The sequence below is a fragment of the Rhopalosiphum maidis genome, chromosome 3 (assembly GCF_003676215.2).
Source record: "Rhopalosiphum maidis isolate BTI-1 chromosome 3, ASM367621v3, whole genome shotgun sequence".
NCBI classification, from domain to species: Eukaryota; Metazoa; Arthropoda; class Insecta; order Hemiptera; family Aphididae; genus Rhopalosiphum; species Rhopalosiphum maidis.
This window is the reverse complement of record NC_040879.1, coordinates 54,254,035-54,398,213: the sequence shown is the minus strand read 5'-3', so window position 1 is coordinate 54,398,213 and position 144,179 is coordinate 54,254,035. Positions and strand designations below refer to the sequence as shown.

The window sequence follows — 144,179 nt, the reverse complement described above, 5'->3', positions numbered from 1 at the left end:
TTTTTATTACATTTCTAAACTTTTTATCAAAAAAATGTTTATTAACATTCATAAAAATTAAATTAAAAAATTCAAATCTCAAATGTCTACAAATACTTCTAAAAGATTCAAAATATTCTGAAAATCTTACCATGTAATAAAAAATTATTATTTAAATATTTCGTAAAAATAATTTCAAGTATCTATCGTTATTTTTTTTTTAAAAATAGTTATTTTAGGAATGAATTTGAACTTTGAAGTTCATAAAAAGTAAATTTATGTTATAGATTTAGATAAAAAAAAAACTTGTATACAATTTTGAAATCTTAGATAATATAAGAAAGAAGACTTTTTATATGAATTACTAACTACAAAATAATTTGCTTATTTTCAAGATTTTTACGAATTTCCTCGAGATTATATATTTAAACGTTAAAAAAAAAATATTGTAAACATAGATTTTCAATATTTTTTAATTGAGAAATTAAGAACTTATACCAAATGATTTGTATTATATTTTAAAGCACTTCTATCCTGTGAATAATTTTTAATCGATGTTTTTGAAATAAAAATCGAATATTTCTCAAGCCTTTGATAGCTCCAAAAGAGTCAAGATATTTTTAAAACTTTACAATATATTTAGTTTAATAATAATATAAACATTTGATGAAAATGTAATGTATTCATGAATATTTTTTTTTATAAATTAAAACAAAAAAAGCATAATCGAATTTGTTGAAAACTGGTTTTGCGTAAAAATTCCAGTTTTTCCTTAGTTTTGTTTGTTTTTCTAAATTAGTTTCAAAATTATTAGGAATTTTGAATTTTGACTTGTTCAAAGTACAAACTAGAATCAATTTTCTATTCAAAACGTTATCAACGTTTATCGTATACACTAACAACATTTAAATAAAATAACAATTTTTTGACCTCTGATCTCTTTGATTATTTAATAAACATTAATGATATATATATTAATTCATTGGAATTATAATTGAGTTATTATGTCTGCACTTCTGCAATATAATAAATGAATAATGGAAAATTAACTCATTAGAGTCACACAGGTTATACACAAAGTATAGATAGTAGAGTCACAGTACTATACATAAACACACAGAAACACAAAAATCACGACATTGTAAGATAAATTAATTCATCGCTTAGAATCTAAATTCTATAACATAGACACAATTTATTTTTATACGTATTTAAGGTTGAAACTTTGATAACAATTAAAAACCTATTTTCTATAGTTTTAGGGTTAAATATTTAATAAATGATCGCTCATAAGTACGAGTTATTCATATTATAACCGAAAAAAATTGAAATTGTATTCGCTAAATTTTTATAAAGATATTTTAATTTCATATTTGAAAGGAAATACGAAATCGCATATTTAAATAATGGATAACAATGTAAATAATTTTTTTAATTCAAAAATGTAATTCGTCAGAAAACTTAAAACTTTTACGTACTCCTACTCGTATATTATGATTGTGAATTTTACTATACGCAACGAAATATTCAAAACACGTAGATTAATTATTTATAGATAATAATTATATATGCCTAAATATACGATAAATCTATTCAATCTGTTTTACGGTAAATTGATATTGACCCAAAAATAATCAATAACAATAATAATATAATACAGTATAAAGATATATTGTTGTAATAATTAAATAATCGTAATATTTATAAATACAATATTTGAGTTTTATTTAAGAAATATATTTTGGTCTGGAATATATACAATTATAAACGTATATACTGCAGTCATTGAAAAAACAATTTTCAAACATTATGTTCTTAATAATTATTGAGTATAATATAATTGTTGGTACTTAAAATCAAATTGAAAGTTTAACTTTATTATAGTATTTATATATTTCATAGGTATCACCGTGTTTATTATTAAGGAATAGCTTGCTTATACCAGTTGCTAATTTACTATATCTACATACAAGCTTATAGGCCTCAGGCTGGGTTGAGCGGCAATGAATGACATGCTTCAAAGTTTAGTAACTTAGTACCATTTATTTTGTAAATTGTAATCAGTTAAAATATTTCTTGTGAGATTAAAAAAAAAAAAAAATCGTTACTATATTATCTAGGTAGGTAGGTAACTTTCAATAAAATACACGTGTATCAAGGTTAAATTACTAAAATAGGTAATAGGTTATTGCTAGATATAATATCAACACTGTTCATAATGTGATTTTTAATAAACACATTTTTATTTTTTTATTGTATCGATTAAAATCGAAATTACATTTGTTTTGTTCAATACCTAACCGTCCTAACCTATAGTATCTGAATCGTTAATTCATGAAATATCTGATGTTATTACATACACTGAATCGGTCAAGTACCTAGTTGTTTTATTTTTTTGTACTTATCTCCAGTGTTCATGTCTTTTTTATTGGGAAATGAGATTGAGAATATATAAAATGTATAAAAGTTAAGTAATGAAATAAAAATTATTAGTACTATATTATATAAGCGATAAACTAATTATTTATTTCACATTCACCTACAGCACCATTATACCACACGAGAATCATTTCGATATTTTATGACTGCCGCTTGCTCAGCAGTACAATTCTTGATTATTAATTACAAAATAACAACAATAAGACGAAATTATTATTAGACGTCTGAATAATTTATTCATTTTTTACGTAGGTTATTACGTAGTGTTTTATCGCATTGCGCTTATTGTTTATCAAGAAATATGCTAATAATTGTGTTTTCGCAAATTATCGATGGTAATGTAAATATAGTTAATTAGCTTAGTTAACTTAATGTCAGTATTGACGGGATTTCTTTTTCCAAATTCGGCTGTACATATTACATCAAGAGATTAGAGATTAAATACATATTAAATTAACTCGTTCTTGTACAATAGTCATGTTTAAAGTTAAATCTTTGTATATCTGAGAAAAAAAACATATTATATTACACAATAGATGTATGTTGCGCATATAATTGTTTTAAATTTAATAAATTGCACTCTCTGTAGATATTATAACAATAATGCAGTTCTCATGGTATAGAGTTTTTAAAGGATAATTTAGTTTAGAAATTTATGGTGATTTCAAGTGAAGATAGTTATATTATACCGTAAGCATTGCCCAAGTCCTAATACCGTATGAGTATTAGATAGCTCGAGTTATGAAAAGTATTATCAGCGTTGTGGGTTGAAAGTATGTTTCTAAGGGGTTTTAAATTATATTTAATGATAATCTGATCTGATCAGTAGTATAATTATTAATATGATGTTGCCATTTAAAATTAGCATCAATAGAAATATTTAGATATTTTACTTTTTAAACTGAAAAATAGTTAATTACACTTAAGGCAATTTCTTGTAGCGGTCATTGTATTTATATTATTCATTACAATTTTTTTTGGTAAGCCTTAATAAGGTGGTTATTTTAAAGAACGAAAATCTATTTATACTTATAAGTTCACAAAGCGAGTTTTGGTTAACTTTAACTCAAAAGGTTTATTATCGAACCATGTTTCCATGTTTTAATGACACTTAATATACATTATACATGACTACATGAGTAGATTTATTATGTACATGGTTTTTATTTAAATCATTAACAATAATTAATATATTATTATCATAAAAACAGAAAATTAAAAACTATTACACAACAAAAGAAGAGACCCAATACAATACCTTGTGGTATCTCGTGACTTGAAATCAGATAATCACTTAACCTACCATTAACCTACTCTTACTTGTTGATTACCATTTTCTAAAAAAATAGCATAATAGATTATTTGCATTTCCCTCAATATCTACCTTTTTTTTCAAGTTTGAAAAGCAATATTGAATGGTCAATGGAATCAAAAGATTTTTTTAACATATCTAAAGCAAAATTCCTATAACAGCTTTTTTCCACTGTCGTATACTGTAGACAGTTACTGTAAATATAATATTATTATTCGATGTAGATGCAAAATAGGTGGGAATATATTAATTTTTAGATAGGTCGGGCCGGTGAAGCAAAATGTGCCGAGGCAACAACAAGTTTTGCTTTATATAAGACCGCCGTCGCACGCGCAGGCATGAGCTCCGGTTGTCGCCGAGTAATTCGGCGAGGACGTAGGCACGACGATCGTGCATTTTAAGTGTTTTTGAATTATTGTACATTTTACGTCTGCTTCACGCCGGAATAAAAGTGTTTCCGACTAATAAACCCAAGTCTGAGTTTTTATTTCAGTCGTTTTTACGTTCTTATTTTTGATAGGAACAGATATACGTACTATGTGTCAATGAAGTTTTAATAACACTAAATAGTGCCAAGGTATATGACATATATCTATAGAATTCTGATTATACGTATTGTAATCTTCGGGCCATTCCAGCCGATTAGGAACGAACGTAAAAATTGACGAGCGCATACCGTTGTACAACAGTTAACAAGTTAACAGTGCCATTCTAAATTATTTTAGAGAGTGTCATTAGCTAGAGGGTGCGAAGGTAACGCGCGTAGTAGATTTAATTGTGTGTCCGCCTATAGGGTGATATCACACTAACTAATTTATCATAAATATAACTAATTGCTGTTATTAGAGGCTTTATTTTTCCTGTTTAAATGTATATAATTATATCTCCACAGATGTATGTGATTAAAGTTTGCAGTAATTATTTAAAAATATAATAATCTTTATTATTAATTTAATTAATATATTTATTATTAATTTAATTAATATATTTATTATCATAAGAATTCTAGAAATCTAATGAACAATAAAGTGATTTATATTTCCACATAATTTAGTGTAGACAATAATTAATTTTTTGATATAAACATTAATTCCATCAAATAAATTTAATGGACGATAGTAATTGTTACAATTATTATAACCTTGTACTTTTATCAAAGTTCCCTCTATAATTAACTAGTATCTAGCCATGTTACAGATAACATAAAAACATAAAATTCAATTTTCTGAACTTTAAACCACTAATTATTCATTAAAATATTTTTTGATACTTCTAATGTTCGTTGAAAAGAAAGTAATGCCATTTACTTTTTGTGTTTAAGATGTTGCATTCATATACTATAATCGTTTTTTGTGGTTTGAATTTTCATAATAATTACGTACAACATTTAAATTTTAATTGTTTAAGTGAATCCTTTTAAACTATCCTTAACTATACATATCCTATTTAAACATTAGTTCAGTATTAACAATAATAAAAAAAAAAAAAATGAATAAACAAATACTATAGTATTACTAATCTAAAGTGCGTTAATTTTTTTCGTCTGTATTAAGTTTTTTGAAGAATTTACATGGTTTGCTATAATAATAATAATTTTTATTATATTGACCATCTGAAGGTATATTTACATACAAAAAATTATAAATAAAATGACCCAACGCGACCTTGTAATTCGAAAACTTTTCCTCCGTCCACCAGCTTGTTATCTTAAGCAAACACCAACAGAATAAAATCAGATAAATTTGTAACCATTTGCTTTAAATATTTATTTTGCAACTAGAAAAACTTTTTTTTCTATAGTTAATGGCGGATAAATATTTTATCATTAGCAGATAATGAATTATTATTTTTATACCGTTATATTTTATTGAATTGTTTTTAAATCATAAAGTTATTACATATTACCTATTATTTTACAATCGTTATTCCTATATAATCTATAAAAACCGGCAATTTCTTCATTTTTGTCACCCATGTATAATGTATTACCAACGGATGTAGGTAATTCAATTATTTTAATTTATTATTAAAATATAACCATAGTCGTGTGTAAGTGTATGAACTCACTCATCTTGGCACGTACCTACTGGCTACTGGAGTAACTGCTGCTGTTGTATGTAATTATTTTAGACGACGTTATAATATACACATCAGAAAGTCCAACGGCTAGTGGTTAAAACAGCCAAATAAGTTATCGGAGTATTCCCAGCTACATAATAAGCCGTTCGTATATATTAAATATAATCTTATTAAGGTTATCATCACAAAAAAAGTTTTCTTAATTATGTCAATATTTTGTTTTTATTGTTTATTATATTAATTTAATCTTTTCATTATGTATAAAAAATACAAATTCACATTATGTTATATTATAATTATATTACGGATTGTTCATGTTTATAAGTACTATTTCAAACGCTTTAAAAATAATAACTATAATATCCGCACGGTTAGCGGGTGGCCAACTAATTTCACCATAACTGACACTTTTTGACTGGATTCATGTAGGAGCCTGGCTTACACTGGAAGTCGTTGCTGAATTCTTCCAAGTTGGAAAGTGGGCCGATGATCCGAAAACGGTTGGGTGAGTGGTTTTCGTTGATGACTCTATCTTTTAGTGTTTTCAGTGAGTACTTGATGCACCGGATATTAGCAGTACTCAACCAGAACATCTGCTCCGGCGTGTACTTTTGCAGACCAGGTAGCCGCGGTTCAACGCCGTGTTGTTTGGTCCACGAGTTGTACGCGTTGTACGCTTCTTTGATGCCACCGTTGTCCGCGATATTCTCGTCCTGCGTATTGCTGCCATTCAACTGCGGAAAATAGTCGTCGAGTTTGATTTTTTTGTAAATTATAAGTATATATAAATAACGGTTGAGGGGACAATGGTTGAGATCCATGAAGGATCCACGAAATTGTACGCAGTTAAATGATGATGAAATTCGCAGAAATCGTCAGGCACCACTTCATAAACGTGTATTGTATATTATATTATTAAATATTTGATGTGTAAAAGTATACAGTAATTTGCATATATTTTATAAAGTTCTTTGGATCATTTAAATAATAAAGTCTCAGGTCATTTAAAAAAATAACAATGATAATTTATATTTAAAGGGGTTTCAAGATACCAAAATATAAAGTCTATACGATAAAATATATTGAAATGTTATGCTCGACGCAAAACCGTTATCTTTCATTATTCAAGAAACTTGTTTTAATAGAAGTACCTTGAGACCGACTTCTTGAGCCGTATAATTTCCATATTGATTTTGGATGCACATCGCTTTCTCCAAGTAGCGATTCTCCGCCTCCTTCGCCCACCAATCGACCAAGTTACCCTGCTTATCGTACTTTCTGCCCTTGGTATCAAAAACATGGTTGATCTCGTGCCCAATTATCGTTCCAATTGCACCGTAATTCATGTACTGAGGACGATCGCTAGAGTAGAATACGTCTTGCAAGATACCAACGGGGATCTCTACAAATTTAAAATCGTTTGTATTACAGTATTTGCGGTTGTAATAATTTCTATATTTATGTACTTATTGTACTTATATAATATAAGTATAATTACAATTTATAAATTATAACTATTGGTTTTCCAAAAAAATCTCTTTAAAATACACACATAGTTAATTATATAATTTAATGTGATAAAATTGTATTTAATATCAGGTATAAACAATTTATTTATTTTTAAATCCGTTACATATTAAGTTAAGTAAACTCCATAACGTTCTTTTTTATATTTTAAATAAACCGTTTTGTTAACTTTGTTCCTGATAAGCCAGAAAGCCTATCAAAAACTGCGGATGGACTTAGAAAATAACTGTTTAATTGCAACTAAACTTTGTTGTTGTTATATTTTTTTAAATATTTGAATAACTTATTGGTATACATGATTTTTATTTAAAATTTATATTTGAATTTTCAATAATTAGATATTACTGATTTACACTGAATAATTAAGAAGGTATACGCGTAATACTATACTGTAAATTAAAATTGTATTCACCGATACTGTTTTCTTCATCATATTGAAACGCATTTACATATGCCAAATCACTATGGAATATCCATTCTGATTTGTTAACAGGTTGCCTTAATCGATTCATTATTAAATCGGTTTCAAATTTACAAACTTTTAATATTGATGTTAAAAAGTCTTTGTTGTCAAATTCAAGCTAAGAAAAAAATAACCACACATAATTATTAACTAAATGCTCATAAAATAATTTTTAAAAGGTTTAATCATGATATTATAACATATAATAATCTCCTATGCGTTCTAGTTCTAGTTAGATTTTATATAATAAATTACATTTTCATAATATGCATTTAACTTGTTATCGTCCAATAATTCATCAGGATATGCAATGTGATGGGTTATCGATTTTGCTTTATTTATCGCATTTTTTCTTTAGGTAATGAAAACAAAAATAAGAATTATTAAGTTTTCATAATCATTTGTATTATCGAAAATGATGCAAATATTATGATTTTAAAATCAAAATTTACCTCGTTTCATCGTCCAACCAATCAATTGACGATAATATTTTGTACTTTTCCTCCCTGATACCCTTCACCATTTCTAAAATATTGTTTTTACAATGTTTATCGTAAAACTGTCTTACATACATCGACATAACAGGCAATTGAAAAAATTCATAACTTATATCCAAACATTCCCTCCATCTGGATCGTGTGTTACTGTTGCCATCAGTTCTATCGTATATTGTACTCTCGTAGTCCAGCTGTCTTTTTCTCAATTTTTCAGTCAGATGTGTGACAGAATCCATGATAGCTCTCCAAAACACGTAATTTGCTTGGATCCTAACGGTAAAATAAAATTTAAGTCCGTACGGTTAAGGGGTATTTCCTGCATTTTTAAATGGGTGTATATTGAACATTTTTATAAAATGTTAGAGGACGATTTAATATTTATTCAAATTATTATTCACTATTTTTTAGTTATTACAATAATTATGGGGCATAATCAGACAAATAAATGGCGGAAATTACACAACAACGAACTGTGATTAATTTTTTAGCAACCAAATATACTGAAAACGATTTTAAAAAGAAGATTGGTTTGGGCAGTATATGCCTGGAGAAAGCATGGTTTGGTAATAAGAAAATTACTGAAGAAAATCCAGTTGGAAAAACGCCGCGATTAAGAGGGGAAGACTGTGTCAAAAATATGCTGAGACAGTGAAACCAAATAGTCATTGGCAAAAAATAGCAAAAGATAGATGTTGGCAGTGCCTATGTTTATTTAGCAATATGATTTGATATGAAACCAAAGAAGAAGAAATTACGACGCGTAGATAATTGATTATTAGTGCTTTCATAATGCAATTGAATGAGAATACTACTTAGGAGAAAATAACATATATTTGTTTTTGAATATAATAATATTTAATATAAATTATACAAACAAATAACAAAAATGAAATGTTTACTTTTTCTAAACCACTTTATCGTTTTTATTATTTTATATACAAATAATATCGTATTCGAAAAACTGATTAACCACTTTAAATTGTGTCTTTTCTCTTAAGTCATTGTAATAGATTAAGTTATTACATTTCTTCTAAAGTTCTTACAGTAAATACTTGGAAATATTACTTCCTTAATTCCTTTTAATGATCCAATAATACTGAATTATCATTACAATAATATGTCAATATATGCATAACACGAATACGAAGAAAAAAGAAATAAAGCATATTTTTACTCTTTATCAAATCAACTTAAAACCTAACTTATTGCTTGCTATTGCTTATTTACCTTTTGGGTGTTTTACTTAGTAGAATTTCGAGGTCCGACAAATATTTCGGCGAGGTTACAACTATAATATCGTCCTGTTGTATAGTCAACGGGTTCAAAATCTTGTTCAGGTACTCTTGCCATGGTATGCTTGGGAAACTTTGTTGTAAATCGGAGATATTCATCGGGTGATAAAGCTCAGTGGCGTTCTTGCGCTTTTCCGATGGCAGCGATATCTTGGCCAATTCTATCTCGAAATCCAACGACTCTCTCAGCTCTGCGGTTGCCTGTGGCCTGTAAGCGTCAAACAGCTCCGCAATGTCAACCATGTATTCATAGTATGCATTCACGATTTCGTCCGAGATGCCCTTCGCCAGGTATTTTTGTTGGAGACCCAGACTCGCTTGGTCCAGCTGAAATATCGTTAAGATGCAAAAGATACCCGTCAAACCAATTATTATTGTTTTAGGTCACTTTGTATGTTACATTAAAAATATTGAAAAATCAGGTTAGGTTACGTATTGTACATTTTTTACGGTAAGATAAAAATTTAGATTGCAGAACGCGGACCACTTTGTTTTATTGCATACATATGGATTAGCAGTTTGGTATCGTTATTTTGTTTTTGTATACTATCCGTGATAACCGTGATATCGATCACGTTCAATATTATTGTTTCTTGCCAAATTGTCAATTATTATAATATCTTACTGTTTCTTTTATTTGGGCGCCCGTATTTTATTGTTATTATTATTAGTCATATTGTGTATGTATTTGATACGAGTATTATAATATATATACTCGTAGCATGACGGTGCATATAAATTAATTGGTTTGTTCGTTATAATATTGGTCACCCGCTCCTTGTACGATTGTTTATTATATACTCTGGGTTTTATTAACTCGCCATCCTGGGCCAACCGCCTTACGTAGGAGTCTGGTGGTACAATTTGAATATTTATATTAACGGGCGAAGCCCTATACAACAATTTAAAACAAAGAACAATTTAAAATTTAAACAACATATTATACAATTTTAAACATAATATAATTCAAATATTGCACCTATATTGCCATTAATTATTAATATACATTTTCTCTACATATTATCTTAATCTTTGGTAAACCCAATATACCCACAGTTAATACATTTTTAAAATATATATTTTTAACATAATATTATGGTGTATGTGTTGAAATCAGTACTCTGTGGTGGAAATTATATCAGTCAATGGAAACTCGATTGTGAAATAACTTAATTTTAGAAATTTAGAATAATATGCCAGTAGAAAATATTTAAATATTGAATTAAATAAACAACACGTTTCCATACGTTATTTCTAGTAGTATTTTTTGATAAAATTTGTCATGAATTCAGACTTATTTTTATGAATATATACTTTATAGTAATGTAATGATGAGCAACATAATATATATTATATTTTATATGGTAAAAAGCTTACACATTCTAAAATGCACATTTTTACCTGGCTGTACAACGTTTCCTATTTTTTCACCCATTTTTGCAATGTAAATAATGGAACACACAAATTATCCGTTTAATCGTTATTACACATAACGTAAATGATTGTTTTTGTTTAATGTCAAATAATGATATTGTATTTTTATTTTATTTTATTATATCGTATTATTAAGTAAACCAGCTTACTTCAATAATTCTCATCGTATTGTTTTTTAAATCTTCTTTGATGTTGAAGCTTATAAAATAGTCAACGCTATAGCCCACCATTCTGAACTTGTACACGCTTTCCATCCACGTGAACTTAGTATCGTCCCATTTTGAGCTTTCTAACACCGGCCATCCGCCGAGGTTTTTTATTATTTTTTTGATCGATTCCAAATCATCACTTTCGATGGTTTCTTTTAACATACATTTTATAGCGATTAGAATAAAATTATCTCAAAAATTCGTTTAGCGTAAATACGTATTTGTTATTTATTTTTTCATTTTCCTGATTATTAAGAAATGTTCTGGACAATTGTTTTATTCGACTCACTAAAGTACCAATTACCTATGTTCAATTTGCTACCATAAATCACACCTCAACGAGTCAAGGGTCACAAACGAGGTATATTTTTACTTTCCTAATTAGGGGACAGAAAAAAAAATAGAATCGTGTAATTGTTTCCATATGTTATTATTTCGATACAAAAAAAATTTATCTATGTGACGATATAATAAATTTAAAAATTACAAAAAGTGTATAACACAATATATGTCCATTTCATGAACTTAAGTTTGACTTACACATATATGATACACATAGTAGGTATATGAAATGAATATCTATTTCATGAAAAATACGATTACATTTAGTCACCATAAGTGAATCCAACAACTGTATAATATTAACTTTATTAATTTTTACGTCATTTTACCTGTGTCCATGCAATACTTATACAGTAATTTTGCCATTTTAAACGGTTTCTGTTCATTCCAATGAATGGGTTCAGTGATGACCATTAGCAGCTTGTCCCACAGATTGACGTCATTTCTTGTGTAGTGTGACTTTACTCCAGAATCGATAGCAATATGTTTTTTAAAATTACCACAGGCGAACTGATAGAAATCATCACAAGGATCTACTGATAGATCCATATTTTTGATTACAGAAGCCGCTATAAAGTTATACATTTAAAGCATATCATAGAAATAATTTTACCAATTTAAATAATAAAAACATTGCATATGTTCAATTTATTATAAGTTCGTAACAAATCGAATTTTATAGCAAATAAATTATGTTTACCAGCCTTTACACAGCCGGCGGTGAGACAAATGGTGTTATTTATTTCGTATTCTTTATTCTCGTATAGACTTCTTGTTTTGCGATTGATACCGTTATTTTCAACTGATATTGACGGAAGACTCTCTGCGGACGTATACGAGTAGAGTCAGTAAAAAATATTATAGTTGTATAATATACTTTTTTTTTTTTTTTTGTAAAAAAATATAATGAAAAACAAATACTCAAATATTTAAACAATATCTTATAAAAATTAATAATTAAAAAAATATATACAATGTTCTATAAAATAATAAAACATGCACACCAACACACCTTAGAACGGTTCTATTGAAGGTACCATTTACCTACAGGCTTCAATGTTTCTCACAACTTAAACTCAAATTTTCAAAATATACAGTTTATTTATATTTTTACATTTTTATTTGTTTTTAATTCCTTTTTTCTGTTCGTCATATACTCATGTCATGTTCTTTTATTGAAAAACGGAAAACTGTTGAATCACGGTATTATACTCTTCTTCTCTCTAACCTTATTAACTCTATTATTTTTTTAAATAGCCATTTGTATTTGTACGTATAAATAAATATAAACATATAAAAAAAATTATTTATATTTAGTATAATTTATTATGTCTCAACTGTAGATAATAAATAATAAGAATAAACAAATTAAGAACTTTATTTGTATAATATATGTATGGTGTATGATATTTTTGTGAGCGCAAAACCAATAAGTTAATTAAAAAATTAAAATAAATATTACCTATGTTATATCACTTTATAGTGAAATACATAGATGCACAAAGTATAGGAATTATTTTGCTTTTTGCATTTCACCATAAAATATTATTATTTTAATAAGTAGTTATTACAGTAACATCTAAAACCAAGTGTATCAAAGCTTATTAAACAATAATTGAGATTCTATATTTTATGTTTTCTTTATGAAATCTCTATTAGAAAACTGGAAAAATACTTCACTCAAGTAAATTCTTAGCTCAATTTTTAAAGTAAGTACTGTTTGAATAGGTATCTTAAGATTTTTAAAAATTCGAAATATGATAACCTAAAAAAATCATAAAATTATATTTTTTAAAACTACATAATCTAGTTCCGTAATACAATCTAAAAACCTAAAATTCTGTATTTACTAATAGTGTTACACGGATAGAAATTATAGAATATTATTATGTAATTGTAAAAAGCTTAATGATTAAAATATAACAATTTTATAGTATCTATGTAGTATGTATATTTAAACATTATTTTTAGTAATTCAAATATAAAAACACCTATATAGAATATTCTACAAACTTTACTTGTCTCATAATTTAAACGTCCAAGTTAAATCAAGTTTTACATTATAACCTACAAAAGTTTATACAGATTACAATTCAAACAATTAATAAGTACAAAATAAATTTCGACGGTCAGTTTTCAAGATTTAAAGTTTGAACCATTACGGATTAAAAGTTAATTAGAAGTTAGAAATTAATTAATAAAACAGAAAGATAATATTTACATTTAGATTTTAACCCCTCTAAATTATATTTTTTATAGAATTGTATAAATAAAATAAAATAATTCTTCATGTAATTACATATAGTTTTGGTATTATTATAAATTATTGTTTAATAAAAAAATAAACATGATATGCTTCATTGAGAAATGCATATGTATTATAAAGACTATAGAGGTTTAACCGGTTTTTGTGTATTTTGTACAACAAAAAAAAAGCGTTTAAAATATTTGTATAGGTATACTATTATCTATAAGATTCAAATATATCATTAAATGACGAATTATGTTTACGATTATAAATGTATTATTTTTTAGTATATTAAATGATTCACAAGATTATTGTTTTATTGTAAATCAAACCCGAAAATATAAAGCACTTCCAAAATCATAAACAGGTTCAACAGAAATAATACCAAATATTATACGACTTAAACGAGAGTGAAGATAAATTATACGAGTCCCTTGGTTAGGCACGATATAGGGAAATATAATATACGTACACGAAGAGTTTATATTTATTTGTGAACTTTCGTTCATATATTCGTTTATTAATTTCGACCCTACTTGTACAACTAACACAAACATCAGCAATATACCATGTTATGGTAACATACTATGTTACGTTATTAATATATTATGTTCTTTGCTATGTATTATTAAAAATGTCGAGAAGAAGTCTTCCGTTCGTTATATATATTTAATACCAAATATGTATAATTATATTTAAATAATGTTAATTGTTAATCACAAAAATTCAAAAATATTTAATTTTTTTTTGAATTTAATATAATAAAAATATATTACAATAATTATTAATGTAATATTAATATCCAAATGAAATAATAAAGTATAAACGACATGCAAATAAATATTACTCAACAAAATTAGCGAGTTATATGACTGTAAGTATCGTGGCCGATAAAATCGATAACTTGTCAACGGTACTTAAAGTTTATAACGATTTTTGGGAAATAATGATTAATGGTTTCAAAAGGAGTTTTCACTTTACGCGTTCGTGTACGTACATAAAAATTTTTTGCCGTGATCGTTTGGTATCCACGGATAACTCTAATCCAACAAAGTGATTATACAATTTAACCACACACGATTAACCAGTAACCACGCTACTGTGTTATTGAACTTGGCTACTTTTATGTACACGTCATAAATAAATAATAATATAACACTATATAGTTATCTAATTTAACCATTGTGAAATGTTTGGGGGGGGGGGTTGTTCACGCAAACGCTATTGTGTATGATGGAAACTCACCTTTTAACCACAGCCCACGGGTAAACCTTATTTTATCGCCATTACTGTTTGCGCTTGTTATGTTATTGCAGGGTTTTATTAATTAAGCATTAAATTGTTTTCATCTTACTCGTGTTATTGCAGCCGTGGTTCAAGTACAGCGTGGTCAAAGCTAGAAAAGCGGACGCCAATAGCATTCCAGCGATGGTGACGGTCAGATATCGTTCCTTGTTCGTCCTTCTCTTCCACCATGTCGGTTTTCTGAAACATAACAAAAACCCATTAGTCCAAGAAAACAAATGTTATATTTGGTGTAAGTAGGTTTCTACATACTGATGAATAATTTATTAATAACAGATATTCGAATTTTGTAAAAATTGCAAGTATCTACAGATTCTACATTTAATCATAACAAAATATCAACAATTTAAAAAAAAAAATATATTTATTTTACAAGTAGATAATAGACATCCGTGTAAAAATTTGAACTTCAAACGCTTATTAAAATCAATGTGACTTTCCTTTAAATAGCTAAATTATACTATAGGTAGAAAAAATAGAAAATATATGTAGCGATTAAAGTATTGATTTTATAATAATATTATGTTTTAATTAACGTATGAATACACGATAAGTAGTAGACAAAATTCTTTGATTTTTAACTTTGAGAGTGGTTTTGTATAGTAAGTCAGATATATATTCTAGTTTGTTCTTTAAAGAAATCAAAATTAAAAAATGTCAGTAATTTTTAATAAGACTTAAAAAAGACAAAAAAAAGAATAAAGGAAAAACTGGATTTTTCGCGCAAATCCAGTTTTTGACAAAATCGGTTCTTTTTGTGCAAAACGAATAATCAATGGATACTTTAAGTTTTCTCCAGATATTTATATGATTATATTTTATACATCATGCTTCATGCTGTGTAATTTAAAAATATTTCGACTCAATAGAACTTAATAGCAAAAAAAAAAAATATATATATATATTACCATACGATTTTGTACTATTATACATTAATAAATCGATGACATGAATTTGTATTATATTACTATAATAACATATTATAATCATCATGATTGACTAACTAGGTATGTCGGCAATCAAATGATACACGTCATCCGCCAAGGATTTGTTATCAGTATTCAGTACATTCCAGACTCCCGCAAACCCGCTAAAAATAAAATACTTGGCGGCTGACGTCACATTCTGTTAGAATAATCCGGGTGCCCGTATTAATACTGGAATCAGTAAAGTTGCTGACATACCTAGTTAGTTAATCGTTGTACGCTGTTATGGTAATATTATATTATAATGTTTGAGATGTGTAATGTGAGATGTAATGATGATGTATATTACTCACTTGTACAACAACTATTAATTATTAATTAACATTTTATACTTACTCAATCACTAAGATCGGTTGATCGGTCATTTTAAGTGCTGACGATGACGTATAATATATTGTCATTTCCTATAGATTAATTTGCAGTACGCGTGGTTGATGGATCTCCGCTATCTATCAGTAATAATAATAATATATGTTTAAAAATATAATGTTTGATTCAGCAGATTCCGAGTCGTATACTCGTATTTTGTTCAATAATACTAAGTCTTATATTATATTTTGGTGTAGGTGGGGTATTGAATGTTGGGCGACCAACAATAATTATTTATTGTACCCAATAACCCTTACATGAAAAATGATTATATAAGCTGAGACGGTCTATCGACTTATACATATATCACTCAGTAAAATTCATGATACGTTTTAGATTCTAAATAGAGCGATAAAAACATTTATTTTGCAATGATATTTTAAATTATTGCAAAGTTTTCTATTTAAACTTATCTGTCATCACATTTTGGGATAATAAAAATGCTTTGATTTTAAAAAGTAGGGGTTGATTCTGCTAGAAAATTGGAACTAGCTGTCAATTTTGGTGGGACAATGTAATTCTCAGTAATTTTTCTAACTTTCAACAAAATGTTGTTTGATCTAACCTTAAGCGTAACTCAAAAACAAAAAAACCGTATATACTTGAAATTTCATCAAATGTTTATATTAGAATTTTCTTTTTACGATAACATTTTTAAAATATTTTAAATATTTTTGAGTTATGTAAAGACATAGGCCATTGAAAGCTTAAAACGGCATGAGAAATTTTTAATTTTTTTTTTCCATAAATATTGACAAAATCATTAAAAATACACACAATTTTTTTATACGTATTTGAAGTTAGAATTTGAACGAAATTACTTATTTAAAGATAAATAGAGATATTAATTAACCTAACCATAATTGTGAGAATCAATTTTTTTTTGTGTATTATATTATTATATATTTTATTACACGCAATGACATTTTTAATTTATTTAAGATATTATCTATTTATAGTATAAACTTATTTTTACTGATTTATGGTATTTACAGAAAGATTTTATTACATTTTTTATTTTATGAGTTTATATAATATGGTAAAAATAATGTATAATAATATTAGGTTATAAAATAATGAATACATTATTTTTGGATAAATTTATATCAAGTCGTACCGTATAGTGTTAAAAGTAAAATAAATTATTTTAATAGTTACGTAGGTACATCAAGAAACCATATGAAACATAGTTTGTGATATTGTCGATAGTCCGACTCCGCTCATAATCGTTTTTCGTATACAATGATATATCATTGAATTCAAATTTAACTCATCCATAATGGCCATAATAATGTCCTAATCAACACTTAATGAACAGCAAATCTATGGTACCCACTTGTCTACCGTTTTTATAATGTTAAGTAAAATTTTTAAATTAAAATCGATTCACGACCATTGGACGTGACAATACTATAAATTTTAAATTTTAGCATACAGTTGGTGATACTCACGCAATAGATTTTTTAATTTATAAATCATTGAATATATATACGTATAATATAACCTATAGGGTTATATACTTTTTTGGAGTATTAACAAGGAATGCTCAGATTTTTATAGTTCTTTTAACTTAATTTAGTTTAGACGATTTTTTGTTTCATTCTTTCTTCTACTGGCAAAATATATCCATTGCGATTAGGTACTTTGTTTATGTCACGATAGAGATTAGTTGTAAAAGCATTAAGGAGTATAAGATAGGCGAGTTTGACAGTGTTATCCGCTCGTTCGTTTTACATTATATTACAGTGACCAGAAATCCATATATATTTAATTTATTTTACTAGTATTAGTAGTATTCCGGTAGGTTGATTTAATCTTTGCCATGTAAATTGGCAACCTAACCTAAATTATATTGTTAATATTTAAGTGTTATTGTGAGTTGTAATAATTATTCATAACATTGTTGTTAACATTCAAGTCAATACCTTATCTTATTATAAAAAGATATTTAAACTTAATATAAAAAATAATGTATTTTTTTGTTTTATTATGAACCACTGTAGGAGTAGAGATATGATTTTAATTAACTTTCTGTTGTTTTCCGAAGCTACACAATGTTCTTTATATTATAATGATTGAAAACCGCAGAATATAACAGTCCAATCAGCTCATAACAGTTTATCAAAACCATTACGATACATATTTATTATAAGTATATATAATATATTACGGCCAATGTGGACCTGCCCGGGCAATGTTCACCGCGAATACAAACAGAGTAATAAACTATGATATTAATTATTTGTTTTATTAAACTTTAACATATTACGCATATTTTGAAACAATTATACTATTCAAGGTTTTTCCATATGGCTATATCGGAATGATAAAAGTACAGTATAACCTCATTATTCCTGACTCCGTTTGTCTAGACTAGTCTAGCTAGAATTTGCTTAATAAGTATTTCAATTTATACTAGCTGTATCTTAATAAATAATTATATTTTACTTTTTATATCAATATAAATAATAACAAAAAAAAAAAAAAATATGTAAGTAATAATTATTTGTATGTACTTTATAATTCATTTGTTAGGTCTTATATACTGCATTGGACTATATCTTGTACAATATAATATTATTTTAATACAATTTTCTTAAATTTATAATTTACGATTCTTCGTTATTTTGTTTAATTCGGACTTTCATTAATCAGACCGGATTATTGAGGTTCTATACTGTAATGGATATCTTGATATAATTACTCAACAATATATTTATATTTATTTCTACGCCTGACAGCAGTTCAACAGCAGAAAATACACAAGTGTTAGTAAATATTAAAGTAAAAATTATTAAGCATAAATAATTATAGCATACAATTAAAGTGACGAACGGAAAGGCATGCAATGAACAGTCGAAATAAAAATATACATATTTTAAAATTAAAAACGAAACATTGTGTGGTCTGAGTCAAATATTTAACTTACACTTCACTTGGACTAAAAATATAGGAGACTAGTGTCCGAGTTAATTTTACGCGCGATTACAGGTTATATATAAACGATAATTATTGATATTTTCAACTAACCAATCGAGTTTTTGTACTTTACAAGACTCTAGTTCGTACGTGTGTAGGTAGTATTAATTGAGTGCGGCTTGCTTTAATCGCCACTTATTAAAATCCTTTTTACGTAACCTTTCTAATTTAGGAGGACAAGGATATAATCGGTGTACTTGTACAGTTGTACGCAGCTTTGAAAAACAAATAAATGCAAGTGTAGGAAAGCAAACACATTATGCAATTCCGAGTGCCATTCTACTAAATCTGGTACAAATAAATAGGTAATAACTAATAATAAAATGATCAATATTATTATGTTTGTATTTGCAGTTATTCCACATTTACCATAACACATATATATAATATATAATATTTCATGTATTTTTGATTGAAAATTAGAAGTTTTTAAAAACTAAACATTTTTATTTTAAGTTTTTTAAAAAAATACTTGTAGGTACACGATTTTTATATAGCTATTCCCGTAAAAAATACATCCACGTTAAATTTTGTTACCTAATGCCAACATATTTAGCGTGACGCGTGTATGTAAAAAATGTTTTTGGTTTTCTAATTTGGCGTATACTCGATATTTCCGGGTTTCCGGCGTATCAATTTTGCAAAGCTGTTTTTTCGCTCGGCGTTGCCCGTGCAAATATTCTTGACTATTTAAAAGCAGCATTTAAAAAAAAATATTTTTTCGCACGAATGACCGGTGTCAGACGACTAAATATTTGTTTAAAAGTATTTTTCAAAAATTCAAAGTTGTTATCGATTTTCTAATATTTCTTTGTAAGCTATATTATTCGTATTTATGATCAGGTGTATAAAATAAATAGTTTTCTAAGCTTATACGGGGGAAAACAACATAGCAGTTATCCCCGTGCACTTCGTTGCCCATTAAAATTAAGCTTCTTATGTACGTTCAATTTTGTTCAATTCGTTATTTATACTGGTCGTTCACAGACCAATTGACGTTTCTTTTATACATTTATGTACGCATTCGTAGATTATTTAAAAAATTAATAACTATTCACTGTTAATTAACTCATATAGAATCGGAAATGGGCTTAAAACCTATTCCGCTAGACCGAAATCGTGGTGCTACACTGCTACATTGTTGTACTTCCATTTTAGTGTACCTATATAGTATTAGTTCACTGATAAATCGCTGATTTTTTTAATAGATTTCTATAATCATTATTTTAAAATCAACTAAAAAAAAAAAAATCAAGTTAATACAATATTAACAATTCGTCTAGTTGTATTAACTTCGACTTTGCTAGGAAAAAAAAAACAGATAAAGAGTGGTTTTCTAGAACATTAGCACGTGTTTCTGTTATCGTTCAGTAAGAGTTTTAATGTCATAACATGTGCGAATTTATATTATATTATTATATCATTTTATATTCTTAGTTAATTATACCTTATTTTATAATTTAATATAAATAATATAATTATAAATGCCAAAATTAAAATTGTCGACGGCGAGTCGATTGCGCGGACAATTTGGTCATAATGTTTTTTCTACCGTCAGATTTAGTGTGTTATTCTGTAAGATATGCAACGTACAAGTCGCAGCGAAAAACAATTATGTAATCGACAATCGTAACATAATATTGTTTATGAAGAGAGTAACATAAAAATGGATCAAATCTAACGGGGCGGGGCACATTGGTGGCGTCCCGTAAAAAAGCTATAAACGAATTGCGTCCCACCGTATTCGTAAGGTAGTGGAATTATTGCTTTCACGGGCTCTGATATTATTTTTCTATGTAACGATATATTACGTAATATTAAAAATACGATAATATTTCTTCGATTCTTGGCTGACAAGCAACAATAATCGAGTTGTTGTTTATCATAATCATCACGGTTATTAGAAACCCGCTTCTATACTACAAAGTCTATGTTATTATACCTACCGTATCGATTAAGTTTTATGTTCTACCAAACTGATATAAAATACTTGATAAGGTGCGGTGTTATAAGTACTATGTATGTATATATTATAATTTATTATTTATTTAATAATTTGTTGGAACCCGCGATTAAAATACACGAATTTCATCGCTGACGTGTTGAGAGGCAATTTGTTTATACTTTTTTTACTCATAAATGATGTTCTCCCCAAAACGAAATATATATTACAAACGCTGTACAATACAAATTAATACAGTTTTATTACTGCAGGCACAACCAATACACAGGTCGGAATAATTATTAGATTTAACTCGCACATTTTTGACATATAATATTCCGTTAAATATCCCCGAAAATTTTAGTTTTATAATTTTTTGGGAAAAATATATACTAATAAGCTAACGCTCGACAACGCTCTATAAAACTAACACCAGTAATATTTGTTAAGATGATAAGACGAATGTCAGTCGTTTGTCATGTTTTCAATGTTATAATACTATAATAGGTATACATTACGATTTTACGAATAGGTAACATGTTTTTATTAAACTCTGATGTATTAGAAAAAACAAACCGTAGCAAAATTGACTGCAAAATTGTTGATAAGAATTTATCGATGTTATATAGCCTCGTGGAATAATAACGATAATATTGTAACGTTCAGTGTAAGTTAATTTCATTAATTTAACCATTCATCAGTATTCATACATTATTTACTTTTTCGGACGTGCTACGCGTAGCTGCGTAAGTGTGTGAAAGTATCACGGCACCACCATAGGTTATATCTTAAATTATAATTATTATTTAGTAATACATATTAGTAAATATTTTAATTAAATTATCAATTAGGTATATTGCCTTTATGGAAATTCGACAAATAAAACAATAATTATAGACGTTCATTAAATGAATACCATATAAAATTAACAAGATTTTCAAAAATGTATAAATATGTGATTATATGCATTATGTTCAGAATATGCAAAAAAAAAAATTTACTATTTAATCAAAAATAAGTCAAATCGTGAACATATCTAACAACCGATCAATTTGGAGTTAAGGAAAAAAACATGTAAATGCATAGAAATCCTGTCCCTAGTAATAACTATAAATAATAAGGTATGTTAAATTAATTTTTTGTCAATCAAAATATAGCATTCATATTCATTTTATTATTAATATTTAATTACCATAGTATTATATATGATATATTTACGAATATATCATTGTATATCATAATATAATTGTTATTAACTTTTAAGTTTTAAGTCAAAACCGACTTACCGTCGAACAATGTGAATAAGTTCATAGGCTATGGTATAAACAGACAATTGTTTAAAATTAATATAAATACTTTAAGAATGTCATTGTGTAGTACCTATATTAAATATAATAATAAATGTAAAACCTTACAAGGTTCCAAGAATAGTATTTTCGAATCACAACAAAATAAACATAACGCAGTTATTACTCGACTAAACTTTAACTTTTAACATTTATAAAAGAAAAGTTGCTTAAAATTTAAATTAAATACTTTTATATTTCATAAAATATTTAGGTATCAGTATAAACAACTTATGAAGAGTCTTAAACTTAGAGAGAGTGGTTTATGGTGGCAATAAGTATCACATGGTTGACCTCAAAAATAAAAACTATTAATTGTGAATAATGAATATAGAATGACGCTACTGAAAATCATTCAAATAAAATATAAACGAAATATGGATTTTAAAAAATTCACTATTTTGTATAACCTAACCTAGTTTATTTTAGCTCCATGACAAAGATATAAGCTATGCTTACAGAGAGTATTGCATATTATTTATTTGTCTCATTTTTAATATATTTTGTTCCTTATTTGTAAAATAAATATATATTATACAAGATTCGCATAAAAATACGTTTCACCGTCAATAAATATTTTTTAAATGCATAATAAAAACTAATATACTGTTTACATACCTATATTATAGTTGTAGATTTAAGTTAACTTAATCCGCCGAAGCACACAAGACGATCGCGAAATGCAATAAATTTCGAGATACATCCACGTGCTTATATATAACTATAAAAACGCACATGAACCATTTTGATTAGACAAAAACTCGCGATTATTTAGCATACATATTTCACAGACACGATGATGAGATAATATTAATATAAAATCCCCACCCCCCAATGAGTACTCCCATGTGGTCATCTTATCTGTTTGAATATTTTTCAAACAATATGTGTCGTGTACTTGTGTGAATGAGGTTATGATATTATAAACCGTATTATACCTATATGTATATTTATATATTATAAACTCAATATTGTTATAAGTGTGACATACATAATTTAATTACCATGTATTATGTTACGGTTGTACTAACGGAGGAAGTGGGGTTTAGGGATCAACACCCCCCGAAATTTTTAGAATTTATGAATTTATTTATTATGAGAAAACTAGAATGTATGGTCGTATTTGTAATTGATTGTATTGTACTTAGGTATAACAAATTGTCTATCATAATAAAATAAACAGCGTACATTTTAAAATATATTTTTTTAACTCTCCCTCCTCCCAAATTCAAGTCTAAGTATGCCACTGCTTCTACGTAAGCCATGAGCATACACACAAATTCATGATTATTATAAGCATACACGACTCCAACAACTCGATGGACCATACACTGATTTAAAAATAAATATTATGATGCATTGGCATTTATGGTTAATTAAAGTTGTTGATAAGTTTAAGGTTTATAATAATTATTATAATATATTATTATATCGCATTGCACTCATTGCAGTTATTATAATAATATCATCAGAAAATATACGTTTGTACCTGTAGCACTTTCAACGCCGATGACGCGTATACAGTTTATTCCATTGGGCCAGTGAGTAGTGACGCGTTTACGCGTCAGTAACATGTACGTTTGTATCCGTCATAATTTTATCGATTTTATTTCAATAAACTCTGAAATGTACACACCGACTGTAAACAATAAACTCTAGATTTAAATCTATAATTAGTTAGAGTTTTCGTTAATTATAGATTCGCGTTCTCTAATCATCGCGTCACAACAAAATGTAACCTACTAAATCATGGGCGGCGTTGAACGTCAATTTAATCACCTTTTTGTAAATCGTCGATAATAACGTAATAAGAAAATTAAAATTTTTATGTTGATAATAGTATTTTGTTCTTTTCCTCTCTGATACCGTTCATCATTTTTTAAACTATCTATTTTTGTTGTCGAGAAACAGTCAAACACTCGAACGTATAACGAAATAATAGCTAAATTAAAATATGAATAACTTATAGACAAGCCCTCTACTCCATCCATCTATCTGATAAAGTATTACTGTGTATCTCGGCATTATACTCCATCTGTATTCTCAATTTTTTAGTAGGAAGTTCGACAAAATCCACGAAAGTTCTCCAAAACACGTAATTCGCGTAGACTCTGATGACAAAGTCAAATTAATAATCGTATCATCGAGGGAGTTTTTAAGTGGATTTATGTAGAGAATTTAATGACGCTTTGAGTAAAATGTTAACACATAATTCGATACATATTTATGACAATTTATTAATACCTATTGTAATATTGGTCGGAAATTTGAAATTAATGTGTTTTGTGAGACTGCAACTTTCCGTTGAAATTTGTATAATGTTGTATTTATTTACCTACAGTATTTTAATCCTCAATAGAGTGTTTAACATTTTAAATGTCTTCAATTAAGTATTTATAATCGAAAAATGTTAAAATGTTTGAATGATAGAAGATACAACTATGTTATTTCTTATTATAATTAATTTAAGCTTAACACAAGTTATTTTGTTAACATTTGAGAATTTACAAATTATAAGTTTTATAAACTATGTATGCTTTTTTTGTTTATTTTTTCTGCAACAATTTAAATATTTTTATATGCAATATGCAAATTAACATATAAGTTGAGTGCAGTCTATTATTCACGAATATTAGACACTATAGTATATTACATGCTGCAAAACCACATCCCTTAGCTTGGCTTGTCCACATGACATTAATTACATAAATAACAATAATAAATTAATGATAAACAAATGCATATTATAGTCTATAGATAATGTATTATTACAAGTATTTGCTTTAACATAATACGACTTTATCTCTAAATGGTAAAAACATAGCTTAATTAATTATTATTTATTATTAATAAATTATCTTACATTTATCTTTATCTATCTTAAATGTATGTTATGTTTTAGATACATATTTTAAATTATTTATAAATAGTAATACAATTTTTAACTCCTTTATATTAAAATCTTAAATCCAATAACTTAATTGTTAAATGGCGAAGTTTTTATATTGGTAAACTATTGTAGAAACTTAATATATTAATCACTGCCAAAGTTGCCCTAAAATATAAACGTATTCACTGAAAATCGTAAAATTGAGTAATTTGCCCTTATAATAATATAAGATATGTAAAAAAGGTTAGGTTTATGTATTAATATTTTAGTAACTTTATAGCTTGCCTAGCTTATTAATTAAGAGCAAAAAAAATAATAAGAAAAAACAGTTAGGTACTACCAATTTATACAATAATTATTGATTATATAAATTATATATTTACTTGAAAATTTATATAATCGGTTGATCAATCATTTTGAATTCTGAAAGTGTTTCCCGGTCTTCGAGGTACTACTTGCTATGCTATCGGTCTTGATATGTACCCAAATTAGTTGCTCCAGATATAATTTTTCAATTAGGTGAGTAGATGTTTAAATTTTTCTTATGAACAATTTTTGCAAAAATATCTCAAATGTCAAATTTCTATAAATAGCTCTTAAAGATTAAAATTATTTTGAAAATAAACCATTTATAGAAATGCAAATTTAAAAGAAAATATGAATATTGGTTTTGCGTAAATGCTTCCGAATTTTTCTAATTTTTTTTCCACTACCAATAAAAGTTCTGTGATTTTTTTTAAATTTTGACCTCACCAAGTGCCAACTTGATTTATTTGATTCTCCGAAAACAATATTAAAGGTGAAAATCTAAAATTGTTTACTACTCATAAGGTGATAACAGAAATAAAAATGTAAAATCAATATGTTCATTGCTCATTCTATATCTCCAAAATAATAACTATTATGAATAAATGTATACATCAGTTTAAAAAGCCAATAACACAGAAAACGATTGCGTACGTTTGTCGTTTTTATCAACACGGTTGTGTAAAGAATAGTGTTTAAGAAAAAATATCAACATGATTGCGTTTGAAATTATATACGACGTTATCAAATTTATTAATTGCACCATAATATACCTATTGAATATCAAGTACAATAATTTTGTCTAAAATACAAAATATAAAATATTATTGTTATTAATATGAAAATAAATCTAATGAGAATAACTAAATAATAATAAAATAACCTGTATTTAATTTGGTAAAATAATCGTTAAAAATAAATTATTTTAAAGTATAAATATATTATTTATTTGAAAATAATTAATTAAAAAAAAAACTGGTGTCTACCTTGGATGACTTGAGTCCAATTATTTTAATTACATACCTACCAATATTAAAAGAAATTCAGTTGGTACATTTACATTTATTGTTTAATTTTCGATTCTTTAAAGTGATTAAATATTTTTATTTAAAAAAAGCAAAATTTATTTAGTATATAGCCATATAGGTAAGGCTATGTTTATACTCATAAATATTTGTAGGTTCAACTATATTGTAAATTATAGGAATTATTAATTTTTCTAGCACTTAAAATTATATTAAAGCATTGGTTATAACCTAATATAACTTATAGTCATGTAATGACAAGTACAACTATAAATAAAATTGATATTACCGAAAGATCATTTGGTGTATTAAAATATTAGTGGTTTTCAATATTTTTAGGACCACGACCCAAATTTTTCCCTGAAAATCTATCGCAACCCACATAATTTCACTTTTACAGGAACAATAAATAGTTCTAAAAAATCAAAATCTGTTTGTTACTTATTTACTACTTATTGCTTTATACTCTATACAATCTACGGATTTATAATTAATATAATTGTACAAATATATTTTTAATAATGAGACGAATGAGAAGTGTGTGCTGGTTTTTCTTGCTGTGGCTGATAACTGTACTTTAAAATTTATAGTTTATAAACTGTATGTTTAAACAGTATAGAATAACATAAATACTCGTATCTCAGAATCTATATATTAAAAAAAAAATTTTCACGACCCACCATGACCCATGACTTGCTTCCCACAGTTTGAGAACCGCTGGTAGTATACATGTTGTTTTATCAAATTATTAAACAATTTAATTTACGTTTTAAAATTATTATAAATCAAATCACATCAAAAGTACCTACCTGATTTATAAATGTTTTGTATTGTAACTTGATGGTAAGTATATAATGGCATTATATGTTGACAAGACACATGAAATGCGTCATACGCATAAACGACAAACAGCGATTAAGATTGGACTGGATTTACATATTATATTAAATATATTGTTGAATTATAATACGTGTACTATGCAGTGTTGACGGCCCCTGCTGTTAATCGAATTTACTGAGGCCCGAGACGAACGTTGAATTCTTATTCGCCGTGTTAAATTGTTCTGAAAATGTGGCTTTATCCGTATATAATAACAGTGGGTATTTCAATAATTGTACAGCTCTTCCTGTTCACCTGGGCACTCGGCGAAATTTGAGATTTAAAAAAAATATAGCGGTATTGAAAAATGTATAGCTTTAGGAACCATAACAATAAAATCAGGCGATACTCAAAGCATAATATGAGAAAATACATAAGGGTACTTGTGCGTTATGGCGCCTACCGCCGACTCATCGCGACTACTTTGATTTCGAACGCATTTTATTTTACGCAACATATTTTTAATACGTTTATAATAATACAAAACTACCCAAAGCTAAAAGTCAATGTATTTATTGATAATATAACGTTTGGTGAACAAACTTTCGTCAATTTCCACTATTTTTTCCTTTTCCTCCAATTTTTTTATATTCTTTTTCTCTCAAACTTATAACACATACTTCCCATAAATAATTATTCCAATCATTTATCGTATAATTACTAAGTTTTAAGTATTTTTCACAAAATTTCACTGAAGTCATTTCCTCTATTCAACAAAACATAAAACGTAAAGCTTGCAAAAATGATATGCGACTATTTACAAACCAATTGGCAACACGCATGTTAACTTTTTGTTGACAACTTTTCACATTGCTCTTCCAAAATACTTGTTTTCTAAAATAGAGTTTCGCTTTGTGACCGTTCGAACAGATTCATTTATGTGGTAAAATGCCTTCTTCTTGAAAAAAAGTTACAGCATTTTTTTCCGTAGTTGGTAAGTTCCACAGATCTATTGCCAAATAATTGTAACTGTACAACAAGTTATTACTACTACCAGCGTGACAGCGTGGTTGTGACTAAATGTCTAAGTGTCCTAAAAGCTACCCAGCCAGCCTATAAAAATTACGATAAGTGCGAATGTAACGACATAAGAAAAAATAGAATTAGAAATAGAATTGCGTATAAAACGGCGTCGCTATAACCCATAATATGAGGTAGTCGTGATGACGCATATGTGGCGCGCGGTAGGCGCGATAACGCACAAGTACCTACATAAGTTCTCATAATATAGAATGTCTACAAGTTCGATGTATACTTAAGCTTATTTAAGTCATACTCGTACTAAATATTTGAATATGTTTCTAAATGTTTATATGAATGAGAAAAATACTTCGTCGCCCGTACAAAATGCACCCGTGTTGAGTTTGGTTGCCCATGACGCTAACAATGCTAACATTTAGCGTAAGGATAAAAACAATTTTTGATTTTCTGATTCGGTGTATAGATGATATCTCTGACTTATTAATTTTACATAACTGTCCTGCCTAGAGTTGCATTTTTTCAATCGATTAACCGATTATGTATCATTCGTAAAGAATAATCTATTATTCGAATAACCGATTCAATAATCGCCCAGCCCTAAGCATAATAAAGAGGTAATATATTGAGGTCATTAACCTCGACAGAGATAAAATTACACACATTGATCATAATTTCATCAAAATCGGTTGAGTGGTTTCGAAATGCATCGAAAGAACATCATACTCGTTGTATACACCAAATGTTTATTTATAAGGTAATATGTTAGTTAGGTATTTTCGTATTAGTAGGTATCTATTTTTATTGAATGTTAATTAGACTTAATGTGACAAACGATGCAGCAATTGTGGCTCTATAATAAAAAAAAAAATGATATAAATATATCACTTTGCGACTGTGTGAGTATATAGTAGTCACCGACACCGAATCGCCGCCTATACATAGGTATACAGTTATTTACACGTTAAATATTAAAAAAAAAACATTTGTGGAGAGCCACCCTTTACACCTAGGGGTATGGAAAATACATCACTCTCTCAGACCTACTGAATACACCCACAAAATTTCGTGAAAATCGGTCAAGCCGTTTCGGAGGAGTTTGGCGACACGCAGTTTCCATATTGTGACACGAGATTTTTAAATATTAGATAAAACGTAATCTATAACGAACAACGGTGGTGATAGTATTATAATATTATGTTTAGAAATATTAGGATGTTTAATTTAAGCGTTATAGAGCTGGTTTTTGAAGTAGTTTTTATTCGTGCACACTCGAATACATAGATAATATAATAATTAATAGTACTCAATTTATTTTATCCATTAAAATAAGACTTAATGGTGTTACTTTTTTGGAATTTACTCATTAATTGTTGGATTCCATCACGTTTAAATTTTGAACATTTTAATAGCATGTTCTTCAAATATAAGTAAATTTAATTATTTTTTATTTTTTGGCACATGTTTCAAAATAGTGTTGAAAAAGTTACTAACAAAACTAAAGGACTTACCGCTTTTATTGATGTATTTATTTTTATATCCAATCACTGCGTTTTAAAACGAATTGACGATAAATCTTATTTTTTACTATAATCATATTTATAAGATTAATTTGGCTATCCTATACATGTATAATAATATGCTTTTATTAAAACAATTGGAGCTATTAATTTTTATTTTAAAATATAAAATTTAATATTACTGCTTTATGATCAATAAAAAATCGATACGGTACCGACGTTCCGTTGTATGAATGTTAAAGTGAGTAAAAATATTTGGAATCATGTTATTTAAGAAAGTGCTGCAGATAGTGCCGTTTGCGATTGTGTTCTATCCCGCTAAGATAATTTTAAAAAGGCGATGGCGTATCTTCAACTATACTTTAAAATTTTAAGCACCTTGACATAATATGTATGCTATGTTTGATTATATGTAATATATTTATAGGTATGTATATTATCGTAAAAATAGCGAACACGTATATATTTTTTTTTTTTTATTAACAAGTATAATATGTATTTGACATTTGTAGTTTCGTTACAACCATATTGCCATATTGGCATAATAAACATCATATTATTATATTTTATAGTACCTTATTCTGTAATACATAATACATGAATAGTTTAAAACTAAAATGGACGTCGGCCGAATGTTACACATTATTAATTATTATAGGTAACTGACAAAATTAACATAAAAACAGGGATTCCAGTCTGTGCTAGAAAATTGATTTCTATGCACTATATTATTATATAATAATGAGTTTTAGCTTTAAAAGATGTCGTTCGAACTATATAGTATGTATAATACTGTTAATTAACACTCTTAAGGCACTCTGAAACATTAAAAAAAAATTTTTATCTCAAATTCGGTCGTATGGACTTGGCTTGCTAAAAAACTTGTTATATTCATGTTGGCATAAGCGTTCAACAAAATTTGAAAATATCATTGTCGTTAATATACATTTTTTTTTTTTTTTTTGTAAACAAACATACAAAATATTTTGATGGAAAATCACATAGTGAAAAAAAAATAGTGTAATTTTATACATTTTCGAAATGCATATTTTATGGTACATAATCGTTAACTATAATATAACACCTAATTGTCTTGTGTACTTCGCTAAAGAGAACAAAAAAAAAAAAAAAAAAATGATTAATACAAGTGACGAAGAGATAATTATAATAAGATTATAAACATAAATAAATACATTTCAGAAATCGATGAGAAATTTTTAAAAGTCGTTACAAAGCGTTCGTAATGTATGCATTCTGCGTATATATAATCATATCTCAATGTACCTACCTATATTATATTAAATTGTATTTATGTTCAAAATATATGATGTATAAACAGTACATTGATATTACACATGTTGACAATTTGCATGTAAGCAGTCCACAGGCCACAGCTAAAGCTAAAATGTTAATAATAATAATGACGATGAAGATGATGATAAAATAGGTACACTATAACGAAGAATTCAGAAAGCGGATACAATTTAATATTATGAAGGAGGTTATGCCTTTATATGTAATATATATTTTATTGTTAAATATTGTAAATATATATTTATATAAATATTAATAGACGATATTATATACGATAATATTATACTATATTCTAGCGAATATTTCAAATAGGTACGTAAATTTATTTTACACAGACCGTTTTACAATACTTTTTCTAAAAACGAATACGAGTATATGCTATGATTGCGGTAAGTACTGCAATAAAACAACAAATAATTTTTAGTTTCCGTTCATATTATAAAATATATATTTTTATATTTTTATCGACTAGAACTTTACGCGCTTTCACCGAATTTAACTTTTTGAACATTACTTCTGTACTTCTGTGTATTTTTTATACACATTTTGGAACATTGATTGACATCGCGAGAAAGTAAATAGCGCATATCCTCCTCATTCAAAGCAAGCATAGTTTTGGGTGTGCTATCAAGATAAGTGGACTATTAAATTTAATAATTTATTAAACAAAATATCATTATCGAATTCAAAAAAAAATAAATAAATAAATAAGTAAAACGATACTGAGCGGAGTTGGTGGGTGTTTTTTTTTTTTTTTTTTTTTTTTTTGATTTATGTTCGAAAAAATAAATAGCAAAATCTTGTTTGACATTATTATAATGTACATAATATTTATGTTACATACTATATAATATAAGTATAGCTGAAAAACTCAAATTTTCATACACATGAAGTATGATCTGTACAAGGACAGACACGTGGCGCGCACGTAGTTAACATGAAGTATTTTCCAAAACGCTCGTAATACAACTCGCTAGTATATATGTCACGCCCCCGCTCCCACAAAAATAGTTAAGCGCATATTACCCAACCAAATACAAAAATAAAAACACAACATTTATCACAATAATAAATCATTGCCGTAATAAATACAATAACCATACAAAGTAATAATAATAATAATAAGATACAGCAATAATAAGCATTATCCCGCTCAGAGTCTAAAACAACTATCTACGAAAACAATATAATATCATATAATAATAATAATGATAATAATTATGCGTTGCTGTTGCTCGTGCACGAAGCGTAAATAATAAACGATCAATTCAAAAACATAATGTTAATAATATTATAACTAACACGTCCTAATATAAATACATAATAATATTGAATTAAAGTCAAATGGCATTTGGATTTATACACACATTTATGCAATAATAATAATAATAATATTATGATATCATTATCACATCAACATATCGACTATACAATAATAATAATATTTTACAGTAACTCGGTAAAATTTTGCTCAATATAGGTTATAATCAAAGGTTTAGATTAGGGTAATAAATAATAAATTTAACTCGTCAAGTTTAAAATTAATATCGCAACACACACCCGACAGACTTAGTTCAGTTTAAAAAAAAGTTAAGAGAAATTTTGCCTTTCTATGTACAAAATTATATTATCAAGAAACGATAGAAATTTGAATATTATTATTATTATAGTTTTAATTTACTCTTTTTAAAATCTTGTATTTATATATATAGTAATTAATGTATGGAACCATTTAAAACAAAAAAAAAAAATCTCAAAAATATTTTCAATTTTAACTTAACGGATTATTTTAAATCAAACGAACCAATCTAAGTCATTTCAACAGTCAATCGAACTAGTTATAAAGTCAAAAGTTTTGAAAAATGTTACATTTATTTATCTCAACTTAAACTTTTTAACTAGTTAACGCGCCACCTTTGATCATAATAATATACGACACGGACATCCACCCCCCCCCCCCAAAAAAAAACCCACAGGAATACTTTCATATAATATTATTTCATGTTCGTCGGCAATCAAGACATCGATCCGGATACCGATATGTAAGCGCCGTCGGCCGGTTTCGTTTCGCTGTTGGATCTCGTCGGCGGCGGCGCTTCGTTGCGGCCGTTGGCCCCCGCCGCACCGGCGTTCGCCACGGAATTGTTGTTGCTGCCGTTGAAGTTGTTGTTGTTGGCCAGACTCGAACTCCGTCTCCTCTGCCGGCTGTTTGGGATACAGTAACCGCCTTTGCCGTCCTGATGGCTAATCAGTCTCTTATTCTTGTCGTCTCTGTCCGATTCGACCTGAAACATCGTTACGTATACCGAACACAATCGATCTATGGCCGCGACCGATATCCACGGCTTTTCGTTTCATTTTATTTTTTGTGCAGAAACATCCCCAGGACCCCGCCACTCTTGGGATTTCCGCAGTAAGTGTTTTATGTAATAGTTGATTCCCTATTGTTGTATATCAATAGATTAAGCTGTTACAAGTGCAGTCGAAAACATATTATTTTAAATGCAGGAGCAATGGCACTGAAAAATCCACAAAAAACTGAGAAAAACAAAGTTTTTTGAGAGAAGTGATGTCACGATATACTGGTTATCTCATTACCATATACCAGTTATTAAAAACGATGTGTTTTACATTTTTGCCTATAACTATTAATTTTTTTTTACTAATAATTTTTTTTATTAAATAATAAATTATAATATAACACAATAAATAATTGATAAATAAAAATTGAACGATTTTCAAAATATGAAAAAACTAAAAAGAACAACATTTTTGAGAAACTCGTCAGCCAACCTCCTCGCGGTGTCTCTTGGATTACGTTAATAGGCTGAATATTTGACTAAATATTTAAAAAAATATATGTACCTCTCGACATGAATTATATGGAATATTGCGCCCCAATAAGCATGCTCGTCACCTTTTTTTTTTCCAATGCAGTAATCAAAAATTTGATTTTGGGAATTTTTAAATATTTGTTCCGATACTTTATGAATTTTAACTGAAATAATTGTATTAAAGCCAAAATTATCTAAGATACACCTAACTATGTCGGAGTCTAGTACTATATGCGCAATCTCTTTAAACTCCACGGCGTTCAAGAAAATGTATTATAATAATGACTTTCAGCCTGTACGATACAGACAACGCAGTTGTGCTAGAAATAAAAAAGTGATTTGACTGAGGAAAAATGTTCACTGGTAAAGAACGTCAAGTACGCGCACTACTATTACAGCAGTAATAGTGTCACAATATATTTTATATTCCTACAAGGAAGATAATAACGAGAAGATATTTGTAAAAGAATGTATAGTGATGTGGAAGTCGAGTATGAGACATTTATTCGAGGGCGGGTCGCTTGTGTATTCAGCAACACACTAAAGGGTGATACGCGTTCAAATATGGTACGTTGGTCCAAATTTTAATGACACGCAAAAATATTTTTATTTTATTGTTAAACCTAGAATTTAATATAAAAAATAAACAATCCACTATTATTCGAATCACTAATTGCAGAAAGGGTACATATGTCCAATTTTTGACGAAATCAAGTTATCACTGAATTTATATTTCTCTGCGTTATACATACACATATTTTGTGTAAAAACGGGACTTAAGTCAATAAAACCGTAACGGAAATATCCGCCTTTGATGTTTATTTTTAGTGCAAAAAGGGGACTTCTAGTCTTGTATGTACAGTTTTTTGTGTCCCTTATACAATGTAGTTACATTTTTCCTTTCTGCGGCAATTTTAGGGATCCATTTATAATAATAAAGTTACGAACATTTTGAAATTTTGGAACTTATTTCCCGAAATATTTTATTAATTCTTCGAAAAAGTTGTTTACTCATTCTATATACACTCAATATTCAAGCAAACATACAGTCGTGAAGAACGAACATTTTCTACTTCACCACAATGAATGCATCAAATCAAAACAAAGGAATAATACATTGGTGGATGAAGCTATTGTTGCTATTTGCGTTTCATTAAAAATAATAAAATACACCCCAATATTATAAAAAAAAAAAAAAAAAACTAGTGTATTTTTTTAAAAACCCTATCAATCCGAGAAAAACCATTTGTATAGCATATAGATACTTTATACAACGGTAATATTTATGACACGTGTATTTCGTTTGTTAAATTGTGACGCAAAACTATAAAAATAATCGAGATTTCCGTGCCATTAGTGGTATCGCCACTATCAACGTACGTACAATATTTAAGTCGATTTCGTGCAATTAAATCATCAACTTGAGATTTTTGACCTATGCTGTTTACTTTTTACGTATAATAGGTATTCTGTTTTATAACTGATTTTTATCGTTAAGTTTTTGAATATTATAAAGCAAAGTAATTGATAAGTAACAGCCTATTATTATGTTTATTATTTTTCGTATTATATTTTAATTGATATAAATAAAATAATAAAATAATGAATATACTATCACTTTTAATTTGAAAAGATGAACGTCAAGTAAAGGGAGATAGAAATTAAACATTCTGCTGTATAGTAGGTGTCGGGTATACTACTTCAATTAAAAAGTCACAGTAATGTGTGTTAAATTTGAATTCGATAGTAAATTACTGCAAATAAAAAAAAATTCTGAGTAAGACTATCTGTTAGCGTACATTACTATAAGTTAATATTATGATGTATTTTTTGATATTATTGCTATATTAAGGTAATTTATTTTACTGTTAGTGTTACAGTAAGTTTATTAATTTTTTTTCGGAAGTAATGAATTTATATTATTATTTTAATTAATATAACAGGATATATTTTTAAAAATTTCTCGTTGTTATTAACTTTTGAGTCAATACATAGAACGGTAGTTTATGAATATTTTCGTATAAATAGGTAATAGTTTAAAATTAATCTAAATATTTTAAAAATGCCATTACGTATAGTATAGTAGTATATAGTATAAGTAAATATTATTAACCTATAAGTATATGTTTTTAAATTTTAAAAAATCCAACCTATAACATCGTTTAAATAAAATTTAATTTCGTTAAATTTTTTTTTAATAAATAAATTATGTTTGTGTATTTTTTTGGATTATTTGGTTTAAAAATCTACTAATGAGAAATCTTGTAGGTATTAAATTTTTAAGCTATGAAAGTTAAAAACAGTTTACCATTTTAACTATATATTTTAACATTTTAACTAATTTGTAAAGTTTCGTGAACTGTGCCTATATGTATTTGTATCTGTAATACTTATAAATACATAGTAACTCAACGTAAGTAATAACAAAATATAATAAAATTATCTAGTAACAATTTATGAGAAACCTTTTAAAAAATATTTAAAGTTTTTATTCAAACAAACAATTTGTTATCAATATTTATGAAAAAACAAATAAAATCAAAATTTAAATTTCTATTAATAATTTAAAAAATTATAATATTTTGAAAATTATTTCACGTATTTATAGAAAATGTTAAAATAATTTTTTTGTGAAAATTAATGTTAGTTAATGTAGGTTATTCGTTTTTAAATTATAATAAAATAAAAAATGTATTTTATCGAAACCGACTTTGCGTAAAATTTCCGGTTATTAGCTATTTTTTTAACGATTTTCTAAGCACTTTTTTCTTGGTAAAAGTATTTTTTACTTATTACTAATTTGATTAACTATCCGTCAGCAAAAATATATAAGTTGGAAATTGAAGCATTCAGTTTTTTTAGTTTTATTTCAATAAACATTGATAAAAAATTTTCATTGAGACAATAAACTTGAAAACTTATTACAAAGTTCTTCATAAGTTTTTATTACAATAGTTTTTAAAAATATATAAGCCCGATTTTTTTACATACATTTGGAGTTTAAATTTGAACAAAATTAGATATTTAAACGAAGAATAATACTTTTAGTTATTTTGTTGCGTGTGAATACTTGAAACTTTTGACGTATATTATTATATTATTGCATACTCACAATTATATTTTTAAATATAATATTTTCACCAAAAATGTATTTCACCTATGCCCTATCGCATAACTAACAGTAAAATTAATTAATTTAATAGAAATATAATTATATTATAATACACACTTAGTAAAATGAAGTGACAGCAGACAGATCGTATAACGCTCGTTTTTCGTATATGCGATTTTTTATCATTGAATTTAAATTTAACACATACATTATTGTAATGTAATGACATACTTAATGACGAGGTACACTCGACAACCATATTCAAGGGAATGCTTACATGCTTTTTTTTCTTTTTTTTTGTTATGCATTTTTATGAAGATATTTTCAATTTTCATTAATCCGTCGAAAATAATAATAATAATAATACAATAATAAAACATATAATGTAACTTCCTCGAAGTTGGGAGTTTTATAATGTTACAGAATAATTATAAACGTTTTGCGAACAATAATAGGTAGGTATTAACATCCATGATATTATTGAACTTGTCGGCATGACATGTTATCAGTAGAACGATATCAAATTAATAATTTTGAATTTATTGTTTAATAGTTAAAACTAAAAACAGAAAAATTGCTAAATCGTTTACTTTCTGACGTCACGCCGTATCTCATGTCTCGTGATTTTAATTATAGAAGGATATAAAACCTCCCGAAAACAAAACACCGCCGATAAATCTAATAACATATTGAAATCAGTGTTCGGAACGTTCACTTTAAAAATGAATTCGTTCACGTTCACGTTTAGTCCTTAAAAAAGGAACTCGTTCAAGTTCACGTCCTTTCAAAAAGTGAACGCGTTAATTGGGTCGTTCATTTAATTTTTAAAATTTTTTTTTATGAATCGTTCCTGCAGTGAATATAAAAACCCATAAACATATACGACTCAACCCAAAAAAAAAAAAATAAAAATAAAATGTAGACTTTAGAGCATATACAATTTATAAAGTATCTGAATTATATTTATTATATCTGACATGTTTTTGAGTTGCAATCAAATAAATATCATAGAAATTATAATGGGAGAACATTATTGTTGTAATAAATTTTATACATATGTTTATTAAATGATAAATAAACTGAACGTCTTAAAAATCGATCAAATCCATTAAAAATATAAACGTCGTTTACGTTCACGTTCTATTTGAAAAAAACGGACGACGTTCACATATCGTTCACTATATTGAAGTAAAAACTAAAAAAAGAAAAATCGTCAAATCGTTCAGTCTCTGACGTCACGCCGTATCTCATGTCTCGTGATTGTAATTACAGCAGGATAATATAAAACCTCCCGAAAGCAAAACAACGCCGTTAAACCTAATAATAACACATTAAAATATAATCTAACCCATATAACCACGTCTTTCGCGGCGCCGTACAACCCGGGCAAATATTTTATCGGGACGACACGAACGGGTACATATGATATTATAAACAACACAAGAATGTAACACGAGAACATATTATATTATACGTACATAATAGTGATCGGTATGCGGACGCTCTTAATAAAGCAGTTACAAGAGTGATCTTTCGAGAAATCGCGAACGCCCAAAAATAATTATTTATATAACATTATTTGTACACTTCGCGTGCAGCTCTACGCGGGGAATGTTACGATGCTACGACGCCCGGGCAATATCTACAATATCATATTATTTTTATTACAGGACGCGCCGACCGTCGTATAGCTCGTTGTTTCCGGCGGATTTTAATTTCGACTTACGTTTCTTATATTTACGTATGGCGATAATCTCTCGGACGTGTCTGATCCGCAACTCGAGCTTTCCGACAAATCCGTGTTAAACTTTCTGGTGGCCCGGGGCGAAGACGGCGCTTTCCTCGCGCACATCTGCGTCTGAATGTGTTCGCAGACCCTCCGGAAACGTCTTATGTTACCTGTGTCGCACAACAAAACGGCGCGTTCAATCGAATGACACGGGCGGGCGTGTCGTTATAATAATGACGACGATACATAATAGGCGCGAGTCCATCGACGGACCGCGGCCGATTACAATATACGTACCGGAGTGCAGCGTGAATATGATGGCGAACAGATAGTCCCTGGGTGTATGCGTGTTCGTGACGTCCGATAGATCAATTTGGAATCGCACTTGTCTCTGAAACATCGCCGTGCCGCCGGATCCGCGTCTGTATTCGACCCGGAACGACAGCGCATTAATTACGGTGTGGCTCAACTCGGAAATCTGCAAAAATATACGCGAATTCATAAATACTTGATTCGAATCTCATATTTTGACGACACCGGGCACAACGACCCCAGTGTGCAAGTGCTATGCACGCTGTATATTTCAGTATAGTAATTGCTTTTGGATTTTTACGCTAATGATTTCTAGTATTCGAGTAAGAGTGTAACGCAATTATGTTTTTAAATTTAAAATTATCGTATCAAATTAGTTAATAAATAGTGTGAATAAATTAATAACCGAGATACTTAAGTTTTTAAATTTGTAATTAATAACGCCCTTAATTTTTTAGAGGCAAACGGATATGTATATTATATCATCAAACTACCCTGTATGAATATTTATCAACCAGTAGTGTCAACCCGTTTAAAAGATTTCGATGGCCCCCACAATGTTCTCGCGCACTGGTACTACTGTGCCGTATAGTTACGGTTACGTTACAGACTTTTCGATCTATAAATTCCGACCACTAGCGTATTGTGTTTCGCAATTCGATAATTCCCATTACAAAGTCTCAGCACCAGCTGCGGGCGGTCATCATGTTGGAGTTTTCACCACCAAATATATGATACTACGCTACTTGCACGATTTTAACATTCGTTACACGTCGATCGGTTTTATTTACACACCGGGTGCGAACAAGTCTTGATGTGCCGTTCAAGTAAATCAACAAATAAATGTGTAATATATTAAACTTTTCGATATTTAATTGTTGAAGTTAAATTTTAAATATAAATATTAAAATTATCGTTACTTGCAGTAATGCCTATATGTTCTACGCGGCCTATATATAGTATACTTGTTTCTCACTTAAATATAACTAATTTACCGTTAATCTTGTATATTTAAAATACGATCAAATATGTTAATATGCATATTATCGTAATGTAAATCGATTAATAAAATATGTATAATTGTATCTATAAGATTAAAAGCCATATATACCTTAAATAAATTATGACTAGGTATAGGTATAATATACTATCTATTTATTATCCGCGAAATCTTAAGGAAGCTGATCGCTTCTGTGTTAAGTTTAAAATCTGTAAACTGAATAAAATGTTATGTTCGACGGAAATACAAATCGAATATTTGTAGGTTAATTTTACTCGAAAAAATAAATTTTCAGCTTACATTGTGATTACGTATACGCGAAAACGACGGCAAGAAAAATATAATATTTAAATAAATACAAAAAAATAGTAAATAAATCATTTGTTATCACTATTTGAAAGTCAGTAATAATAATTTTATATCGATCAAATCGTTGTATAATAATTAAATTATTAAATTTTCCTTTAAAGTCATTTCTTTTTTAATATTATTATTATTATTATTATTCAATGTTATTTACAATCCGTTTCATGTTTATACTGAAACAATAAAAAAAATTCGATTCTTAACGAGTTTATTATTACGTTCACAATGCAAAATGCGTATCTATAGTTATAGTATGCTTTCAAATAAAGACATCTAACAAATGTAAAATTAATGTTTAACCAATCAAGTAGAAACATATTATACTTAGGTAAATCAACATTAACTTAAAACAATAATTGCAATCAATAAAACAATAGCCTTTATACGTTACCTACAAATATTATAATTGTATCATTATAATATGGACCTAAAAAATGTCGATATATTTGATGTACCGTTTTGACGGAGGTAAATAAGCAAACCTTTTTAATATAATATTACATCTTGTATCAATATCAAACGTAATAACTATTTAGATTTCAAACACTTTTTTTTGTTTATACATATTACAATATCTACTGCAATAGTCTATAACTATTTATAATTCTGGTGACATTATTACGAACATTCGAACACGGATAACACAGATCGGTCCACCATCAAACAGTTATATTCTTGTAATGTATAGTGTTGTCGAATGTTTTTAGACACGCGTATCGATCGATGTCATGATAGGAGGGAAAGAATGAGGCTTGTAAATACACGCACTACTTTATTACAGATGTTTCTAGGATTTATAGCTTGAAGGGCTTATTTGGTCTCCAATTCCCCTCTCATAATCAACATAATAATATGTTAACGCAGTTCTTTACGGAATTCTTATTCATTTATATAAATCGTCTGCAAACGGTCTTTCGAAAAAGAAGTATTTAGATTGTATTTATTCTACAAAGGCTCATTATCGAGTTACGTGTTAATTACTGATTACCAAATTAATGGGTATTAAGACCATCCGCGTATACGGGGAGGGGGTTTATGAGGGGTCACCCTCGCCTCACCAAACTATTTTTTCGTGTACGTGCCTGATTACGACTATGCATATTATGATAAAAAAGCGAGAAGCTGCAATGGCAATTTGGACTTAGATGGGGCGGCAGTAGTACAGACAGTGTTGCCCTCCTACCTCACAATTTCTTGGCACACCATTGACGGCGTATAGTGTCGATTGCACTAAAATAACTTCAGTATGATAAAATAAATTATATTATGCAAATACAGTGCTTTTTTTTAAAAATACGTTTTATATTTCTTGTATCTGATCGTTGAAATGTGTTAAAAAGGATTTTTTTTTTTTGAAACCCGAAGCAACAGTGACGTATAATTCCAGTATTTTGTTTGGACGATATGTACAATTTTTTTATTAAATTTAAAACGGATCCTGTTTATTTTATTTTTTTTTGGGGGGGGGGGATAAAATAAAAACAACTTTATTACTTATAAAATTTACAGTAAATGCTTGTAAATAGTTACCTATGGTATAGGTATATAGTATAGCGAAAATGTAATGGGACATTTCAGTGTCTCTCTTGCTTTATACTACCGATAAAACAGCCGTATATGCTACGTTCGTGACTCCAAAAGGAGTATTAGCTCTACTGATGACGTCATCATACGTTTCAATCTACGCACGCTGAACAAAATCATCTGCCATACGGTTTGAAGTAGAAAAATGGAGGTGCTCGTTTTAAAATAAATACATGATATTATATAATATGTATATATACATCGACATCACGGGACACTCTTTGAATGTCATAAAAAAATCTACATATTCGTGTGCGGCGAGCTACCATCGTAAGCCACCTTGAGTACACTTATAAAAATTCCAAAAATCAGACGCGTGATTAATTTAAGGGTAAAAAGGGGTAGATCGTGCTTGGTAAATCATATTGCGTGCGCGCGCGCGCGCGCGTGTGTGTGTGTGTATGTGTGTATTATTATGTGATACAAACGGGCAATTAAATCCAATATGGAGAACTGCAGTGTTCGTGTGCACACGCGTGCGGTTGCCGTGGAAACGTCGAGATCGCAGTGGATATCGCGACGGGTGTAGGGAGAGGGACACACCGCCGTCGCGGTCTGGTCGTCGCCGGCGATTTTCGCTGCAGTCGGTGGACGACCGTCGAGTGCGGACCGGCCTACGAACTACACCCTATAATTTTATTATTGTACCTATATATTATTATTGTACGCGTTTTCACTGTACATGCCACCGCGGCGAATCGATACCAGAATCTATTATAATATATTATATTCTCCCTCGAAAACTATGGTGGACGCATTTTCTGCACATTGTAATATTACGGTTGTCAAAAAAAAGAAAAAAAAAAACGTACCCCGTTGGTATGAAATAATGTTATAATAGTTGGTATGTAGAAGTGACGATATAATAATATTATTATTATCAACTAATAAGTTAGTTCGGTTCGGTTTTCATTTATTAAGTACACGGGTTGACTGGACCCGTTAATCGTATTTTCCGTGTTACAAAACTATGATTTATCGCTGACGAGACTTAAACTTTTTACACTTCATTGTACTGGTAATCAATAAAGAAACTTAACACCGTTTCAAATATGTTCGTATTGAATATTAAGTTTCACAAGTAAAGTAAAAGTGGATTAAAAAAAAAGAAAAAGAAAAATATAATCTTATGCCTATTAGACATATCCTATTTACAGGGACTATTTATTGTACATAACGCGAGTAAAGGAATTCGAAAGTCATTATAACTTTTACAATTAGGAGGTATACACAATACACATGGTTTTAAAATTGTAATACATTTAAATAACGACTTTTTTTTTGTGGTAATAATATAAGTGCATTATTCACATCAGTCAAACTTTAAAATGGTCAATATGGCTGTATTATACTATTGTTGCAATTGTATACGACGATGAATCTTCACCCAGATGCCCGATAAAAAAATGTTAAAACAATAATTTATTATGTTATAAATTACGACTTATTAAAAATCGGCGAGTTTCAATAAGTCTTTGCAACTATAGCATTGATACTTTAAAAAATCACGATAAAAACCAAAACCTATTTTAAAATTAAAAAAAAAAAATAAACTGGTGTGTCATAAATCGGAACGTCGTTTCAGCAGTTTCCCCTTACGCCATGTTATGTACGCTACCCTAAGTTATATGAAAACGTGAGAAAAATCAAAATATGACCTCTCGAGTATACTACAATCGACACACGACTTTCCACCGGAAAATGAGTAAGCATAAAACCAGGCAAGCACTCATTCTGCAATTTTGCGCAACAAAATAATAAGACATAAAAAAAAAAAAAGAAATTTTATTCTCCTCGAAACTCGAGTGTTGATACACATATTATTTATTTATTCTTCAAATATATTACGACAAAAACATAAATTTATAGGTTTTATCTTCTGATTTTTCTTTGCGTTCATTTCGTATTCGATATGCCCGAATTCAAATGTATTCGTGATTACCTGTTACACTTGAAATCAAAGTACTAAATATCAATATTTACATTTTTATGATGCAAAATACCATATTGATATAATGATAACATTACCCGGGTTTCTAGACACTATCAATAACACGTGGGCTAATAAATAAATCATGAGTCATTGTTGACTATTTGAAATCTTTTGAATCGCAATAATAATACCGTGCAATCGATAATCCAACATATTTTTCATTATAATAATATTATAACTCTCGTTATTCGTTTGAATAATATTCTTACTTCGTATTTTCCCTATCGGCAATCAACATGACATCAAATAAATTGTACACCTTTTTCTCAAACATATAATATCGTCACGCAATTTGTTATTATACGACCCAGACCAGCAGACTGAAGACTTTTATATTACTAGTATTTTTATTTTTCAATTATGTAAACAATTATATTATTCATTATGCCGCGATAATTTAATAATCAATGATTGTCTTTTGGTCTTGTCACACTCATTTGGAATGGTATTGTATTAATAATTGTATATATTATAAACACCGAGTTCTATGCATATTAATGCGTTCAACGGTGTATGAAATCAACCGTTTATAGGAATCACGGAACTAAAACCTAAGACAGATCTTAGATATTTATGTCATACTGTCATAGTAATATTAATCTTTTATTAAAATCACGTTACGTAGCCACCACCTACCGAATAATTAAATCACTATTGTATGGCTTTAACCGGTAAAAATCAAAAGTGATTAAATTATTATATTGTAAATCGTAACACAACATAATATAATTATGTAATTTTTCCGATTATAAGCTAATAATATAAAAAGCAAATTACTCAACACTTAAGTGCAGTAACCACAGTGATAGTTATAATTTATATATATATTTATATAGATTCCATTTAATTACCATAAAGTCATATTTTAGATTCTAAGTGGAGCGATAAATGTATTGATTTTACAATCATGTGTGTAATAAATACTTTCTAGGCCATTAAAATTGCTTATATTTTCAACTTTGGAAATGGCTTCTGATAGGAAATTGTATTTGGTTGACGCTTTAGGGAGAAGGAGGGAAGTAGGATGGGTCAAAATTAAAAATCATTTAGTACTTTTTTTATATACTAAGAAGGTAAAAATTAAATTTATGAAATACGAATATTTTTTAGCATTTTCCGGCAAAATTATTTTTTTGGAATTCAAAAACGAATATCTGTTAAATAAAATAATTAATATAATGAATTTTAAAGTCATACCAAAATTTTATATGCATGATAGTTTTCAAAATATATTTTATTTTTTTTTAGTTATTTTTAATCTTACAATATTTCGATTTTTAGTTTTTTTCCATACATTTTGATCAAAAAATCTTGAACATTTAAAACAAGATCCCACTTAAGTTGTTATTGTTATATCTATGTACGAATATTAAAAATACGAAGTGACAGTTTTTTTTTTATGGATTTTAAGTTCAAATTTTTATGAAATCACGAAATATAAAAATTATAAGTATCGTTTGTTTATATTAAAACTTTGAAATTTTAATACAAAATTTTCTATAAGTAGGTAGTTCATAACTGACTTAAAAAATAAATTAATATAAACTTAATCATTGTTAATTGAAATTTTACGTTAAAATTTGTACTAAATTACATATTTAAATTTAAACAATAAATAACGATATTCATTAAGTATTTTTTTTTATAATTAAAAATCCTTATTTGGGGGGACTCGAATGATATTTTAAAAATACATAGATTTATTTTAGACTAATTATAGTATGAACCTATTCACAACGTTTTATGATAATGTGGTATTATACAATTACCTACAATAATACAAATGATAAAATAAATTACATTTTGAAAATATCATTTAAGTCCTCACTAGGTAATAGTAAGGAATAACTTAAAACAACTTTATAGCATAAAATGAAATACATAAATTCTTACATCGATCCCGGTGACCCATTTGACACCTCTTCTATACAGCATATCGGCACTCACTTGACCCCCTTTTATTAAATTCGGATGTATATAAGGAATAATTTAAAAAAAAAATCTTTTTTACTGGTTGTTAATAAAGGAGGTATAAATTGGTTCACATATCATATCTACTTGTATTCACTTTAAGAGCTGAATCAGCTTAATTTTATAAATTATTCACAATTTAAATTATTTTATAATATCGTGAAATATCTAATAAAAATAATTATTATTATTTATTAGGCAAAAAAAATTAAAACAAAAATAAAAAAAATGAACCAATGCTTGCAAAAGAACTACGTAAATAATTAAACCATTAGAAGAAAGTCTACTTCGAGTTCCAGTCTGCTTATTTTTCAAATTTTTAACCATGCTTGATAAGCAATATCTTAGACAATATCTTTCTTCTAGGTTACAATATTATGTTGGAATTAAGCATGTTATACCATTACGAAACACATATAGATAGTCTGTACCCGATTTGATGAATTAAAAATGTGGAACTGTGTGGAAATATTTTTTTTACCATTTCAAAAACACCGAAATAATATTATAATATTATTTCGAAACACGTATGAGGAAATGAAGTTCGTACGTTTAAATTATATTTCAAATTCTTGTTTTTTATTTTACTTTTATTTTTACATTTTCATGTGTAATTTCAGTTTCCTTGGATTTCATGTCATCAGAATTTCAGACTAAGGTAGGTATTATATACCTGTGCATCCGATCCAATTCCAACTATATGGTACAATAAATCCGTTGTAATTTTTATCAAATATATTTTGCGCACACATACCGCGAAATTGTATACAATTACGGGACCAATGCGCATTTACATTTTTAGGTATATACATAACATTTAAAATACATATGCAAATTGCAAATAGTATACACCGTACATAATGTATCAACAAGCATGCTCATTCTATATTTTGTATCCTTCCATAATGCATGAATTCAAATGCTGAATTTGGAATTATTAAGTTCAATTATGTTCTGTAATACTCTTAAACCATGTTTTCAGATACTTAGATTTGTTTGGCGTGACGGTAAGGATTTTTTTTTTTTTTTTTTGTTATTATTATTATCACTATTTTTACTATATACTGTTAAGTAGGTAAACATATATATTATGTTTTAAAAATGTTGATAATAATTCTAAATACAAATGCAAACAATAGTAGCTTTTGAGTTATCAGACATTGTGTACCTACAAAAGAAAATAATCCTTAATTATACTATTAAATAAAATATAAATTTGATGTGATATTCTGTCTAGTAGATATTATACTTGACTTAACAAACATAAAATGCTTATATTTTTTTTTACTAATCATTATAATTTTCAAATACCCATAGCCTCGATATCTTTAAACCTATTATCCTGGAATACTATAATAATCTCTAGTCCAATACATTTAAATAATAAAGAAACTGCTAGTTCAAATTTGTATTTATATACCTACATCAACATTAAAACAAAAAACCCGAGAAACTTACTTCGCTGTAATTATAGGTATTGCGTCATCGATAAATCGTGAAATTGTTGTATAGGTACAATGAAAGATGATTCTGAACAAATGTGGTCTATTAGTATATTTCTAAGGATATTTTTTTATATAGTTAAATTAATATTTGTAATTTATTTTTTTATTTTTATTAATCACACGATTGGTAAAAAATATATTTTTGTTAAAAACAAAATAGTAATTAATAATTATTATAATATTATTTTGTATAATAGTTGAACGTACAAGTCAATATCAACGAAAAGTAGAACGGTGTGACTAAGTCAGTGGTATACATTTTATAAAATTAATCTAAACATTATGAAAATTTCATAATGTATAGAATTATACGTATTGTTGAAAAGTTTCAATTCTATATAATATAATAATAATGTTTTAGAATTATAAGAAAACAATAATAATTGTTATGTTTTGTTTAAATATCCAGTGTTGTCAACATTTGAACTTCGACCGCTTATAAAGAATAATCTTGCTATGCATTTTAAATATTTTTAAATTACTATAAAAAAAATCACGTATTACATATAACATATAAATAATATATATCTGGCCGAGATTTTTAATTTTTATAAATACGAAAACAATTTGAAATTTCAAGTTTTTATAAATGGCATAACATTAATCTAAATATTTTAAAAGTATAATTGTACTTATATGAAATTGATAAGTAGAAACCTTTAAAGTTTTTATGATGAATATTTTTTAAATTATAAAAAAATCAAAAAAAAAATCATTTGAGTAGATATCATTGTTTTGCGTGTGAATATCCAATGTCGTCAATATTTAAACTTTAATTGAAAATTAAAAATATATGTCACTACTTTTATTATTATTATTTCAGGCGTTAAGCATAAGGCGTTATATTTTAAAAATTATTTATATAGGTATTTTGATAAATTTCATGAATGTTTAAACTTTAAATACTTAGAATTGTATAAAATATTTTCGACACTTTTTTAATTACCGTAAAAAAAAATATGAGGAATCTTGTATTAAATTTTCAAGATTTTTTACTGGAAAATAATTATTTTATCATAAATAAAACTTAAAAAAAAAAAGTAAAAAAAAGTAGACAATTTCAAACACACTAAACATCATAAAATAAGTTGTCATAATATTATGCAATTTATCATAGTTTAATGTTTAATATTCAATGAACATTAATGTTATAATGACTTATAATAATATGTCTCTGAAATTGTTCATTTTTGATTTACAGAAATAAAAAAACATCAATTTTTTCAAAATCTAGGTTTAGGTGATTATACCATGTTATATTTTTAACGAATATTTTGAAAAATACTTGATATTTTTTACAATCGGCCCTCCAAAGTACCAAATAGATCCGATGTTCAACCAAAAACCATTCTCTAAGTTGAAGATTGCATTTTTACTGCTGTAAAAGGTCATGACAGAAAAAAAATTAGAATAACATATATCATTGTAAAATCAATACACTTATCGCTCCACTCAGAGTCTACAAAATGGTATGCTTAACAACTTACAATAAAAAAGAGTGGTTCAAATTTGAAAAAAGAGAGATTTATATTGACTCAGTATAGTCTTTAAATAACATCTAAACAAATATCGAAGTGTTTTAAAATATCATGTTTAAGTACACATATCGTACTAATGAATTTTAAATTTCAGAATTAAAATAAATTCATTATTGATAGAATAACGAGGATAATCAAGCTTGGTGGATAATCGTGTATATTTGGTTTATTTTTATACAACTGCTTTTAAGGACTATCATACTTAGTATAAACATTTTAATAACTAAGGAACTATTTGTTCGAATTTTGAATTTGATATATACGAGTATTAATATTCATTAATTAATTTACAGCAAAAAGGGGGATTCTGATTAAAAGAACCGAAGTTAGTATCACCTCATGATTCTCTTTATTAAGTAGTACGAAAAATCTCAAATATCTGAAAATATGGTCTTGGTGTAAATTCTTGGATCAGAATTTTAATAAATGCAAAACAATGAAAACAATGTAAGCATGCTTAATCAACTATCTAGTATTATAATTCTATGATTATATTTTATTATTAAGTCCTTGGCATATTTATGTGATTCTGAAAAAACATTGTTTTTTTTTTACATTATTTGAAGTTAATACAGCACAACAATTTGATAAATCAATTTTTTTTAATAACGATAAAACATGGTGCAATTTAAAAATAAAATTATAGTGTGTTGCTGTACCTCCTAATGACTTTAAATTGTGTAGGTATGAAAAAATATTTACAAAAATAAATAAATATACCGATAAGAGGACTGGTTATAGTGATATAATAATCACTCGGTATATTTTATGTTTGTAATTAGGTAACTTTCAGACGAACCCGGAACCAACGAATGAAATTTTCTCAGAATATTTCTCTCGCCAACATCAATATAGTAAATAATAATAATAATAATAATTCAACGTTTTCCGAGGTTATTTTTATGCGGGCCGGAAACGAGAAAACCAGGGTGAAAACCCTGTTTACGGGCAATCGTTATATACGCTTTTTCCACGCGAAGGAAGTTGCTTCGGAGTTTTGTGTGTTAGTGTGTGTGTGTGTGTGTGTACGACTATATTTCCATTTTAAAATCGGCTTGTCATCGCGATTCGTGACTAAAGAATAACGTATTTTTGAAAATCGAAGAATAATATTACGAGTTTAATACAATATTTCATTGGCGATGAAAGTGTGCGGCGCGTCGTCGGAAAATAATAACATTATAATCGTTTTTTCAATATAGGTATAGGACGTAAATTGTGTTGAATAATATGTACGTACCGGCGCGGCATCGCAAATGTGAACATTTGTGACACTGACGAATACAGTAATAATACGATGATATAATACGCGATGCATAATTTATTTTTGAAAATACTTACATAATATGGTATCGATATATATAACGTAATTTATTTTCACGAGTATTCTCCGTTGTGCATATACGAGGGAGTTTATTTATTGACGGAATTACACAGTCTTCATACCTATTATAATAATAATATGTTTCACAATATTATGCTTTCGGGTGATGTATTATCATAATAATATTATACAAGCATATTGGTTCGGCGAAAAAAATAACTGATAAAAATAAAAATGTTAACAAATTTTGAAAGTAGATACTGATGATTAAAGCAATAAGCAATTACTATACGTTTTTGAAAAATAACAGCTTACACATATTATTATTATTAGATAGGTACAGCATATACATATGTACAAAAATATTATAACGAATTGGCTTTGGCTTAAAAGTTATACATAAGTATAGGAACATTAGAAACACTAATTAATGATGCCCACAGCACACACTAAGAAATTAATGCAAATCTTTATCTTAAACAACTCTTAAAATATGCAATGGATTTGCATATTTTTACATTGGAAATTGGAGTAATACATTTTAAATTTTAACTTATACAATTATACAAAATATTATTTCGTTTTTCTGTGGTTATACTAATACAGTCAATTTACCTATAGTAAAAAAAATATATATATATAAATATTATATTATATTGGTCATTGGTCATAACTCGTAAAAAAGCATAAGACAGACAGATGAATTACTTTTGCATTTATAATATTAGTAGGATTGTCAAAAAATATGAGCTAAAGTAATCAAATATTTACTAAATAATTCGACGGACAAGGTAATAAGTCCTCAAATAAGTATCAAAGTAAAAAAACAAAATAATATGCAAAAATATGCATCGAAAACTTTTGACGTTTCATTTGTATAAAAAGTCATGAAATTAATTTATAGCTCCTCTAGCGATAATAAGCTAAAAAATAAAATAAAAAAAACAACACAGAAATCCGACAAAGTTCGATCCCTCGTATAATATTTATAAGCACACGTGCGGGTGTAGGTAAACATATCACACCCGCGGTACACTCAGTATATTATTATGTTATACCTACAACACGGACATTAATCTGATCCCAATGTTATTACGTACGTATACGTATACAGGACGATCGCCGTCGTATATAATATAATATCTACCGTAAAAGATTTCTTTTTATAAGGTCGATTATTTGATTTTGGTGTGTTTTCCAACACGCAATCGTTTAAGCTTTCCCATATAATATATTATGTTTACGTCATTTTCAGACTTATATTTTTTTAGATATGTGTGTACTGAGCGTGAACGCGCGCGGTAAGGCGAGAAATGTATTGGTTTTAATATTGTCAAATAACGTATCCGTTTTTTTTTTTTTTTAGTTTTGTCGGTGTGTGCGGATTTTTTCTATGTCGAACGAGCGACCCGAAAGTTTCACGTGACCTATCGACCTATCTTCTAAATTGGAAACTTTTATCTTGTCCGGCGGAAAATAGGTCGCTTTTGTAATTTCTTTTCATACAATTTCTCCAAATCCGAGGTAAAAGTGTAAAACTATCGGAAAATTTTAAAATCCGAATCTCGGTCAAATTTAAACGCAAAGATTTTGCCATTTTTGTTTGTTGTACTTCATAATAATAAACTTGAAATACCTGTTCACAAATAAAAATATACTTCAATAGTTCCTTTGTAGGCATATTCGCGAAATGCGCATAATATTTTTGGCTAAATATAACGTTTATAAAACGCCTAATATTTTCCTCCACTTTTCATGGTATAAAAGTATAAAATGTGCGATTTTGTACTTCTATATCATTCTGATTTTAAAACGTAAGTAAAAGTAAATAATAACATAATAGTATTATTCCAACTAGAGTTTTTTTTTTCTGATAATTTGGACATAGCTGTAGATACGACGGCATTATATGCTCGCAGACTCCGAGCCAATAACGGTCAATCAATAATAGATAATTGTTCGTAGACATCCGCCGAGCACAGAAAAGTGTAATCAATACACTTTAACGTAATCACGAGTATATTGCAGTGTATACGAGTGTACAGATATACGGACCAACTCATCTACGCGCCGCGGTCATCCGGACAAGTATTTATCATCCATGTATGTTATTGATCAGCTCCGCCGATAGGTATTAAACTTATGGGTGTGGCGTCGTATAAAGGTCTGTAAGCCAACATGACCGATACCGTTGATAACCGCAAGGTTAGGCAAGGTGAGTTTCTTTATGGCTCAGGCGGAGCATGTGCGCAAGTGATCGGGCGAGGACCATTGTTTATCTCTCCCTCCCTCTCCGCAACGCTGGATGGTTATAGTGAAAATAGAAATGCCGCATTCATTTCAATGTGTCTAACATGTTTTAAACATCGATGATAGTTTTTAATGCGATTTCCGTATTCTTCGGGTACTTCTTATAATACTGCATTTACCTGTGTATAGAATTTTGGCTGCAATTTGTTTTTTTTTTTTGTTTTTTTTTACTCCACCTACGCTGACGATTAACGGTGGTTAATAATGTTTTTACGTAACGTATTTTTAAACATTACACCATAGCTACTTCACGTCCTCCGCAAAAGGTGTAACGATCAGCATACAATTGAACTCGACGGCGTCGCTGCGGTTTACGGCTTAGCCGTTCCGGGAAGTATTGTTGTTTTCTGTTCATTATAATATGCGTTCGCCATTTTATCATGCACAGTATATACACACCGACTGGCACACTCGAGCGCCTGACCTAATTCGACTCGAGTTTTTAATAACAGTATTCAAACCGAGATTAGTAAAAATCGATGTATTCATTACATTTTTTTCCTTACTTATCGAACAATATGATTTTTTTATATATTTTTTAGTACAAAACAGCGTGACATATATATATAAGCAACAATATACGTGCGTTATTATTACATCTTATCTTTCAGAATCGGTGTGCCGCAGAACACCAGTGTTCTGTGAATTGGCCTTAGATGTATCGCAAAATTATTGAAAATTTAAATCATTCATAATATGAACAATAATATAATTCGTTATATGTTTTAGTGTAAAGGGTGCTCCGGGATTTGCATAATACATCCAGGGATGTAGTAAACAAAAAAAAATTTTAAAGAATCACCGATCTAAATCTCATTCTAGGCACATCCATCATATCCAAGCTTTATTATTTATAAATGAGCGCCGGTTTTTCAGTTGTTTTACAAAATCACACTGATGAATTCGAAAAAGATTTTCACTTCTGGTGTCTTGTCAAAGTTTTAGGCATAATTATATGGATCCAACCTCTATATCTCCTGAAAAATTAAGCAAAAATATACTCGTGACGTCATCTGTAAGTGACCTTTTTAAATGTGTACAGAACCACTCACTCAACCGTGCTAGAAAAAAAAGTTGTGTTGTTTATATTTATTGTGTGTTTTTCCCGAGACGAGAACTAAACCGATTTGATCATGAAGTTATTACACTTAAACCCAAATGCACAAAGCGCTGTATCCAATCCGCCGTGTATCCACGTATTTCACCGAAAAGCTCATTAACCGAGATGAACATTTAAGTTAAAATACACCTGTTTATAGTCCCCGTCTTGTATTTGTTCATTATTTTTTCCCTAGACAATATCGTGATATACAGCTGACTTAATTTTATCCCTTGCAGATATTTACAAACACATTATGACCCGAATGTCATAGTGTATTCAAGACGTTAAATGCAGATAAATAATTTAATAATATAATAAAAATGAATGCTTTACGCAAAGGCGTTTATCGAGTCTCAACTCATATTTTCGAACAGAGGAGGCTACAACAATCAATTTTTTTTTTTGTGATTATAATTTTATGTTGTAATTTTTTATCGGTTCTATAATAAATAATAATACCTACCTAATAAAAATTATTATTATGTCGTAGAAATGAATACGGGTGACTTGAAAATCCAATTCAACTCACCCAGTAATTGCGACTATTTAAATTGCGATACGTAACTTATAACTCGTGTATGTGCCACAGTTTCGAATAATTTCGATTGAAGTCTGTTGAAAAGTATCGGTACTTTACTGTTTTACTGCGGTGTAAAAATGTTTATACGATTTATTTTATTAAATTTTTACGATCGCGTGTTCATACATTACCCCCCGCCACCTCACATAACGTAGCACCTATGTGTAATATATATTTAATATATTTATTTTATTTTGTACATTATACGATCGACCACTGGGCTAATAATTTGTTTTTATTATTTTCACACGTTCGAATGGTATATATTTCATTTTCGCTCGAACAATAAGGTGGAAAACATTCCAACCTTCATTATTTCGTCGTTACCGACTGTAGGTCTGTCCATACCCGGAGATCGTATTTTCAAAAACATATATTTTTGATGGAATTTCATAAGTATGATGTCCCGTATGAACATCGTAATAATATTTCTATAGGATTTATACAACACATGCATTCGATTGTTTATTACTTCATCGGTAAGAACGTGGTAATAGGTCAGAAGAAATTTACTGTCGCAAAACACACTATTAACACTAGTTTTTACATTAAAGTTGTTTAAATATCTCGATTTTTAAATTAGAATTCATACTTATTTTTTCACTAGTCTGATCTGATTTACAACATGTGTACTAAATTAACACTTTCTATAAAGTGACGATAATAAATTATTAATAGGTAGATACATGTAAATATTTTAATGTTAACACATTTTTTGAATTATTTGTTTGGAGTAGAATTTAATTTATGAGTATATTTTTTTTTTCTTTGTCGTATGATGTTTTGAATGACATAAAAGAACATCGATATATGCACACCCATATAGGAACTTTAAATGATTGACTGATTTGACTGTTATTCAAACTGCATAACATTTTATTAGCATTATATTATATGAAATAACTTGGAAACAAATAAACGTGTTCGAATTTTGATTTCGGTAATGCATAAGAAATCAATAATTTTCATAGGTTAGGTTGGTTCCCATTTTTTGAAAAAATAAGTTTACGTCATCATAGGACACAACTTTTCGTAATGCATAAGTATTTGAAAGTTTAATGCTTATGAATATCAAAAATCAGAGATTGATAGTACAGTAAAGAGCATATATTATATCGTTGTGTATAAACTACGCGTGAAGTGTTTACCACCGCATTATGTGTATACACCATACAGTATAATATATCGTTAAGTATAATATTATAATATGTTACGGTCAATGTGTTTACATTTTCATCAGTTGTTGACAACAGTGAAGTGCTGGATAATATCTCGTCATTTATTACCATGTCAAAATCATTTCACCCATAAAATCAATATGATTTACCTACTTATCTGTGTACCAAATAGTAGTATTGTAATTAATGAACGATCCGTCATGGGTGATGTGCGCGAAATTCCGTGCTGTTACAGTACACATTTTGAGCCGAGCCGACTTATAACAATATGCAGTCCTAACCGAACCAGATGCGCAAAGTAAAAATAATATATCTACTCTTCTACCATTTGTTTATATTATAATTCATAACTGAGTAAAATGTCATTTAATATTAACATAAGTATCTATAAATAAATTGGTTACAAGAATCGAATAATGTACATGGTTGTGATGTGTAGGAACCTCAAATACGTACAGATACATATCACATATGCAAGTAAGGTCACAGACTTATCTTAAATTCATCGCATTGATTTTATCGTTTTTAATTTTATCAACAATCGACATTGGAGATTTTTATTTTCATTTTAAATTCGATAATATCTAATGATTTTAAATTATTCACAGTACTTCTATGTAGTCTTTTTAAATAAATATTCGTCAGTTCTACGAAAAAAATAAATTGTCAAATGCAGCGACAGCACAACTTGCAGCATCCTTGCACACGCCTATGTAATCGATAAATCGATTTGAATATTATATTGTTATATTACATTAGTAATAATTGAAGAAATTGTACAGATACCTTAAGTATTAAACCACATCTAAAATGGTGTGTTTTGTTGATACAATTTGTGTGGTACCGTGATGTATAATATAGTGTTCTGTACAAGATTACCTTATAGATAATTTGAAAATTATTTAGATAAGATAATAGATAAATATCAATCTCAAAATATTTATCAAGATAAAAACTAACCAAATTTATCTATATAAAAAACAGATAATTTAGAAATTGTAGCATTTTTAAAATAGCATTTCTATTGTAAAATGTAAATATAATAATATTTCAATTTTTATACTCGTAAATACTAAAACACGTATGAAATGTATTAAATATGACTACAACATCTTGGTGTTTACAGAGAATGAATAATATAGGTTATTACAAAATAATTAAAGTAAGTTACACGTAATAAATACACATACAAGAGGAAAAACTTGAAACTAAAATCGAATAATAAGCTACAATAGGCATTGCTTAGAAAAAGTAACCTAAAACCCTGTAATAAATATTACTATGCAATAAATATAATTATACATTATTATACAAAAATAAAATTGAAGATTATGTCACAAAAAATCTACATAATTTATTTCGGATAATTGTTTTATTTGAATAGATAGATAGAAAAATATTTTAAATTATTTATGATGAAAAATGTACTTGTATGTAATATCTACTTGGAAATATGTACCTTCGCCACTAAAACATGCTCTTAATCTAATATGAATAATTCTCAATTGATCATAATTTTCGTCGTGTAGATATTCTATGAGGTGGTAAGTATGTGTTATGCTTGTGTATTGTGTACTCAGTGTAGCTTGTACTGTAAATTAAGTTTAAATGGAATAATAGTAATACCTAAACAGATTAAAAGTGTCATACTGTCATTGATATAAAAATAAAATGTAATTAATGCATGTTTTATCATATTACTATAAAAAAGTTAAACAGATAAATTATGAAAAAACAATTATAGCTAGTCTACTTAAACTTCAAAATTATGCAGTTATACTCTTTTTTTACTGTAAATTAGTATATTATTGAAAACGTCGATGTATCTAATTTAAAATTCGAACAAGTCATTTTTCAGTCATTACAATTATTATAGGTACTAAACATAATATTCCTTTAAAACGGTTTTATAAAAAGACTTCATAAATTATACATAATATTTTACCTTATAGTACTTATTATACTAACATTTTTACTGATTATGAATTTTAATAGATTAATATTATAATTACTAACATTTTTAAATCGTCCCAATTCCTACATATTCCAGAGGTTATTTAATTGAAAAACCATTCGTTCAGATTTTAACTTTTAAGCGCCAATATTTTTTATAAAAACTACCCGATAAATAATTTATAATAAAAAGAGGGTTTGTAATTCGAAAAACAGTAGTTTGTATCTCCGCAGGACACTTCTTTTGTACCACTCAAACATTACGTGTAGTATTATAGTGAAACACGTTGCACGGTATAATAATATAGAAAATCGTTTGCAGCGTACACACATTTCTGGTGTTGTGCCACTCCACGGTCTTGGGGTAGCGGGTGGTTCCCGGGGCCCGGGATCGGCATTCTACCCCTATTGTACGTACCTATATATATGTATGTATATGAGTATATTCGAGGCACAATGGCAATACGTAGTGCAGATAGGTCAGAGAAAAAAACACGGTCCGCGCGTCGACCGGAACCCATAAGAATTTTTCCATTACGTCTGTGACATCATCACGCCGCCACCTCGGAAGTCGGCGGCCGACATTAACGGCTTGTACGTACTTTTATCCCGACTATCCCGCCAGCCGTTTTATTATATTATTGTTGTTATAGTGCGGTTTTTCATGGCTCTCCCGTTTCAAAGGATTCCGCTATACAACGCTTTTAAACCCTTTTTACCTGAAAAAAATCCTTTAACGCTATATTTATGTTATAAATGTTTGTTTATACAATTTCAGTGCACCAACCAAATAAGAGCGAATTCATAATTTTTCTTAAAAAAATACTGGTGAAAAAAATTAATGTAATGAAAAAATAATGTATCGTTCAATAATTGTAGGTAAGCAAGTGGATATCGTTCTGCTATATATTGGTGTCAAATGAGTCTATTATGGGTGTGTTCGATTTGTATTCAATGATATTATTGTATAAATAAGAAGATTCTGAGGAGAAACGGTCTTTTAGCCTATATAACTGTATTCAATAGTTCATAAAGCGTTTTTTTTTTATATATAGCTATTTAAGTCATTGGTCATTAATTAAATAATTAATAGTTTTCTCTCTCTCTCTCTATATATATATATATATATATATATATATATGAATAATAATAGATATTGTAGACTATTGATTAAATAAAAAACAAAAAATAATTGGAAAGTTGGCACCCTCACACTTTTTAAATATTAAAATAAATTATATTTATTCAAATGCTAAAAGTAAGTAAGTACTGCGTAAAATTGTAGATATAAATATAAATAATATTTATAGCCGTATTATGACTACTGTAGTTATCTTTATTGTTCTTATACTTCGACAACTTTGGCTATTATGAACAACATTAAGCTAGGTAAAGATTAAAATTGATAAGTTTTAAGGTAACTATGGTTATAAAACAGATATTTTAATAATATGTGATATTGGGTTTACGTAAAAATTGATATTTTTCCTTAAATGTTGGTTGTTTTTACCGATTAGAAAAAAAAAAATTCCGGGAATTTTTTTATCGTATACACACACACACACACACACACACACACACACACAAAACAATACACATCTTTATAAAATCAATACATTCATATAGCTCCACTCAGAAGCTATTATAATATTATATATTAATATCATAATGTTTGATTAATTGACCTAAATAGGGAAAGGAATTAGACCAAACTGTCCAAACTCATAAGCTACATCAAATTATTAGTAAAATAATATTCAACTTATAAAACAATAGTTTAAAACATTTATTTTACCAAATTTATTATTTTGGAAATATCTATAAATTTGTATGCTTATATATTTTCTTAATACTTTAGAATACGCCACTCATGTGTGTTGTGTACACACAAAACAACGATTTACAATTTAAACGACGATATAAAATATTAATGTTTAAATATTGGTTTTTTTTTGTATTAATGTAATTTATTGTAAAATAAATCATTGACTTATTTGTTGAATTAGGTATGCATGGTGATTTGAACATTTTTAAGTTTGGCAAAATAGTGTAAATACAAATAATGCCCCGAGAGATTACATATTATTCAAACAAAATATACTTTTAATGGTTAAACTCGGCCCCCAGAGCATTTTCCTATTTGCGCCACTGCAGCACATTATATAATATATTATTAACGCCCGAAAGCGATGAAAATTACTTGCTAATACCCTATAGAAATGATTTGGTCCGTTGTATTATTAAACATATATTTTATATTCGCAGCACTGCTCTCATTCGAAAGTAGCTACAAATGCTGAAACACAAATAACATGATTTCAGACCAGCCGTCATCATCGGCCCGATTTTGAGGAAGTGCGAAAGAGGAAAACGCTGTTTCCGCCGTAACGTACTCTACAGCTATATTGATTGTTTGACTACTTCGATCAATGCTTACGGTGTGAATTTTAACGTTCGACTTTATTGTGTATTCAAATTATGATTGAGCGCGTATTTCACATTACTCTGCAACACCGATTGAAATTGCAATCGTATTTTGTGCAGTAAAATCGATGTTAATATAGAGTGACTACTAACTGTCAAGAAGAATGTAAGTGAATCGAATCGTGGAATTTGGGGCAATGGAAAAAGACAAAAGAAATTTTTCTCGAGTAGAGACGTGTTGAAATGATCGATAAAATAAAAGATGTACCTCTCGCTGTACGAATGCAAAATATTCTTGTAAAAATCATTGAGTCGCAATATTACATATTATTATAATAAGGGGGTGGATTTAAGGAGCGAATAAAAATGAAAAATGTTGGTATATTATTTTTTCTATAAAAAACCACAACGCCATTAGTGCTGTGATACCTAGAAAAATGTTATCTACTGTAATTTATTGTAATGATATTATAACAAAGCAAAAATGTGTGTGTTTTTTTCTATGTAATTCATAATAAGTTAATAAGATAAATATCATCAGAATACGATTACACAAACTCGCAAGGATTAGGAGTTTAAATTGATCAAATCACTATTTCATTATATCAATAATATTATAGTTAATTACATTATATTTATAATAAGATTGATAACGACATCAGATCACTAATTAAAATCAACGGGTAAAATGGTGAATAGAGTCAAACGATTGGATGTATATAGATCTTATGTTTTTTAAAAATTATAAAATCATAACGAGAGACGACACAAAATATAATATGATCAATACCAACTACAAGGAAAATGATGGTATTTAGTTAATGTATCAAATAAAATATTTCTGAAATAACGTAAAAACAACATATTCATATAGGTTTTTCAGAAAATATAAATTAATACGATTTCTCAGTAATAAATACAATGTTAAGATTAATGAAAACGTATATAATTATTGCATATAGGTATATTAATAACACGGGTGTCTACTTAAATAGCCTTGTAGTTAATTGGTAGGTAGCATAGGTACATTACAATGTACCGCGTGACAGATTTAATAAGTTATTATTTTAAAGTAAGTAGCATTCAAAACCATTACATACGAACATATTTTGTTTCTTATGGGTAGATTTTGAGTTTTTAATACACCTATAATACATATAGACGATTACTCGTCCAGTAATCAGGTTTTAGTGAAAAACGCAAATAACAAAATTTAAAGTCAACATTACTTAAAAGAGTGGATAACACGAGAAGTTACAGCTGGCTAAGGAAAACGAAAATACATTTTCTTAACATCTCTAATATTGTTAAATAGGTAATAATAACTAATAAATAACCAAATCATACTCAATATAATATTCTGATAGGCCTTAAATATATTACACTCGTTTTTAAACGACGATAATCGACGTAATGTAAACCGCGTTTTAATAAGAAACATACAAGGACATTTATAATAGGTACGTCGGTATCAACATATTTTCTGGTTAGACTAATTTATAGAGGCTTGTCACTAATATTGTAAAGAAGAGTACAATCATATATAAATGAAAATTAGAAATAAAATTTGCAAAACGTATTATGTTTAAGTATGATATCGCCCGACTGCAAAACTGAGGAACGATTCTACTAACCTCGTATTGAGCATGTCTGCATGTAGTTGGCATGAATGCAAAACACTGATATTTAGTCTATTTTTTTAAAAACGCAAACGATGTAATCGTTAACTTTAACCCCGTCATGCACGACTTTTTATTTTATTTTTTCGAAAAAAAATGTACTTGTTGTGAAAATTCATCAGGATAACGGGAAAAATATTTAAAAACTATTCAAGTTAAACTACCCCTAAAAGTTGATTAAAGTTAAGTTTGTGCCAAATATGGTAAAACGTTCACCAATTGTACGTCTGTACCATATAATATGGCCACCACGATGCATCAAATAGTAAAATTGTTACTTGTACCGTATTGGGCTATTAGATATGAAAAACTACAATGTTTATTTATGCCATTTCGAGAAAACAAATATGTTTTTATTATGTCGATGCCGATAGAATGACCCGAGAACTGTTATTAAATAATATAAATTACCAATAGATAATAATAATAATAATAAATGTGAAATACCTAACAAACCAATCGATATGCGATATGCTATATGCGTTCGAAACGACGGGCCTTTTTAATCGTTTCCAACGCAATCATTGGAGTTCATCTTGCGCGTCTGCTGAACACACAGCAAACGAATGGCAGTACGCGCCTTACTTTGGTAATTATGCGCATTGCGATTAGTACGACGACCACGCGTTAGTCGAAGCGCTCCCGTGTACAGGACTTTAGTTTTGATGGATTTTAATTTTAAAAATGTATTCTGATTCGTTAGCACGTTTTGCTGTGTCGGTGTTGGTTTTTTTGTAATTGCACGAGTATAGTTTGTGGAACATTAAAAACCGCTCCGATTGAATACATATATCCATTGTGAATAAATCCAAATCCGTTTTTAAAACTGAAATCTATGTAATCGACGTGCCACAGTTTTGCCAAGCGTGACGCACTATCGAATACGATTAACCACTTAAATACCACTTTTTTTGTTTAACGACCGCTAATGTACACTCGGCGTTCTTTTAAAACTTATAATTAATTATAACAATATGTCAATACATTGTCGTTGTTGATTGATAAAATCAAATAAAAACACCATCATTTTTCCATGTATTTATTTATTTATTATAACTGTGTAGGTACATACGTCTCTGCCTACCGTGTTCAATAAATTTATCTAATTTTCTCCCTCGTATATTATATGTATATATCGATATTATATGAATGATCCACTCCACTACGCACCGCGTCGAAATGGATCGCGTTAATCCAATCATACCGAGTGTGTTACAGTGAGTGTGCACTTGTGCATAGTTGAGTAACACGTACGTTTGTTGTTCAGATGCATAACAATAATATCGACGGGCGCAGAAATCCGTTGTTTAATTACCCAACAGTTGAACATATATACTTTATACTCAAATCAATAATCATACCTATTAATACGGTCTAGACGCCAAAACTATAATATTACCTATATTATAATTATACATGTAATATACAATAACGATCAATACCTAAACACTCAACAGCACACCTAAGCTCATATTGTCTTGTTGTGCCCATGTACTTAGTCCACTAAATGGTAATTTTATTATAAAAAATAAAAACACGAAACGTGAGGAATGCTAACCACCCTTTTTTCCAATAAAGCGATTAATCAAAATCTGATTATGATTTTTGGAATTTTATAATCTACGTAAAAATTATATTTTTGTACCATACGCCGAGAATAGCGTTTTGTAGAGATGATAACTTCTATTTGTCATACGAGAACTCTCCGTTTTCAACTGTGAATAATTAAGTGGATAATTTTTCTGAAACTTATGTTGACATATCTGAATCAATATTCGAATGAGTATAGTTTTTGATTCATCTAAATTGTTAGTGTACTAAGGATAATAGGTTCACGATAAAGGGTTTGGAAGGTGTAGGGGTTATAACGAGTAGAACATTTTAGTAATTAATATTAATCTATAATAATAAATACTATATTCAATGTATTTATATTTTTGTATTATCATTTTATATTTATCCTTTCTCGTCTAATAACTGACAAATTGTATGTTCAAATTATTAATAAGTTACATAAAAATATTTTAAATATTTAAATTTTTAAATAATTAACCGTAAGAGAGGGTTGTCTTTTGAAAAACAGAAGTTTGTATCGTCTCAGAATACTTTTTAAGTAAAACAAAAATCTTAAGAATTTGAAAATGTGATTTTTTAGGAATGTTCACAAATTTAAAAATCAGAATTTGAATATTAAATGAAAAAAAACACCAGTGAGTATGTTTGATGGATCAGCCTGTATTATAATAATATAATAAAAAACTGCTTACACATTCAAAGCATACCGCAAGAAAAAAAAATGTATCGAATGGTTGAATTATGCCGAATTACGACGTAATTTATAATTTTTAATAAATCTGTAAAAGTAAAGTTATTTGATAAAAGCGAAACCTTTATTGCATATTTATGCGCGAGCATTACGGCGACCGTTATAATTAATGTACGCATTATACAACAAATACAAGTACGATATCTACTGGATGATTATTAATAAAATAGAGTATCCATTGTCACGAACGGTAACAAATTTTTATATTATTAAAAATATTTTATTTGCTGTCATAAATATACTATAAAAAATAATACGATATAAAATAGTATTCTATATATATATACTATATTAACATTGTAGTTTTATTGCACCCGTGATGGGTGGTATATTAGAATGGGTCGTCCGTCTTATCCCATAACAAAAATAACATCCAATTAACGTAATATATATTATTTCTATGAGCCATAAAATGGTAAAAAGTCACTTTTGGTTTGTACCAAAACAAAACCCTACATTGTTACCCGTGGACATTATATAGTATATACCATAAATTATAATAAACTGGCCATTTGTGCACGCAGAGCGATCAGAGATAGTGTGCACTTCTCGTGTGTGACTCGTGACTGCACTCGTATGTCATTGCAACATATTACCTGATATTAGTAAATATTACGACATTTTGAGAATCGATGATTTTCTTTTATCTAGGTGCTTTACAGTTATATTAAATTTTATACTATTTTTTTGAATTTTTGTTTTTAAACGTGTCTTGTGTTTGGCGTTTTTCATTGGAATTTTATGATTTTTGTTTTGACAAGTATAACGATAAATAAATAACCAGGTACATTAATATCCACAACAGACTATCACTAAAATGTTTAGGTACTTATCTTATAGTTATCCACTATTTTATAGGTGTAATAACAAGGGCTGAAAAAGAATTATTATTATGTCAAGCTAAGATTTGTTTTTACAGAATGATAAGGTTTTTACCATTGTCAGCTATCCACGTGAAAAAGGCGTATCCCACGAATATTTTTAGCAATACATTACTGTGTATATATATACAATATTATATTATTAAAAGCCACACCAATGCTTTATGTATGACCGGTCACTACTACAGAATACCCTATATATATATATATATAGGAATTGCCGGTCTATGTTGTCGAGCATTGCACCATATGGATTATACCACTGCTGTTGCAAATCTTTTCTATAACTCGTTTTTTCTAGAAATACAATTTTTTTTTTTTTTTTGATAACATATGGTGCATTGCTCAACAGCAGACAAATAATCAGATGAAAAAAGTAACAATAGTAAATGTTTTGCTCTTCGATCATTGCTGTAGAATAAATATAACAATAACGCTGTACAGCACCGATGTGAGTGCAAAATAAACGCGGTTAGATTATATATATATATATATATATATATTCTTACTTTTTATATTTTTAGATTTATGTCAGTAATCATTACTAATCACAATAGTTTCAAACTAACGACAGCACTTTTTTTTGTATATTTTTGCATATCTGATGACTATAGTATATAGTTAATATTCTCGTATATTTTGATATTATTAATTGCATATCGAAGTGAAATTATACTATATACATATTGTTTTAAAACCATAATATACATGTAAACAAATATTTTATCGAATAAAATATTCTCTGATAATATATTTTTTTTTATTTTTATTATGTATACTCTATCGTTTTTCGATAAACTACCTTGTATACATTTTATCGTTTGTAACAGGAAATGAACTTTCTTGTTTATACGCTTGTCAAGCGATTTCATTGAAAAAAATATTTGTTTTGTATTAAAGGTCTGTTTATTAAAATATTATAAAATCATTTGAAATTCCGAATTCTGTACTCTTACACTGCGAGTATAAATAAAAAAAATAAACGCGAACTGGCAAACGTATATATGCTTTGCGCATTCGGAAAGTCGGTAGTACACAGTGTTTGACATCGGTCGATCGAAAAAAACAATACCGATCGACGAAAAGGTCGGTAAACATTAAACGAAAATATTTGTCGACCAACTGATGACGAACTAGTGTAATACCGGCTTATAAGATGGAAGCAACAAAAGTGGCATAATTCTCATAAAATAAATGCCTCGGAACCAAATGACAAGTTCACACGGCAAACACATAATGGGACGTATTTATTTTGCGCGATGTCACTTTTGTTTACCACAAATCTATCGTTCGTCTTCATCGTAACGACGATGATGGCTTGTACACGCACCAACTACGACGTCAACGGGTCACGCGAGAACGTGCCGTTCTCATCGCATATAGATAATATTATTATTTTCGTCTCGCCCTAAACCACTCGAGGAACGTTTCAAATATCTAGAAAAAGATTCTTTTTTCACTGTTATTATTATTTATTTTTGCATCAACATCGTACGTTTTTAATATAAGAAATGTGCTCGGGGTGAAATTTAAATCACGATAAAAATATGTCTTATTTGTTTCCTACCAACATATTATTATTATTGTTGTTGTTGTTGTTGTTGTTGTTACAGCGATTTTTGTTGTTCGTTTATTTGACTTCTGTCTGATTCACTTTACTCGAAATTTAAATATTACGGATACTATTCTCATTATACAGGATGATTCGCCAAGAATTTTCTCCCATAATTTCTTATTTAATAATTAATTTATTTAAATTCTGATTTTTGGAACTTAAAAATATACTAATTAAAGACCATTATGTGGCATTTTGGTATTATATTTAAATTTTTAAATGTTTTTTTCTACTTAAGCAGTGTTTAGTGGTAATACATTTTACATTTTATATATTTTAGATGAGAACCCTCCCCTCACTTTTACTGTAAACTATTTAGTGGGTATATCTTTTTTTTAAATGTTAATATGTTATGTAATATGTACCTACCTAATTAAAAATTCAAACGAGTACTTCTCATATAGTTTTACAAAAGTATAAAATAGATATGTTATATCAAATCTAGTATTTATTATACATTTACTATTTTTATTAATTACCCATTTTGTTAGATTAATATTAATTACTGAAGTTTTCTATTTAGCATAGACCCTAAATTGCCATATTTTCTAAACACATTATCTTGAACCTATTATGTGTGTACAGAAAGTTACAAAAAAACTAAAACATTATTACTCGTTCGATTTTTATTTTGACACATCGTCATTTCCAGGAAAATGATCTCCTAAATAATTTACTGTATAAAAGGGATAATTTCATATTAAACATCCTAATATGTAAACCTTAGGTTACATCGGATTCTGGTAATTTGTATCCGATATCGAACAATAAATATATAAAATCAAAGAAACTTCTAAACAAAGTATGATTCTGTGTCGTAGTTTACAAGGTGTATTATATTATATTGGATAAAAACATATTACATTATTTTATATACATGAATATATATATCAGCTTATGAGTATATCCTCTGACGTTTTGAATTTTATTTGAAGTAGAAAATTCTATCGAATACATTGTAAATATATATTATACTGGCTTTCATGGGCTTATTAGTTTATTTCGTTAGCGGAGTTATTTATGATGAAAGGATCACTGTATGATGAATAAAATTGCTACAAATACAATCAAAAGCCTACACACTACAAAGCTTTACGTCCATTCCCTGTAAAGACATATCTGTATAGTAATTGCAGTTGACACACGATTCCGTTCGAGTTCATTCTTTTTTTGTTGATTCCGGGATAACTACATAGTACATTTTCCTATAATATACTAAACCAGAGATCGGCAACTTTTTTACCTACACGGGCCATAATTTTTTTCAGTTTTTCATTGAGGGCCGCATAAAAAATTAAAATATTGAAAAATATAATTTATTATATATGTGTTATATACGATTAGATTACGTTCTCGCTAATAGCTTATCTCATGAGATGTGCACATTATCATATAATAGTAATGATTAAATTGTATTTATATCAATTTAAGTTATAAAATTGAAATTTTAAACACTATAAAATATATTTGTAGGGCCGCAACAAAAAGTTCCGAGGGCCGCGGATTGCCGGTGCCTATACTAAGCGAATACGTAAATATATTTCAAACACATTTCTTTCGATGGGTGAGCCCATACTGTATAAAAGTGACCGACCAAACTATAAAACTGTTTAAAAATGGTTTCAAAAAACATACGATAAAAGCTAGTGTCAACAGAATACATATTTTTCCTAATAATGATTGCAGAAAACACGAAAAGACACATTTCTAGGTACTCGCACAATAACAATATTGTGTTCATAAACGGAATTTGGTGGGCAAGGGTGCATTTGTTCCCCTACATACTACCATTACTACCTCATCAGTGAAAATAGAGTATGATTGCGTGTAGTGCCAAGATAACAAAAAACACGACGTTGACTCTCCAGAGAAATAGCAAATATTTTAATTAATATTATAAATATATTTTAAACAATACGTTTTCAATTTTATAATAATTTTTAATGTTATGCGTTTCAACTATTTTATCTCCTATTTTTATTTGTTATAATCAATCAAGATATCACGAGAAAAAATCGTTACATGAATGTGAATAAGATAAAATAAAAAGTAAATAATATTAAAAAGTTAAATTAAATTTTAAAGCCCCGATACCGAGAAAATCATTATTAGTTTTAACAAAATAGTATTTTACCTATACATAATGGTAACATAAAAATCTATGTCAATAAAAGCAATTATTATTATTAAAAAATATTATTATTTAAAATATTTATCTACAGCGTGTTTATACGTCCAAGTATTTTGTAAAACGGAATCATTAGTTGTTCTTATTAATGCAGCTGTACATGTTTTTTACAGCACCTTTATCTGACATATCCATCAGCCCGCTGTTTGATATATCAAAATGCGTGCCCATTCACTATTAACAAATGTCTCCCTCTTCCCAAAGCGAATTTCATTCTCCGTTTTAATAATAAATATAAAACGTTAACGAAAAAACCACGAACACTCGCTAACACAATTTAAATACGAACACAGTGACATTGCGTACATTATACGCTATCATAGTCTATTCATAGGCACATGGACAATAATTACAATAAAGGCAATTATGATTATGCACAAAAGTATGATCTAAATTATAACCAATTACTTCTTAGTCAGAGAAAATGTACATGGCATTAGCAATAATTAGTATTTTAGTAATAAATGACTTACTATAATAGTAACGTACGGATCGCCATAAGCTACGTGGACGTTACCACGTTTTATACTTGGCAACGTTGCGATATTGAAAGTAAAAAAAGTATAGTGCACACAATCGTAAGCCTAAAAATGCACCATGCGAATTCGTTTGATGACCACTGTTATAGTGTGATAAATATATTGTTTTAGTCGTTTGTTTTGAACACTAATTCCTTAACGTCACAACACTTTTTTTTAAAAAAAAAATAATTATTCTTAAACTTGAATATTATTTTCCTATACGCGTTAGCATGCTTACTATATATCTTGCTAATAACATATTTATATAATTATATTATAAAGTCTAGTTTACTTAAAGTTTTGTGGTGAATTATTATAATTTATGATATAGATAGTATTAACTTGATAATATTAATTTTATAATTCTAAACGACGTTAAGGTCTTCTTTATGCTAACACATCACATAGATTAATGATTGGTATATTATTTGAAGGCCAAAAATGTGTCGCTTCCTCCCCTACTATGGTTTGAAACCCGATAGACTAAAAAATATTAAATTTATCCCACTACCCCTAAATAAAATAAAATCAATTCAAATTAAGCCGCAGACTGTGATTAATACACTCATTTATTGTTATAAACAATTTTATATTTCACTTTCAATTGTATCGGAGACGTTTGGAATCAAAGCTTATTCTCATTATACTACTTACCGAAAGCAGAGCGTGGATTAAGTCAGCCTTTACGGTGGATAATGGTTTTCCTGTTATCAAAATAGTGAAAGTTTCGTCTTTCTCAGACGCCATCAAACTTCCGAACCACGATTTTTTTGTTAGTTCCGGAGAAGATTCCGGTGTCGGTTTATATGGTGTGTCCATGTCAACTATTTACACAAAATACATAAAATAAATAAATACACAATTTTATTATACGTATTTTTGCCTTAAAGGCAGTCATAAAACGTTTAGATTGTTTAAGTATAGTTTTCAATGAAAAAAAAAATTAATTAGCTTATTACCTATCATTCATGAAACCTATCACTCATTCAATGGTTAGACAACCATAATAATATGTTTGTACGTCTACTAATTTTTTATTTATTCAAGAAATATTTGTTGGCATTTATAATTTTAAAATAATTATACAGGCAGTTTATATACACAGAATGAAAAAATAAAAAAAAAAAAAAAAATTTAATTTCGCGGTTATAATAAATATATTATGTTGCTAATATCTATAAATATGAATTTAACTTGAATTTTTAAATTAATTGGAAAATTCAATATTATTACAATGGTAATCAATAAATACATAGGTAATCGAGCTAATTAGAAATTAAACAATACCCATGTAACTATTTAGTAAAGTTAAAAATGTTGTGTCCCACTGTATATGTAAATAAACTATACCATAGTAAGTGCATGTGCATCACAAACACGCATAATTACTTTGAGGTTTACGTCTGTGAAATTTTGGAGACCCCAGTACACTGTTTCGGATCGACGTAAGCCTCGATTTCCAATGGTTGGACAGGTGTTGAGGCGATCCCGGAGGCGTGCAGATGACCACTGAAATAATAATAATAACACATTCGCGTTATTCATAATAATCCACTCGATGTGGTTATCGATATCGCATCACGATATTATTTTGTATTATGTCAGTGTTTGAATTTACTGTGGTTTGGTGACGAAGGTACTTCGACTTTTGCCTGCTTCGCGTGGTGCACGGGCGACGGAGGCACGGGTGCCGAGCACGAGCTGTTCGTGTCCAACGTCTGGTTGTGCGCAGAAATGTAATTGCCGTGCTGAGAAATCGATGGGTTCTTCGACTGCTGGCTCTTGTGGTGATTGTGGTAACGATAGTTTGAGTTATTGGACCTAACAGTCGTAAAACGACGACGGGTTCGTTAGTGCCGAAAATGAAATAGTTTTCCGTTTTTACCAAATGTTACCTTTGAGGAAGTGGTGACAATATTCCAGCTAAGGTCGAGGAACTGGCTAAACTTGAACCACTGCACATGTTGCCGCCCGCAGAACTTACATTGTTGTAACTTCCTCTCCTGTAGTAGATGCGATTTCTGTGGTAGAGAAAAAAAATAACGTTACAAACCTCAAGTTACAAAGTTTTGCACATTTTTCTCGACGCTTTTAGTTTTCGATAGAGTGCTCAAAAACAGATTATAAAAGTACACACAAAATTATATTTTCAATTATTGTTATAATTATTGTTAATAGCATAAGATACTGTTAGTCACATTGATATCGATATTGTTATTTTGTATATTTTTAGAAATAAATAATGGCAAAACGAAATATAAGTCAATTTTATTATGTACGGTCAAGCTTAAGAAAAATGGAGTTGTTGTCATGTAGATAAATGTCACAGAATGATTTAGACGATCTTAAAATTGTATTTTTGGATTTTATACCACCGGTTGCTGTCAATAACAATAATACAATAAATATTATTATCGAATATATTTTTACGATTTGTTTTTTTTTTTTTTTTATAAATAAAAACAAATATCCGAAATTAGTACAACTGTTTGAACTATATAATTTTGGCGAATACGCGATTACGTCCCATATTGTTCAAACTATCCAATAATATTTCCCTGTCCATAGCTGGCAATGCGAAATACGAGGAAGAGGATACACCATAGGCAATTATATGTTTTTAAGTTATTGTAAGTTATACTAAACATAGATGCCATTGTTGTAAAATTGATATTTTATTATTCAGCTCGCTCAAAACGTTTAAAAAATAAAAACAATTTATACCATTGCAATAATTTCAATCATTTATAAGTGCAAGCTGTCTCGTTGCCCTCACTACAACGATCTCTTTTAGTAATAAAAATATTATATAATACCTAATGTCTATTTTATACCAACAACAGCAACAACAAACAAACGAAATAATAATAATAATAATAATAAGTAAACATTTACATGCACAGTAATGACTAATGGATTGATATTTCCGAAGGGGCTTTAGTCATTTCTGTGCGGACTCCATACACATAACGGCGCCACTCAGCCCCACTCTCCAGACGCCTTTGACTACCGGATAAATGGTCGACAACTCAATACGAAAAACAACCAAAACATTACATTGTACGATAAGGTTTTGTCGTTATATTATAGCTCAAAAGCAAACTGTAGAAGATAACCAAAACATAAGTATCAATGGCGTATAGATAAAAAGTGCTTATATTGTTGTGTTTTGTTTTATGTCACACATAATTGTGTATACATTTAGTTTAAGTTGTCACAGAGTGCGATCTTATTGTGTATAGAGTCTATACCATAGACCTTTTTGTTCTTTTGCCTAAGTCCTATATAGATTTATTGAAAATCATTCATCACTTTGGATGTGTATACGTGTTAAAACAGTACTGATTACCCTGTAATTATCTGTATTTCTAATTATAGGCAGTATTTAAATTGATAAGGTAAGGTCAGTGGCGTGTTCTGCTTTTTTAAAAAGAAGAGTTAGACACTTTTACCTATTATTTTTTTTATTCTCCTCAGACTACGTTATAACATCTAAAACTGCATTCTCAAATTTATCTAGAGGTGGCTATTAAAATTTATTATGATATATATTTGTATATATATTATACAAACATTATGTTTTTATGTTTATGTTATTATTAACATTTTGACGTAAATCAACCCGTAAAGATGATGAATACGAATTTATTACTTCGTTAGTCGTTACATATATATATATATATATATATATATATATTTATAAGTGAAACGTATAGTGATGATAATGACATTTACCTTTCTTTAGATTCTTAAAAATTTTTCCGTTTGTTAGTTTGTGGTTTTTTCGAATAAAGTCTTACAATGTCGAAATGTCGAAATGTTGTATTACAATTAAACATTTTTGAAAATTTAAAGTAAAAAAAGTTTGTAGGGAGAGTTAAAAATATTTTTTTTTAATTTTCTATGATAATCGTGTACGTTATGAGATTTTTACTGTTTTAAGAAAACACCTTTGGTAATAATATGAGGTGTTAGGTGTACTCGGTATGCTGGTATGCTAAGAACCATTAACTATTTATGCCACCAGATTTATCATTTATTTATTAACTAGTCAACTACTGATTATACGTATACTATATGGAGGAATTCATTTTTGACGTTCGACGCAAGCGATCAATGCTGAAACTGAAAAAATGTTGAAGGGAAATGTGTCGACATTTTTAATAATATTTGAATATACAATTAAAAACAGTTTATAAAATAATTAAAATCTATCTAAAAAAATTTGGAGGTCTTTAAAAGCTTTGCCGGTGATTCCAGTTATATTATTATATTGTCTTACATCAAATTAATTGACAATTATCTAAACAATATCATAATATCATACCAATTACGAATCTTACAAAAATTAGTTTTTTTTTACTTACTGTAACATTTGTTTTCGCGGCGTAGCAGGAGATCCAGCACTGATTTGCGAAAAATTACTATCAATGTCGTCGATCATTTTACACGTATCAACTCGCTTTTTCGGCGGATCGAAGCTGTTTTTGGTATTTTTTACTGCAACCGTGTCGTCCTCATTAGCTGGTCGTCGTTTTTTGCGCTCGAGCAATAGGAAATAAATCACTTTTTCAGTATTATGACTATACAAAAAATAAAAATAATACAATTAAAATTAAAATACTCGGCTTTTATCCAAAACACATTTTTCAATAAACGTACCAAACAAATCACTAATCAAAATACAGAGTACTTATAATAATGCATGTTATAATGGATTTGTTTGTTTTTGATTGTCATTACAATATCATCGATACCCGTACCGGATGATGTATTTTAATATACACTTCACGTTGACCGTAGTCATTGGAATTCCATTCAAAAATGTAGATAGGTATTATTACTATTCATATTTTGATATCAATTATTAATGTTGAATTATCATTGTTGTATAATCGATTTAATGGCTCATTTTGTAGCGTAACAAAACAAACTGTTAATTTACAACAAATCACTCGTACTCAGTTACGTTTTCATTCAAATATATTCATATAATAATATGACGGCCCGTCGTATAAACATAAATATTATGTTAGTCGCTTTTATGCATTGAGTTCGTTCAATGCGCATAGTAATGTTTGTACATGCCATCAATTATAATAGTTTAATATATATATATATAGGTATAGGTACATTGAAAATTCTAATAAACGCCGTGAGAATCATTTGCATGCGTATAGACGATAATTTTGTTTCTCTTTAACTTTCGGTTCAAAGTTTCTGAGCGCGCGTTTAATTCAATAGTACGACTTACTCCACACTCAGCAGAGCAGCGATGAGTTTTTCCCGGTCTTTGAAACAGCCTAAACTTGATATGGCTTGAAGAACGTCGGTGTCTAAGTCGTTTGAGGACGGAATTATGTGGGTTTGTATGACATCTATCATTGACATACCTAAGTGCACTTCTCCTTTACCTCCGGCGATGACCCACGAGTGTTTGTTTATGTCTTTCAGCTGAAACATATAGATAAATTGGTTTGTACAAAATATACTATACGAATTCGCGAGAAGAAATGTTTTTTAAAAAAAGTGAGGTAGGTGGGTATAATATAATATTATATCGAATGCTAAAATATTTGTAAAACTAATATTTATTTACAACATATAGTGTTGTAACGTGAAAACTTTCAGATGGCGATCTTCATATTAAAATAATGTAATAATGATCTTTCCTAGTTATTATGAGACCAATAATAATATGATACATACAAACGATAAAATAACAATTATGTTCATTTTCAAACAACTTATTATTGATCAGATACATAATGATAATATACATAAAAGAGAAGTTAGAAAATATGATTGTACGGTTAAATATACTAATAAATCTTTTGGTCATGCATTTGTAGATTATCTAGGCCCGGCTTATTACAACTCCATGCATCTGGATCTTAAAAGAACTATTATAACATGTAAAAAAAAATAACATTAGAGGATTACTATATAAATATATATTTTTAGATTTGAATAATAATGTGTCTTAATGTAAATATTAAATCTTTATTGTAAATTATTGAACTGCTATTTATATTTATAATAGTATATTTGATTACGTAAACGTTGTGTTATCTTAATCTATTATTAATTAATTTATGTTTAAATTTTATTTCATTTTTTTCGTTCTTTGTTGTTATTATTATATATATATTTTATTTTTTTAAAGTAAAATTGTTCTTTAATCTTTCTTTCATAGCACTAGGCTAATAAATAATTAACGTACCTAATATAATAAGAAATAACTTGATTGAAATATTATATCTCTAAATGTTATAACTCCCTACCTCCAACACAAGTTTTTAGCTTACAGGAGGTAGGTATTCAAAACTGTATTTTTAACTTGTTAATTTGTAAACATTTCTTTGGATTTCTAAAATAAAAAGAAAATAAAAAAATATGAGCACCTTTATTTCTAAATAAGCACCAATAAAAATATTTCATGTCTAGTTGTGTAGACAAAACTTATAAAACACGAATTTCTATAAAATGAAATTTCTGTTAAATAAATAAATAGTTATATAGTTTTTGCCTATACATCTATTTAAACTTAGTGTCAACTTTATGTTCAATAACCACGGTTATCACATTTTTAATAACAATATCAAACAAAGTAATAACTATAAAATAGCAGTGGTGGTTCGCCGGACGAATAAGTGAGGCACAACTTCATCTCTATAATATTATGTAAGAAGGAAAGAAACAAATATTCGACCATTTATTTATACTATTTTAAATAATACAATTTTAATAATAAAGATATTTAATATTATACATTATTTGAAATGATCTTCATTAAATACCTAATATATAATATTAAAAATTATGCCCATAAACCGAAATGTATACCTAATTAAGTAGTAATTGTGTGAGTAATTAAAAATATAATCAATTAATATAACCGCAGTATGATATAGAAAATGTATGAACTTTATTAGTTCTCATTTGTAAAATTTACTTAATAAATGGTTTCCAACCTGTTTAGTTGTGCGGACTACTAATTTTGTAAAAACATTTTTGAGACCCACTAATGACTAAAAGCATACCTATGTAATTTTGTATATAATATGTATATTGTACAATATTATTAGGTATATAATACTATTATTTGTAATATATACGTTAGTAATGTAGGTAGTAGGTACTAATTTTAAAATTATAATACGGCCCACTGCCCAGTTCCATGCTGCCTGAGGTTCGTGGGTTGTGAACTGCTGAAATAAAGTAGTATACTCTTGGCATTCTCAATATTATATGATAGTTATAGTTTTATATTTTATAGTAACAGTTATAAAGAAACGTGAGTCTTTACAATAATTTTAGTTATTTACAGTTAACAGTTAATATCTACTAAATACTAATCATTTTAAAACATTATGCTACAATTTGAATATTAATTTTCGTATGTGTTTGTACTAATTTATCTTTATAATAAGTGTATCATATTTGGTAGACTTAAAGTTTTTCATATCATAATAATATAATGCGTATAGTGCTAACTTGATATTATATTTTCATTAAAATTCATAGTCTTACAAACTTCGAGGAATTATTATTGATGAATTATTATTTGAGGGGAAAAATTATGTCATTTCTTTCTCAATATATTTTCACACTTAATAGGTAAGTTACCTATCTGTATAATACACTAAATTTAATTTTTGATCAGTCACACTGTATATTTTATACTTTCGGAACACTTACAGTTAACCGTTTTTCCGGGTTGACTTCAATCATGCCACGGAGCAAGTTTTGACAATCCGGTGGTACAAAATGCGGTATGTGGAAAACGCCCTTTTTCACCTTTTCTAACAGTTGGCGCAAGTTATCATCGTCGAACGGCAGTGCGCCGACCAACAGTGCGTACAATATTACACCACACGACCAAACGTCCGCTTTTCGACCGTCATATTTCTCGCCCTGGAAATTATGTAGGCAAAAAACGTGTTTTATAATAATGTGTATCAGTTAATTTATTATAAAAATGAATAAATATAATTTGTAATCGAGCTTATATATTGGAGACATGAAGTAATTTTAAGTGTTATTACACGAGCGTATCGTTACATGTCTATTTACATGGATTTATCATATCTGAATAAAATGTATTAATGTACCTACGAGTTACGACAAATTCAAATAAATATTTAAAACAACTTTTTATGCGATTTTTGATAAGTATCTATGTCATTTTAATAAATTAAAATTCAAAGAATTAATATTTTAAATAATATGTTTTTTTAAACTCAATTTGTGAATTTTATAATATAAAATACATTTTTAGTTACACCAATGTATTCGTGGATGTTTTAGAGACTATTAAAATTATAAGAAATATGCATTGATATTTATTACAGCATACCTATTATTACTCAAATTTAACACGGTATGTTAAATAACTCAAATACATAGCAATTTTCAAAAATTCGTCCAAACGAAATAAACTGCTCAAATTAAAGTATTTATATTATGTTAACGTTAAAGTTGTATAGAAATTGTGGCTTGGATATTGGATTACAGAATAATTGTTTTATAAGAAACAAAATTCATGAGATTTTAAATATTATATTATACTTAAAGTAGGTACGTTAAGTATCTAAGAGAAAAAAAAGCTGAATAATTTTAAGTATATAGTTTGAATATATTGTGGGTTATAAGGAATGTTACCACTGAAAATTCTTTACTAAATATTATAATAATATTGTGTTATTATAATGATCATCAAAGGTAAAACACTCCAGTGACGTATATGAAATTTATTAAAAGGATAGTAAAAAAAAAAATATTTTTATTTTTTATTTCGTTTATTTTAATTTCACTGTTTTATTATTGTATTTATGTATAAAGATACAATTTAAATTTAAAATACGTTAAAAAAAATCAAGACCCAAATTCAAAGAGTAGAAACCTCTGTCGAGGAATCCCCCGATTGAGTCACTCAATAAATACCTCAAATATGCCATCAGAACATTTCTCTTAGAAAAAAATTGTATTTATTAATGATTCATTAAAAATTCTCAAGTTTTCCTAGCTTCTTTTTGGAGCACATTTAATAAAGACCCGAAAATAATTTGAAATACACCATTGTGTAGCTTACAATTATAATCATATTGTAAAGGATTATAGTTGAATATAATATATTGTATATAAAAGAAAAAATTACTCGAATGACTTCAGGACACGCGTAGTGTGGAGAACCACAACTGGTCTCGAGCATGCTGCCATTAGGCTGCAAAGATGCCATACCGAAGTCGGCGATTTTGATGTTGGTCTTCTCGTCCAACAACAAGTTTTCCGGTTTCAAATCCCTGTGACTGTGAAAACAAAAACCAAAAACAACCGTTTAATCAAATATAATGTATTATTAAAAGAATATCACCGTCAAATAAACGTTTTAATAACAATATGGTATTAATTATTGATCAATATTAATTTTACAGTTGCCGATTGACATGGCAAACACGATCGACCAATAATTGTAGTGAAGTGGAAGTGGATTATTAATTTGTGTCCAATAAATCATTTCGGTGGCATAGTATATAATATTATAGTCACGTGAAAGTGTACCTCTTTTTGACGTAAAAAGTTACTAAAGAATTTCCTTACACTTATCCAATAAAACATGACAACCGATGACTTAAGTGTATGTATATTCTCTCATTGCACGATTTGACACGACTTTTTACATTTTGTCCCGAAATTGTGTCAATTTTTATTACTTTTCTGGCATGTCATAGTCTCGTGTGTAAGGTGATGATTTTATTATAATAGTGTTTAACTTATGTCTTTCGACAAGATTACAGTTACACGGCATCCTGAGTAGGCAAATCGAGTACACCACTGTCGTGCATGTCCATCATGCAAATATTAATAATATAATACAAATATCTCATTTTAATATTATTATTTTTTCAAAATATAACGTGTATGTTTTTTTAATATTTTATACAGCTAATGCAAAATCTTGTGTTATTTAATTTTTTTTTATCGCTAATAATTAAAAGAAAAAAATCATCTTTATAGATAGCTTAAAAAGAGAAAAAATATTTTTAAAAATTATTCCTATTCATAGAGAAAATTATAATATAATACAAATTTTCATGTACACGCTTGGTTATAGTTTTCTTTTAATTGCAACAAAATATCAAAAATCGTTCAAAGAAAAGTAGTTATAATGTAGGTGAATATTCAATGTTATTAAAACTTTAAAGGTCATGAAAAATTAATGTGACTTTTACGTAAACTTGTTTTTTGTTAAAAGTGCGAAAATTTCTAAAGAATCGTGTATAACATTTTCAACTTCAGATAAAAAAAATAAAAATTTAATGAATTTCTATCTACAAAATAATCATCGAATTTTTGGATTTTGATGACTTTGTCGTCAAAATACAAACCCGAATAACTGCTATTAAAAAAATATTGTAACCACGCTTATAAGTCTAATTGTTACTTTTTAAGTTCATTTAAACATTTAAATTGTTATTTGTAGGCGCATCATAATAATACACGGAAGTCCATCACAAGAGTCAATAGATAATACAAAATATTTAGATCATCGCAATAATCGTAATCAACGCTGTAACTGTAATCAAAACGTGTGTCTACACTCTACAGTAATATTAATCGCCCAGGATACAATGTTTACGGTTTTACACGTCATCTTCGTCATTATTAATATTCGACGAAAACTTTCGAAAATCACTGAAGATGACAGCGGTGGTCATTTATTATTATCCCGGAGCAGATCTTCGTAATGTTTTGTTTAGCGGGTATATAATGAAAAGGGTGCGAATAGCACCACTACCAGGGTTGATACATATATAAGTCCTTAGCGCTCCGCGATCAGAGTTACTCCCAAATTGAAATGAAAATATTGTTTATTTGAAAATTATTAAAAAATTTTTTAAAATTCTAATTATATCTATTATCAAACTCAACGCTAAAATGAAAAATAAATAAGCACTGTATTAAAGAAATACGATAGGATAAAATAGAATATCGATTATTGCGGTATTAAAATATATTGTAAGTGAAAAATGTATGATTAGAATTTTGGATAAATTGTTGATATATTATATCGTTCCACACACTAATACCAAACTAAAGAAAGTCAATTTTACGTTTTTACCCGTTAATGTTACAGCCTTATGTCTGCGCATGACCCCCTGACCCATCATCACCTAAGTTGTTACATTGACAAAACGCATTTACAAAAAATCATATTCTATAGTTTAAAATAGTCTTAATAGAAAATTAAAATTAAAAAAATTCTAGATGATAACATTTTTGAGGATTAGAGCTAATGGTCATATATTGTATTTATTATTTGATTTAAAAAATAAAAGAATATCTATTTTTTTATTTAAATAAATATTATATTTTTTTGAGAATATATTTGGACTAAATTACACGTTAGAAAAATATAAATATCATTTTTGTAATTTTACTTTAAAATTATTCAAATTCTATAGATATGTTTACGGATTCGCGTTTTCTCTTTACAGTGTGCGTGCGGACTTGAGAAAAATATATTAATGTAGTACGCCGATATACTTTTAAACAACTTTTAAAAAATCATTTAGAACTATGATAATATATAATAATAATAATAATAATAATAATAATATTCATACACATCATACGTATTTTACGGTACGGTCGTAATGTGGGACTGAATTTATCGTCGTATGCTCCATAGTGTAAAATAAACACAAGAGATTTTATATAATTTTTTTAAATGCATAATATTATTGTCTTTGAATGACGATAAATGGCTGGCCACGTCACTCTAACAATAATAATATTCATACATCCGTACTATATGAATGTTATGTGGTTCACAAAAGCCTGGGATTAAAAGTCCCAAAAAATAGCTAAATATTTTTTCTTTTTTTAAAACCTTATTTGAATTAACTTAAAAAAAATAATTAACAATTTAATTGTATTATTATTATTTGTATAGGTATATAAGAAAATACTAAAACATTCTATATTTTATTATATACTTTAACCTGGTCATTAAAAAAATTAAAACAATTAACTAATTTATGTGTTTTTTTACATTTTTTCTTCATTATGAAGTTCTAACTTAACCTAAACACTTCATCGAATAATAAACATACGTAATATTATAACGTATACTCATATTTTATATTTATAATTACATAAATAGTTGTGTTTTAAATTTTTAATAATACATGATAGGTATTCAAATATAATTTTTTCAGGCTTTCAGTTTGATTTATTAAATGATAATTACCGATATTAATGAGTGTATAAAGAGTAACAGTGTAAAATGATATAATAAGTCGAAAATTCTTAAAAACGTAAAAAAATACAAATATATAAACTATGACTATATGATTATGAAACAACATCCTTAAACAAATTTGTTTAGTTATGTATAAGAATAGCCTCATAGTACTATTATAATATTGTGTATTATTTATTTTACACTGCATATTTTTGCTTAATTTCAGTAAAATATAAAATATGTATAATGTTATTGATATTTTAAAAATAAACACGAAGAATGAATGTTAACGATGTATATAGTGCAATTCACCAAACATCGCTCCTCCCGCATTTTTTCATCAAGAGTAAATTTATTCGAATTCTGATTTTTGAATTTTTTTAAATAATATAGTTAAAGTTCGTATTTTAAAATTCTTGAAATTTTTTGTAATACCTCAGTACTCTTTAAGCAGTACAAAATCATTGTGATAATATAAACTTATATTTTTCAAATGAAAACCTTTTCTACTGTGAAATATTTTATAGATAATTTTTCTAATAATTTTAATGTATTAAAGCTAAAATTCGAGAATTTTGAGATATTTAACATTGTGTACCTACTTACAATGCTAGCCATTAAAAATGGTACAAAACTATAAAGTAGATTTAATAGTGGATTCAGTTTTTATTACACTAGGACCATTTTTATAAATCATAAATATATTGATAGATTAATATAGATTAATAAAATGTTCAACTCATCATAACTATCTTCTTTAACAAAACTAAAACGTATTAAAAATATTATGGAAGATTTATTTGAGAACAAAATATTAATAAATTAAGGTAGATTTATTTTAAATAAATACTCATTATTTCATTAAGTATTAGGAAACACACAGCAAATATAATATAATAATAATATATTATACATTTATAATATGATTTATATTTTATATGAATAAAAAAATGCTCAATCTAAATATTCCTTAATTCCTTATAAAATATAATAAATATGATGAATATTACGTAATCTTAATAATATATTTATTGCAAAATTACATGTAAAAAATATTTTTTCGATTGTATGGAAATGGAATGTGAGGCCAAATTGTGGTAACGTCCGCTGCGTAAAAAATATACCAATTTCGGTGAATTTATTGATACATGAATATTGTGATGGTAGTTGGAGTGGAGAATGTGCGTAATTTATTTCTCTGGCTGCATCACATAAATATAAGGTTTAATACGGGAACCATTCAGACGTGATTAGAATATAATTTGCAAATGCATGTGAAGCTACTTCACGTCACTCATAGGCCATATCAATAGTTTTAAATTGTGAAACAGTGTATTTTCAAAAGTATTTAAAAGAAAATATCTATTATTTTAATTTCAAAGTGAAGTCACATCCTTAAATAAGAAATTGTTGTTTATTTTAACATAAAACAATGTATATTAAATAAGATACCGTTTTAATATAGAACGTCACAATAATACTAAGTTAGAGGAACTAGAAGTAAACTGAAAAAAAAAAAATAATAATATTATAATCTTAGGTGTTTTTAAACAATAACCTTCCTTTGAGACGATTTTTGGATTCATGTGAAACAAATAATCCAATTATTGAGCGTATGCTTATTATTGACATTCGAAACCAAATTTTGGACTGGTTTTAATTTAAATATTAAACATAAGTATCTACATTGTCTCTAAATTGTTCATTATGATAATGTAAAATCACTATTCATTTTTTAGACTGGATGCCTAAGTATCTATTGCCACAGGTATAGTTAGCTATCAAAGTTAGCCCACCCTTATTAATGATGCACCAGTATAATGTACACTATAAACTAGTGTCTGCAGTAATATTTTGTTACAAATCGATTATCACGAAATGTTAAATTACACTTAGTCATATCATTTATCATCACGCTTCGCTCATAATATGATACTCTGCATTATTATAAACAACCATCTGGCGCCCACAAATTGGCCTATTTCAAATATTATACGAGTCGTGCAAAAATATAATCCATGAATTTGATTGAAAATGGTTCACTAAATGTGTTCATTATTGTACTGCGCACGCAGTTAATTTTCAAACATTATTATTGTGTTTTAAACCAAAGTGACGTGCAGTTCTGCGGTTAAATTCGTTAACCCAATTAATCCAATTAAAATATTATACATGAATTTTTTATTTTTATATTACTATCTATTTTTAATGAGCTTTTGCCAATATCATTATACGACTTACGTATTATAATAGATAGTTCGTTAACAGTAACGATTTAGTGGTAAAATTATAAAATTAATGAATGGTAACAAACAGTGTACTTGTAAACTATAGAAAGAGTTCGTGATTATGGATAAGTAGTATGCAGAAATAGTTTAAGTTAATGTATTGGAATGAAGTGAATTTAAAACTGTTTATATGGTGTAAATTAGTGGGCTTATAATATAATTTAAGTCCAAAACGTATTGCAATTAAATATAAGAAATAAACGGAGGTGGTTTTTATTGCGAGTCCTCACAGATTGTTTAAACAAATTATTATTCCTTGAATTATGTATGTTTGAAAAGAGACTTCATTAGTCTGTTGAACGATTATGGGAATATTTTAGGAACTTATTAAACATAACCTATAAGGGTGTTGGTAATTTTTTTGAATGATTTTAAAAGTTTTGTATGACCTGCAAGTTGTATAATTCGCATCATATGCGCAGAAGCAATTGACCGTTTTTTTAATTGATTTTTATATATTTCTTTATTATGTACACTACATAAGAAATAAATTAATAAATAAATAAAATTATGTGATTAACATTCGGAGTGACGAATATTTATCTTTTTGGGCGGGTACCAACCTATTAATCTTAAAAACAATTTTTTTGTGTTTTATAAATTTATAATATATTATAATCGATTAAAATGTATTAACTTAGACCTGTTAATATTAATACATTATTCTAATTTGTATTGATAAGTGATAAAAATCTAAAAGTTTAAAATATATTCTGTATGAATGAACCTATACTTAATAATTATTATTTCAACTATTATACTTCGAATTAAAAAAAATATCAAAGTAAAATATATATTTTATTATATATTAACATCATATTTTTTTCTCAATATTTATACATATGAAAATTATAAAAAATGCCTAAAATTTTAAACTCAATTTAGTTAAATATAATTTTAATCTTTATATAGATATTTCAATTAATTTCTGTTCAGTGTTCTTGTTTTTGAGATATTAATATCCTATAACTATAACTCAATTATTGTAATGATGAATGTGCGTAATAACGGCCAAGGGAAATACATAGGTAGGTTAAGTACGTTCATTTTCTTAATATCAATGACATTTTTTATTATAGTCTTTGATCTAAAGTTTTAAATCTATAAGACCATACGATACAATTGAATTGTATTTAATGTATAAGCCTTGTCATGAAATATAAAATATATCATTGCTAAAATGTACGGACTAATTGTACCTAGTACGTTTAAACATCAAACATTTTTGTCTTAATTAAATACAACTTTTCAACAATTAGAAATTAAAATAAATATAATACTTGTATATTATGATTTATGTATAATATGTACATATCTTGCATTGAAAAATAGTTAAATAAATTCTAAGTCCAAATAATATTGTAGTTTATATCCAAACTATAATAATCAAATTTATATCTAAAATAAAAACTGTTTAATAAAACATATAGTAGAATAATTACATAAATTTGTATTTATTGAACAATGTATACATTTTTATTATTTATAATATTAACTATAAAATAATCTTACTATTGTTCACTAATGTATGAAGTGCATGCTTACCATATTAAATGACTGTGACAAAAGTCCAACGCAGAGATTATTTGTCGAAAAAATCTTCTAGCTTCTTTGGGTGTCAGCCTCCCTTTTTTAACCAAGTAGTCAAACAGTTCGCCACCGGACACGTGTTCCAGTATTAAGTATCTGAAACCGTAAATAATATTACTGTGTAAAATATTACAACTACGACTACTGTTATCAAGCTTTTTCGCTGTACAGTCGAAAACGTATTCATTTCCGAGGACAAATAACACAATTTAGTGTTTATATAAATCGTGTCTTTGAGACATTATAAACCACGGCGTAGTGTTGGGGTTAAACTGTAAGATTCATTGGCCAGATTTTGGCCATTAGTCTCGGCTTGCTAACTCTGCGTAACATAAATTTATTTTTAATATATCACCGCATTCGAAAATTATAATATAATCAGATATAATATTTTTTATTATAAAACAAAATAAAAATATTCTCAATGGTGGTCGGTTATTACTAGGTGATTTAGAATTCTGTTGTACAGTTGCTTATCGTGCTTTAATTTTAGGTGTATAAGAAGTGACGTTTAACTAAACTACAATTTAATTTAATGTTACTTAAAATTAATAAAGAACATCGTAAAATGGTTCTTAGTTAAAAATACAAGTAAACTAATTTAATCTTTATAATGGAAAAGTATTTAATTAAATAAATATATTATGTTACGTTATTAACCTCGGGTTGAAGTGCTGGCCGTTGGGTTATAATATAGTAATATTATTTGATAATGTATTTAATTTTTGAATTTCATAAGATTAGTCTGAAGGTAACCTTGTATTACATTTTAAGCTCTTAAAATAAAATAAATTCTGAATCGTATAAAATTAATCAATCAAATTTTTAAATCTTCATATTGTTATTCCATAAACTAATATTTCTGTATAATATATTAAATTATATCTACTTAAATTGAAATTCCTAAAATATTTTAAGTCTTATTTGTTATTATTCTTGAAATACAATCAATGTATTATTAAAAATGGGTATTTTGTAAAATTCAGTGTAAACTCTAAACAACATTCAATCTTACGATATTTTTATCTTTACGCTTTTTGATACTTATTGAGCTTATGACGCTTATTGAGAGAATCAATAAATTACCTCTTCAATAAATAATTACCAATATTATATTTTAAATTTAAATTTAAATAAACATACAATAGGTATATTGTTATTTTTTTTGTGATAATTGTTGGTTGTTGTTAATTGTTATATATAGCGTTAAGACAAAAATGACTTATTACTTACACTTTTTTTTAAGAAATGTTATCGTAATAATAAGTCGTGGTATGCACCGCTTTATCCTGGGATGAAAAAAATTATAATATTATTGCCTTTTTTTCATAGTCCTTTAGCTAAGAGTCCGTGTGAACATGCAAATTTTGGAGTTTTAGGAGTTAGAAACAGAAGCTTAACTATATGTATAGATTTATGTGTTTTCTATCGTTTTCATATGGAAATGTGTATGTATAATTTATTGATTTGTGATATAATATATGACATCGTTAATTTAGGTGAACTGTTTTTGACTAAAACGTTTAAATTTTTTATCAGAACCACATTTGTGGATACCATACAAACATATGCTTGAGAACTGAGAAGACATTTGTAAGTATTTAGTTTGGCGTGCGTGGTGAGTTTAGTTGATTTGTATATAATAGGTAATGGAGTGAAAGTTTTCTGTTATTTATTGCAATTATTATTTGTGTTTAATTATTTGTAATGACTAGATTTGTCGTATGTTATCCCTAGATAGGTAGGTGTTTAGTTTTTTTGACGATTTGTATATGAATAAAAGTTACAACTGTACAATTTATATTTAGGTTATATAATTGTGCCTGTAGATTTTTCGTGGCAAATAATATTATTATTGAATCGGGGATATCCCGAGTGCGTTGTGTGTGTGTGTGTTAATTTTTACCTTTTTTATATTCCTAGTGCGTACGCAGTCTTATCAACAAATTATATTAAATAACCCGAGTGCGTTCTCGGTCCACAGCTATATTATATACTTATTTAAGATGAAATAATCAAATAAACTTTTCGAGATACAGGTTTGGCGATCGAATATTGTGGATTTTACAACTGTAACACTTTATAAGTACTTGATTTTTACAGCTATGATTGTGCAGCACTGAAACGGTGGGAAAATTGCATTCACCTCCCCGTGGTGCACCCTGGGTAACTCTAAATGAACTGGAACGCACTAAGGCTATGTCAAAAATATAACCTTTTTTTTTTTTTTTGAGGATAGGGCGAGCCCAGGTGTTATCACTGTTATCTTATTTCGGACGCACTTGGAACATTAAAAAAAGGTCATTTCGGGACGCACTCGGGAAACTCCTATTGGATCTCTATATCTAGTACGTACTATGTAAATCTATGCAAATGATAGACAATTTACCCATGTTTTTATTTTTGTAACTAGCTTATTATAGTTACATTCGGTTACGCATAAAATATTTATCGGCGTAAATTGTTCAATAATAAACTCCTATAACTTTGTAAGTCATCACGATTTTGGTTGATAAACAAATCATAAAACCAACATAGATATCACGTGGGTACCTATCGTATAATATGTAAATAATAAGTAAATTGTACCGCACATATTATGTGCGTTTTACTTAACAATATCGTTGAAACTGTATACCTATGTTTGCTTTTTTCATACATACCTTATATTTGCGTTATTTTATTCGTTGGACAAATATTAATGCACATCGGTTTCAGTTTTCGGGCGATATTGAATGTCATTATTTACTTTATCTGTAAACTGCATTCGTTCAAAAACTAAATACCATTATACTATAACAGCTGTATATGCGACCCATCGAATTTATTTTCAAATACCCTGTACCTAATATTAATGCATTTTTAAGTGATTAATTAACATTGACGGGCACACAAATAGACAGACGGGACGAAAATAAATGTATAGTAATTTGTGTCATTGGACCACGTATAATAAATTTGTTTTTTTTTTTTTTAATTTAAAAACCTAAACTTCATATTTCATAATAATGATTATAATAGAAATTTCATAAAATACGCATCACCCTTATGAACGTTTGATAAATCTCCGAGTTTCTATACATTAAGAAATACAATATTGTATATTTGTGATATAATTATATATTTATATTGAAATCATTAAAATTGATAATTATTTCGTTGAATAAGGAAATTCATCTATATTTTATAAATAAATAATCAAAAATAGTAAGTAGTGAATGTATATAATATTATATAAAAAATGTAAGTTGAAATATTCGAATTATTTCTTTATCAATATATTCACATATATTGAATGTTGGTCACCATGGAAAAATGAAAATATCATTACCATAAATTAATAGGATTAACATCCTCGAATAATAATAATAATAATAATAATATGTACAACACCATCGTGGCATTGTTATTATGGTTCTCAGTAGTCGGACCCATCTTTTAGTGTAGAATTACAAATGCGATTTATTGCAGTCATAATATAATAAGATATTTTAACCCGGATTGGAAGTCGTTTGAATAATATAGTTATTGTATTTTATTAATTGCTCAAACCCTGACGTTGATTTAATTTGTATTTATTTTTCCAGCTATTCAATTTATAAACATATATTATACAACTTCTAGTGAAAAGTAACTAAGACTGGACCTTTTTCAGGTATAATAAATTTTAAAATCATTGTAAAACCAGCAGCATTCCAACTTTAAGCCTTAAAACAATAGGTTAAGACTTAAAATACAAAATAAAATAAAGTTACTAAATCAAACGGTACTACGTATTATTGTTACCCATTAGATATTGCTAACAAAATATCACCATAAAAAAATAGGTCACTCGATTTTTAGCATAGAATTTCTTATAATGGTGCTGCATTTGGCATTTCAATTTCAGAATTAGGATAAAGATTTCAGATTGAATTTTCCGGTGTTATGATGATATTCTGTGCACAGTTATATTAATAATTTTGAAAAAAATATAAATGTATGTACGTGTTAATAATTATTTACGCGATGTGTTGAATACGATATTATATATTACGGGAGTTCATATTTCTTTCCAAACATAATATAGATTGAAGATTACTTATTGAAACCAAATAAATATAATTATATATATATATTATTATTATTATAAAATGACACTAAAATATAGCCAACATAGAATCAACTTAAATCGAACACGAATAAAATTAAGTTTGCGTAAGCAATTAAAATATTTAACCACTCAACTCACAAGTATCGTTTGTTTTCGTAGACGTCAGACAAGCCCAACACGTGTGGGTGGTCAATGAGTTTCATTATTGCAATCTCTCTTTCCACCTGTAACCAAATAAAAATAATTAATGTTATTTAAATACAGTGAACACTCTTTATAACGAAACTATTTACAACGAAAAGCTCTATATAACGTAAACATTACATGATAACGGTTGGTTTGCTTTATAACCCATTAGCCAATTCATTCTCTGTAACGTAGAGTCACTCTCAATAACGAAACAATATTTTTTGTTTCATAACGCAATTTACCTGTATCATATTATAAATTATAAATGTAATTGGAAAAATGCCGAAATTTCCAAAAACGACTACATTCTTTCATTATCTACTTTAAACATCGTAATAATACGGTTATTATCGATATCGAATATATTCATTTTATTATCAACGTAATTTTTATCATTATTATCATTTTATCTTTATGATAAAATATTCAAAACATTTTCAATTTTTTTGAACTAATTATTATAGACATTTGAAATTATATATATATATATATATTTTTATATAAATGTTAATAAAAAAATTTCGCCTAATCTAAATGTTTGAAACTTAAATAAAATAATCCTTGTACATTGTTAGTTTATCAATTAAAAAAAACACGAAAATATATAATCACAATATTACCTTATGAGCATTTAAGGTTAGAATTTAAAATAAATTGTAAAATCTTGATAATGTCGGTAATTTTTTTTTCTATGGGTAGGAATACTCATGAGGAATCTTGTAATACGGTCTGGTATAAATTTCTTTTCAATTTTAATATCTAAAATTTTAAAATGTATTACAAAATTCCTTATGAGTATTCCTACCCATGAACAAAAACATGACCGATAAGTTACATTAATTTTTATGAACATTTTCTTTAATTGTTTTCAATTGTTGTCGATAAAATTTTCGTTAGATAAATAAACATACAAATTTAATTTGACATTCTTTATAAGTTATTGTTATATCTGATTCAAAATAATGAAGATATAAGCCCAAATTTTTCTCATAAGTATTTGAAGATCTATTTTATATTACAATTTAAAAAGCTTAGATATTGTGGCTTTTTATTATAATTTTAAATACATTTTATTATTGTTAATGATTTTTTGCTTTATTTTAACTAGTCAGTTTACAGTCTTATTTATCGGTACAACATTGAAACTCTAGCAATAAACGATAAATATAGCAAATTATCAACTATTGTAGTATGATAGACATAATCATAAGGTTCATGTTCTTATGTGGATCAACAAATAAACGAAAAAAGTATGTCTGAAATAGTATTAAAGAGCCTCTCCAGATTCAGCACGTATATAGTCCTGCAGCCATCGTATCCTCCCCCGACAAAAAATAACAAAAATAATCATAAATACGTTATAATATTATATTTACCTACACTGTTATATAATGTAATATCATCATTACAATGTGTACCAACATCTGTTATAACGTAATTATAAGACGGATCAAGACGTTTAAAATGAAGTCTGAATAAATATAAAAACCAACCCTCAAGTTCACTCGAGTATGGTGTTGTTTTTCTTATTATATGGGTAGCGCTTACCACAATAATTATTACTAACACAGCAACACGTCATCACTCATCATGTAACCATCACTATTATGGTCCTATACCTATTGATTATTGACGGAAACCGTTTCAACTCGTCTATCTCACGGTTTTCGATATTTTCTTTCGAATTACATCGTATTGCTGAGCCAGATATAGTCGGGGATAAACATCGATTACGCCCATTCTATCCTCTTTTCCGTAGGCATACAACTCATAATATATATAATTTTAATATTATTTATACGCTTGAAAATAGAGATTAGATATAGGTATGCGTATACCAAGTTCCCAGTTACGTTTCGTGTTTGCATATTATCTGCTAGTACTTATACATCATAAAACGTTTTTAAAAACAACGAAATCTTTATTTACGTCAAACACAAGTAAATAATATTCAATGATATCACGTCCTGGGATGAATAATATTCTCGGTTTCTCCGTCCTGAATTTCGCGCTGACCGACATCATATCATTATTGTACGCTCGTATTATATTTTCGTACACTGAACCGCATTTGCGAACGTCTTTTTGCGGTCAAAAGACAATGTATAGTACGTTCGATCGAGTAAACCGGAAATCGTAACATGCAATACTAACATTGAATCGGTATAATAGTTATACCGTCGGCGATAGCAATAAAGATAGCAATAGACATTTGAACAAACTTAACACGGTGTGCTGGTTGGAGCGGGTGGACGAGTGTGTTGTTATTCTTATTACGTACATATAGCAACACCGTGTGCAGGTATGCAAATAAATACAAATCGTGTTCGTCGAAATTATGCAGGTACACGGCGGAGCTGTGCTTTGCAAAACAATCAAAGTAACACTGTCGCCGCCAGTTGACAAAACGCCAATGAGCTTTTCGCGGTTGCCGTAATACTACCAATTAATTAATTAATTAATTAATAGACAAAATATCGTAATACCTGTACATAGACCGAGTTGCCGAGAAAACTTTCCGGCGGTAAACCTTCCGAGAATAATATCACCAGAGCATATTATTTTGCTTTCGTGTTCGTAGCGCGCAAGGACGACGCGAATGTGTAATTGATATTCGTACGTACGTAGCACACGCGCGCGTGCACATTAGACGCTTTGATCATTATTATCGTTATTATTATTATATAATATTATGCTTTTCCCCGTGGACATAAACCGAGTTTATTAAATATTAATAACGATACGACTACGACCACGCGAGATGTTTCGGAGTTTTAACGGCGGCGTACATCTGCACCGGCACGTGGACCATCCCGTTCGAGGGTGCAGCGACTGCTGTTTTTCCGATTTGTTTTCCACTCGGCAATTAAAACCGTACGCTCGCCAAATTACGAGGTCACGAAAAATAAATCATAAAAATTATAGTGATTTAACATAGAAAATGTACTTTTAGCAAACAATTAAAAGAGTTTCTGCTCTAGAGATGATCATAACGACTGCAGCAGCTACTTTTAAACATTATTTCTCGGAATTTATTACAGAAAGAATAGTGAATAGTTGAACCGTATACAGGAACATAATATATAATATTATCATACAGCTCGGCGAAAGAGTAAACTTACTAATTACAATTTGTCTAACATGTTTCGTTGCCAGTTTAAAAATTAATTCTTACGATGTTATTCTGCAGTGCACAAGCTATCATTACTCTGTGCAATAACAACTGATAACAATTACAAATATAATAATTAATTTAATTACAAATAATAAATACACATAAGACTACGATAGGTACGAAATGATTAGCGCAAATGGAAATATTAACATAGAAAAGTGGTGACTGACTCATATCATATTTATATATATACTTGTTTAAAGTTGTTTTTAGTTTTATATTAACTTCTAACGTGCTTGTGATTTCATTTCTTGTTATTGTATTAATATTGATTTTCGTGCTAAAGGTTTAGGTGTAATACTTTAAATAAAAACTTTTGAATTTGTGTTTGCATTAAAAATCTGAGAGCCTAATTACACGTATATTCAATACTAAAAGTTAGTGGATTTTTACAAACATCAAATTTTAATTTTATTAACTGCAATAAAACTAGTAGAAGTCACTTAAGACGATATTTCTCATAGTCTTTTTAGTAATGTTTATAAAAAAAGTTAAAAAAATTATATGAAGTTAATCAAATTATGATTCCATTAGTAAATAAGAGGAAAGTTTTAAATAAAGTCGATAGTTATTCTAAAACACAACATTTCATAGATGCTGAAGCAGAAGAACTTAAGTGTATAATACAACATTAGATAAAATGATTTACTGGTAATTATGTAAGGTTTAGCCAAGAAACTTTGGATATCATAAAAAGCATTGCCAATTTATTAAAACTGAATGTTGATGATATTGATATCTCTGTATTCTATAATATAGAATGTATATTGACAAAAACTTTTAATCTGGAAGCTGAAATGTTAAAAAATGAAGTGAATCTTCTTCTACATACAAATAATTTACTCAAAAGTGATAAAAAAAAAAATTAACATAAGATGGATACCTACACTGATTACAACAGAAATTGGCAGCGGAACATAAAATAATTTCAATAATATTCTTAGGTATATTCCAGTTACTATATTATACTCTTATACTAATATACTAAAATAGGTAATTAATCTAATTAAAATTAATATTAGTCTAATTGTATTATAAATGATATTGACTGATATTGTCATATTAATGAAGTAAACTTATTTGGTCCCTTCCACTCATCTTAGAAAATATTTCGGACAGCACTGATGATTTTGAAATAAAAACAAAAATTTTGCCCCCTCCTCTCTTACTGTTATAACGATCTGCACACGTCTATGGTCATTCATCTGCAATAAGCCACTGTAATTAATATAAATTTGCTTTGAATTTAATGACAAATCATTTTAGACTTCAAATGCTTATAAAAAAAAGTATATCTGATAAGTATAATCTGTTGTACTGCCGTAGTGTTAAGTATATTATAAATTCGTGATTGCAGAAAGTAACTGTGACATATGTGTTCAATTTTAATTCAATGATAAATCATTGTATATAAAAAATGATACTGGGCGAATGTGGTCTGACAGCATAATAACTAAAATATATATTATTATAATATACTATAGCTGCATTATCCGACGTTGCCACCAAAAGATAAATTGTAACCGAAATTGGCAATCCACCTACAGCGGATAGTAGCAAGTAAATAAAAACGAGTTTGATGCACACAATTTTACAAGGAATAAACGAATACGCGGTTATGATTTAATATTATAAATGGAGTGTAAGTCGCCACCCTAAAATAACTGGTTCAATCTTTATATTATACTATATGTGTCTAAACCTCCCTCGAATCTTCAAAATCGATCGATTATTATTAATTATTTTAATATAAAAACCTCTACCATACACTTTGAATCTATGTATCCAATATAGTAATATATAATAACATAGATGATGTTATTAAATATTACATTTATATAGAATACCGAATATTCGACTAGATTATCAATTTATCACGATACAAAACTTATTTTCATTTCTACTAATTATTTTATTATCAGTAATTTCTCGATTACAACCCTAAAAAAAAATATTCGATTTTTACATTTTGCGAGCTAAAATAAAATTTATGGGTGAGCTAACCTTTATTTGAAATACAAGACTACAACCCCTTTCCCCATACAGAAAAGAAAAAACTATTTATTTATGAATATTTAAAATTTAACGAATTTTTAACAACAAAATAATTTTCAATTTTGATGAAATTTGTTATAATATTAACTTCAATCATCATCAAAAGTAATATGGATTGACGGTAAACTTTTATTTTAATTCTAGTATAACAAACATAATAATATGTGGAACACCTTGTATTAAATTTAAAATTTTTTTGTTTGTGTAAAAATGTTCAATCTATATCAAAATTATTAATTCTCTTATTAATTATTTTAATTTATATGTTTGTTACTTATAATAATAATAAAATTGTAACAACAACGCTGAGTAAAGTTTTTACGATTTACACGAAAAATATATATCAAAAAAATTGATACATTCCATCGTGTACCTACGGTTTGTGATTTTTAATATTACAATATTATAATGTCGAAGTCCTGATTTTTAAACATTCGTTTCTAATGCCCCCACTTTCGTTAACTCGATGTATATATATATATACTCATATACTATACAGAATAGTTTATTTCCGGTAAATTGATAATTGTACGTGTATTGTTTACCATCAGTCGAAACGAGAACGTAGGTCTTGCGGAATGAACAACTATCAATGACTAACTGATGGAAATAAGATGTTCTATTTGATAATTATTTACGAGAGATAGACTTTAGTTAGAAAAGCGAACGATGTGCATACTTTTAATAGAATCTGTAACCGATTTTTACCACATTGTTTGTAGAATCAACAAATGGTTAACGTTCCGGGCTTAAGTATTTGAAATTCCGAGAGAATTGAAAAGTGTATTCGTCTTTTACAGTGACGTTTCTTTATCTCGCCTTTTTTCAGTTTGTTTCTAAAGTCTCAATTAGTCACGTCTGTTAATATAAATTATTTCATCCAGTTGGTAGAGGTATAGGTATTATATCGACAAGGGATTTTTTTCATTCCTCTCAATCGTCGCTGCTGGTCGCTGGGGGCCAGAGAGAATTGTTAGCAATAAGTGCGGTTTTATTGGTTTTAATCAATTTTCACTCAGATTAGTTTTCCGAACGTATTATTTTAAATCGATTGCCGATCTCTATAATAAATATAAAAATACGACTAATACGAGTACACACACAAAACGAAAAAAAAATATCGATCGTTCGCCGCGTTTATATATCGTCCGAACATTTTTCTCGAATTCAAACGGCAAATCAATATACTCCACTTTACTTTATTTCAATGTTCACAAAAACTCGGTGTGAACCGTATTTGAAAATAATACAGGTGTCTAATTTATATATTAAAGAGATCGACCGACTTTTCAATCAGCATAAGCAGTTTATATAGCATGTATAATATAAACACAAATCAATGTACTCGATCTATACCATATATATATAGAGAGAGAGAGAGAGAGAGAGGGAGAGTTTATATAGGGAGGAAGAAGTCTTGCATTTATATATATATATATATATATATTGCACAGAAATACTCAATGGTCATATAGAGATAATATTATACATATAATTATATTTCATCTGTTTGTTCATTTATATTACTTTATTATACATACGATGATGGTCGATGGAAATGAAATTGTGTCGCGAACTGTTTGATAATATGCAATTTAAAATTGATTGTTTGTGGCTTATGAACAAATCGAACAATGCAACGAGTAAAACTATGTTATAGAACATACCTACAACATAATATCATTATGCACGACGGTGCAGTCATTTTAATTATCATAATATTCGTGCTTTAGACAATCGTATACACAGGTAATAGGCGTATAATGTATAGGTATAACGTGTGTATGTATATTTACAACTTTATAATGGCCAGTTGATATTCCACAGGGAAAAAGACCCAGGAAAGGTTATATTATTCAATTCTCAATGGACTGTGCGTGGGATATTAAATAGCTACCTATTATGAATTGAGCGAAAATGTATGTCGAGTGGGTAGATGATTTATATCGGTTGCGTACCTAACATTTTAGTGCGGCGGGCCTAGTTAACGGAAAGAAATATGCCGTCCGTGTACCGTCAACCAACTATAATAATAATATGTGTGTTTCTATCGCTTCACTTGCCGTTTAATTAATATGTTTCATATTTTGATATCACCACAACTCGACATTGCACATTCACCCGACAACACTGTTGTTGAGCAGTAGATACATTTATTTAGATAAAACTACTGCAGCATCTTTATTTCATCATCTAGATAAATAAGATATTAGGAGGTATCTGGTTGTCATCTAAGATAAACTGTATTCCTATCTAAATACATCAATTATTTTTAATTTTGAATGTTTGATTGATTTGTTGGTAGTTTGGTACCTTTAGTTTCTAATTTTGTTTAACATATCATTGATCAAATAAAATATTATTACGCCGTTCCTGAAAATAAACGTGAATACTTTCATTTTTTTTCATAGCAGTTAGTATAGTATAACATTGGTGTACTTTTCTCGTGTAATGTTGACTACTAGGAATGCTTTCAAGGAAATAATGTCGTTCTTTTTATTTATAAATACCGAAATAATATTATTATATTTATTACGTAAAAGTGTAAAAACCACGTCCAGTGGCGACAGGCGCGGATCAAGAATATATTTACGGTGGACGGGGGAGGGAACAATCGTATCGTATTTTATCGGCTGCTAAAAACAGACATCCTAGAATTTACCTATGCGGCAGTCTACGGGGGAGAGGGGCTATCGCCCCTTGCCCCCCTTGGATTCGCGCCTGAGTAGTGCACATTATTTACATTACCAATTGTTTTTACTTATTTCTTACACATAAGTCTATTTTTAAGTTACATATCCTAATGGTACTTGTATGCAATTATTATTTATTAAATTAGAATAAAAATAATTATTATGGGTTCAGAGTTCAAATTTCAAATTTCATAAAAAATATAATATGAATTGCCAATTAGTAATAATTAAAAAAATTAATAAGACTTATAGCACCTCCGTGTTCGGTTTGAATTGAAGTAAAAAAGTAGGTGCACAGAAATAAATCATTGTTTAACAATGAAATAAGGCATTGCATACGAAAATTGTTTATTGAAGTGAATGGTCATAAAATAATAAAATAATTAAGAAATACCTATATTTGTTTTGTTTTTATGCATTTGAAACAAAAAATGAAAATCTCTATTATAGTATCTAGGTAAAAACATTTTTATCTTTACCTTTACCTAGATAAAAGTAATAATTATCATCGGAATCTGAATCTAAATAATATTGTTTACAAAATTATTTTTATCTCATTCAGATATTATTTTTCCTATCTGGACTCAACACTGCCCGTAAATATAACTATTTCTCTCCAAACAACTGTTGTTATTTTGTTGTAATTTAAAAACAAATGATCGTAAATACATGAAATTTTCACCAAGTTTTTATATTATCATTTTCCATACATTATACAATTTTCAAAATATTTCGATTTCTTTTGAGCTATTTATAGGTATGAGAAATTTTTGAATTTTTTGTTTTTGTTACTTTTTTCTATTAATATTGATAAAAATTTATTTGCTGTCAAAATTCTTAAAAATTTAATACAAGATATCACAAAAGTTGTTCTTATATCAGTATAAAAATAAAATTATATAATAAAAATAAAAATTTAGTTTTTTATAATCATGAAAATTTGCAAATTGGTAATTATTACCCATAATATTTTTAAAAAAATTATAATATCTTAAATTTTTATAACTAATGTATATAAAATAATGCAATACAATATTCCTCATTACTTGAGTAATAAATGCGTTATTAATAATTGTATTAATTTTGTAATGATCAAATCTGGACCCAATAACATATATGAATTCTACTTTAAGCAACGAAATTTTCAAAATATATATTATATATATTTTAAGATATTACCTATTTATACTATGAGAACCTATTTAAACAGTTTTACGGTAAGGTGATATTGACTAAAAAGTTAATAATTATTATAAATTAGCAATAATATAATATATGGTTTAAATTAATTGTATTATTATCATAGCCATTATTTATGAATAATAGATGCAATGTTTTCGACAAAAACTAAATCAATTTATACCGTACCTACTACTAATAATAAAATAAATTATTTGAATAGCTGTATCATACAATATTTCATGAAATGTACGTAGTGATATAAACTGACAGATCGTCTTTGCTCAGAATCATTTTTTTGTTTTGTAATGATGCATCATTGAATTCAAATGGAACACATCCATTACAATAATCCATCGACACCTAATATAGAGCAGAACAGCAGGTACCCACTTGGCCACTTACTACCTTTTTTCAAATAAAAATATTCAGAATAAAGCTACAAAGAACATTGAGGAAAATTATGGATCAGCTGACCACCTATCATCTCACCCCTCTCTTGTAGATTCTGTCCATGATTATAATATTATTTCCATAAGCTAACCCAAGCGCCTATAATAACCTACTTATAAGCGTCCCGGTGAATATGAAATGTTTTGTTTACAAAATTAAATTTATAATGAAATTTAAACCACGAAAAATATCATAGAGATGCGAAGGGCTAATACACGTAAACGATTTATAATTTTTAATTTACTGTTTGGTGTAAAAGTTGTATAATTAAAATATAAAGTATACCGGCACCGGTCGTGATTAAATTTTGCAACTACGTGCACTATTTATTACATAATATTATTACACCAATATACACCAATATAATATGTAATACTTACAAACTTGAAGGGCTAAGTTCAAAACAAATTACACACTGCTTAGAATCTATGAATACTTAATTATTTTTTTATAATATTCTCACTATGTTGATGTAATATTTATAAACCATTTATCCAATTTTTAATCAATTTATTGTTTTATTTAATAAAAATAATATAATATGTGAAATATAATAACAATATTATACACTGCGTTGTATATAGTACCTATCTTTTAATATTATGTTATGCCCCGGTTTCGCATTTGTGAATTTGTTATACTATTTGCTAAAAATATTTTTATTAATATTTGCTATAACAAAAACACAATTTTAAGTTTTTCACAACGTTTAAAATGGTTATAATTAGCTGTGGAAAATATGTATCTAAGTATCCGACTTTTAAGAATTTACTCAATTAAAAAATTTTAAATTTCAGTTTAAATTTTTCTTTTTTACTGAAGTACATCAATGTTTTTTTCATAGTTTTCATTGTTTAGCAAAATTTATTTTTTATTTCCTTTTGACATTAAATAATTAGCAACGTTTTACTATAATGAATCACTTTTCTGCGTTTCTATAAATATATTTTGTTAATAAGTGAGTTTGAGATGATATACTGCAGCGAACATTCTTTGTTTTTATTCTCCTCAGAAATTAAACAGCTAGCTCATGTTATATATAACATTGGCTCGGAAACTGCTTTTAAGAAATATCTTATTGTCTCTAGTCAACAAAAATAATCAGAAACTAATAAATAATATAATGTTTTATGTATTTCATTAAATGGAAATGAAATATGATATTTATCTTTGTACACACCTTTCTTATTTCAACAAGACAAGAAATTAATTTTTTTTTAGTGTATGTGAATATTCAATTCGTAAGATTTGAACTTTAAATAACTTTTACTTAAAAAATTGTTTAGAAATATTTTAGTATTTTAAAATATTGCCTAACTTAAACAGACAAAATAAAATAAAATTATAGCATTTAGCATATATATAAATAGCTGAAAAATAGTTCAAATAAATAGTTTATATAAAATTATGATATTAATAATAGTGGAATATTTTAAGTTTTTACGACTTACATTTGTTTTAATTAAAATATAAAAATGAAAACAAACTTATCGATAACCAATGTTTTATAAATATTCCAGTTTTCTTAATGATTTTTGTTAGTTTTAAAAGTATTTTTAATTTTGATAATTTTCTATTTTTGACATCCCAAAGTAGAAAATACTTACTACACAGATGACTTTTTTTTAACAAAGACCTCTACTAGTTCAGACGATCGAATCAAATTGTTTACTATAAATAATAATAATATATAACGAAAGACAAACAAAGAAAATTTTTAATCCCAAATCATTATTAAACTTGTTTTGCTCATATTTCATAATCTAAAAACAAATACTGGAAATTGTTTCGTAGAATATTAACGCATAATTATTGATAATACTTACGTACTAAGAAAACAAAAGTTTTAGAAAGTTACTGGTCGTTATAAATTTTCGGTGAGCAAGCAATTACATTTAAGAAAATTGTTATTTTTTGAAAAAAAAAAACAAACTTTTCAAGACTTGGTATAAGAAAGGCTAAATACATATGAAGTTTCATTAAATTTCATTAACCTTTTTTAATTAAAAAATGAACGGGAGTGATGATAAGTATTGTCAAAATTGAAAATTTTCCGTATTATTAAACTTAGAAAATCGCAAACAATTGAAACAAATGAAAAAAATAACAGCGAACAACTCGGTAAATTTATTGTGTAACTACAATAACTTCAAGAATTTTTTTATAAACCGTTTTTTTAACGAAAACTTACCAAATAATATTAAGTACCAATAAAACGATAAGCAATATGAAAACATTATTAAATTTACTATCGAATTTAGTATGAGATTTATCATTGAACTCTTATCTTATTGTCTCCTTCACGATCACAAACCCGAGGAATGACACCATAGTACAATATTTTATTAATTGTGGTTATCGATGAACATTTCCAAATCACCACTATGAAAATAAGTAAATAACTAAAAACTTGAAATAATTACGTAAATAGTATGTAGCGCATACATATATATTATGCTGTGAACATTTGATGCCTCTGTTTTATTAGCTCTTTGTGAAAATGTTGTGTTTTAAATGTCTTAATATTTAATTTTTGCAGTCGCGACTTGCGGTTTTACCGGGAGAAAAATCCAGTGGGTGTCTGGTCCCCCTGGGCCACTAGTTCAGGCTGTGATATAATATTATTCGCCTTCTGGGACGCTCGGGTTTTAATTAGCTGTTACGATTTTTATATTACGCGAATATATACGTTTATACATTTATACATAAATCTGGTGATTTCAACCGTATGACCGTATATTTGAATAGGTGTCAAGACTATTTAGGTATTTATATTTTCCCTAAAATGACGACGTTTACGATAACTATTATTGGTATTTGGTGATAATAATAATAATATTAGCGTTCAAACTTCGAAGAACGTATATTAGCAGCGATAAACTGACAATCAATAGGTGCGCTAATACTCTATTCAATATTCAGATGTCACGTCTGTTGAACGTGTACATGAATTGTACGATTGAAACGATTTAGTTTTCAGTTACGAGTCATAATCTGAGATTACCTAATATTCAAACATTCTGAATCACATTTTGAAAAATATTTGATATTCTTGTTAGTTAAATGTATGACAAATATCTTAAGTTATTTTGGTTTTCAATTGACGAAATGTTTGTTCGTATTATTTCACATGTAATATATTAAATTATGTAGTTAAATTAAAATGTAATCATTGTAATCCAAATAAATGATTTTGTATCGTGAATGTAATTTTTATTATAAATTGTTTTAAAATTCTAACATATTCTACTTTGACATTTGAATCTTAAATATTAAATGTGTATCAATAAATATAATATGATTTCCTTTCATATCATGACTTACACTTACGTGTTACTGGTTTATCTATAAATACATATTCACGAAGGTTCGAAATTAATAACTGACAAAATTTTGAACGAATTAATAAAATAAAAACAAGTAGATTTTTCAGCCTTGTAACTTCCAACATTTTATGAAAAACGAAAATAAATTAAAACAAATTTGTTAAATCAAAACGCCTCACATATAATGATGTCCCTAATTAAAAAAAACAAGTATAGCAAACTTCATCTGAGTATCTGATGCTATAAAATCCAAACTACCTAAAAACAAAACTATTAATTTAAAAACCAATAATAAAACCTATCTAGTCTTATGAAATCCAAATTCGGGGACCAGCCAAGCCTTCTGACATCCGTCCATGAAACTAACTTGAATGATGTTCATCAAAATATTATTTTTTGATTAATCATAGGTGCACCGTAGTACATCAGTAATGCTATTTTTCAGAAATACTTTAAAAGCACAACCATAAAAGAACTAACAACTACATACTATAAAAAATTCCATTCTAAACTTGATTCCTACGCACATACCCCCTGGTCCCTACCTGAAATTCCTATACGACGCCTAAAATGGAACTGGTCCGCGACCTATTATAATTTTGAAAAAAACTGCTTATTAAATAACAATTTAAACTAATGGAAGTCTTTCCTCAACCATATCTATCACTCATGCAAATTTATTATATTCATCATTTATCATATTTACTTATTGTTCTCTATTGTACAGATTTAAATTTTCTTTTTTGATAAAGAATAAAATAAAAATTAATTTAATTTCAACTTTAAACATTTATAAAGTGATATATAGGCATATATAGCAGCTATAAATTTAGAATAAATATTATATTTTTTTTCGTTTGTGAAAGAATTAAATGTTAAGTAATAAATTGTTAATGGATTTAACAATTTTTTGTCATAATATAATATCAAACAACTCTCCAGAAAAAATTCTAAACACCACCACTGAGTTTGTGTTTTCAAGTTTTAATTGTACAAATTTTAATATTTATCAATCAATTTACGAAAACTTATTATTTTTTAACTTAAATAATATAATTTTTTACATATTAGAATTTATACTATATAAATAAATGTAAAATAGAAATATTAAAAGTACTTGGGGCTTATTTAACTTTAAATATAAACAATAAAATGCATGTAAAAAAATGTCGACTAAACGATAGGTCCTATACGATATCCACACATTGTAAAAAAATTTAAACTAAATTTGTATTTTGTATCAAACAAAATATTATTATTATTATTATTAAAAAAAAATTCGTGTATGATGCATTAAATCCGCGGTTAACGCGATTCTGTGGGTTATAACTCACACTGCTTTTATGCCTTAATCCAGGCCTGAGATTATAATATGGGCACATGTTAGACATTTTGTATTGCATAAAAATAAAAACAAACATTTTTAATGTTACTAACGTAAATAATAGACACGTGCAGCGCAATATCGAGAAACATTATAATTTATGCGTATTTAATCAATATGTTGTATCGCCATTATAACCAACTGCATCAGACTTCAAAAATATACCAATAGGTCAATAAACCGCCTGACATTAAATCCGCCCCGAACATTCGCAACGATGCTAATTTGATTACCAGTTTAGCGTTTATCAGTTGGTTTTGTTTTGTATTTTGTAATTGAAAAAATATCAAAACGCCATCGTCGGGAGTATAATCCATGAGTTATTGAAAAAAAAAAAAAACATAAACAAATACATTTTTCGTCGGAGTAAAAATAATATTTTAACGTATGCATAATATTATTATACGATAGTACATATTCGTATCACATTTAAACTATTTGAAAAGTCTAAAAGTACTAGGTACTGTCATAAAAACGACAATAACTGAAAAAGTACTTTCTATGCACACACGCCTATATGGCCGTCGTATGAACGAATTGAACGATGACACTTACATGCTGCGTTATATAGTTAGTTATGTTTACCTAAATATGTTATATTATATAGAAATGTTTCATACGATTAAAAAAATAATTACCTTTAATAACACCGACTCGCTCAGCTTCTCGCGGTTAATTATTTTTATTGCTACATTTTTCCCAGTAACGCAATGAATGCCGAGCTTCACTAATCCTGAAAAAAAAAATACATTTCGATATTACCGACATTGTAGTATTATTTTTTATACAGCAATCAACACAATAATAATATAATATTATTAAAATCTATCAAGGAAATATAATATTATTAATGCAGTTAAATAACGTGAATAAACGTTTTAATAAACGTCATTATCAATTAATATTATTAGATGGCAATCGTTAACAATTTTTTCTAATTTACTTAAATTAATATACTACTGTATACGGTTTTAAATAAAAATTATCCAATACTATATTATATTCATATTTCATGGTAATAGATAATAGTATATGTTCTGCTCTGTTTCTTGATAAAATAATATAATATTATGTAGGTATAGAATATAGATAAACAATAAACACAAGGTTTAAACAATATGTTCTTTATCCTATTAAGTGTTAGTGGCAGCCGGCAGGTATATATAAGCTACAATATTATAATGTTTGTACGGTATGCGGTCAGAATACAATTTATGAATTTATTTCAACTGCGGTATTTATAGAAACCGCTTGTAAAAATATGACAAACGACGGAAAGATCTATTATTTGTCTAAATACTTCGACAGTTTGGTAATCGATTACTATTGTTCTACTTATTTCTAACATTTTTGGTTATACAACCTTGTAATAATTAAAACCTTGGCACAGATGGTGGTTGAAATATATGCCATCAAACTTTAAAGGGTCATGATTTTTATTCGACTTAAATAAATCTAGAAATTAATACTATCTTCATATTTTATGTTATTATTGTTATTAAAAAAATATGACTTAAATAATCTCAAAATGTTGTAATTTGTTAACTTAGACATTTTTTATTCAGAAACTATAATATAAATACTGTATTCATAGAAATTAATAAGAATTGCAAAAATCTAATACGTAAAATAGTATATTTATGATAGTTTTAATTAAATTATTCTCGAATATTGTCTTTCTGCTTATGAACTTATATGAGTTATGGTGACAATATATTATTTAAAATTATGTCCACGATATTAACGATTATATTCATGTACCATTTGTTAAAGACATTTAATTTAAAAATAAAAAAACCAACACTTTAAAATAATTATCTTTTAAAAATAAAATGATTGTTCATTTATTTTATATTAAACTTGCACTATAATTTATAAAACAAAAATATACATAATACAATATATATAAGAGCTTAAATCATGTATGTATTTAATTGTTCAATATCATTGCTAAACCATTGACAATTTTAAACAACTAACGAATAAAATAATTTGAATTAATTGGTGATTTTATCTATTGGAAATAAAATTAAAGTCTAAGCGTTACTCTCCATTTATTAATTAAAAAAGTAGATTAACTTTTTTTAAACTGAGTTAAAGTAATAGTTGTTTCTATGTTAATTCTAAACTTGGTGAGTTAAATGTATTATTTGTTAGATATTAACTTCTAACCTATCGATCTTGTATTCACTTGAGTTAATTATTTTTATTAACATGCTCACCTTTGGTTAGGTAAATTATGTAATGATAATAGATTCAGACGAGTGGTGACGAATAATTAAACGTAAGAGATATTTTAATAATATTTCTATTGATTTTAGTAGGTATGCTTTTAATTCTTACACCATAATATAATGATAAATATTTAGTACAACAACCCGATAAAACATTAATAATTGTATTAAAATAAAATTAATAAATACACTTAATATACTTTTATTTTTACCGTAACAGAAACTCGATATGATTCTTTTTCGTTTAAAATGTATTAATGGTGTTACATAAATGTATTTTTTCTTTGACTTTTACTTTTTAATAAGATTCATTTCGAAAATAAAATTTCAGTTCACAAACAATTCTCAATGACTAAATAGAAACGAATCACATTTTGCCAGGAAATTCAAAACTTATATATCACTTCACTTTCCTCAGTAACAATGTATTATATAATAATTTAATAGTGTTTTTGTATTCTTGTTATACGTTTGAATGTATAGAAACCATTTTGAATGTAATTCAATTTTCAATAACGTTGTAATTTATTTCTTTTCATAATTATTGACGTAATCAAAAAAAAAATAAATATAATATCTCTGATAAATGACTTTTAGGCAATGTGATAAAATTACTTGAATATAATATACAATATATTAATTTTATATTGTAATATCCAAATTGAATTTTAAACGTTGCTATGCATTTTACATTTTGATAAACATTCAGAACTAGGTAACTAATAACACATTTTGTGTACGAATTATTTTATTTACTTCGTATGCAGTTTTTTGATTTTATATTATCATACAGTAAATGCCTTTTATACAAGGATACAATATGATTTTTTAAAAGTTAAACATTAATTATTTATCCAAAAGTATAAACGTATCTTAAAATAATCTGTTTGACATTATTATTTAAGTCGTTGTAACGGGTCATGCCCATCCACAACAAAGATTTAAATAATTATGTCAAACGGAATATTTTCAGAAACGTTTAAGCTTTTGGATAAATAATGAGTGTTTAACTTTAAAATAATCGCCTTGTACCCTTACAAGGATCCTACTATATGACAACGGCCCTTCTAAGAACCACACAATGACGAACAGCCCATCACGACGCAGCGAACTAAGCACACCCGGGTATACCGACTTCTAAACGATATAAAACAAAACCATACGTCAGACAAGGATGGCAATACCACCACCACAACAACTTAAGGATAAATCTAAATAAGACAGATACCACCCTGTCCGAGACAAGTCAAATAATGACTGAGATACCGCCAAATCCGTTCCGATCGCAGGCACAAACGGATAACCGAAGAACGACATGTTTATTATTCAGTACGGAAAATATTTATAGATTATAGGTAGCACTCATACCGGTGATATTCGGCGGAGGATCGTCTTCGCTTCTTCAGTTGTTCGCCGGTCTTCGATCAAAACACAACGAAGACCGGAAAAAGGAACTTCCAAAGCCGACCAGCCACCTGCGGCCTACCGGTACGATCCCGTGTGCAACTCGTCAGATCATCGGATCCGATCGGGCCGATCGACGTCGCCAAGTCGCGGGCAGCGAGAACCACGCGAAGACCGCGGTCCACGATACCTGCAACGGGACGCAACCAGCCGCAGCTCGGCGGACGACAACACACGCACGTCGACGCGTCACTTACACTGATATATCCCCCGCACGGCCACTGTTGTCAGTACCGCCGCTCACGGACAGAAGTAACTCAAATAGTATAATAACACACTATCCGTGGTCTGCCCCGTCCCATATGCATTGTACACTGTACACACACACTTGTCGTTGTAACTCAGGACAATCCTGACTCGTTGTAAGTACGGCGGCGTGTACGTGGTGCTTCGCTTCGGATAGCCTGGCCATCGTGCTAGCGTGTTCGCGTCGCATCATACATTTGTAAATATACCTATTTATCCGGTGTAGAAATAATCAAATAAACAAGCAACTGACACTTAAAACCGCGAGTTATTGTTATTTCACAAGGCGAAAGCATTGAAGGCGAGACTAGCGTTTCGTCGTTACAAAACGATATTTTTAAAAATAAAAAACATTTTTACCATTCTTTAACCGTGTTTTTTAGATTCTCAACTGTTCTATATGATATACATATTTAATTTAGTAGTCAAAAATTCAAACACAAAAAAAAAAAAAAAATAAAGAAAGTAGGGAACTGCTATTTTATACAGTAGTAGGTGTCGAGTGTAAATCGACATTTACCGCGTGTATATATGCAGAACTTAATGCGCATATACTGCTGCATATAAACGCGGCAATTGAGTAATTCGTTATAATGCATAATATCAGGAACGTTGTACGATATTTAGAAAATTGTATTTATTTTAAGTATATAGCAAAATAGTAAATTTATCTAGTTGCTTAAATAAAATGGATAACTTACCTAAGTTATATCAGCTATTTTTTATATGATATAATTTTTGTGATGAGGAAATGTTTACAATTTAATTTTTACATACACTTTTTTGTTCCACGAAAGGGATTCATTTTTTTAAGCTATAATTACCTACCTATTATATTTTATTTGCATGATGTTTTATGTGTTTAATTGTGTAATTTTTTTTTATTATAATGTTTATTCTCTGTAAGTACAGAATATAAAATGTTCAAAAAACACACGGGTTTACAAGTTAAAAAATTACTTATATTATACCAAATATTTATAGTAAAAATACTATTTTACAAATGTAAGTTTTAAATCATAGTTTATCTATTAATTAGACGAATATGTTAAAGGTTATTTATTGTTATCATATCTATAAAATTGCAATGAATCATCTATTATATTATTTAGTAAATTTTCGGGTTACGTTAATACAACACTGTGTATGATGTATTAAATTGAACGCCAATGATAAATATAGCATAAAAAACGGAACTAAAAATATATATTTAATAATATTTCTATTAAATTAATTTATTTTACTATTAATATTGAGATTTAATTTTTACCAAAAATATTGCACCTAACCGATGCGTGATGATAATTTTTCAAACTAGTTTATATGATATCATTGATACGTATTTATATTTACGTAATTATCTGTCATTCCACTTTGCTCATTTAAGCAATAAATACTTAAAATTAATAAATTGATTAATAGTTTGAAATCAAAATTTTATATTACAATGGAATTCTTTGAAATATATTCTGCTTCCGAAAATAAAATAAAAATATGTGGTGAAAAAATTATAATTTAACATTTTGCAATAAATTGCAACGATATAAAATATATAATTGATATATTATAAAAATTATTGTTTTATATTGACTTCACATTGTGTAAAATAATATTTCTAACAATAACTTTTAGGAAAAAATATTGCTTACTCATCAAATAATCACCTGCTTATATTATACGTATAATATTTATTGTTACATAATCAATAATATTAATGTCAAGTTCACTGGCTCCATAAAAATTTACTAGTTACGTTAAATTATTTGTAAATCGTTAAATTAATTTAAATAAGAACGTATGAATTTACATACAACGGGTGGATACATCATAAAAAAAAAAAGTGGATATGAATTTAGTTGAATTCGGCTATAAATTATTTTCAAGCGTGTGTGCTATACATTATACACAATCGTAATAAATACGTATCAATCTTTTTTTGCGTATACATAAGCTAGATTTTATGATGGGCATTAGTTAATAATTAATATTGCACGACCTATTTCCTCCGGTCCCAATTGGATGTCATTCATAAACAGTTTCGACTGAATATAATATTATATTATCCACTTGCTATACGATATAAAAGTTATATTTTATAAACATTTATATAAAAAATATTTGGTTATGTTTATTTTTAGGTTCTGAGTGGAGCCGTGAGTGTATTGATTTCACAATGAGGAGTGTGAGTTTTTTTTTTTTTGTGTCACCTTTAAGAGCAAAAATTTAATTACAATTTTAACTTCAATATCTTTTCTGATAAGAAAGTGAATCTAATTAATAGTTAAAAGGGTCAAAAGAAACTAATTCCTAATAATTTTCTTAACAGTTAGTTAAAACAAAAATATAAGAGAAAAAGGGAATTTTTATGATATAATTTTTAAAATATTTTGACTATTTTCGATTAAAAAAAAATTTTCACTTGATTAAAAACCTTAAAAATGTAATGTAAGATTCCTCATGAGATCTTATTACTATAATTTTAAAAAAAAATGTGCGTACATTTTTTAAGCATTTTAAGTTAGAATTATCCTGACGTATTTCATCAAGATCGTAAACATAACCAAATTATTTTGTAGTTTCTTAATGATATTCATATAGAATAATTAGAAATGTAATATAAGGTTTATCATAAGTTGTTATTATAGCTTTTAAAAATATTAAAAATACAAACTACGATTCTTTTTATATAAGCAATTGGAGTTTAAATATTAATAAAAATCGACAAAACTTAGTAAAAATGTATCAAATATTCTATTTATTATATAGTCTTTAAAATTTAATACAAGGTTTTTCATATTATATATTTCATACTGTGCAATACGATTATGTCCATTTTAAGGCTTTGCAATTAAATAATTTAATTATCAAATAATTGTACTGTACATTGAGCTTCTATGACTTATTAGTGTATTGCATTATTTGTGTATTTTGAGTATTCAGTAATCGAAACAATAATGTATGAAATAACTTATAGTTGTATAACATAACTAATATACTATTTATCGTGTCTTAGTGATTGTTCTAAAGCTTACTACTGTCACATATATAATAGCTACAGTACTATACTTACTATATACATCATTTTTTTTTTTTTTTTTTTAAAGCACTGACTATATAATATTGGTTGATAAACTCATGTGTTTTTATACTATTTATCTGCATAATTCTAAGTCATAACAACACAATATTTTTTTTATTGAAAAAACTATATTTTTTACCATAATAATTATTTTAAACTTTTTGACTATCCCAAAACAGAATATTTTTCCGATAATTTCAATCAAAATATATATTATAGTACATACCTATAGCAGGTATCTATAATATATATATTTATATTTAAAGTGTATGTGAGTAAAATAGTGCACTAAAATCGCATAGGTTGTCCACTCCTATGCTCAAACTTAAAATCTCGTAACTAATATAATAAACAGCTATATAAGTACTCACATAATTAGGAAAAAACCCATGCATTTAGACATGCAGTGGGTACACAGTAACAGCAATCGATGAATTTTCAAATTTTCGTTGTCAGGTTATTGAAAAACGTATATCGTCATCCGAATATCGTGCTTTAGGTAATTATAATAATTGTCATACGAATACGGATTCAGATGATGCGCTAAACTATATGATATTATTATAGGTACAACAAAAAATGTAACCAGTTGCGATTTAGCTATAGGAAACAAAATATTATGACTACAAAGATTGACTATAGGTCGCTATGAATTATAATTACATGCTGGACCTAACTCGCTAGAAAAGCTTAATAATAAACATTTAAAAAGGTTAGAACGGTTAAAATGATTTTTGATACGCAACTAAATGCATTCTCTTGATAATAAAGGTATTAATTATTTACAGTGTAATATGCTGTAATACAAATTGAAAAATCTGTTAGACGTATTTTTAATTTTTTTTTGTTTTGATTAAAAAATCCTCATTTTTACCCCTCTACCGTTTTTTTTTAACATTGACGTGATTGATTTTATATAATAATATTATGTTCTGATGTGCTGATCGACACAGGACGATTTTCTACTTTGAAAAGTACTGGGAAATGTTTACCCTTGTACCCTACAAAGAGTACAAAGTACAAAAACTATAATTAATTTGCTATACTTCAAAAATAAATATTGAATTATTTCCACTGCTTCAAAAAGCGATGACAGACACAAAAAAAAAAAAAAAAACAATAAATGATAAATAATACACATAATTGTAAAACATTATAATACATTCATCATACCACCCAGAGCCTAAAATAGATTACCGTACATGGTGCAAATCATTTATAACTAATGATAGACGGGCATAAATAGTTTAAACAAAAACGTAGATTATGTATGTGTATATTTGTGTTTGTGGGGAAGAGGGTGAAATCTGTAATCGTTTCTCGACGAGATTAAATTGGACATATTTAATATAGGGTGTATGCTAGTATAGGGTGTACACTAGTACAATGTAACGATGCAACTACTTTTATTTTGAAGTTTGCAAATGAAAAATATCACCTGTCAAAACTTAACAAGCTGAAAACAGATTGCTACAAGACTCTATGTAACATTTCTCACTCCACTCAGAATACTTTAAATAACTTTTAAACGTACGCCCGAAATGAGAAAATGTAATAGACAATAAATAATGTAATAAAATAAGATGGGATTTTAAATTTTAAAATATGCAAAACAGAATTTGTTTTTTTTTTTAATCCATGACGTTGAAATGCTTTTAGGCGTGTCTAAAATACTATAGGATTTAAGAAAAGAACAAATAAACGCAACAAAAACCTTTCCCCATAATATTATTATGTTAACTAGACAAATATTTTTAAAGGGCACTTGTATTGATAGATTTATTCTTTTTAAAGCTCTCCGCGACTTCACACATTATTAAATTGTTCTTCAAGTTGTAGGTCACCATAGTATTAATTACATTTATTAAATACTGTATGCAACAATGAAAGCATACATCAGAAATCAGTGAATAAAAAACTCTGACCTCGCCCACATTTATTTCATCAAAATATAAAACCTTTTTATAGTATAAATCCTACCATTAACATTATCAAAAGGCATGCTTCTACCGACAATTCCAAGATCAATTATTATGAAAGAACCTACTTAAAAGGCTACATATTTTATTATTCATACAGATTTTAAGCCAAAATATAATATATTAATAGTATTCGCAAAAATAATAAATATTCTACGAGTTATTAAACAACTATAAATAATAAAATTGTCCCTTAAACACCATAATTAATTAACTACTATATTGTTATGGTTTGTGTATAATATATAGTAAATTTAATTAATTATTTCAATCTATAATGCCCTGTCTAATGTATATTTTTTTGAGAGAGAAGAGGTAAAATTTGATTACTTATATAAAACTGATACTTTGTGTTGAATTTAGGGTGCCGAGTTGAAATTATGATTTTCTGCTATACTTATTTTTCTCTTATACCGTCCAGAATTCAACATTTTTATTTTTAAGCTGTTTATATATTTTTAAAAAGCTTAACGTCTTCAGATTGATACAATGTGTATAGCCTTTAAATCTACCACGTTTTTAAAGCGTTCATACACTAACGTAAGTTAGCTAACAAATATACAAAAAAAAAAAAAAAAAAACTTTTATCGTATAAATCGTTTAAATGTTCCCTTCATCAATAGCCATTTAAAGTTTATTTAACCCCAACATTAACGTGCATTTAATCGGTTTTATATAATAATATTATATTATTACGTGCTGGTCGATACGGGATGGTTTTCTTCTAACGCGCAAGCCGTTAAGCGATGCTCTACACACATGTCATTGTTGTTCGAACGCTAATCGTCTGCTTGGCCCGACCCAAATCAGACAAACTTTATACAGTTTTCATAAAATATTATACTACGATAATAATATACAATAGTCACGTATCGAAACTCACAGAGTGGCAATAATGCCGGATATATTTTTTGTCGTTGATACGTTTTATTTAGAGATATTTTCATCGACTATGTTATTTCGAAATCGTTGTTCGGAACATCTGACACGCTAAACAGTAGACAATCATATTATAATGCCATCGTTTTTAGATCAGTATTATTGTTTTTGTCCAAGTTAAAATATCAAAAAAATCACAATAAACCGTAATAATGTATAGTCAGTGATGTATTGAAAGAAACATTCGTGGGTCTTAGGTATACGTCATTTTCACACTGGTAGCAGGTAATAATGTACAAACCATTATTAAGTAAAAAAAAAGTTCTAGGTCTATTCAAAATAATTGTTTGACTTGGATCAAATACAAATTCTAATATTAATATTATATTATCACTAGTTTATCCAACGGAGAACTTAAAACACATACAATTAGTGTATAGCCTACAAATGAATAGCGATTATATTGTTGTCTATTTATACTATTGTAGACAATAACATTATTCTGTATTTAAAAAATTCAGGATTATTTTAATAAACAAATTGTTAAAGTATAAAGAATTTAGAATATATTTTATGTATACTCATCATACGCCATACCCAAACATATACACATATAGATTATTATTATTATACGCATTACAATCATAACATGTTAAAAATAGATATCATAAAAGGATACTGATTTACTATTGAATAATCGTCAGAGAATTAAAAATCGACTATTAAAAATAATTATATATTTTGTTTTCGTTTATGGAAATTCGAATAAATCAAATAAGGGCAGTATATTACTGTGCATTTAAGATAGTATACACTAAAAAAAAATTAAAAAAATATAGCTACATCATAATATGATTCTTAATACAATACCGTGTCTGTGTATAATAATAAAATTTGAGTAGCGTCATTAATAATACCGTGATGTATTGTATTAGAGGTAGATACAATGAAAAAATGTCTACACGCTTTAATAGATTTCACATTATTGCTTATTATTATTTTTGCGGTTTATGAAAAGTAATTCACTTAGTGCAGCGCCGGCAGTGGTATTACCACTATTATAAGGTGGGAGCGTATACACGGTGACGAGTGTATACCGTATATACTTATATGCTTATGCGTTTTCGAAGCGGCCGCGGCGTTGTCATTATTAATATGTTTTTCGTTTGAGTGCCTTTCCCGCGTTTAATGTTTTAATACCTGGGGGGGTTAACAATATTATGTTAATCGATATTGTTACGTCGTTAGAATAATGAAATAATAATAATAATAATAATAATGTGATAAAGAAAAAACTTTTTATTTTTTATTTTTCTTGTTTAGACCCATTAACAACATTAACCTTTCCCCGAACAGGGGAATTTATATTGTTATATCGCTTCCGAACAGTGTCACGTGGTTATACACGGTTAGGCCGGGAGTACCGGGGTCTTAGAAAAATGTGGTCATCAGAGACCACAATATCGACGATGTTGATTTTCCAGATTCTATTATTTATAGTCACAACTTGCGTAGTGCATTATTATTATTACTATGTCTTATTGTTGTTTTTGAACCTAAAATAATTATGAACTGTGATTATACGCAAAAGAAGTGATATGTGTTCTGGGCATTTTCACCAGTCAATAACTTTTTCTTTTCTATTAAATAATATTTTTAAATGTCATTTTGGAGAATAAAAGTTAATATCAGTTAAAAATATTTATAATATTTTTATTTAACTCTTACTCGGACATAAAACCTAAAGGTGTTTTCATAGACTTTTTATAAGTCGAATTTCAAGTAACAGATCATAAGTAATACATTCCTTTTTAAGTTTAAAATGGTTACGTTGGTAAAAGTATACGAAGAAAAACATTATGGAAACGAATAGATTCATGGCATTTTTTTATTCTGAAATTGAATATTTTTAGAGTATTTAGATATATTAAAATTACATTTCAGACAAATAGTTTATTAGTAATAATTATTTAAAATTTAGATGAGCGAAATAATATAACAACACTTTGCGAAGTACCTCTGTATCATACTATTCATTAAAACTATGTACACTTATAGTTTTTGAACTAATTTAATACCGAACAAAATTCGGTTTTTATAAATATTACTAATTAATAAGTATAATTCGAAAAATATCCTGATTTTTAATAACTAATAACGACTTAATATTGTCTATGAAAAAGGTATAAATCAGTAATAGTAGAGATATTTATTTTTTTATGACTAAAATTTTGAAAAAAAAAATATATTAAAAAACGTTAATATTTTTTGATATAATAAGTGTTTTACGTTTAATGAATCTCTTAATACATGTATATGGTGTATATACACTTCAATAAAATTGTATCAAGAGGGCACAGCCTGTTTAAGTATAATAAATAAATAATATTAAAGTGCAGATAAGTGTATTTTTTTTAATGGGTCACGAAGTGTGTTAATCTGCTTACAGGTACGAGAAAAAAATGTTAATCCTTTTCGGAAGATGTCAGGTAGATTATGTAAAGTATAAATCTAAAAATCAAGCGAAGACTACGAGAGATTTAAAAACGTGTTAATCATCGACACGCGTACCTGTGTAGGAGCGTCTGTTTCGATCAATCAATTAGTTAATGATGCTGTTCTTATGTCAACAACATGAAATTGGTTTTCGCTTGTTTTTTTACGTTTTAAAATTTAATTTACATCATGAAAAGAGAAAGCTTATATTGATTTTATAGTAAGTAATGAGTTTTATTTTTTTGTTTTATATATATATGAACTATCTGCTATTAGTTTTTGGAGTAGTAATATAAAACGAAATACGAATAAGATCCATGTGCCGTAATTTTATTATTTGATGCGTTGGAAATTGGTCACAGACTCACAGGTAATGGCATTCAAACTTTTCTTAACTTGCAAATTGTATGGTTTTTCCTATATAGTTTTCTAAAAACAAAAAATTTATTGCAACGAAAAATTATATTGGCAATATTTGATATAACCGTAATTAAAACAGCTCCACTAAATGTCTATAAAAATTAAAAATCTATAACATAGATTAAATATGAATTTTTGAAATGAAAAAAATACATTTAGATTGACTCAAATAATTTAGTTTTAACAAAAATATACTGTACAGTATTGTAGAGATTTAACATTTCATTTTATAATCGTTGATTACATTAATATTTTATTATCATAGTAAAATAAAAAAACATTAAGAAATACCTAACATTGGACCCATTAGTAATGCAATGATGTACCTATTTTGCCTATCCATAGTGCCGGATTGCTGGATCACCAAAGTTATATTGAAAAAAAAAAGTTATAATACAAAATAAGAGGTACTGACAAAATAAATAATACGGAACAAAGCGCGTCGCCTATAATGAAAATTAAAAACCAAGTAATAAAAACTGCGCCTATAATAAAAAAAAAAAAATAATACAAGTTCTCAATTGAAATTTGAAAACAATAAACGACCATTACCATAATAAAATAATTTATCTTTCCAAATCCATACTCTATCTATTAACGTATATAAGGCTTATCTAATTAATTTCGAAACGTTAAGTCTAAGGTCAAGGGTCACGACACTTTCACACATACACAGAAGAAAAACGATTTGCTACAACCAATATTCTTTAAGAGTACATAAACTTTTTTGAATTAAGAAATGCATTCTCGGATTTACTTGGTCTGAAAGTTTAAATTGTAAATTAACTTCTACACAATTTTAACTTCAACTCCATACATCAGAAAACTGCAAAAAAATAATTAATTTTCTAAATGAAAATGATACTGGATTTCAAACATATAAACTACGATCTGATAAAGTATTTATAGCAGTAGTAAAAAATCTTTATCCGTCAACTCTTGTTCACAAAATTAGAAGAAATTGACTACTTCACTAAAAAATTAAGTAGTAACCTGCACTATCAAACCAAGAACGCACTACCTTTAGTTTTTGTTGACCTTGAGCTTAATAATGTTGTTTTTGATATAAATTAAATAATTCATACCAAAGTAAAAGTAGAAGATTCACACAAGAAACGATAAACTCCCAACGAATAAAATGTTAATCTTGTGGTCACACTAAAATCGACTGATTCTATTTCTCTTAATAAGTCAAATGTGGTAAAAATCATCTCACGGCATTGTGTGCCAAACCAAGTGACTTTCCTACCATTTGCGCACTATGCAATGACAATCATCTAACTAACTTTAAGTAATGCACTATTTATAAAGAACTCTATCAACAACGATGACATCCTTCTAATTAAAAACAAACCTTACAAAAATATTAAGTATTAACAGTAGTCTTCATACACGAACATGTATGACAAATTCTACACAGATGATATGACAGGTTACGAAACTATTAAAAATAAAAATACCTACTCTCCTTTCTTCAACATGTAAAGTGTTATTTCTTAACTCGTAAATGATTTTAAGTATATGATTAATCCTCTACACGCTTTTCTAACCAAAGTCATTTCTAAATAAATTGTTAATAACTATCAAAGTGATCAATATTACACACACTTCCAACTTTCTCATCATTCTATAATGGAACGATAACCTACCAAACTTTCATCAAAAACTATTACAGGTAATCTTAAAAAATGACTAAAAGGACAGTGATGTTATGACCTGTTTAGATAAATTTAAAAGAAAAAATATATAAATGTGTGTAAATACTATCTCTTGACGAATTATTTTCAGTAGGAGGTCTTTTTAATTCGTTATTCCTGTACGTGTATTATTGTATCAACTATCACTCACGCTTATCGTTCAAATTGAACAAATTGATAAATAAAGAATAATGTTAAAGAAAAATTAATGAAAATTTAAATCAAGCAAACTCATTGATATAAACAAACTATACGAATATCAAAATAATACATGTTGCACATGGTTTAGTAGTATTCAAAGTGTTCATATAATATATTCGTATTAATCATGTTTGCGTGATAATTGATTAAAAAGTTCTGTTTTATTTTTACTCGTACATTTTAATGCATAGTATATTTTATTAAAGAGTGTCATGTAATCTATGAAATAATTTATTTCAATCTACAGAAGAGTATTTTTTATCCACCATAACGTATTCAGTTACACTCCATGTACGTACTTCATATTTCACAATTTTTAGTAAAACTTGCACCAAATATTGTTTTATAATATTTTAACAGTATTTTAATATATTTGTTTTAATTTATGAAACATATATTTTTATTTCTAAAAACAACAATCATGATTAACCTCTAATTTCTTTTTTACGTTTCTGCATATATTTTCATAACTATAATTATAATTATTATTATAGGTATAATTATTTGATTAAATTAAAAGTTTCTAATAATATAAAACACATTTTTTATACTATTGATTACTTTTAATAAATATCAACTGTCAAATATAAGTTTGTAAAGTTAGTCATGCAGGTTAATATAAGTATTATATCGGAACACTAAATATAATTTTTTGGACTTTTAGATTTTTATAATATTATTAAATAATCGTAGTATCGGATATTATAGATTAATTTTGAAATTAAAAACTGTTAGTTATTACCTATGGTAATTAATTTCTGAGATTTTTTGAATATTTTCGTTTAAGCCGTTTAAGGTTGTTAACTCTAAACTGATCTTTTTTTATATTACTCGATAATAAAAAAGTAAAATATAATATGAAACTTAGTAAACAGTTAGATTATTTTTTGATGATAGAAAACTATAAAATACGTCTACAATATAATAAACAATAAACCAACACTGATTGATAATATTACGTAATAAATTGTGCGACCGACAAATAGATGCTGCTACTTATATCCTATATTATGTATAATCCTTAACGCGCGCTACTTTCTTCTCCTTCTAAGTGTGAAATTATTAAATGCGGTACATATTATATTGAACAGAATCAGGTGTAGTGTAGTCTCGGTCAGATACTATGGATTTTGTATTATATTAATATTTAAAATTATTTCAAAAAATTCCGTCTACGATCACCGGGTAACAATAATATGACATTAGGTAGGTACCGATGACATCATAAGATAACAAGCAACGTAATGCAATATCAAAATATAGCGATCAAATTCACACATGATAACGTATAATTACATACACTAAGTCATAACTATTTAAAGTGTTCATTTTTTTCAAAACAATTTTTTTTGCTACAATATTACATTAAATACCTTTAATCCCTTGACTAATTAAATGAACATATTCGAATCATTCAGCATTTACTGGTTACATTAAAAATAATGATTCTTTGAGTTACATTAGTTTACTTCAATTAAAATTTAAAATTATTTTAATAATTTAATAAATCCGAACATTGTACCTATGTATTAATGTTTTATTATACCTAACCACAATGTAAGTACATAATGACTCGTGAATTGGATCAATTATAAATATATTTATATATTATTTAAAACATTTTAGAATTGCACAATCACTATGTATGACCAAGGTGGTAATTAAAAAATAATAGTGTATTCTTCGTAAGCTTAAAGCTTTTATAGTTAATTATATTATTTGTTAACGTTGCCTTCACTTAACCTACGCATATTAATTTATTTGATCCACTTCCCCGCCTTTCTGTATACGTGTATAATGTATAAATCGTATAAATATTGTACACGAGCGACGATATTGTATTATACGTTGTCATACACTTACTTGTTAGGCGCTCGTCGAAATGTGTTTTGGTCTTAATTTTTCATTGCCGACCATCAATTTTATTACGTCGGTTTAAGTGAGCACAGATAGTACCAGGTAACATATGATTTTACAACTGTGCGTACACTTTTTAAACATTATTATAATATTATTGTTTAAATAAACGTTCGTTATTAAGCTTTCCACGCTAGTTGTCGACGGTTTACCTCGCGTAGTATACGTGGTATACCTACGCAGCATACGTAACTCTTTACAGCTATACAGTCGACAGTGATATCTCGGAGCTTAAACCAGTGTATAAAAAACTCGTGCTGCGCTCATATTCGTGCTGCGTTCACAAATTATTTCACCCTCTGTTTACACTTATTATTTGCGCGGGGTGGGATGGGGTGGGGTGGGTAGCGCTTCGCTCAATAGTTAAAGAGCTTTTAAATGGGTAACCTTTTGGTGGCTTCACTCACGCTATATATACTGCTCTTACGTCAATCAATAGTTTTTTTTTCTTTCCTCCTTTCCGGTTTAGTTAATTTGAAATTAAAAATGTATTAAAATGCACACAAAACGTATATGCATCATAAAAAAGTAATTAGTAGGTACATATGATTAAAATATGTAAAATGTAGACAGCACCTGTTTTACCGGTGCAATACAAGTATTCCTGGTTTTTATACCACATAATGCAATATACGAATATTTGTGAGAATACACATGTACACAATATATATATATATAATTCATATAAATAAACTTATAATATATTATATATATTATTGATATTCAAATATTGGGTTACAACAACTATAGATATGACATTATTCATAAAGTATTCTTATATAACAATATGTATTTTATATAATGTGTGGAAAAATAGCAGTAACACAAGCATTTATATATATATATATATATATACAGAGTGTTGTCCCAAGCAAATAACAATTTATTTTAAAAACTCCAGCTACCCCATGTTATTTTTTAGATGCACGTATTACGAAACTATAAGTGCTGGAATGTTTAGAAAACAAATAAACGTTAAACGAAATAAATTATTTTTTTTTTTTTTTAGATTCCTGTATGGGCGAGTACTGTATTGGTTTTACAATAAACTGTGTTTTTTCGTCCATCATTACGTTTTGAAAAGAAAAATTCACTACAATCTTTTGGGTATGTGATTTTTAATAGAAAATTTCATCTAGTTATTATTTTTTGTGAAAGAAAAAACTAAAATTACCAATAGTTTGTTAATGATTGAAAAAAAAAACTAACAATAACTGTAAATGTTTACGCAACACCAGTTTTTGACAAAATCGATTTTATGTTTTGTTAAAATACTCAGAAAGGAATGACCTTAGTGACTCGAAACTTTCAACAAATATGTATATTATTCTAGATATTATACAATTTTAAATATATTCTGTTAGATTTTTAGAGTGATTATTAATTATATATACGTATATAAATTTAATATTTTTCAAAACTCTAAAAGCTTGAAAACTTAATATAATGTTCCTGGTAATTTGTTACTATAGAAGTTGAACAATATAAATATTTCGTCCACAATGCATTTTCTCTTAAAATCAATTCATTCGCGTAAAAAAATGAAATAAAATATATATTAAAACACTATAATATTGTATACAAGTATACTGTATAGTGAGCGTCGCACCACTGAACACATATTGACTTTGACGGGGTTGACAGCGCAGTAAATTCTTTCCGCGCGCCGCCCGGTACGATTTAAGCGTCTTATCGTGTTCGAATTAAATAACCGAGTTATCTATTATTTGAACTCGATTAGCCCTGCGACTGAGATGGAGGGATTGTATTCGACTATACATTTTGGGCATACACAATTCACAATGAAATCGGGGGTATTGATTAATTTCGTGTCAGAGACGAACTTACTGCGGTCCTACACAGACATCGCGACTCCGCCGATAGGGTGCTGGTTTTCTTTCGCCAACAACACACAATATAATATATAAACATGTACAATGGTTTTATATAAGGGTGATAACAATGGTTTTAACTAAATAACTGCAGTAACGGACTGTCTACATTTAAGCGATTCTGTATGGTACGAATTGATTTTTCGTTTCTATTCGCGACTCCTCTGTGGAAATAAAACTTAATCGTTTCGACCACTATTGGGTATTTCATAATCACAATATTATCTATAACGTTATTTAACATAATTTTTGATTTGAGTTGTTCATGTCATAACAATAATAACATTTAAGTGGAAACGTCGATTGTTATCTTATTCATTTTTACTGTATAAATTACCGAATACTTTTCATGAAGTGTGCCTATAAATGAATTATTCAATCGAATCCAAATGAAGGGCACTTAAAATATTATAAGTATGTGTTTTATAATATAGTTTGATAATAATTGATATGGAAAATTAGCAAGACAATATTAAAACTGGGTTTACTTAGTTTACAACTATTATTATTTTATACGAGTTTAATAAACTTGAAATAATTTACTTTTATAATTTCAATGAAACTAAAATAAGATGGTCAAACTATACATCTGTAATTGATTATAACACAATATTTTATTTATACTTAATAAATAACCATGTGATAAATGTTTATATATTGGTAATTAATATACTTAAATAACTATAGGTTTTATAGTTTATATAATTAGTAATTATCCAATAAAATAAGTGTTTAACAAATACATAATATTTGCTAATTTCAAAATATAATAAACAAAATATTTGATAAAATTATATTATTTTACGTATTGATAATACTCAGTAAAAATCTAATAAATTTATTCATAAAAGAAAATTAATTAAGTATACAAAGAAATCAACCATACGTGCTCGATAAATTTATAATGTTTTGGTTGGTACATATCATGGAACATGGATGTTTTTAAGTAAATAATAAGTTTGTTTAGCATTTAAAGGTTATTAAAAAAGTATTGTATTCATAATAATGAAAATGAATAATCGATTTGTTGATCCACAATAAATTAAATATAGGACTATATAGATCGTTCAATATAAACTTATATAGAAATTAGTAAAGCTTCATTACGTATTAGGTATAATATATTAAAGGTAGTTATAAAATTGTCAAAAAACAATATTAACATATTATTCTATTATATTTACATAGTTTAGTTATATCATATACAAAAAAAATGTTACTCTGTTTTAATTTAAGTATAATGTAACATTATGCTATTTAACTCCGTTTGAAATAAATTATCAATTAGTTTACCTAAATGTTCTTATAATTATTTTTTTTTTCTTATATTTTTACGCTTTCTCGGGGTGACATTCAAATTAAATAAAAGAGCTAACTCCCTTAAATATTAAAATTAATTTCTGAAAGTATAATTATATATGCAACCATTAAGTGAATATATGTTAATTTCATATATGGGCAAAGTAAGTTGTAATAATTTCTAGAAAATCAAAATCAAATTATGAGCATTGCAATATATTGTGATGAAATGCACAAAAAAATAGCAATTGTATTTTCCGATATCTGAGATAGATTTCATACAGATTTAAATTATGTCCTGACTTTTCTGGAGAATGAAAATGGTATTGAATAATAAATAAATATTGTTGTTTATTGTGCCAATTTGTTTAAAGTATCATATTTTTGCTCAATTCTCTTCCTGAGATGGAAAACTTTGATAGTAAGTGGGTTGAGGATCAAATAGTTATGAAAATATATAAAAATAAAACTTATTTCATTCGTTTATATTATGATTGATTACAGCCAAATAGTAATTTGGACCTTAAGATATTGTGCAATGTTTCTTAAAATCGTTCTTAGAGAAAATGAATTAATCTAAACATTAAAAATAGAAAATAGAAGTTAGTACAGTTTTTAAATTTTTTTTTTCAAAATCCGTTGCATGATTGGTTTAGTTGTTTAATATTTAAGCATGGTATTAAACTTGAAAGATTGGATACATAGGTTGATTTAAAAAACAAGTTAGAGTGAAGTTAGGTTAAATAGTGATTGTTCGGTATCTATAATTTTGTTCGATATATCTTTATAGTTAATCTACATGCTAAGATAAAAAAATTACAAACAAAATAGATTTGAGTTTTAATAAAATGATTGCAGGAATGTGGGTTATATTTAAAACTTTAATACTTTACAATTTATTCTACTTCCCAAAAAAGTACGGTTGCTCTACAGAAAGATAAAAAATAATTCTCAAGTTAATAAAATCCGTAAAAAGATTAATATCTAAATAATATTAAATGTAGTTGAACAATGGTCGGTTTTAAAATAATATTTATAACTAAAAATGTGTAAAATTTAACTCAACCTAAATAAAAAATGAATAAATATTTAAGTTTACTTCTTATATTTCGTAGACTTTTAAGGGGTATAAGACCTCTATAAATCTCCCTATGTACACAAGTGTATTATATATGAATATTGTATATAAAAAAACTATGTACATTAAAATACCAATAATGATTTCTCAATACGTTTTATTTTTATCTTGTTAGTTTTAAACATTATATATTTTTCCATTCATATACACATTCACATTTTCTATTTATAAATAGTATAAATAATATTGGTTTAGATGAAAACATAATAATACTATAAAGAAGATTTATCAAACTATCCTAATATTATAGTCTATACTCTATTGTAATTGTCACATAGTCTCCATGACAATTGAGTGATTGCTTTCGACGATATTCGTCTTCTTTATTATATATATTACATTGATATAATTAGAAAATATTATCTATAAAATTATTTGTATACCTTTTTTGTTAATACTGTAGGTACACCTTATTTATTACATTTTATATCTATCACATAACATTAAAAAAACTGAATATTTACACGTATTTAAGTATTTTTACAAACTACGAAGTTATAAAATAATAATAATATTACTTTCAATAAATGCATTGGTTCTCAATAATCAATAGAAAGTATTTAAATTTGTAACGAAATTAAAAATGGTCTGTTTCAATATTTCAACAAATCTACTAGATCAGTATGTATTATTTTAGTTTAAATTGTATAAATTAAATACCATTTAAATAGTGATATATCCTTGATACTTAAAAAAAAAAATTAACTATATTACTATTTGACAATATATCACCATTTTCTGCGTTTACTCATTGTAACAAGAATGAGAACTATTTGAGTTTTATTATCATAACATTATTAGGTAGTTTCTTTGTGATAATTTAAATTAATTTTACCAATTTAATAATGTATACTTATACATACAGACACACTACGGTTAAGGTATACATGGTCAAAATCAGTAGGTACTAATTATATCTAAACAAACCCTAAGATTAGATTTTACCTTGGCGATTAAATTTGAAATTTCAAGGTTTAAATCGTGTTTAAGATGTTATTACATATTATAGTTAATGTATTACTATTATACAAGCAACTACGTGTTGGGGTATACAGGATTATTTAAGAATAACAAGTTTCGGACTTATAAAGGTTCAAGCTTTATGAAGGATTATTAAAATAATACCTATTTAATTAATAAAACCATAATTGAATGTGTCAAATATTTTTTGTAATTTAATTATAATGAAATCAAAAAGTAATAATCATATCGCCTTAGTAATCATTACATTACAGTTTTTTATTGTAACTTTTGGAAGTGATTAAAAGCTAAAACTGTTAAAAGAAGCAAACATTTTTTAGCCTCAATTTAAGCATGTTTTAAGGGGCATTCAAATAAACTGACACTTAATAAAATTAATACTACAGTGACTTTAGTAGAAGTATAGACCTTCTAGACTGTACAAACAAATAAAATAAAATGAAAAATTCGATAATTTAAAATCTTCTATATTATGTACACTAAAACCACAATAATCATAATTGTGTATACCATAATATCTGTATATTAAAGCAATAAGTATTTGAGCTAAATATTTGTATCAAAAATAAGGGACAAAATATATTATATAATATTTAATGCGTATAAAGAATTATATACTTGTAATTGCATTGTAAGTTATATTAAAATGTATAAAATCAGAGTTATGCTAAATTATTATAAGAGTAAAAATATATTTATTTTATAGCAACTGGATTATAACATAATATTTTAGCTTACTATACAATATACATCATCAAATAATATGATGGAAAAAAACAGTATTAGAATTTTGATTTCTTTATTTTATTTTTCACGATTTAAATTCGATTGGGTGTTTGTTTAGGCATAACTTCTAAGTTTGTATTTCAAAGATCAGTCAACATCTCGGAAAATATAATAGATTATCGTTCATATAAATTATTTATATAAAATACGGCGTTTGTTCGATGTAGTAACAAGTCTTTTTGATTCTATATATTATCCTGAAGTTGTACTATCGCACATCATAACTCATTTACTCCACGATAAAAAGTACAGATAAATTCAAAATTACGAATCCTATGACTTACATCGGCCGTGTATATCATATGGCAATTTACTTTTTGATTTTTTCATTCCTCGTTTGTATTTCATTTAAATAATTAATTTCTATGTTTTACTATTTTTATAGGCTAGACATTAATTTATATCTGAAAACAAAATACGGTTGGCGAGATTAATAGTTCCTTACGTAGCACTAAGTATTTCTTGTTGGAACCCGGAGCTAGTTTATTCTGTTAGTTGGACAGGAAATGAAAACTACCCGTGTCATGCCTTGGGTTTCTACTAGAAGTGTTTTGACCATACTGACGAATGACATATGTCCAACTGTCTGGGGCTGGGTTTTAAATACAATAAGTAATAGGTTAGTGTAGAATTGCTTTCCATTTACCGTCAGTAGAATTTAAATAGTTATCCTATTATACTGTGCTGAAATTCATTTAATTTACATTCAGCGTTCAGACTTATAATCAATCACTAATCAAGGGAGGTTCACTCACATGTTTGGTCATCAATATTTTTTGGCATAGTACCACTTTTTATCTTACACGAAACAACTTATGATTTTCGAAATGGTCGCACAAAATAAAACAATATTTATATTAAATATAATACATCTCATAAAACCTAAACAAAAACACTATTCACGCTATTATAATTTTATAATTTAATGATCAACTATCGTACTATTACTTGATAAGCCAGAATCTTGTAGGAAAACTTTTAACGCAATGCATGTTCTATACTTCCCCCCCCCCCGATCCAACTTATTCGAACTACACGTGTACCGATATGCTGTCGGGGATGTATATTATGCCATGTACATTTAAACTACATTTTTGGAACGTACTAGAAGGTATAATTCAATGTTTTTCTCGGGGGACTAATTGAATAAGTAAACAATGAACCACATATGGGTCATTGGACAATCAATGTGTCCTTAACCTAGTAAACCTTGACAATTTAAACAATGGTAAGGTTTTATTAGTATATATATATATATATATATTATATATAATATACATACATTACACAAAACACGTACACGTTTATTTACTATGTTCGTTTAGCACAAATGATAAGTCTTCGATTAAAAATGTTTTCATAATTTATGTTGCACGTAGTATTCAACTTGTGTATTTAATAATAACATCTTAATATTTACCTACCTCGTGCTGTTATAGATGTTTGTATAAAATCTACTTAATTCAGCAAAAGTTTGGACCAAAGATTAAGTTAAACGTGGATAAAGAAACTAATCATATATTATTAGTTTTATTAAAACATTATTAAAAGCTATAAATATTTAAACGTGTAACAAATCAATATAATCTTATAACTTATAATAATATCTCTTCAACTTATCGTTGAAATAAAGCCAAGGTTGTAATGAAAAATTATATTGAATTTAAATGATGTTTTAATTTTTTTAAGGTCCATCTCATAAAAAATTCAATCAAGAAATAGGTACTTTTAAAACACTTACTAAGTTTTCAATTAAAAATTAATTCAAGTAATTTATTAAATTTAGTATGCAATACTTGTAAATGGTGAGTACTAGAATACCTACATAACCTGTATTGTGTTTCAACTTTCAGTACATATTTTAATTAATTTTATACTTATATTAAATATCACATTTCTACTTTAATTATTTTAGTTACCTACCGAAAATATAATAAGTGTATTGTATGAAGGTATATCAGTGAATAATGAAATATAATGTAATGCATATTTAGTTTGGTAAAATATATTGAGTCGGTTTTTATTTTTATTTCAAACATATTTTATCGTGAAGGTTATTTTTACGGTTTTATTGAACTTTAAAGCTTAGAATTAATGGCAGTCGATTACATTTCTGCAAATATATCGCAAAGCCACTAAAGAGTCAATGGAACAAAAATACCAAAGCTTATTTCCTCATTCTTCCCTTGAAATCTCTAAACTTTATAACAATATATACCTTAGAAGTGTATGACAATAGGTATTTGTACTCTTATAGGATTTGTTGATGGTGTATTGTGAAGAATGAAAAAACATATTATACGTAAAATACTTACCTACATACTAAATACTTATATTTATAACACGATATTGATCGTTTACATAATCTATAGCGAGGTTAATTTTTACAGTAAACAAATATGACTGCTTAATTAAAACGGAAACGACGTTTTCGTGAGAAAATTTTATCACATGGAAATTTATTGAAACAAGTCAGGAACATACAGTTTGGAAATGAGCAAATGAGAAGTTTAATAAACGTATAATGTAGTAGTAATGAGTCCATACAAAATAACTGAGATTCCTGTGTATTTTATGGGTAGGTCGAAACGCTCAAACACATAACATATTTTTTAACCCTCATATAATAATATAATATCACATGTTTGTATTAGATAAAATTTATTTACAATCTGTACAAGAATTAATTGTAGTTAAACATTTATCTACATTTCATTATTATGTTTACTTTAGCTCATGTATTTATCGTACAATGCACATATTATTATAACAAACACGTATTGACGTTTACGAATGTGTGTGATTTAGGACAACAAAAAGGCTTAGATAATTAAATTCAAAAATGACTTATGTAAAAAAAAAAATAACAATTAAAAGCATTTACATATAGTTTATATTCAAGTATAATTATTAGATACATATTTAAAATACAACTTATTAAGAGTTCTAAATATTTGTCTTTTATATGTGTTATAATTTTGACATGTATGAGTTCCGGAAAAAAAGTTTTCAGTTAGAAATCGATGTATGTATAAATGTATACGTAATTATATCTTCATTTAGCTTTATCCGTCATTATTTATTGTTTTGGCTGGTTTTACAGATTACCGCTAAATTTATTTTCAATATATTATTCATATATTTTTATGATATTATTTTTATAGTCATTTTTTGTACACTTCGTGTGAAGTATAATTAAATTATTTAAATTAATCGGCTTCAATAAATTGTTGTCATACGCAATAAAGAATTATTAACGATCATAATTTTTTTTTCAGAAAATATTCCTTAAACGTTTTGCATATATCATTTACATTTTTTTTAATAAATTAAAAACTCTAAACAAACTGTTTAAATATGTTTTGCTACTTTAGATAAGTTTTCGTAATGTTTATCGAAGTATAAGACATAATTATATAACCAAAGTATATTATACACACCCAATTTCAGATTTATCACATTTCCAAAAAAAAAAAACACTCCAAACACCTCTTTTTAAGTTTGTTTGAAATTAAATTTTGAAGAAACAAATTAAAATATTTTTAAATCTTCGTAAATATTATTTAAACATATTTATTCATAAGTATATCATATATTTTTAGGTATACCTATAAAATAATCAGAATTATATCACATTGTAAGATAAAAAATAATAAGTATTTATATAATTAGAATTATTCAGTTTTAAAATTGTATACATCATACATAATTTTGTTAAATATAAAGTCCTCATTGCGTGACATATCATAATATTATTGAATTATTTAAAGTAAAAAATATAATTATTCTCTTGTGAATGAATAATACGTTTATTTGTATAACGATAGGTACACTTTTTAATACGGTCTGCTTAATATCTATATACTATTTTTAATACAGATATATTATAATGTATACATCTATTATGTTATTTGTGATGAATAAATAATAACGATTTTTATAGTAATAATAATTTATTATTATGGTTATTTAAACTAATAATAGTTACATTTCTAATGCAAAAATATTAATAACTACTCCTAATAATTAATATACATTTTCAAGTTTATGTAAAATACACTAGTTAAGCAATCTTTTTTTTTAGCCCGTAACGACGTAATAATAAACAGTTTATTTTATTTTTAACGTTTATTTAGATTTTGTAAAAATACAGAAAATTATAAAAATGAAATGAGATTTTTTAGGTTTCACATTTTTATAAAATATATAATTAATTAGAATTCATATATTATCACAACGAAAAATGAAATGAGATTTTTTAGGTTTCACATTTTTATAAAATATATAATTAATTAGAATTCATATATTATCACAACGAAAACGGTTTAGAGTAAATGTATTTAAATTATAAACAGTTAATCTTAAGTCTGACAAAACGTAGAACTTTGTTATTGTATTATACTATTATGTGATTCATAAACGTAAATCACAATGACGATATATATTTTATGATAAATAAAGTCGATTCGAATTTGAGTTAGACAAGACATAATATAGTTCACCATCAAATTCGAACATTAAATTTATTATAAATGTAAAACTTTTCAAAATAATTAATTATCAAATTGCGGTCCTCTCCCTTATTCAATTGAATGACATATCTTCATTCACATATTTCTTCCCTCTACTTAATTTTTCCTTAAGAATTCCATCCCCCTTATAATCAATTTTAAACACCGATAATTCATCTCTTAATCATGATTTATTTTCATTTCATATTTAAAGTAATTTTCAGGAGACAATATTTTTTATAATCTAAAATGCGAATAATGTTAAGTAATTTTATTAATTTTCTAAGAGCTAAATGGTTATTAAATGAAAACATTATAATATGTTTACATCTTTCTCTAAAAACTTGTAATAAGTCACTTTGCCCACAAAATATAACACGCATTGTATACCTAATAATAATAATTATAATACGATAACGGTTCATATAATATACTATTATTTTTATATATTATTAATTCGTTTAAGTTGAGTCAAAAAAAAAGTTAGTTTAGTAAATATTAATTTTTTACCTTATCGAGTTTATTTTTTTTCTATTTATTCGACTTATTGTTAACATTTTAATTTATAAAATTACGAGTTGACATAGAATCGAATCCCAGTCAAACTCAATATAGCCATATAGGTGCCTAACTGTCACTAATTTAATTCCCCTCGCACATTTTTCGTACCACTGTCCACTAGGTTAAAACGAGTATTAATTTGTAACTAGATACTTGATTTAATTATTTATTTCAATAGAAATATTTCAAAAAATTCTTAGGTACAAGTTGTTTAATTTAAGTTTATATGTCATCTCAGTCGTAAGTACGACCATTAAACCCTATCCTAACCATCTGAATTCAGGTATACCCATAAGCTATACAATATGGTTAATAATAAAAATAATAATATACAATTTGCGCAGCTAACATCAAATTATTATCATTTATCACCATTGATCTGAGATTGTTATAATAAAGTGAAGAAGAAGAAGAAGAAGAAGAAGAAAGTGGCCTCTATCGCACATTCGTTACTATAATATCTCGATAGCAGCATTACTCGTCCATTCATTCAAACCTACCCGATCTATAACCCGAACTAACCCATGCCGACTAGGTACCCAGCAATCATGTCATCGTGTCATATCGTTTTACCTGTTTGTCCTTTGCCCAGTGTCTTCTCCAACCTGTACGGACCGACGTACTGTTGGACGTCCACGGTCGTCGAGTACACGAACTGTTCTTGGTGCATGGCTATCGCGACGGTGTGCTGTTTCAATGCTTTTAGTGTGACGGTCGTCGTGGCTGCGGAACCGAGCTGATCAAAGACCGGTGCGCGCCATCGTCGCCGGTGGGACGCGGACGAGAAGCCACATTCGGAGAAGCATCTCGGGTACGGCGACGGCGGCGGCTACGTCGTCGGCGGTGTGCTCCGGTGAAGTCCGTGCACATCGGACGTGAAAGATTAACGGAAACGATACTAGATGTGAGATTACCGTTTTCTGCGGTCCAGCGGTGGTGTGTAATCGCGTCTTCACCAGTCGAAAAGTTGTCGGAATAAATATTGTAAAACCTTCGTCAACAATATTAATAATGATGACGATAACAATAATAATAATAATAATAATAATAATAATAATACGTAATAATAACGACGACGACGACGACGAATAATAAAAACGACGGTGAAAATATTTTTATTACAGCGATCGCGGAAAACGCGTGTGCGAGTACGACGCTGATCCGACGACGACTGCTGGCGACCGTCCCTTGCGCGACGCAATACACATGGTGCGCGTGCCGAACGTTTTGCCTAACTGCTTTGGTATTGCGTTTTAAACCCGGGGAGTGAAACCGCGGTATACACAGCGCGTAAGCCGCCTCGAACACATCTGCAACGGGCGGCACAGCCGGCTATCGATAGCGCGCTCGGGAAAATTATTGACGGACCGCGCGCCACTAGCGTGCGCACGCGATAACGTTATTATTATTTTATTATCATTATTGTTTTTGTCAGTATCATTATCCTATACAACACACGTACGTACATCTATACACTATAGTATCGTTGTCGCATTAATAATATAATAATATATTATTATGTATATCATTAAGGTACGTTGTCGCATTACGCGCGGTTGACGACCCCCCAACGCTGTTGCCCAAAAATCCGCAGCTACTATTTTTTTTTTATTTTTTTTTCCGTTCCTCCGCGATCGCATGGTTTTTACTATCTCGCTTCATGTGTATACGTTATTATTCGTCACGGTGAGACGATCTTTTCGCGCGCCACACCCGCGATTTATACGGTTTTTATTAGACCATTATTGTTATTATCGTTATTAGACACACCTACGGTGAGTATCGGCTAACTCGTGGTCTTCCGCGCGATCGAAAAAAACATAACCTCCCCGTACAAAGATCCATAGAGGTATGCCGACATCGAACGATGATCGATACAGGTGTACCATCGACTTAGATCGCCGGTAGTCGGGTGTTCGGGTTCTATTATAGAAATATTCTACAACGCTACGTTACGGTGCATCACCATAACAATTTAAAACTACGCGACGTGCGCGTGTGTCGAATAGACATGTGCACGCGGAATGACGTGCTCGCGTGGTTTATAAATTAAATGTTTTATCGGGTGTTGCAGCGAGAATTTTTGAAATTTTCGGAACCCACTGAGCGGCAACGTTGACGCGAAGACCGGAAAAAGCCGAGACCGACACGCGTCCCTCTACGGTGCCTTTGCAGTGAATACGGGGAGGGGCGAGCAAGCGATAAATCGTCCGCGGAAGAAGTACGAAAACGTGTGGGAAAATATTATTTCAACTTAAAATCCGCTACTCTCTGCAGGTGGTGGGGGGGGGGGCGATGGACTGGAAATAAATAATTATAAAAACGACAATTCGATAACGACCGACTCGCGGGAGGCGGCCGACATCGGCAATTATAATAGGTATATAATATAAACACGTGCGCACGACTCGAAATCTATATATTTTTTTGTTCTACGATCGATCGCGGCGATCATCGGCCATTATCGTTCCCGCGGCGAATCGATTACCATATGGAATACCATAAAATGAGGATGATTACAACATCTCTACACCTCCATAATATGCAATAATATACTGATTTTTTTGCTCGTCCGCGGTTTGAATTTTCCAGTCAAACTTGCAATCCCGCCCACGCGCATCCGAAATCCAAATAACCGTTCCGTCGTACGAGCCCCACGCACGTGTACCCACGCACGGCATATTCTGCGGTCGCCGAACGCACCCCACACGCACGCACTGCCCCGATAACTTATAGGTAAACTACCCGGTCGCCGTGTACGGGCAACATATACATCGCGGGTCGGATGAGTATGTGTGTACACGCACGCACACAGGCGGCCGGCCGAGTTAGGGGTCGGCGCGGTGTGGGGTTATTGGGGTAGGGGGTGAGAAAAAAAAACGCACCGCGTCGGGCGTGTGACGCGTGTGCGTGTGTGCGTGAATATACACACAATCGCGAAAAACGGTATACGAAAACCCGCGGCAAATATCGATTCGAGAAAACAACGCGATGTTTGGTCGATAGCCTAGCGGCGGCGGCGGCAGCGGCGGACCCTTTTCGTCGAGTAGTGTCGGTAGCGGCGCGGGCCATTGCGCATGTCTCGTCCGTCCACCCCCGTCCATGTGGCAGTAACGACACCGCCACCGCCTCTACTACTGCCGCCACCGCCGCCGCCGCCGCCAAGTCGCCGTCAAGTCGTCGTCGTCGTGTCCCCTTTTGAAAACTCTCCGTGAAAAATGATCGTATATTACGGCGGCGGTGGCGGCGCCTCTTCGAGGCCCGAAAGTGGCTCTCTCGGTTTTCGCTCCGTTTGCACACCGGCGGCGGCGGATATTGCGTGTACGGTCGTGGCCGGCGGGAACGTGGGTAGGCTAGCGGGGTGTGGGTGACGCGCCGGAGGGTATATCTTGGCCCGCTGTACAAGGGACGACGACAATATTATATATGTTGTTATTATTCCTCGTTGTGTGGAATAATAATACGCGAGTGCACACAATATAATATAATATATGTTATTATAATTTAATAAATCATTTCAAAATGATTGGTGCACGCGTCGCATTAATATAACACGCTGTATAGGTGATAATCGTACTATAAAACGCGTATACGATGGGAGAACAAGTCGCGGTACCGTCATATTGCAGATAATAAACATGTGGACACACGACATCCTTATCTTCACTAAACATTCGTTTTTAGGCCGACAAATAACGGCAGCGGACAGAGAAACGATGGCTCTCATTTGCAAATGACGGCTTCCGGGGGATGGGAAAAATAAACGAACGTATTTTAAACAACAGACAAAAAAGTCGTAACGATGTCGCCATTGTGAACAACGGTATCGACGGTGTTACATTGGCTTACGGATTTTTACACGATGTCATATCCATATAGATTTATAATATCAGTCAATGCTTGGGGCGTAGGCGATACCATAGATCGTTTGAAAATCAATTTAATGATCGAATTCCTGTAACTTCGACACTATGTGTATTCCAGTTATTTGTCATTCGTCCGCGGTCCGAAAAAGTCGGCGGTTGTCTCATTGCTCTGCTCCCGCGATGCAGTTGATTAAACAATTTAGAAAGACATTGCATGTCAATCTAGTTGTAAATAAGACGTGGGTTCGATTACAATTAATTTATTCATCTGTCCATAGGAATTTATTTGCATTTGTAAACTGACAAAATCGGCAGAAAACGTAGTAAATTAGTAACTCAATTCTTGTTTTAATATATTGTACATAATATTAAACATTGGCAGAGAGCCAGTTGCGTAGCCAAGATTTTGTTTTTTTTTTTATTTTATTGGGGTTTGGGGGCTGATAATTTATTATATAGGGGAGACTTTGGTATTTATTAGGATCCCACATATTGTGTTTTGTATACTAGGTATGCTGGGCGTATAATATTTTTGACTTTTGTAATTTGTAATTTTTGACATTTTGGGGACGGATACAGACCTTTGATATGTCTCATTTGATTTTTTTCTATCACGCAATAACATGCTTAAACCTTATCTACAAGCTCTTAATATTTTATTACCTATCCTAATACTTTCACTGTAGGTAAACTATAAAAATAACCAGTAGGTGTACCTAATATGATTATAATTCATGACAAATATTATTATATGTAATAATAAAATATATAATGCATATAAATATAATTATACCTATATGTCTCTGTTAATAGAATTCAAAGGTGCATACATTATTATATTTTTACTTGTCTTCTTCGCCAAACAAATTATATAAGGCATAAATAGTTTTAGTGTTGCATTATAATTAGCATTTATATATATATATTACTTAAATAAGTTACAGATTGGCACAAAATATATATAATGCGTACAATATCATATATAGGTACTGTATAGCAATATAAATTGACGCTGTTTTCACGCAATGATGTGTTATACCCCCTAAATCCCTACAAAATTGTAATATTATTCAGCGCGTCCGTGAGCGTTCCGTTGTCAAGAACAATATCCGCGCATGGACTATTTGTTGATACCTAGCTATACGTATTATATTATATGTATTATATAGACGATCGGTCGAAGTTTGTTACAGGAGTCACGCTTGCCTATAGAATGTTATCGTTATCGCGTATTATATTATGACAATAATTTACGTGAGTTCTCGTTGAGATCGCGGAGGTGCGTGCGCGTGCACAATTTCCCCCTGCGCGACAAGCGAAAATGTCGGAAAACTGCCGCCGCCGGGCTTATATATTTTATTTACGATATCTTTATTTATTTGTATCGCTGTTATTACTGGTTTTTCGTGGTTTTTTTTTTTTTATTTTATCGCGTCTTCCTCGCGGTACGTAGCTGTTTGTTCGTGGGGTCACGTGCATTCACGCCCCCCTAAAAAAAAAAAAAACAAAAGAATAATAAACCATATACGTGATGGAGAGACGAAAAACAGAAAAAAAAATTGTATTTTTTAGTGTTTTTTTTTTTTTTTTTTTTATCGTCGCTGTTGCTGCAGTGTATTTAATTCGGACCGAGCGACGCGACGAATAAACTTAACCAATAAACAATAACACGCATAATTATATTATTTAAATGTCATATCTGCAGCGCGTATTATTTCGATCTACTGCGACACCGACACACTGGCTCGTTGGTTTTTGTTTGGTATACCTATGCGTATGTTCGTATTATAATATCATAATACCCAAACTTGCTTTACACGGCGCCACACCGCATATATTTAATATATGCTGTATATGTGTTATTACGAGTGTTTTAAATCCTCAATTAAAATTAGTCACGTAACGCGCAAGTATTCGTCCGTCAAACATGTATTATATTATTTGTATATATGATTATATTATAATATGAGAATATTACACGTATCACATGCTACATAGTATGATCTACATAATTCATTTTTGATAAATCCCGGCGGTATAATATCACTAGTTTTTAATGGGATAATATCCAAGCGACCGCGTGGTAGCCGTTAAAGACACATATATTTATATCATTAAATTATTTTATTCATTTTACCTTATATATCTACGTTGTTTTCTGTACACTAGTGTTTTTATGTTATAGATATGACGTACGTCATATAGATCATAGATAAACAACTTTGTACGGTGAACGGTGATTGGACTTTTTAACAGATGTCTTATGTCATTTAAAAAGTCCAGTAATCGAGTTAATAATTTACACTTTTGTAATAGTATCAGTATTTTTAGAAATACGAATTATATATTGTTACAATTCAATATGTTGTATATAAGTTAACCCTTTCACTTCTATGGACGCACATATGTGTCCTATCATTTTAAAAATCAATAAAAGCTGTTATCGATAATGTTATAATATTATTAAATGGTAAAAAATTGGACGAATCTAAAGAGACAATAAAAAGAACTGTATGATATATATTAAAAAAGTTATAAGCAAAATAAATTATTTGATTTTCCAAGGTTCCCAAGTTGTCATTATTTGATAAACTGAAATAATAGTTCATTATCGACTGTTTGTGAACCAATCACTAACTTAATTCACTAATATCTGCTAAAAAAGTTACTAAACAATTTTTTTTTTATTAATAGTTATTATTTGAACTATAACAATACTTAAAACAATACGAAAAGAAATATTTAAAAATAAAATGTAATCCCAGCACAGTGCTGTGAACTGGGAAAAAACAATTCAGCAAGGAAAGGGTTAAGCAACTATTAAAATGTAGCAACTTGAACATAATCGAATAATTTCAGTTGTGATAGTATACTTAATGGTCAATGTTCTATTTATAATTAGAAACCTATACGTTTTCATTTTTAATTAATTTTTATTTAGAGAAAAATGGAGTACTGTTTTTCCTATCTTTATTTACATCAAATTAATGAACTTAACTTACCAACAAAATAACAAGTATGCTTGTACTGCATAATTGAGTATATTCTCTGTATGCAAATCTTTTTCACAAATTGTTATTATTTTAAAATGTGTTATATTATTTGGCAAGTTACCTAACGTACAAAAGTACATATTGCATGCCAAATTAACTTCCAACTAACCTAGAAAATTATGCAAACCAATTTGTAACAAATACCTCCACATTACTCCCAAATTTTAATTTCTGAACCCTAAGCAAATTTTGCCTAATCTTTTTGTTATATTTTATTAAATAATATAGTATTATGTGATAATAAATTTATTTCATATTTACATATTTAAGTCAAATACATACAGTTCATTTTTTGTTTTTGATTTATCTGATATTTTATCGTAAATAAATAAACATTTTATGAATAACATAAATGAAAAATTGAAGGGTATATGAAGACCTATTAACAATTGAACATTAAGCCATTACTACTGATAAACCATTATAGCTCATGGTTCGTAGTTTAGTTCTGTGTATATGGGTACATCTAATTAAATATGCCAAGTAATCCAGTCCCCGTGACAAAGATCATAGTGTCCAAATAACCGGTAAACCAATGATATTAAAATATATTATAATAATTCGCTTGATAAAATAAAACGAATACAAATACAAGTATTGGTTTTGGTTTTGAATCAAAATAATGAAAATTAACTTTTTAGTTCTCATAGTATTATGAAAAAAATATAGAAATATGATAGAATCTATGGCAAGAGTTGTAACAAAACGAAACAATTTGGTGTGATAGCCATTTGTCTTAACACTCATAAATAACAAATATCTAAACTAGATATACTTATATAATATTAATAATAATTATAAATTTGTATATATTATATATGTATATTCTATGTATCTTATAAAAATAAATTTACGATTGTACATTGCTTATAAACTTGGAAACTACTAAACTAAGTTCCATTTTTAAAGCCTTATAAGTCACACAAATTTTGTTTTGGCTCACGAAAATCGAATAATTCTTTGTTTATATATAAAGCTGATGGTAACAAAAATAGAAAAATACTTTTAAATACTTTTGCAATACCTTGGTTTTACTTTAATAATGAAAATAAAAGAATGATTTTAAGTTATATATTATTATAAAATTTAAAATATATAAGGCACATATCTTAGTATTTTTAAGAGCATAATATGAAAGCATTATAAAATGCCGATCGTGTAATGTATGAGTACCTATATGTACATTTTTCTTATTAATAAAACTTTCGAGACTGTATCGTAAAATATGTGTACAGCTACTATGGAATTATTGAACTTTACTTTGTGGCCACAATTTTATAGGTATTTATATTGACAGATTTCTTCGACATATTTACAATACTCACAATACTAATTTAATATTTTATTTCGACTTTTTTTTTTAATATGGATATGAAATAATATTCTTTTGTTTACAAATACGTATTACAATCATGCAGTAATGTACGTATGCACTATACCGGATGTATCTTATGTCGTAATTAATTTGTTACCATTTGAAAAAAAAGTTTATTTTAATGTTAGTACAACTGTTAGATTAGACATTTTATAATTATTTGCTTAATATAAAAAACACGTATTTTTTTAAATTCCATGTTATTGATCCATAACCATTAAAAAAAAAAAACCCGCGTACAACGAAATAAGATACCTACACTATGTATACATCGTGTTGAAAAAAAATATATATTAATGACACGCCAATTGTATCATGTTTTTTCTCGTGTGATAAAAAATGTATGAAATCAATTTATTCATAAATTATGCTATTTGAAACGCGGTCATTTGGTCCCCGTGAAATTTCCCTCTAGCTAAGACTTGAGCACATAAGATTTTCTATCCAACACCACCGCCACCACCTTAACGACCGTGCATAGACTTCGACCCAAATCCCAAGATGTATTTTATTCCGTATTGTTCGTACAATGTACCCAAAGCCGCCGTCACAGCATGGCTTTACTTATAATCCTATACAAGGTTCTATAGTTACGTCTATGTTTATGCTGCGAAAATTTAAACTCGATAGCGCAACACTGTTGAAGGTCCCGGGTCAAAATTCAAATTTAATCTATTTATTTAAATGATGCTGCGAATATTTACTACATCATATATGTCATATATGGTTAATGGTTATGGATATTTTTTAAAACAATGTGTTATGCAGTTATGCTTAAAAATTTGAAACTGCTAATGTGGAGACTGTTTTATTTACACAACTTTATGTTTATCTATCAATTCAAATTAGGCTATTATATTATGTATATACAATATACATATAATATAATATTTAATATGAATACTATATAAGACCTACACACCAAAACTGATTAATGCATTAAAAAAAAGTTAAAAAGATACTTGATGGTAGGTATACAATATTACCATAATTTTTAAATCATAATATATAGGTTTTTATAATACAGCAGAGTCGTGATAATCTGAACATTTAAGAACTTAAAACTCGATAACTCGAAAAAACTTGACAGCTCAATTTTTTTTAATATTCACATAAAAATCGTGGTATTATTAGTATCGTTTACTAGAAGATAAAACAATTATGATAAATAGGTACATCGAAATATACCTAAATATTTCAGTGTGACGAGATCACAGGGATATAACATTATGTTTAGAAAATAATGACGGAAGCTATACCCAATTGACTAATCGTGGCAGATAAACTTAACATGAATCGGATTTCAATCAGCAGACTATTAACCAATGACGAAAATATAGGTATAAATATATCAAATAGTAGTAGTGATTCCAAAAATTATGAAAATTAAATTTAATAAATTCATCTTTATAAACTGTTAATCAACTTTCTGAATCTATTGTAGTCGTTTGCTCATATGTATTCGAAGCAGTAGGAACATTAAAAGATTTAATAAAACAGCTGAAATGTTAAATATCAATAACCATGTATTGTTTTCTAATGAGAATATTTTATAATATAGCACTGTGTATTTTATCATTTTTATGTAATGCAATTTCATTACATAATAATTTTATCGTAATTTACATACATATATTTTATAAAACTTTTTAACTTTTAATTATGTTACTCAAAGTTTTGACTTAATTTTGAGAAATTTGATTTAGTTATCTCGAATAGTATATACCTCAAAGCATTTACCCTCAAACCTTCAACTTCGAGTTATTGCAGCTCAACTGTATATGCAAATTAACTTAATTATTTAATGTATAAAACAATTAGAGAATAAAATAGAGAATTCTATTGAAATAAATAACGCATTTAACTATAATAAATAGCAACACTAAACAGATCTACATTCTGTACATACGAAATATACTTTTATAGGTGGTAAAATATAAGAGAAAGGATTTTCGAGGGATGATAAAATGTTAAAATAAACTATTTTTTGTGTCCAGATGTTTTTTTTCGTGTTATCTATGTCATTGCATATATAAACATAATTTAGTACTTTTTTTTTAAAGTTTTTATGTGTGATTCGTTGAAACTTATACACTTCGACCGAGTTTTTCGTGTTTGTAAGTCGTAATCACCGTGATTTTGAGTTACAAATAAGTATAATTTCCGATGCCAATATCAGTTTTTAATATGAAAGAATGTTATATTAATAATCCAACCATTCTAATGATTTCGAATACAACTGGGTGATATTTTAGATATTCACTAGATACGAATTAATGATTATAACAGTTGTTAAATAAAATATAGGTAATTTGAATCATATATTTTTTTAAGATTAATGATTCATATTTCATTCAAATATTCTCGATGGTGTGAACTAAAACTAAAATAATAATTAGTCATTATTGAAAAATTAAAATTTTCTATAAAAACAGACAGTATAAATATAATTATTACAAAATGTGTAATGAAAAATATGGGATTAAACATTTTTAAACAAATTTTTTTTAGTTTTTGTAAAATACCTATAATTTAAGTAGTAAATCTGTAAATAAATTAAATATATTATATTTCAAAGTATCATAAAAATGTAAATATAATTTAAATCATAAAAAAAGAAGGACTAATTGGATTTAAGTCAATTTTTTTGTTATTTTAGAGATAAAAATATTATGTTATTGTATAAAATTTAAAAATGTTTTAGATCAAGTTTTAATGATGATATTATGATGACGTAAAAATCAGACTTTGTTTGGAAAAAACAATTCTTTACAACTACAAAAGAATAATGATAGAAAATGCAAAGTAATTGTAGTAGATAATCGCATTTTATTTCAGAATCCTGAATACTGTTACACAATAACGAAACGTCATAAACACTACAAACAGTAAAAAAATTATAAAATCTTTTGATCGCGCTAAAAGTAAAACTGAAAATATTGAAATTATAATATATTATAATATTATTAGGTAAGTATAAAAAATTAAGTAGGAACAAACTGCACAGAATTAAAATTGATAGTCATTTTCAAAGTAACAGATCAAAAAAAAAAAAAAATATTAGGCATGTTAGATAATATTATGTTCATACATGTGTAAACATTATAGATGAAAAAGAAAATATTTTATTTTATTTTTAATTTGACAGAATTTATAATTATTTAAAAATAAGTAGTAAAAAGTATATCAGTATAAATAATTTATAAACTATATTTTCAAACATGATTAAATCACGTTTCGTTTATTTCTATATAATCCTATCGGCATGCATATTTTATTAATTTTAAACCCGAAGACTTGTATTTTAATTGTGAATATTTTAATAAACATAATAAAATATGGATATTTTTGCATTAAAACGTTTCATTTACAATTTCCATCACGTATCATTTTTAAATGGTTTTCTATAACAATGATCAACTATGTCATAAGCATAAAGTGCTCAACTGTTGATTTTAGATTCTAACCTGGCGATGAATATATTATTGGTTTTAAAACTATGTATGTTTTTTTGTTTTGATTATTAATAATTATTTACTTACTTATATATTATCGATTATCGCCTTTTGAAGCATTTTTAAGTATACTTAGATTTTCTACTTTGCGGTTGGATTCTACAATGTACTAATACTTTAACTTACTGAAGTTATGTTTTTTATTATACGCAATTAAAGTTATAAATAGAGTACTCTTATCTACTCTTCACGTCTAAAATTAATTGATATTAAGTGTATGAATGCATAAT

The 144,179-nt window shown here is 27.9% G+C and overlaps 2 protein-coding genes across 4 annotated transcripts; both read right to left on the bottom strand.

The window, feature by feature from the left end:
• Positions 1-6,012: 6,012 nt before the first annotated feature.
• Positions 6,013-23,503, bottom strand: LOC113556037 (neprilysin-2-like). Its single transcript, XM_026960738.1, has 12 exons — positions 23,367-23,503; positions 16,449-16,561; positions 15,176-15,306; positions 12,274-12,396; positions 11,903-12,142; positions 11,172-11,383; positions 9,524-9,915; positions 8,252-8,566; positions 8,055-8,151; positions 7,749-7,917; positions 6,961-7,211; positions 6,013-6,543 (listed from the first exon to the last, which is right to left on the bottom strand). The coding sequence occupies exons 2-12, from the start codon at positions 16,511-16,513 to the stop codon at positions 6,202-6,204; spliced, it is 2,337 nt and encodes a 778-aa protein (XP_026816539.1). The 5' UTR covers positions 16,514-16,561; positions 23,367-23,503; the 3' UTR covers positions 6,013-6,201.
• A 9,868-nt stretch (positions 23,504-33,371) lies between these two features.
• LOC113557217 (serine/threonine-protein kinase BRSK2) lies at positions 33,372-133,367 on the bottom strand. Of its 3 annotated transcripts, XM_026962605.2 has the most exons (16): positions 133,201-133,367; positions 132,714-133,131; positions 104,999-105,093; positions 90,045-90,130; positions 85,769-85,909; positions 78,846-78,996; positions 77,387-77,602; positions 74,940-75,139; positions 74,053-74,268; positions 71,581-71,706; positions 71,304-71,506; positions 71,075-71,194; positions 70,340-70,509; positions 39,633-39,813; positions 39,333-39,505; positions 33,372-33,945 (listed from the first exon to the last, which is right to left on the bottom strand). In XM_026962605.2, exons 2-16 carry the CDS (start codon positions 132,808-132,810, stop codon positions 33,676-33,678), a joined length of 2,445 nt encoding a protein of 814 aa, XP_026818406.1. In that variant the 5' UTR covers positions 132,811-133,131; positions 133,201-133,367; the 3' UTR covers positions 33,372-33,675. The 3 variants fall into 3 exon arrangements, with proteins under 3 accessions (XP_026818406.1, XP_026818405.1, XP_026818407.1); XM_026962604.2 differs by having other exon boundaries at positions 132,714-133,367; XM_026962606.2 differs by having other exon boundaries at positions 33,802-33,931; positions 132,714-133,367.
• Positions 133,368-144,179: the final 10,812 nt, after the last annotated feature.

Coding starts and splice junctions, on each gene's coding strand:
- LOC113556037 (XM_026960738.1), bottom strand. CDS start 16,513: ATGACAATATATTATACGTCATCGTCAGCACTTAAAATGACCGATCAA. Junction 12,143..12,273: donor CGCCGGCTGTGTAAAGGCTG/GTAAACATAATT, acceptor ATAACTTTATAG/CGGCTTCTGTAATCAAAAAT. Junction 8,152..8,251: donor TGGTTGGACGATGAAACGAG/GTAAATTTTGAT, acceptor CATTACCTAAAG/AAAAAATGCGATAAATAAAG.
- LOC113557217 (XM_026962604.2), bottom strand. CDS start 132,810: ATGCACCAAGAACAGTTCGTGTACTCGACGACCGTGGACGTCCAACAG. Junction 70,510..71,074: donor TCACAGACGTAAACCTCAAA/GTAATTATGCGT, acceptor TTGTGTAAATAG/TTGACATGGACACACCATAT. Junction 39,506..39,632: donor CATATTCACGCTGCACTCCG/GTACGTATATTG, acceptor TGTGCGACACAG/GTAACATAAGACGTTTCCGG.